Genomic DNA, 144,179 nt, shown 5'->3' with positions numbered 1-144,179 from the left:
GGAACACTCAAGTTAAGGTGCTACCAAAACACCTTGTTCTAGTTAACCATGTTGGTTGACTAAACCCTATTTTAGTGATGATATCATGTTTCGAGGATATTTAGGTTTCCTTGGTCCTTCAATTAAATCTTGGATTAAACTTGTTTAAGCTCGAATTAGGTTACGTCCATGTAATTCATGTTTTAACTACATCTCAAAATTTCACCCGTACATTCGGGCTCAAACCCTAATTTTTTATTAAGTCAACCTTACTTTGACCATTATATAAGGCACATTATTAAGTTCATAAAGTTTCATAAGTTCTATTAGGTTATCAAGTTATTTCATATTCATTTGGTGTGTCGGTTCAATCTCCCAGGTGAACCAATTTTGCATCGTCGACAAGTTCATCAACTACCTTAATACTTAACTCCCATTATTAAAATGAACTACTATACTAATTGAAATCATTAAATATTTATTATTAAGTTACCCATGACATTCATTTCAACCTTAGATCATGTTCCGAACCTCTATTAGGTTATCAACCTGTGATTCTTTCAATAACCCTTTGATTCGATAACCCTTGTAATTCGAGTTAAAAGAACTTTTAAGTAAATGTAAAAAAATATTATAACACAATATTTAGTTAACTTTTAAATAATATAATATAATCTCATATTTTATTTCATCATCTAATGTTGAATCAACTTTAAACCTAAACACCTAGCATTACTTTCGAATTATAGCACTATCTCGATTTAGCTCTAACATTAACCCTAAGGTCTAATGTTTGTAATTCCTTAATCAATCTAATTAAATATATAAAAATTAAGAATGAGAATTCATTTTTGCAAAATATTAAAAAAAAATTGAATAAAAAAAAAAAAACTAACTTTAACTTCTAATCCATCTTCTAAGACATTCCTAAGTACCTTTCCCTTTCCTAGAACTACCTTAATGACTAAATCTATCTTTTCTCTTAACATAAATGAAAAATTTATAATAAAATATTAAGTAAAAAAATAAAACATTTAAAATATTCTAAATCATAAACTAAGTCCCATTATTTTTTCCTAATCACATTCTAATCCTACCCTATCCCCACTCTCCCCTATCCTCTTTTACCTTTTTTAAGCTCTCATCACCACTTGGAAAATACTCACGTGGGACAAGGAGGGTGATTTCATCCCTTGCACACTCCCCCAACTTGAAAAATGCAGCAAGAGAAGTCCTTGGGAATTTTTATGTGACTTTTTATGGGATGGCAAAAAAGGCTTTTAAGAACGGAGCTCAAATTTCATAAAATTAATGATTTAAACCTTGCACAATTCTTATCCCTCATATGCCCTTTTCAAATGACATGTCAGATATAACATGAAATGAGTGGGTACATGGTACGCCAGCCTTAGGAAGCCCCAAGTCAGACATATGTGGATGTGGGGTGTGGGATAAAGGTAAGAGTTTAATGCAATAAAGTTTAGCAGGTGAGGAAAAAGGGTAGTAATGTTATAGGGATTTAATTTAAATGTTTAGTAACATAGATATATTCTTGTTTGGGATTTATAAATATAATAATAAATCTCAAAACATGGACTGTCATATATTTTTGAAAATTAAATATTTTCTTATACAAAGGACAGCTTCCTATAGGTGGATGTTTTGACAATTTTGAGAATTTTTGAGACAAAAATTGCATAATTTTTCTAATAAAGCTTTTGGCTATTTCTTCACTTGGGAAACCTTATAAGAGTGAATTTTATAGGTCTAAGGGGGGTGTTTAATATTTATAGTGTGTATTCTAGGGATTATTTTAATACTCTTATTGCATTACCTATTAAAATACATTAGGTGTTTTTGATATGCAAAATACATAGGATGTAGTTATGTTTCAACATTAAATATACTTAGGAGTTTCATGATATAATTATTTGTTACTGAATTGTAAAGTCCTTCTATTACATGATATTCATTTTAATTCAATTCCCTCTAACACATAACCAATAATTAACTCAAACAACTTCGTATATCATCATTATACATAATTACCATTGTTCATTTGCATATGGAATGAATTTTTAGGAATACAAGGAATGCCATAAGAAGGAACTGCTCTCTTTTTTCAACATAAGTGGGCTAGCCACTTCATATATATTTTATTAAAAACCTGATTCAAAGACTCAACCGAGAAAGAATCAAGGAAGAAAGCCCGATATCGTTGTCATTACAAATATAAAGTTTAGGAATAAATTATACATCAACATCATGTTTCTCAAGCAGGAGTCTCCATAACAATGGACTCAAGAACACTGAAACTCCAAATCTAGTTTTGCTCCATATCAAGTTATCACCTAAGCAATCTACAATTTTACATGAAGATAACCATGGAGAATCGAAACTGACCGAGGAACAATCAAATTCCAACACATAGACACATTCAACAAACTAATCCCATCCTGGGTTTTCACAATAGATTCCATATTGAACCAATATTAGGGATAAGGTGGATTTTTCTAGGGTAGGATATGTCAATCACAACACCAAAACATATGCCTCTTTTGAGGCTAATAATCACAAAGAACTTCCATTCTTTCACTCCTTATCTCCCTAAACACAAAATGCTTTGTATTGACAAGTAGGGGCTCATAACACCCTACTTTCTCCCTCTCCTCATCATGAGGAGAGACTCAGTACTGACCCAGAGTCCAACTAAGGCCCTCCTCTTGTACATGGCCACTTCTGTCCTATCCAAGGGTGAGTAATGCCAACACACTCTTAATAGTTTTTCCCACAAAATAAAATAGAAACACATGAAAGGAAAACAAATAAGAAATCCAAAATAACCCATCCCTCACATGTTTCATCACACACACAAAATACATACATATGCAATAGATTTATTTAAACAAATAAAAATAAAGCATGAAAAACAAGGTCATGAAGGATCATACCTTCACAAATGTTATGGCAATGGAGCTTTTGAGAAGAGCTAATCCTTCTTCCTCTTCCAATATTAGCTTGATTCTCTCTAAATGTAGAGAATGGGTGAACACCTTTCAACCCTTAAATTGGAAACTAAATAGGCTTCTCAACTCACCCACCTAAAATGACAATAACTCCAAACTTGACTCAAGACTTCTAGGGTCTTCTAGCTTGATTCTACCATTAAGACAACCTTTTTAGTGAAGTGTAAACTTGGTAAACTCGTGGAGATGTTCAATTTTTGCACTAAAGGGAAAATGAGATATTTAGGACGTCAAAAAAGTCAACAGAAGGATCTAAAAGGGCAAAAAATGTCCCCAACTATACACATACCCCCTAGGCACTTGGATTGCATTAATTTTGGCCTTTAGGATCATTTTAGGACCTATTAATTTGGCTTGAAATATTTGAACTTTTTAAAACCCTAGGAATGCAAACTTTTCACTAAACCCTAATTAGGGTAATTAATTTAGGTTACCAACTAATTAGTCTTAGATTACTAACTTAATCAATCTTCAGGTAATGGGTTACTGTGCTAACCCTAATTAACATGTTGATACACATATACAAATTACGAGTGTCAGGTGACACCATAAGATTCATTGTTACATAACATTCAAAACCTTACAAAATATAGAATGATACATTCAAATTACCATACAAATAAAATATGAAACAACCAGGTCTGCATCTTTTCATTAGACTCAACCTTAGTTTCACAGTTTGAACATAGGGGCAATTACCAATTCTCTAATAAATTCTTTGGTTAATAATCCTGTACACTCAATTCGCACATCAAAAGTTCAATAACATCATATTCATATATTTAAACCAAAATGCATAATCACATTGATAAAAACATCAAACTTTCATTTAAATAATGCTTTCTCATTTCTACACACATTTAATCATCAGTAATTGCATAATCAATATAACATAACCTATTCATTAATTCAAATTAAAATACTAGAATAATCATCATTAGGCATGCATATACCTAAACATCATAAATATCATCAATAGGGCACACTAAAGTATCTGAATGCATATAACCTAATCATCAAGGTACCATAATCAACATCATCATCATAAGGTGAAACACCTCGTATTATTGTTAGTGCAAATTAATATTTAAACAGTCAAGAAAATGTAGTAGTTCTCAAATCATAAAGTATTTAAAACATGAACGTATCAACTGATCTCAATTTCCATTAGGACATCTAAACCATAAAACATTACTTCATATCCATTCCAATCTCCTATAATGGATTTAATAGATAAATTCATATTTAATAAGTACATACAAGGAGGGACCTTACACCCTCAAGATATATTATCATCTTCTTTCATTTCCTATCCATTTTGGGCACTTTGGTTTGCATTAACATTTTAATCTTGGCTGACTCATATTTTATGAAGGGCTCAACATTCTTGTCTATTTCTTCAAATAATAGTGCAATCACTATTGTAGTGATCTCATCCACATTCACCTCATTTTGCATTGGCCTTAACCATGCAACCCTGGGTAACACTACCTGTGCATATGTCTAATATGTATCTATAATGAAACACATATCTTCATAGTAGTGATCCACAATCGATTATGGAATCCTTATTCGGTTCTTCATTTTACGTTTGAACTCATCAAAATAGTTATCCAAACTTGTCTCAAATTTTCCACCCAATTGTTCAATTAAAACATTAATCTACTCGGTGACTAGTCTATTCCTATCCCATACAACTGTGCCAATAGTAGGAAATGAATTCTATGCATATAAAAATATAAAAACTAGCAAAGATCCAAACTTACCTGAAGTTTTCTTGGCCTTCTGAATCACTCCAAGATTTTCTGTTGGTTTTTGTAGTTATAGCTCAGCCAAGTCATAACTATGATCTTTCTTTATAATTTTGTAACCTTGGTCAACTGCAATGCACAGAACATTGTTTAGTTGGCTTGACTGATATAGTTTGTGTGCAATTACAAACACATCAAACTCAATAACTGGATCTTCAATTATGTCTATGGACATTCCTCAGTCATTCCACTTGGCCTTTGTCTGTTATTCAAAAATGTTCTTTGTGACACATCTCATCATCTTTTCTCTATCTAGGGTGGGATAACTAGTAACTTAGTGAATGATTGCCTTGTTGGTCTTTACTAGCCACCTTCCAACCATAATTTCATGTTGTGTATTCGAATTAGTACAATATTTAACCATTCTACCTTGAATACCTTTGGAAATCCTAGGGCACAAGTAAGCCCTTTCTTGGAAACAATATTATTTTCATCTTTCAAATTTCCATTATCACATAGCTTATCATAAGCAATTCATATTTCATAGTCTTCAATTTTGATAATCTTACACATTTAACATGATTGAACATTGTGAACCATTAAGACTTTAGGTGGAATCAATGACAAGGCACCAAATGCATCTTCAATCATCACAATATTAGGGTATGTCTTGAATTTGGGTGGAGTACATTGGTCATTCCTCACAATCTATTCATTGCTTTCCTTCAACATCTCTTTCCTAGATACAAATACAATGGATGCCATTTCAAAACTAAGGTTTAATCAACTTCACTTCAACAATTTCAAAATCAACTTAACTCAACACTAAAATCTTACTTAATTATTCAAGTCTTACCAATGATATGATGTGATTCACTCAATCTTTCGCTAAAGTTGCTTGTGAATTGACTATGGACAATGAAATTGCTGGGTAAATAAAAATGGATTTCAAAATTTAATATATACCTTCAAACTATCAAATTAGGTATGCAATTAATGCATTGTATTGAAGTAGGTGCATTACAGTTGTCTTCGACCTTCACATAGAAAATGTGTTCTCATTCCTTTTCCTTTAAATGCATTTACTTCATTACTTAGCTTGGTCAATACCATTTACTTTGGCCAACACATCAACTCAATCATTGTAAACTTTTGATCCATATTGCAATGCTTAGTTAATACAGACAATTTTACTGATGCTCAACACTTGATAGTGTAATTGATTCCATTGCCCAATTCTTCTCTCAAATTTGTCATAGTGCATCTTGATTCATGTTGATATGGACTTTTAATCACATTTCTTGTTAGGAAATGGTATGTAATATATCATTCAAGTGTATAGTTCCTCACATACCTTTTTTTTTAGTTGGATGTAATATGATCACCTGATCCATTGGATTGGGCGATCTCAACTTTGCTAGATCCACTACCTCCAGCTTCTACTTTATTTTTCCAAGTTTGGTTCATCTCCTTCTTCTTTTTTTCCATGTCAATTTTTCCTTTTCATTTGACGTGTTCATTGTTTGGTGGTGCCTGGGTCCTACAGTTCTTACTAACATGTCCAATCTTGTGATAACCAAAGAAAACTAAGCTTCCATTCAACCACTTCTTATAATTACCTCTAAAATTTTTCCTAATCCAATTTTATAGAATGTAACCATACTCTCCACAATAATGGCAACTATATCATGTGTTATAATCCCAATTGTAAGGGTTACCTTGATTAGGTACATTTGTTTGCCTTTTATATGTCTAGTTGGATTTGGCTTTGGATCTGCATTCGTGAGCTCTATGTCCATATTTATGATAGATATATAAATGTCCCTCAAATCTAGGCATAGTAGGTGTATTACTTTCCTTTGATCTACACTCATGTGCTTGATGTCCTTGTTTCTTGCAATTAAAGTAGTTACCAATAAACTTGGGTTGAGGATATTGCTTACCATTCTTGCTTTTGCAAACATTTGTTGTGTGTCACACTTTTCCGTAATGATGACATATAGATTTACCACTAGGTTTTGCATTTCTTTGCTCTCCACTCTTGGATGACTCTCCTTCTTCAGTAGATGAAGAATGCTTGATAAGTCTTGGACCAGAAGTATCACAGGATGATCTTGGTGATCTCATCAGTTCTTCAAAGTATCTTATAGCTTCACTTGACTTATTCATTCTTTCCAAAAGTTATTTCTCGGATCTTAACTCATTCCTCAATTGGTCACTTTGTGATCTTAGATTTGTAATCTCCATGTCCTTTCTATTCATTCCTAATTTGAAAGTAACAATAGATTCATCATGTCTAGCTATTGTTTATAAGCTTTTGCACATCAGATGACCTTTCTTCAAGTCTAGTAGCCATTTGTCTTTTGTCTTCTTCAACCCTGATTTTTTCTTCTTCAACTTTTTTCTTTTATATAGTAACTTCGCTTAGTCTTACTGACTGGATTTCATGTTCTCTCTTCAATCCTCTAACTTCTTAACTCAGAATGTTTTTCTTCTCCAATAAGTCTTCTATTGTTGCATTACTTTCACTAGAGTTCCCATTGCTAAGCAATCCTTTGGTATCTACGTCTTTATATAGTGTATCCTTTTTTTGAATGGCCATGTCTTTCCTTTTCTTTAAGGATTTCCTTAACTCTTCTTTTGCTATTTCAAGTTGCTACAATATGATTTGGATGTAAATCATCTGATTGTCAATAATCTTTCCCAATTCGTAAGCCTCCATATTTAAGATTTGAACTCTCAAGTTGTTAGACTTCTTTCAAGAGAACTAGGCTCTCATACCAATTGTTGGAAGTCTTATTGGGAAACAAGGTATTGAGAAGGGGGGGTGAATTGGGATCTATAAAACTTGTCTCTTCTTGAACAAAATAACAATTTAACTGTATTCACTCTTAATCCATCTCATATCTAGATCTTATAACATATGATCATAAACTGTAAAACTGAAATAAATCTAACAATGCATGACATCATTGACATGAAAATGTAAATGTATAACACAAAGTTTTTGGTAACTCACAAACCCTCCAAGGTGAAGGTAAAACTGGGGTGGTGATGACACCCACAAATCTTCACTACTACAATAACAAAGCTTTCTTGTTGGGGCTACAATTATGGTCACTTCTAATGATTTACCCTATAAGGGGTCTCCTTAGTTAAAAGCATTACAAGACTATTAAGTCTACCTTGATTAAATTATTTAACTTACAATGGAGTAAGCACTATGTTAGGAGATTTAACTAGGTCAGTTAAAACCACTATATTAATAGATTTGCCTTGATACATTGGTTATAATGTCTCAATACCTTATCCTTCAGTTTTCTCTCACAGAGTTGATTACGAATCTTTTCTTTTCAATGTCTAAATCTGGTCTCCTTATCTGATTTGCTTTAATCTTCCCTTCACTACTAGGTCACTCTATCTGATGTCCTTATTAAACTTTTGCTTCCTTGCTTCATCCTAAGACTTTTCACGCATTCACAATTCTCCTTCACATACCATATGATTTAAGGTATGATCCCCTTAAAGAGATAATCATGGAAGATTCTAGATCATAATCACCAATCCAAAATTTGTTCTTTCTCCGCCTAGTCCTTCTATTTTTCTAATTGGTTACTATGCCTTCCTAGGGATTGATGTACTCTGATAAAATGCATAATTAGCTGCTTAACTATCTCTACAATCAAAAAATATCAAGTAGAAGTTGGCTAAAATGATTTACATAAGTGTTTGTTCTATTACAAATACATATGCAAAAACTATTATAATTGACAATTGAATATCCTAATGCTTGATCATAACTAACATTCATGTTGTCACTCGGCTTCTATAGGCTTGGCATGTACTAGCTCACTCGGCATAAGTTGAAATCTTCGGTCTCCATATGTTTCACTCGACATATATTTTATCTCAGTCTCTACTAGGGTGCTCAAAAACCTTTGACTTGTTCGACATGTAGTGAAATATAAACAAGTTCATGTAGCTCAACCTTCTTAGGATGGCTCGATCGCAATGATGACCAACAAAGACAACGTAGAAAATGACTAAGTATTGGACACTAATAGATGACATCTCTTAGAGATCAACAAAAAAATCCTAACATCTCAAATTGTTTTCAAAAAAATCTAGCATTCACTTGTTGTGATGCACAATTTTTTTATTAAATTGGTTAAAAAAATTCAAAGAGGCTTGATCAAAACTCAATGATAATTATTATCATGCACAATATTATCATTATCATTAATGAATTTCATTAAGGTCATTCAAGGTAACCCTAAAATAAAATCCCTTGGTATTGCTTCGGTATTCAACATATTATTCTCATGGTCATTAAAGTCACTAACTTTAATATAACCTTTTTCAAATGTCAACATAATATTATGCAAAATACAACACACAAAAAATAGCCTTTAGTGACATTTTTAGATTTATATAACAAATTTTTGAATTCAAAATTTGCCAAATATATTTTATCTTTCCAAATGCAAATTTAACGATAATACGAGTTGAAGATAGTTTAAAGTTGAATAATATGAGTTGAAGATAGTTTGAATTTGAATAACTTTTTATCATCTTCTATAGGTCCACTGAATGGTGTGATTAACCGTGGTAAAACTTGATGCCCATTATCTCGAACAATGTAGTCTCTTATATTTGATGAGCAAGTTAAAACTGAAGTTCCATTTAACCTCTCTCCACCTTCAAATAACCTATAGAAGGAAGAATTTATTAGGAGTCTAATATCATTGATAGATATAGGCCAACTTTTAAAAATATCCATGAAGTGCATATTATTGTCAACAATTTCTTGTAATGATACATTGTAGTTTTAATCACGATCATAACAATCAAATGAACAATCAATGGTTGGAAGTTCAAAATCAACATGAGCTACATGTATAGCCCCACAATATTTTGGAAAGCCATGTTAATGGTAAAATCCTTACTTTACACATTTAAATGTTGAGTGGTTATTTGTCTATTATATACAAATTTGAAATTTAATGTGCATAACATTAATGAGCTTTGTCACAACTCTTGTAATTGACTTTCCACACTCAAAAAGTTCACTGATGTTTATCATAGACATTCCATATTACAATCTTAAAATAGAAATATAAACATGGTCCTCAACTAGGAACACCTTAATCTTGATAGATGTTGCTAAGGATAGAAGTATATCACCCTCTTTTTGATCTTCATACAATAATTCACATAGAAATTGAAATAATGCATATCGAAACCTAAAAATACTATGAAATTGATTGTCATCACATTTAACTTCAAAAATATTATGGCTCCACTAGAAAAATGGTCATGGTTTGATGTACCACTCACCATTGATCTTCCCTTTCCATTGAGAATTAGGAAATTTTGAATTGAGGAATACACATTTTTGTTCAAAACATACCACATAAAGCTCCAAATCTATTTCATCTTCCACCTCATCATCTAAACAATGAGAAGCTCATGATGGTTCTTTCTTATATTTATTTAACATGTTTTTTGAATCTTCAACATCATACCAAACTTGTACTGCTATTTTTTGTATCACTAAAAGGCATTCTAACAATACCTTAACTCTTTTTTTGCTATTTGTATTCATCACCTATGCTACAAAGTTAAAACTAACTAAAAATATTTGCACTAAAAAAGAAAGCAGGGTCTATGCCCTAAAAGTGGGTTATAAACAATGTAATTGCAAAAATAATGATACCATTCTAGATAACAACATGTATCAATGCTATTGGTGTAAATAGGTATTTACTATTTACACTTTACTTAAGTTTACTTAGGTTAGTGCATTATTTTATTATTTTGCATTATTTTATTATTTCTCTTTATGAGACACTTAGGATTTTGTGCACCTTTTTGAGTTGTCATGTAGACAACACAATTTTTCGCACTCCTAATTTAGCACATGTTGTCTACAACATTGATGTGCATGTCATACCATTGTAGGCTTATCTTCTCATCATTGCACTTACTTCCGTGCATAATGGAGGATAACCCATATCTGGTGGACATGTGCTTGGTTGTAGGACTTATCATGATGCTGATTCCAAGGCATTCTAGATGCATCTCAGAGACTTTTATATTCAGGCACTCCTAGTGTACTTCTACATTGTATTGAATACTATACAGTTATTCTGATCATACTCTGGTCTAATTTGTGCTTGTGTTTTGAGTTCCTTTGTCTTGGGTAAATTCTACCCTAAGGTAGATTCTCACATGGTATCAGAGCTAAGGGAGATACTTGTCACATTGCCATTGGAGACCTCGTTGCTTCATCTCTCAAAGGGACCTGATTTAGATCCAGAGCATCAGCAGCAATTGGGAGCATCTAGAATCGAAGCGGACCTTGCCATTATGTTCAGAGCAATGATTCAGTGAAGATTGACTACAAATTTGCCTATTTTAGGCCATAGTCAACTGGGAGGCAAAAAAAATTTGCAAATCAGAACCTAAAGGCCCAATTTGCAAAGCCGAGTATGGTCTATTTTGGTCTGATTAATTAATTTTTAGATCAGTTTATTCTGCATTTTTCTGCAATTTCAAAAAAAATTCAAAATTATTTTTCTGCCTAGTTGGGTGTGCAAAGAAAGGCAGAGAAATTTTTTAGTGCACAGGTATTGGGCTATCAGCTCCCGGCCCTACACACTCAATATTTCGTAGGAATATTCTATTTGTTTTGGAGTTTATTATTTATTCGCAAGCATTTAACATTACCAAGTGGGCGCAATACACAACTGGCAACATAATTTTTGGGTGCCTTAAACCTAGCAGAGGGCAATTTTTCGGCACGGTACCCACTCCATGGTGGCTTACACTACCCACCATGATTATCAAATTCACCATAGAGCCCTTCAAACCAACTGATGATAAGGGTTGTTCGTATTCCTATTGCAACGCTTTGTTTTAAAACAAGTGCACAGTATGCCACACAGTCCATGTGGGACTAAGTTAAAGGTCCGCCATTTTTTTAAAACCCCAGCTAAGAAACAAGATTCTAGCATTGGCCAACTAAAACCCAATGTTCATCCACCCTGTGCACAAAGGACGCATGGAATTCTCTAAATTTTGCACGTGGAAATAGACCCTGACATGTCCCTGTCTACGCAGCAGACACGTGGAGCCTGAGTCAGGGCCATCGCAACAAATCTGTACAGCGACTAGTCATTGCACATTCAGCCATCAACTATACCTTCCATACGTTGAATCAGCCCCACATGTCTACAAATTATGTACCATTTGTATAGTATGGATGTACCTTGTCGTACAGTTGATGTCATCATCTATACAAGGTAACGTCATCACAGACTTGCACAGACGCTAATGTCAGCAAATCATGAGCCTAAATTTGACAGTTGTATGGCCGTAATTCCAAAGATTTTTTAAACTACTATGATGGTTGTTTGATCATCAAATTTAACATAGTATTTTCCTCTGCAAACCCCTCTATAGATGTAGTTTTGATTTGGCAGCCTGACTTCAAACGGTCATAACTTGGTCATCCAGACTCCAAATCAGGTGCATTTTTTTTTGAAATTGAGTAGAATTTCCTAAAATTTTCAATGGTATAACCTTTTTCTAGTTTTGGTGCATGGATTGTTTAAAACTTGTATTTTTTGGTGACTATACCCACATAATCCTGCATATTGCAACTTCAAATGCTTCGTACGAGCACACTTGTAGTCGAAAACTTTTTTTTTTTTTGAAAGTGCATTATTTTTCATCTACTTTCTAGATCCTTAGTCAAATTGTAGGGTTGTGTGGACAAAAGTGTCACTTTTAGCAATATGGCCTTTCTTTTCTTTGTAATGCTTCATAATTGTAGCACATTGTAAAGCTCTAGATTTGTAATCCATATAGAGGTTGTAACAAGCAAAATTAGAAGTCCATGAAGGCCAAAATTAGCAAGTGGCCCATTGTAAATGCACTATATATAAAGTGCCAAAATCATTTATTTGCGAGGGATTTTTTGATTGAGTGAAAAGGGGGGATGTGTATTGTGTACCATGTCTCCTTGATCTTGTGTTCTTGCATTATGGGTTCTTTTACAAAGTTAACTCCACATAATTATGCTACTTGGAAAGAAAACATTAAAGAGCCATTGGTAGAAAAAGGTTTATTGTGTTGTGTCATTAGCACAGCAAAGAAACCTCCTACTTATGCTGATGAAGCTCGAAAAGAAGACTGAGAATCCAAATAAGAGATGGCCCTAGGAACCTTGTTGAAAAATATCTTTGATCCTGTCAAATTTCACATTAGGAAGCTTACAGATCCAATAGAGGTTTGGGCTAAACTTGAAGCTTTGTATGGGACAGTAGATGAAGACATGGCTTACACCATAGAGGATAAACTTCTCAAGTTGGATCCTAGAAATTTTGACACCATTAAAGACTATCTTACCCAAGTAGAAATGTATAGGGCACAGTTGAAGGATTATGGTGAACCCATCAAAGATGGAAAGATGATCAAACACATCATGACTCATCTTCCACCTGAATATGCTCCTTTTGTTTCTAGCTTTAATACACACAAATTGACAATGGGTAGTGTGTATATTAAGCATTCATTCAAGAAATTCTTAGAAATGTTGATCTTAGAACATGACAATCTAGTGGATATGGGAATTCTCAAGTCTTCCAAAACTAAAGCCTTGGTATCAAATGAAGGTTATTCAAGTGGTAAAAACTCCAACAAGAAGCAGAAGCAATGAAAGGTTAAGCCACAAGATGACACACAATAGTCCTCCTCAAAACAAAAATCTTCCATAAATCAATCTTCTTCCACTCAACATTCTTCTTCTCAACAAGGAAAGTCTTCTTCCAAGAATAATCAAAAGGGGAACAATTCCAACAAAAAGGAGAAGAAAACATGTTCCTATTATAAGAGGAATGGTCATGATGAACATGAGTGCAAAGTTAAGTAGATTGATGAATTGGTCAACATTATGAGGAAACAAACAATTGAAGTTCCAAATGCATACAAGGATAAGGGATCTTCATCCACTTCAAAGGGAAAGGGACAAGCTTTAGTTGCAAGTACAAATAATGTGGAGGAATGGGTTCTAGATTCATGAGCAACTCATCATATGGGTGCTTCAAGGGAGCAATTTTCCTCTTTAAAACCTTCAAATGTACCATACATCTATGTGGGCAATGATACTCAAGTTGAAGTAGAAGGTAAAGGGAATGTTGAGTTAGAAAATGGCATCTTCAAGGATGTACTACATGTTCCTAATCTTAGCACCAACCTTCTCTCCATCTATCAAATCACTCACTATGGATGTGGCAACAAAGTAGAGTTCCTCCCCAACACAAGTATTGGTGAAAAATCTCAAAGATGATTCAATGGTGGCAGTTGGAAAGGAAAATCATGAGACAAGACTTTATTCTTTCTCACATTTTGTGCCTAAGTCCACATCTCTTGCCCTGTTGACTCATTCAAACACACAAAGTAAACTATGGCATGAAAGATGTGGACACCTTAATTATCGCTACCTTCAGCAACTAAGCAGCAAGGAAATAGTCATTGGTCTACCTCAAGTCAAGTTTTTAGAGGGAGTATGTCTAGGTTGTGAAGTAGGTAAATATCCTGAAGAGAAATATGACAAGGGGAAGTCCTGGAAGGCAATTGTTGTTCTAGAATTGGTTCACGGTGATGTAGCTGGCCCTTTTCCAGTACCATCATTTGGTAAGGCCCGCTATGTTCTCACATTTATTGATGAATTTTCAAGGTACACTTGGGTCTTTTTCCTTGGTCATAAGAGTGAAGTCTTTGACAACTTTATCACATTCAAAGCTCAAGTTGAGAAAAATCAAGGAAAGCCATCAAGATCCTAAGGATAGATAATGGCAGAGAATATGTCAACTCTAGACTTATAGACTTTTGCACACATGAAGGGGTAGATCTTCAACATTCAGTTGCATACATGCCACAACAGAATGATGTAGCTGAAAGAAAGAACAAAACCCTTAAGGAAATGACTACTTACATGCTTCAGCACAAATCTCTAGACAAGTGTTTTGGGTTGAAGCCATGTGTTGTGCCAACTACATCCAAAATAGAAGTCCACATAAGGTCTTAGATGGAATAACACCTTTTGAGGCTTGGTGTGGTCGAAAACCAAGTGTCAAGCACTTCAAATTTTTTGGTTGTCCAGCATGGGCAAGGATACCTCCATAAAAGTGTAAGGCATTAGAACCTCAAAGAAAACCATGCATATTTGTAAGCTAGTGATAATAGTGATGAAAGTGACTTGAAAGATGAGATTCCTCCAACTTTGACTTGTAGGACACCACCTTTGCAGGGTCAAAAAATAGTTGAGGACATTCCTCCTTCTTCCTCTTCCACTAAACCTCATTGGGCATAGCAAACTCTTGATGTAGCAAGTTCATTGGTAGAAAATCCTTCAGACACTCAGGGGACTAGGTCATAGCACAAGTCATTTCCACATGCATATATAGCCATTGCTTCAGATCCACAGTCTTTTAAGGAAGCATCAAAGATTCCAGAATGATATAAGGCTATAGAGGACGAATATAATTCATTGATGAAAAATAACGCATGGGACTTAGTTCCCCTTCCTAAGGGAAGAAAAGTGATTCGATGCAAGTGGATCTATCAAACCAAATTTGCAATGGATGGAAGTGTGGATAAACATAAGGCTAGACTAGTTGCCAAAGGTTTCTCACAGGTTCCAAGTATTGACTATACAGAGACTTTTGCACCAGTTGCCAAGATGAACTCCATTCGCCTGACACTAGCAATTGTTGCAGCTCAAGGTTGGGTTGTATACTAGACGGATGTTAAGAGCGCATTTTTGAATGGTGATATTCATGAGGAAATTTATATGGAGCAGCCACAAGGGTTTGTATAGGATGCTACTATGGTTTACAGATTAAAGAAGTCTATTTATGGTCTAAAGCAGGCTCCTTGGGCTTGGTATGCCAAAATGGATTCCTTCCTCTTCTCAGCAAGTTTCACCAGATATCATTCTGATTCGAATGTTTATATTCTTTAGAAGGATGACTCTCATTTGATCCTAGTACTTTATGTTGATGACTTAATCCTTACAGGGAGCACTTCATCCACCATAGCTAGTGTCAAGACCTCTCTATAGGACAGATTTGCCATGACAGACTTAGGTTTGCTACATTACTTCCTTGGCATTGAGATCACACAGTCTTTAGCAGGGATATCACTTTCACAACCCAAGTATGCTCTTGACTTGCTTTCTCGATTTCACATGAGTGACTGCAAGCCTACTCCTACTCCCTTCCTATCAAGTGTCAAGCTAGAAGCTAAGTGTACCACTCGACTTATTGATGCAACATTATACAGACAGTTAGTTGGGAGCCTTATCTACTTGATACACACACTCCCTGATATTGCTTTTGCAGTTGGTATAGTTTCATGCTTTATGCAAGAACCTCATGAGCTTCATTGCAAGGCTGCCAAGTGCATTTTGCACTATATCAAGGGTACACATACACATGGGATACATTATGTAGCAAGTACAGGGCTTCAGTTGATTGGATACATAGACTCAGAGTATGTGGGAGACTTATATTCTCTCAAGTCCACTTTAGGGTACATATTTCACCTTGGTTTCAACCCTATTTGTTGGAAAAGTAAGAAGCAAAACAATGTTTCTCTTTCTTCCACAGATGCTGAGTATCGAGGAGCTGTCAATGTAGCTACAGAGGCTCTTTGGTTACAACATATCCTGGAGGAATTTGGCTTTGATCTCCCTAAGCCTACAATTATTCATTGTGACAACTAGAGTGCCATTGAAATCTCTAAGCATCCAGTTCAACATCAGCGGACAAAGCACATTGAGGTTCATATGCACTATATTAGAGAGCTTATACATGAGCAGATCATTGCACTATAGTATTTTCCTACAGCAGAGTAGGTCGTTGATATCTTCACCAAACCCTTCACCGAGGTCAAGTACATTCATTTGCGAGATCTCTTGGGGGTGCGAGATGTTGTAGAAAGGGGAGTCCCTTGACTTCTCTCTTCTTCTTCTTCTAGGAGGGATTTTTTCCTCTTTTGAGGTCTTCTTCTCTCTCTTCTTCTCTATTGTACTCATCTCTCTTTTTGGAGGAGCATTTTTCCCATGAGGTTTTCCCTCTTTCTCTGCTTTATGAGAGATTGCATTGCATCATTCTATAGCATTGCTTTTGTACATGGGTACCTAACATGGCCTCGTAGCCGGGACCCATTATGCATTAGTGAGCTTAAGTGCATTCCCCTAAGTTGCACTTAAGGGGGGTGTTGGTGTAAATAGGTATTTACAATTTACACTTTACTTAAGTTTACTTAGGTTAGTGAAATATTTTATTATTTTGCATTATTTAATGATTTCTCTTTATGAGACACTTAAGAGTTTGCGTACCTTTTTGAGTTGTCATGTAGACAACATAGAAGTATGCAACTCTAATTGTGCACATGGTGTCTACAACACAGGAGTTTGCATCATTCACTAAGTTATCATGTAGACACCACAGTTTTTCGTACTCCTAATTTAGCACATGTTGTCTACAACACTAATGTGCGTGTCACACCATTGTAGGCTTATCCTCTCATCATCGCACTTACTTCTGTGCATAATGGAGGATAACCCATATATGGTGGACATGTGCCTAGTTGTAGGACTTATAATGATGTTGATTCCAAGGCATTCTAGATGCATCTTAGAGGCCTTTATATTCAAGCACTCCTAGTGTACTTGTACATTGTATTGAATACTATACAGTTATTCTGATCATACTCTGGTCTAATTTGTGCTTGTGTTTTGAGTTCCTTTGTCTTGTGTAAATTCTTCCCTAAGGTAGATTCTCACAAATGCAAACAAAAAAATTAAGATCCATCAAATATACCATACACAAGCCTAGTCAGTGAATCAATACAAAAGGATGCAAGTGTTATACAAATAAATGTTATTATAGTTAAAAGACGATACACATTATTCATAAGTAGTTCCATACAATTTATTTATTTTATTTTGTAGATTTATGCTACTAACTAATACAAATTTAATCTTGTTTGGCATATGATTCATTGAGTTTAACATTGCTCGACCAATATTATCTAGTATTGGAACCATATTCATTTAGACATTAGTTTTCTTTCTCTTCAAGTTTCAATAAACTTTTTTCAATCATTATTCATGTTGTTTCATATGACCCTCTTTAGCCATTTGTAGAGTAGAAATGAGCAACTTATTATTTCAACAATAGCGTCCTTTATGCTAGTTATATAAAAAAGGTCTCTTGCATTAGCACTTTTAGGCTACTCATAACTTTCCATGTTTGACATTTCAAGTTTATGTAATGGATCATCTTTATTCAAAAGATTGTTCCCATCAAATGTAAAACTTGTATTAGATGAGTCAATCATAATATATCCTGGATTGATGGCTTGATCTTTACCAAATGTGGTGTCTATGGTATCATAAAATTAAACAATGAACTTTGCAAGAAGTTTATTTTTAATCCTTTCCTAACTTTTTATATTCCAATAACTATCATGACTAGATGAAATATTGTGTCCATAGTCTCTAGTCTTTTTGTAGTTAGGTTGAATGTACTCCCAATTATCACAACATTAATTTTTGGTGCGAGGAACACCATGAGAAGAGCAATATTATTGAATAATTTCCACTTTTTAGTGGCATTGACTAAATTTTTTTATTGCAACACCAGCTAATTATGTTTGTCTCTCAATTCATTTAGCTTCAATAAGAACTATTATGTTTGGAATGCTCCGAAAAACTTTGTTTTTTTTTTTGAGAAGTTGTTTGAGAAAGTAAAAATTTTTGACTTTTTGTAACATCTACTTCACTAGTTATAAGTTACTTTTCAATTATCACTCTTCAGTGACCACTTATTCAATGTTCACTTCTATACCAGGAACAAACTTTGGATAATAATGAACATTAGAGAAAATTAAAATTCCATCCATATTGTCTTCTAAAAGCATTGCGATGAAATTCAAGAAACCATGTTGAGGAATTGGACAATATGTGGTTCTATCCATGAAAAATAATTATTGATACCTATAGTAGAAAAACTAATTTTGTGAAAAATATAACTATTAATCTCATTAAATTATCATCATTAAATATCTGATGTAAACCCCAACAAGAAAGTTTCTATTAGTGTTTCTTCAAGAATTTGTAAGAAAATGATGCACTTTGAGAAAGAAAACCTGGACTAAAAGTAATTTATCACCCCCTCCCCTTTTTTTTATGGGGGGCAGGATTTGTAATCACCTCAAATAATTGATCAACAAAAAAAGAGTAAAGGAAAACAATAACTAGAAAATTGGATTTTATAGTACATTTTGTTAAATTAATAAGTCTAGAACAATTTTTTAAATGCTAAACTTATTACTTTCATCTTCACAAGATAAACTTAATGGATTCTTCTTCAAAAACTTTATGCTTAGTGTTATAACATGGTTTTTATATTCTTCACAAACGTTATGCTTAGATGTTATAACAGTTTTTATATTCTTCACAAACTTAATGCACGATTATTAAAGTGACTTTTGTACCTGAAAGATCAAAGCATGTGGACTATTTACCAAAATACCCCATCAAAGAAATGAAATCACATGGAATGCCCAAGAATGTATAAAGTATAATTTTTTAAACAAAAACTACAATAGAAGGCTATAAAATAGTGGGAACTCTTAAATATTAAAGTTGTAAGAATTGAAGAGAAAGAAGTAAGAAGCTTTGATCAAAATATATAATCATATATGTATTTTATTTCCAAAATAAATAAGATGTCATATACCTGTAATTTACTTCACAAAGTTTTTTTTAATGTTGAGGAGTGAAGTTAAACTGAAAGGCTTATACATTCATTTTCCTATAACTTGGTCCTCATCACTACAAGGTTACTTTATTATATTTATATATATATCTTATAATTATCATAGGACTCTACATTTACAAGAAACTTAGAACAATAAGTATTCATTTTTATATGGTAAAAAACTCTAGGTATAGTGGCCATGAGACTTTGACACCATCCATCCTCTCAATGTATATAAATTTCGCTAGTATTTCACCAGCATTGCCTATAGAGCTCACTAGCTTAAAAGTACATGATGCAACCACTACATTATTGACACAAAACACTTAAAGTAGATGTGGAAAATTACAACCATGAGAGAAATTTCTAGACAATTCCATATATGTATGTATGTATGTATGTATGTATAGAGACTTTCACATTGCAAATACACAATATTCCATCTTATACACATCAATTTAGGCATAATATAATTCTTAAAACTTGTCTGGTACTCATCATTACATGTTTACTTTATTATACATATCTCAAACTACCACAAAATTTCACATTTAAAAAGAAACTTAGAATGGTGAGCACTCATTTCTTATATGCTTACAAACTCTAGGTGTAGTGGCCATAAGACTGACACTTTCCATGCTCTAGATGTAAAAAAATTAGACGTATACTTCATTGCCATAACTTAGACATGACACGCAACAAAATATCTCATTGTTGGAGGTGGATTGGTTTTTTTTTAAGGAAATGGGATCAATGTTCTTAAAACAACTCCAAAATTTACAATCAAATTTTATGCTTATGAAATTAGAGTAAAGTCTTTGTAATAAGTGGTAAGAAAGACAAAGGTTAGAGCCTTATCTTTTTTATTAGTCCTTCGATGACACTACTAAGGACTACATGTAGTACATATTTTAAAAATCAATGCAACAATTTTTTTTTTTAGCAAGCAAAACCTCATCTTATTCAAATAATCTCTACAATTCTACCAAAAAGGCATTAATAATTTCACATTCATTTAAAGTAATGCAAATTTGTACTCCAATTTTCTTGCAAATTAATGCAATTTAAATGGACAAGTTTTTGGAGAGAAAATGGGTTCTGAAAATGCATAAACTTCGTACCAAAATTTGCCACCAATCTTTATGCTTTAACTTTCAACTTGAAAATGTGTAGCCCTATGTGTTTATCTTGTTAGTAAACTTTAGAACACAACAACTTGCAAAATAACATAACCTATCTTTCTCTTGAAACTAGTATTCCCTTTCCCTTGGAATGAAAATAATTAAGCCATAAAAATTAAACAATTCTTCATACATTGGAGATAATTATTTTGAGGAAAAATATCATTTTAAAGTTGAAGCATCACAAAAAGAAATGATGCCGATATACTTTTTCAAAATTAACATTTTCTTGGGAAATTTTACCAATATCAACACTACTTGAATCATTCTTGGCCTTACCAACACAAAAAAAAAATGAAGAAGAAAAGATGGTCGAGAAAATTTGTAGCTACATTAGCACAACTACATGGGCATTCATGCCCCATCACCTAAATAATCTCATATTGCATCATCAAATGTCTAAGGGATCTCTTCCTCAACCAAGTTTAGGTAGCATTCTACTCCACATGTTACTAGACAAATTGAGATAGGAGATAAATGAAGATTCGAAAATCTATCAGTACCTTATCATAGGAGGTAAATTATGCAATATAAGTATGTAAGATTTGACCTTTAGCACTAACTCCTAATTACTTAACATTTAACACTCATGTGATCTAGTTCAATGCTAGGATCTACAAGTAAAATTGCCATAATTGATGTTGAGTAAGAACTACTAGTTTTGTTTCAAATAGTGACACACCTATGCTTAAACTTCTACTAAATTTTATTTTAACCTTTGGTGCTTAAGGGCCTAAAATGTAGCTAGAATATAGTTGAACAATCCCTTTAGATCCAATTTAAATATTCAAAAAAAGTTAAATGATTTATAACTCACAAAAATGCGTGACATTAAAACATGTATAAATATGATTGTATTGTTGGGCTAGAAGAAATCTAGAAAGCATAATTGTTTAACATAAAATACATTTATATTTTTACCTCACACTTCATAGAATATAGTTTAATAGGCAAAACCTTAAACCCTTGTGACAAAATGAATTGTTGACAAGTTTATTGTTTGTTCATTTTTGGCTTGAATGTCACAAGCTGTAGCTAACCAAACTACATTGACATTTCACAAAGAATAATATCACCCACCATTATAATTTGATTGTTTTTTTGTAAAAAATGTAAATTTGATTATGAGGATGGTAGATTGGTCTTCATAGGTGATGTATGATAGACAACTATTTTTATAATCTTGTCAACGATACATTCAATCTCTTATTTATAGTACTTATGTTTGTTGCTTAACAACATAGAAATTTATTTGTCATCTCCAAGGTAGCATAATAACAATTTTTCCTATACTTTAAAGAAAATTGTGAATGCACACCATGAAGGACTTTAATTCATTTAAGAAAAAAAAATCAAGTTTCTTTTTGCAATTATTCCTAAACCCTAAAATGAGTTACTCCTCCTCAAAAACCAAATTCGATTCATATTTTACCATTTATCATTGCATAAACAACTCGACACTAAAACCAATATTGGGCAATTCTAAAAACTACAAGCAAACCAAAATTTTTCCTATCTAACATTTTCAAGCAGCAACTTGGTCATTTTTATTTACTACACAAAGTTTCTATAAAAGAACACATAACCATGTATGTGTTTGATCCAGGAAATTATTGTCAGATCATATCCATACAAAGAGTATGTTGGGCTAGTAGTAGTGATAAGTAATTAAAACATGATATAGACAATACAAAAAAAAAGAAATTACAATTCAAACACAGTAGAAAAATATAGGCAAAAAATCAAAAAATCAAAATTAAAATTAAAATTTCAATACAAAGTAATTCAAAGTAAAATATAAGGAGAATATACAAACTTGGTTTTTAAAATAGTGAAAAGGTAAAGCCAAAGTGAGTACTACATACCTCTGAATTATAGTCTCTCTAAAATAATCTCCTCCACTGCACAAATGGTGAATTTTTTAGAGTAAACTATTTTTTAATTATGTTAGAGTAATAAGGTGTTCTCTTATTCACTCTATTTTACTTAACCTAAACTTTAGACATATAATAACTAATTATTTTATTAACTATTATCATACAACCTAGGTTAGTTACCTTTAGGATTTTGATCTCCTTTATAAGGATGGATCTCTCTTTGTAACTAACACTTTTTAATTGAATAACAATTTTTGTTTTGCACATCAAGAATGTATCCTCTCTTGTGGATCCATGAATTCCAACCTCTATAGCTTTGCTCCTCTCTTTTTATGATAGGTGTTTGCATGCAGTTTCTTGGAAGTTGTGGGTTGAGCTTTCATCAAATCCAACATATTATCATAGCCCCAAACTTCCATGCCCCTATTCTCTTCATGAGAGTTTTCACATTGATTTTCAGATCTGGTTCTATAGAGGATTCTTTTATTGGATCAAGGGGAAAATTTATTTTTGACACTTTGAGCCCGATTGGACATCACTATTGAGTTCAGAGCATCCAAAAAAACCCCTTTCCATATCAAATTTGTCGTATTTGAACGAAATTGTAGTCTAAGGCAAAAAAAATTATACCTAGGTTATACGACTTGAGCATACATCACGAGGCAATGATTTCTTTTTTATGCATACAACTTTTTTATGCCCTTCATGTTTTATCAAAAACAAAAAGAGGGGTGCATGCAATGTGTAAGGGGAGCACATATTTTTAAGAGGCACATTTTTTAGAGGTACCACACCGTTGTCTACAAGCAACCACTTCTTTTTCCATGGGCTCCATCAATGTAGGTCGTCAACCTCAATGCATGACATAAATGTTATTGGGTTCAAATAATAATATTATTTGGTTATCCACACGTTTTTACATGCAAGCACGTGCATCATTTTGTAAAGGTGAGGAGGAGCTTTTTTGGGTCTTCCTTTTATGAGCCCACTATCTTATTAGTTTGCATTGTCAACACACCTTGCGCTCTATCTTGGGCTTGTGTGGCTTCTTTTTTGGAGATCGAGCTTTTTCTACTTTTGTCGAGTGCTTTTTTAAGGTGAGTGTGCTTGGTTTGGGCTCATGCTCCAAGCCTTTCGCCTTCTCATCATCAACACCTACATGCAATTTTTTTAAAGGTTTGTAGTGGAGGTGTCTAATTTTGGGTTGAGTGGACTATATTGGCCTCAGTCTCTACTCCTGGCCCCACTTGCTAGGCCCACGTAGGCTCCTATATTCGCCACCTAAGTATCTAGTTTTTGGTAGACTATGTGTAGTTTATTTTGGGCCTAACTGGCATGTCATCTTATGTGTGGCTTTCATCCATAATTTGTCAACCTATTTTGGAGGAGTAATTTTTTTTGGTGAAAATGCATTTTTGTGTAGCCACATGGAGCGTTTTTCCCTCCATCCTCTCCAAGGTAGGCACACATAAACTTTCAATGGCCCATTCACCTTGCTCACGCCAATGGGTCCATGCCACATGACACTCCTCAGTCTACCCAATTTATGGTTTTTTGGGAGCAGTTACCTATCCTATGAGTGGGTTTGATTTTGTTTCTAACAAGTGGCTATTTGGAGTTTTCTTTGGTGGTATTTGGCCTTAAAGGCATTTTTTGGCACTAATGGTCATTTGGAATTTCTTTCTCCTCACATGCCTCTTTTTTTCCATTGAAACTTTTTTTTTTTATTGACTCAATATTTCTTATCACTGTGATTTTTTTTTGAAAACTAGGTTATTTTTCAACCATTTTTGCCATAACAGTCAAATGATCATCAAATTTGGTCTTGTCAATTGCTAACATTAGTGCCTACATCAATACACATATTTTACCTTCTAGCTTTATTTGGACTTATTGGTGGTTTTTTGCTCATATCCTAAGTATATAGACTTTGTTTTTCACAAACAAAATATTGTCAAAATTTTGCTTCTGGGACTGTTGTGATGATATAGGTATGTTAAGTTTTGATGCTTTTTGGAGGTCTTTTTTTTTGTCAAAGTTATGAGTCCTATTTTGCACTCAAAGAGACATATCTTGAGCATCCAGTCTCCAATTTGGGAATTATTTATATCATTGGAAATGTCGTTATGTGTTATTTCTAGTGATGTTGGTTGTTTTTCCAAATTCTTCTCCAAGTACATCCTATTCAATTTTTTTCTTTTTTGCATTATGGTGGATATCTTGGTTGTTTCAGGTCTAAGGATCATTTTTGTTGCTTCAGATGGCTCATCATGGGTTGTACTATCTATTGTATCATCCTTACATGTCTTCTGGTCTTTTTAGACATCTACTGTGTGCATTTTTGTAAATGCACTAAGATAAAGTGGCATATTCCTTCTGAATTTTTGATTCAATTAGTTTCCCTAATTTTTTCTTTTGATTCAAGCAGTGTCATCTGAGGAAACTCATACAAATTACTGTATTTTTGGGATTCACCATATCTTGTACTATATTGTACATGCACTACTCTGATTAAGTGTCACAGGGGTTGATGTTTTGCCTTTATTTTTCCATCTACTTTTGTCTAGTAAGTTTCCCTTCCAAGACATTAGCCTCATGACATGTTTGAAATTGATAAGCTTAGTACACTGTTATGTATTTGTCTATGCATCTTGATTGTGGTTCTTTGACATGTAGTTCTTATTGGTCCACTTTTCTAGTTTTTTTCACGTTACCCTTGTTTGCATTGGGGGGGGGGGGGGGGGGGGGGGGGGCAGGGGGGTGGGCGGGCAGGGAGGAGGGTCTTCTTTTGGTTCTTATGCTTCCTTAGTTTGGTGTGTAATGCCTCTCCCATTTGATTTGTTTAATTCATCCTAATGGATGTAATCATGATGCTCTTTTTTTGTGAGCGGTCAACACCCTTGGGGTGATTGGATTTATGTTACTTTATTAGTTGAATTGATTATGCTTATGCTTGATTTAGGATCTTATGATGTATTTGATGGTTTCATTGAGGGTTGTGCTAGTAGTTAGATGGATTTATATAGTGTTATGATATTGTTTCATGACTACCCTGAGATGTGCGCACTGATTGCACTATGTATTATTATCCTGCTACACTTGACTAGGTTCCTGTAGTAGTGTTTACTCATGTGTTTGACTATGATGACTTATATGTTATAGTGCCATTTATGTTTTTGAGTGATTATTATTAATTCCATTATTAAATGCTTAAATTAATTAGAAAATTATTTACACACATTGAATTTATGGAATTATGTGCTATGGATATTTATCTTGTTCATTTCAGTGATTTATATAGAATGGGATATTTAAATGAAATTAATTGATACTTTAATTACCTAATTTACATTCTTATTGCTTTGGTTATGATATATTGTGCATCTACACTTTATTGTGTTTGTTTAGTGTGCAAGAATTATATCCCTAGTAGTGGCACATGGAGTTATTGATCAAACCTTTCGTGATGAGTCAATGTCATCCTTGTATGGGTGATGTATCTTTATTATTATTTTAACCCTCCAGTTAATTGGTAAATCTAGATTCATAATGCATTATGTGATTTGACTAATGTGTCTATGCATTTAGCAATCCACAATGGTCATGGAAGTTATATAATTATTATGATTTAATAAATTAAGGGGAATTTTAATTATTTGATTTAATCTTTATTTTATTCCTGGCTAACTTTCCATAGTTGAATTCCAAGCACTTTGAATTACTCGAATTAATGGGGTTAAGGGGACAGTTGGTTATTAAGTTAATTTAATAACCTAATTTATAAGTCACTTTGGAAAGTGCTTATATTGGCTAAAAGGGACTTTATTGTTCACTTTTCACTGGGAGTTTCATGTTTTGAAGACCAAAATGCTCAAACCCTCTTTGGGCTAAAATGAAGATTTGTTTGTTGCAGGAGTTTGGCTTGGCGGATCTTGGGAGATCAGTCTCATTGGATTCATATCGAGATTGCTCCTCTTTGCCATAGGTTTCAACTAATTCAGTGTGGTATTCATTTATTTCTCTCTGATCTTGGTTTTTACCAAATGCGTGAGGTAGGACTTTCTAGTTTAATTATTTTTAGCCCATTTTTATCCATTCTTTCAATTGCTAAATGTTAGGGAGTGGAGAACAAGTGTTCCCCTCTATTTTCATGAAATTCTAGTACCCAATTGGATGGGTGTGAGTATTTTATGTTTTTAGCATGTGGGTTTGGGGGTTTTCCTATTGTTATGTTGTTGGATTTCTGTGAAGTGTTTGGATCCATGATTTTATTTGAAAAGTGTGATATTGGGTGGATTTTGACTAATGGGTTTTCATTTCATTGATTTTTGAACAATTTGTGTGTTGCTTTGTTTTCTGTGCCACACAATTTTCTTGGGTATTTCTTGGCATTTTTCTTGGTCATGGATTTGGAATGTTTATTAGGTTTCTATTCAGACCATAGTTTTCCTTCACATCATTGGGATTTGTGTAGAATCCATACTTCCAGATTTAGGTCGATCGAGTGAATTCATGATGTTAGGGTGTGTTGTTGCCTCATTGGGATTCATGTTGAATTTGTACTCCCACATATAGACTAATTGAGTGGTATTTTTATGCTTGTATCATTTGTTGTAATTCTCATATCCAACCCTTGTATTAGTATTATGTGATTACTTTCGTTAAGTTGGTTGTGCCCACACACGAGCACATGCACATGCATATGATGAGATCTTGTGAGACTGGAACTCTCAATTTTAGGCCAATTGATGGATTATTCATTTGGGTTTTGGATTGGGAATTGCATTGCCTATGGGCACTCATTGTGTGATGAGCATGGGTGTGTAGGTTAGATGTATGGAGTGGCTTCTCTTGTTACCCTAAGTAACATCTCTAACAAGATAAGAAGGAGTTTCTAATAAGTGATAACTAAATGAATTAATGGGTAATACAACTAAGATAAGATAAGAGAATACCTATACGGTTTGATCCAAGGGTATGTACCTGTATGGGTTTTCCAAGGGCGGGTGTTTGTATGGATTTACTAAGGACACAGTGTGATGGCCTCCTAAGGAAGAGTTTCTACACAATTTTTAGCTTAGCCTTTTCGATGCCAAGAGACTTACACTCCACTAGAGTACCTACATAGTTATCCTATAGAGGTTCTGACTAGTGACCTAATGTACTGCATTGTCTCGCGATCATATAGATGTTGGTATCATGTTATTGATTGACATGTGTGTTAGCCTTGGGTGATTGTCTTATGTAATTGTGGTTAGTTCATTATCTCTATGAGAACTATGGGTGTGGACCTATGGGTACCACTGTTAGAAATAGATAATACTACGAGGGGGGTGAATGACTATTGTACAAACTTTTGCCCACAACTGGGTAATGCATATGAAAGTAAACCAATAATGTTGAACAAAAAATAAAACCATACACAAAGAGAACTCATAACACCATTTTATGTTAACTAGGGAAACCCTAGCCAAGGGATAACCCTGGCGGGGATGACACTCATAGAATGACCCACTAAACAAAAGAATCATGTTAAGGATATTGACCTTGTTAGGAGTCTATGAATTACATATAGTGTCTCGGTCCTTGTTAGAGGACTAGGCCCTGTTAAAAGCCTCAACTGTGTTATGATTTGCTTCAACCCTATTAGGAGTTGGTATTACAATTACAACTATATGCAAGAAGAGCTCACTACCCTAACATGCAATTATACAATATAGTGCTTTTATACAAAATGAGATAGATACAAAAACCTCTTTACTGTTGACTGGTGCACTTCACATAGCTCTAATCTGACATCAAAATTTGCATCATAAATCTCTCATACAAGTTTGCATGTTTTATACATAGTTCACATATTCATCACATACTTCACATTCACATATATCACATGCATCACAAATCACATACTTCGCATGTAATAACTCTTTACTTATACTCTTTTCTTTCACAAAACTCTTATGCAATCGACTTGATGCAATCATATGTTATACTAACTTAGGGTAAACATATAGGATTTCATCCCTACATAAATAAGTAATTATTTCATGACCAAAATAATTCCTTAACATTTTTATTCATGTGTTTCTGTTGTGCTATGTTCTGTTATGCACGCTGCCTTTGTTGGTGTTTGACCTATAACTTTGTCTGTATTGTTTGTAGTGATCTGCGCACTTAGGTACATCATCATGACACTCTATTATACCTTCCCTTAACTTCACACATGCCAAATATCTATGTAGCTTTCACAATATCAAAAACTATCTCTACACTACTAGAGAAACTATCTAACACTTAGGCAGTTTTCTGGTTTGACTATAAAATCTTCAATAGTATAATCTGCTATCTCATCCTGAGATATATGTTTCCATAAATAAGAACCCTAACTCATCCTACCTAACCATATTTCCAAAAATCTCCCCCTTTAACATTGATGCCAACATATGGGAAAATTGGCTAAGTCCCAAAATGTTGTACAAAAAAGGAACTTTTCAAAATTGGCCTTCAAAACTTCACAAGAACTTCATAATTACAAAATTGTGTGGATCATTACACTTATAACCATATTTATTGTATCTCCTAATATAATATAATACTAAGTAACATTGCCCCCCCTTAGTATACAACTATTTACTCTCTATACATACTATTACTTTATACAAATTTTCCTTCTTCTCCCCCCTGGACATCAATGACAAAGGTGTCAAAACTTATTTACATGTCAAAATTACGTTTCATTATCTCTACTTCAGCTAAAAAGTGAGAAATAGAGTCACCAAAATTGACTGCAAGACTCTTCACATTCTTCTCCCATAAGTCCTTGGCTCCTTTTGAAATGCTGAGAAGAGCACACAATCCATAAAATGTTATCTCCACTGCATTCAAATCTAAGTACACAAAACTGTCAGAAGATGTCTTGACTGTCAGACATTCCTCCTGTAGACACCTAAAAATCCTTTAGAAAATAAAATATTTTTATTTTCTAAAAAAAGTCCCTGATGACATAATCATTTATTAATTAATTAATTATTTTATTTATTTATTTATTTTTATGCCATTAAATCTCTTTATCTTAATTAAAAATATTTAATTAAGGAATCCCTCCCAAAAATATTTAAATCTTATTTAAACATTATTTCCTTATTTATTAATTATTTAATTAATAAATTTACGAAAAATTCCAAAATAAATTATTTATTTATTTTTTGCCCAAAACTTGGCCAATTTCTTTAAGACCACTAACCTCTTCCAAAATCTTCTAATCCTTCTTTAATTTTGATTAAAGGCTAATCCCATCATTTCCTACCCCTAATCCCAACTCAAAATATTTAATTAAGATTAAATATTAATCCTCATGTTTATTAAAAATATTTTAATAAAATCTCCTCAACCCAAACCCTTGAAATAAATAAAACTTTATTTATTTCCTAAAAACCTTATTTATCCTCATCCTAGGAAGTTCTAGACTCTTCTAGAAAGTCTTCATCCTCATCCAAAGCTTAGACTCTTCTAGAAGATGTCAATCCTTATCTTTAATCCTAATCCTAATCCCCTCCTAACCTTGTCACATTCCCTAAACATGGGTTAAGACTTGCTAACCCAAGCCAAAGTTAACAAATATCTCCTCCTTCACCCACCCTCATTAAATGCCATCCACTTGCCCATCTCTAACATCTCTGATCTAATCCTAAGCCATCTCTAATCTTACCCTTAATCATTTGCACAATCCTAAACAAGTTTAAGACTTTCCTAAGCCAAGCCAAAGTTTATCCCCTCAAAATATCCCAACCATAAAACTTTATGAAGCCCACAAAGCCATAAATGACTCTTACAAGCCCATTCATTGCTCTTACAAGCCATTATGAGGGTCTTTATGAGCTTTGAGCCTCCTTTGTTGACCCCTCAACCCCTCTTGCTCTAACCAATGACCTTGTGACATGTGTCACCCCCTGATTGGCTGTAAAGAAGCACAATCCATGTGCTCTTCTCTCATTCAATCTAAACCTTCCATAAGCTTTCTCCCATCCTTGAATCCTAGCCCTTGGTCCCTCAAGCCCTTTGCCTATTTAAGGAATCCTCTCCCAAGCCATTTTAACACAATATAGAAAGTAAAGCCATAATGCCATTTTGAGAAGCTATTTTTACATCAAGTCCATTCACCAAAATCTATCAAAAATCTTCCATTGAAGCCCATTTGAGCATTTGAGCATACATACATAATCAAGTCATCTTAGCTATTAGACACACCTCTACATCAAGTGATTATCCTCATTGAGAGAGCCTATCCATGGCTCATATTCTCATTTGAGGACTTCACTTTGTCTCTCATTAAGTTATGTTAAATTAGTATTCAAATGCTTTTTGATTGTTTTAATTTAGTGTTTCTAACATACTAAAGTAGCATATACATTTTGGCACGCCTGGTGGGACCCCGCATGGGTCATCTTCATTAGCTTTTTTAGTCAAATTTTGTATGTCATTTGCTAATTTTGGCTAATTTTGCTTGTATTTGTGATTGGTAGGATTGTATAAATTGGTTTTGTAGGTCCACATGAGCATGAAGAAGACAAAGGAACTCATAGTCTATCTCATAGTGCTTGTAAATTTTTCAAGCTTATAAGTGGACAGAGCACTTAGAATTCTTCTTCCTCTTCTTGTCTATATTCTTCTTCTATTCCGTCTACTTCTTCTTCTTCTTCTTGAGGGATCTTGGCTTCTTCTTTTTTAAGGAAGAAAAATCATACACACTTTTTTTTTAAGTGCTTAAAATGAACCCCCAAATCATACTTAAATCCATTAAAAACTAAAAATTTGAAAAAAAAAAAAAAAAAATCTTTTAACAAGTGAAACTAAACCAATCCAATCATTTGCATCCTTGCAACATCAAAGTTTTAGATGCATTCATGCATAGTTAGGAACACTTCATTTTTGAGAATTTAAAAAGAACTTCAAGTTTCCATTTCAAAAGGTTCAAAATCAACACTAAGTGCACACTAAAATCTAAATCAAACTCAAAGCATCCATCAAGGATAAAATGAACCTCATTTGCAAATATTTTAAAGTTCTTTTAAAAATCTCATGAAAACTAAGAGTCCTAAATGGTTGCCAAAATTGTCCTAAAAGCTTTGTTATTTGTTCCAAACAAATGTCTTGTTGTAAAATCTTGAATGTTTCCTAGGTTTTTTATGCATCAAAACAATCTAGGAATATCATTTTTTTAGGCTTAAAACATGCAAACTAAAACACAAAATCTTGAATGAAAACTAAAGTCCAAAGAGTCATTTTCACTTTTGAGTCCAAAACAATCTTGAATGATCTAAGGTTAAAACAAAGCACTTCAAAGTTCTTAAAACAACACACAAAATCTCAATCTTGAATGCTCAAAGGAAAAAACTTGAATGTTTAATCACTTGTCTTTGAATGCATGTTGCTAAAATCACTCTTGAGTGCCATGGATTAAAATCAAGTTTGTTTTTATTTTTATTTTTATGAATGCATGATTAAAACAACAAATCCAATCTTGAATGCAAAAGGTCAATTAATCATTACAATATCTCACACTTCATCTTTTGGGGCATAAAAAGAATCTACATTTTAGAAACTTTCTAAGTTATAAAAACAAATAAAGACACTTTGAGTGAATTTGTTGTTGGACTCACCCTCTTTAATCACCCATCATTCTAACTATTGGTTGCAATATCAGCGCCATATATGGGGATGGGTCTACCTAAGAAAGTGTTAAGTGCTCCACAAAAATCAAATTCCAATCACTTGAGTTTTTATTGTTTTTTCTAAGATAGAAAATTTCTTGAATGCACATTAGTCTCGCTAACACTTCATTTGGGCAGAAAAATTGAACAAATCTTGATGTGGAGGGCCTCCGGGTGCGCGCTTGAAATTGAGCTTTACACACATCTTTGTTTTGGGCTTAAAACAAACTCACACTCAATCTTGAATGCCTTAAAGAAAATCAATCGATACTTGACGTGGAGGGCCTCCAGGCACGCGAGTTTACTTTTTGTTGACCCTAAATCTTCTTGGAGTATTCATTCTTCGATCACTTCTCTTTTGTTGGCACATTTCAAATTGGAATTGAACCTTTGCATCTTAAATCACGTGTGTTTTCAAAAGGTCTAGATCAGAAAACTTAAAGCATCAGTTGGAAAAGAACTCTGTCTTTTAGCCCAAGATCATCCAAGTCTTCTCTCCCCTTGTCGTCTTTTGAGGCCATCTTAGGTGCATAAGATTAGGATCCAAAATCTTGTCTTAGCTTTTAGGAGGCCTACTTGGGGATTTCGTCACCCCTTGGGATGACCTCAACTGCAACGTTTCAGCGAAGTATAAAGATCGGGAGGTGAATCCAAAGACACCTCTCTTGGGATCAAAATTCTGTCACTCAGGCTAAGCCTCAAGGAACTTTATACCCTTGAGATGTGAAAGAGGAGAAGTGGGTTACCGCTCCTCTTGGCTGTGTGACATTTTTTTGGTTTCATCTACAGATTTGGGCCTCACATACCTTGGGAATATCGAGGACTCCCTAGCTAAACCAACTATCAGCCTTGTAGACAACCATCTAGGATGTTAATGTGTTTGAAGTGACTGATCGAAACATTTGTAGAATATACACACTCCTTGGTGCACGTATCACATTCTAAGAATCAAAAACTTCTATTTGGTTGTTCCTATCTATTGCTTGATCTTTTACTTGTTGAATGAATGTTTGCCAAACTTGGTCAATCCTAGCTTAGGGCACACTTAGCGTAGTCACTGCCTGTTTCAGAAGTTGAACAAGTTGAAGCAAAACAACCATGATCTCTCAAAGCCAAACAGATTCAGGAATTTATGTCAGAACAACCCAAACCCAAACAGAAGTTTCACAAAATCAAATTCAAGCCCTCTCAGGCATACCAAGAAATTTCAGCCAAGAGAAAGGAAGTAACACCAAGCCCTCGAATTGCCAAACTCCACAAAGCAGAAGACAAAGCGGCTAACAAAACCTGTCAAGACGCCTGGTTAGATCGCACTATCAGATTTAGCAAGCATCCAGGAGTTAACCCTGCTTATGTCTTACCAACTAGGCATGATTTTTATGATTAGGCCCCCGTATTTTTCCACATCTTCTTGCATAAGTTTCACTTTATAGTCATCTTTATAGGAAAGCCAGCCATTCTAGGTTATCCCTTTAAATCATTTTAGCTCATCCATCTCATCTAGGTCTTTGCCTTAGAATCAAACCAATCCCCTCAAACCTAGCTAGCATCCCAAAAAGCCTAATATTCACATCCAAGCCTTCAAAATTGTTGTCACCTTGCCAAAGATTTTCCATTCCTACCATCTTGCAAATCCACCAGCCTCACCGAGGTTATCCCTCTGACAGAGCTTTGTCTAGGGTAATCTAGCTTTGTCACTTGTTATCCCTCATCACCTTGAGCCAAAGGTTGGGATCCACAAGTGGTCAATCTCGTGTTTTTCCTAAAAGATCATTAGTCTATCCTTAAAGTTGACACAATCACCACCAAGCTTGCACATAGGAAACCAGACCTTTCATGCTTTGGCAACGTATCTTTGAAGTTAGAATCCCCAACCCAATCCTCCTTAGGTTTGTCATATAGCTTTGCCTCAACCTATGAAATCATTTGCATAGAAAAGCCTTCCCCCTTTGCATCCATCATCATTGTTGCATCTCATCCCTAGGAACATTTTCATGCCACCCGTCACTCGCTTAGCCAAGAAGAAGAAAGAAACAATGAAACCCTATCATTTGGATCAAACAGCATCACTCCCCTTGAGCACTCAACCATCCTTTAGCCTAGAGAACACTATACCATCACCTACTGACATTGAAGCTTTCATGAACCAACCAGGAAATGCAGTATTGGTGAATGCCATTATAGACAAGAACAAAGAAACAATCATGGCTAACTTTCGAAGGGACAATATAGGAGCCTTCGACTTTGGAAGACCTCCTCCCTTATCAGATCCATCTCACCCATTTTTTGGACAACTACCACTCCCAATAGGCTCTTATGCTTCAGATTATCCTCAATATGTACCAAAAGAAGAGCCTCAAGCCAATCCCTATGATCCAACAGACCCAAACATACCAGCCTCCACTCAAGTTGAAATCTCCCTTCCGCAAGCTAATCCAGCCACCACCACTCCACCATTGGTCCATACCACTCCATCCCAAACCCCCTTCGCCCAAAACACCTCATCATTCACTCCCTTCACTATTGTTGTTGCTGCTCTCCAACCCAGCCTTCCAAATCCACCCATCTCCCAAATCAGTGCTAGCATCTTTGGCCAACCTCAGTAATATACAACCGGGATGCCACCCATGGGGCCAAGTAATCAACCTTTCATCACCCCTAGCTTGTTTACCTCAGCTCAAAGCACAATTCCATCATTTCCACTAGGTCCTTGGAGCTCAATGCCATCAGCCACAAATCCACAAGCTACTACCAATGTTCTGCCAAGCTCTCAAGTGACCCAAGCTCCTGCCACCACTCTACCAAGCTTTCAAATCTAGCCACCAAGCTATCAAACCCCATCAGTTCCATTTCCAAGCTTTTAATTCCCACCACCTCCACCACCAACTAATCCATTACCTCCTATTACTAACTATTTTTCTATGCCACTTCTAAGAGGAAATCCACCACCACCAACCACCAATTACTTGGCCTCTTTTGCCATGCAGATACCTTCCCAAATGGGGGCACAACCCACATATATTGGTCAAACTCCTCAAATCCAAAGTCAAGTTCCACAAGCTCCCTGATCCTTTCCCCAAGCTTCACAACCATCTTATACCTTACCTCCACAAAGCAATCCATTATCCCACAACCAGCTTATGTTCCTCAATCCCAACCTCAAATCCAATATCAACAGCAAGCCTCACAACACATGCAGCAATATGTGCCACCTCCACCTCAGCAACCCATCATCCACCATTCAGTTGCCCAAGCCATGTACAATCCCTACCAGCCCATACCTCAAAGCCATCCATATTCCATTGCCCCATCTAGCTCATACCTACCTCAAGGCACTCCTACATTGGGGGCACCCCAGCCATCACCCATTAATTTAGAATGGCAAGCCATGAAGACAGCTTTGAAGAACATCTAGGAGGGAAATGATCCAAAAACCTTCAAGTTTGAGAATGTGTGTCCTTACCCATTTGACAGAGCCATTACCATGACACCATTTCCCAAACACTTTGAGATACCCAAGTTTGACAAATTTAGAGGAAAAGGAGACCCTGTCACACATATCAAAGAATTTTACATGCACTACCAAGAAGTGGCATACGGTGATGTCTTCCTCTTGCGTCTCTTTCCCAAAAGCTTGGTCGAACTAGCTCTTGAATAGTTTTATAGAATCCCATATGGCACAATTAAAAACTTTGTTGAATTGTCTGAGACATTTGTAGCCCAATATGCCCATCTTGTCGAAACAGAACTATCAGTAGTTGATCTTGTCCACACTAAGCAAAAAGGTGGAGAAAGCCTTCCCGAATATCTGCAAAGATGGCAAACCCTTACCACCCGCATATCTTGCACCTTGCCAGAGCGCCATTTGGTGAAAATGTTTATTGATAATGCCCATCCTAGCTTGGGTCACCACATGACCATGAACTGTTTGCAGACCTACAAAGATATCAAAGAGAGATGAATGATCCTTGAGCAAGGACTCATTAAAGATGGTGTGGTCAAGATTTACAAGGAAGCCAACCAAAATCAAACACATTCAAATGACAAGTCTAGGTATTGGAACAAAAACAAGCACGTTGCAACAGATGGGGTTACTGATACGAGACATGTGAATATTGTTAGTCCTTCCCAAAATCAGTCCAACCCACCATATAAATCAGACAATCAACAAGCTATCAACTACCAACAACAGAATCACCAAAGCTATCAAAGCCATAATCCAAGACCCAATTTTCAAGGGTCTAGCAATCAAGCTAATGCCATCAATGTAGCTGGAGGACCAAAGCCTAAGTTCCAACCTACACCTAGAAACTATACACCACTTGGTGAGCCATTGGATGTCATTTTTGAGAAATTGACTAAGGAAAACCTCATCAAATTTCCTCCTACCCAGCAAATTGACCCAGGCCAATCCAAAGCTGCATGGTATAAAGACAATGAGTATTGCAAATTTCATAAGGTAAAAGGTCACACCACCCTCAGATGCATGAAACTGAAAGATTATGTGCAGGACCTCATTGATTGGAAAGAAATCACCTTTGGTGCCCAAACCTCTCCCAATGCAGGCTTACAGATCTATCAAAATGCTTTTCCTCCTCACAAAAACCAAAATCCTGGAAAAGCACCTATCCAAACCAACAACAACAATACCAATAACCGCCAGCCAAACCAACATCATGGGAAGAACAATGACCACACTTCATGCTACATAGACTATGGTAGCCTCATCGGTTATCTGAAAAAGAGCCTTCTGTCAATGTTATCAATATCCAAGGCCCAAACAATGAGTGTGCAGTCACCACTAGAAGAGCGCGATTGAACATCGTAGCCCCATCAATCCCATCAGCACTATCAACCTCAGCAGTATCATCAGCTCCGTCCAAAAGCCAATACAATATCTTGGAACACCTCGGGAACATGCTAGCCCAAATCTCCATTTTAGACCTTCTTCGCACTAGTTCTATGTACAAAAACATCCTTGACAGTGCTCTCATAAAATCTCGTGTCCCTTCAGATATCAACACTACTGATTTTCATAATCTCACTGGACACCTATCCTTCTCATGTGTCCTATCATTCAAACCCACTGACATACCCGTGGTCAAGCCAGATCACACCCGTCCGCTTCGCATAGCCATCATGGTATCCAATTTTGTCGTAAAAAGAGTAATGATAGATAATGGATCAGCCTTGAATATTTAAACCCTAAAATTCATAAAAAAAGCTGGGTATACTAAGGCAGATATCATCAGTGAGGTTATCACCATCAAAGCTTTTGACAACTTGGAAAGAACCACAGGAGGAACTATTTTGCTGCCAATAAAGGTTGGGCCAGTCATCCAAGAAACACTCTGCCATGTTATTGATCTAAACCTACCATTTAACATCCTCCTCGGTCGCCCATGGATTCATGCCATGAAAGCCCTTCCATCCACTTACCATCAATGCATCAAATTTTTGCATCAGGGCACTGAGGTAACCATCCATGCCGATCCAGAACCCTTTGCTTATTGCAATGTGGTTGAAGCTTCATATACAAACCATTGCTTTGGAATTGATATCGACACAGCCATCGCCAGCTCATCCCACACTTGTAATGACCCAGAAACCATCCTCGCCTCCACCTGTCTACCATGAAGATCAATAACAAAGGCTGTGGAGAGTATAGTCTGTCAGACGCATTTTCTATTAGGGAACTCCCACTTGATCCACACGCCCATGGATGACTGACATATCAGAAAGCTAAGGAGATTCCACCTCCTCGATACAAACAGTTTGGCCCAACAACCTTTGTATCCTCGAAAATCCCTCTTCATGAGGAACTTACTCTAGATATCAACAATTGGTTACATAAGGATGCACCTCCAAGAAATCAAGCATGCCTTGATCACTTCAACCATTAGTATCCCCAAGAACATAAGCTCATCACTGACAAATGGAACTATCAAGGTGGTGGTCTAGGACTAAAAGAAAGAGGCATGCAGTGCCCCATCGATGCACACAAGTGGGAATCGAAGTCAGGTCTTGGCTTTGGCATACCCACAACTGGGGGCACCAATGAGAATGGTCACGCTTTTTCAAACATTCACCGTGACCTTGTCGAAATTGAAGACATTCCTGAGGAAGTTGAAAAGAGAGCCTATGACGATATCCTAGACCAAATCTTCCTCGGAGACTCTATTCTCCAAGAACTATCTATCCATTTCATTGACCTACCACTCACCCATCCACAACTCATAGATTGGGATCAACCAAGCGTCATACACATTGATGAGTTCACATCAGAAGAAGTGCTTCTGAGATTCATGGGAGCTGAAACTCCTCACAAGCAAACAAAGCCAGATTCTACCTATATCTATAAGCTAGATCCCAAGGGGTATTTTGGAGAAAATCCCCAACCTAGTTCCGATACACACAAAAATGAAACTAAGGTGAATCCGAGACTAGCTAAGGTAGCGAAGAGAACCCCTCAGCAAGAAAATCCAGAGTCACAAGCAGAACATGAGGATTTAGCATTGCCTCCTCAAGATAATCGACCAAAGGTGTCTTCTATTCTAATTGAGAATACTAGAGAAGTCAACATCGGTTCTTCAGAGATCCCCAAACTTGTTCACATTGCTGCATCCCTATCACAAGACCAAGTTGATCTCCTCTTTGAGGTCTTAAGAGAGAACATTGGTCAATTTGCATGGTCATATCAGGACATGCCAAGACTTGATCCAAAGCTTGTAGTTCATCATCTTGTAGTCGATCCAAAGATCAAGCCCGTCAGACAAAAGCTTAGAAAAATGCACCCCAAGGTGGCATTACTGGTCAAAGCTAAATTAGAAAGAATGTTAGCTACTAAGGTTATCCAACCTATTGACTAGTCAGAGTGGATCTCCAACATGGTCCCCGTCACTTAGCCTTCCGGTGACATCAGAATCTGCACTGATTTCAGAGATCTTAACAAAGCTTGTCCAAAAGATGATTTTCCCTTACCCAACATAGATATGATTGTAGACCTTACAGCTGGACATGAAATTTTGTCCCTCATGGATGGATTTTCTGAGTATAATCAAATCAAGATTGCAGAAGAGGATCAGCATAAGACAACATTCACTACCCCTTGGGGAACCTTTTGCTACAATATGATGCCTTTTGGCCTAAAGAATGCTGGGGCTACCTATCAAAGAGCTATGATAGCCATTTTCCATGATCTTATCCATAGCATTTTGGAGGATTATGTGGATGATATCTTGGTTAAATCTTACACCTTCATGGATCATCTTGCTGACCTGGAGAAAGTCTTTGATAGGTTAGCCAAATATCATCTCATGCTAAATCCTAAGAAATGTGTCTTTGGGGTCACATTTGGCAAGCTTCTAGGCTTTATAGTTTCTAAACAAGGTATAGAGATCGACCCCAAGAAGGTCAAGGCTATCTTAGACATGCCTCCTCCCCAGACATTGCGACAGCTTCACACTCTTCAAGGAAAGCTTCAATCCATTTGATGCTTCATCTCCCAGCTTGAAGATAAGTGTACGCCATTTGTACATTTACTGAAGAAGGATGAAAACTTCAAGTGGGATCCTTTATGTCAATGCAGCTTCGATCATCTCAAGCAGTAGCTCATCAATCCCCCTATCTTGGTTCCACCAGTTCCTGGTCATCCCTTGATCCTGTACATATCAGCAACGCCTACTGCTCTAGGGGCACTTCTAGCACAGCTCGATGACTACGGCAGAGAAAGAGCCATCTACTACATCAGTAGAACCCTAGTTGGTTATGAACTCAATTATACTCCTATGGAAAAAGCTTGTTTTGCAGTTGTTTTCTCAACTCAAAAGCTTTGCCATTGCATGCTAAGGCATACCATCCAACTAGTCTCCAAGATTGACCCTCTCAAGTATATGCTCTCCAAAATAACACTTACAGGCCATTTGGCCAAATTGGTTATGCTCCTTAGCAAATTTGACATCCAGTATGTGGACAGAAAGGCAATCAAAGGGGAAGCTATAGCAGATCACCTAGCTGATGCGCCTCTAGTAGATACATATCCTTTGATCACAGAATTTCCAGATGAGCATATCTGTCTAATTGAAGAACAACCCCCATGGAAACTTTATTTTGATGGCTCATATACATCTCATGGATTAGGGTCAGGAATATTGTTGGTCACACCTCAAGGAGATTACATTCCAAAAGCCTTCAAGCTACAATTCCCTAGCACCAATAATATAGCTGAATATGAGGCTCTCATAGCAAGATTAAAGATAGTTGCAGAATGGAACATCACTGAGTTACAAATCTTTGGCGATTCTCAACTCATCATCAAGCAAGCCCTAAATGAATATCAAACCAAAGATGAAAAGCTATTACCCTACAAAGAGCTAGTTGATAAGCTAACCTAGCATTTTACAAAGCTTCAGTTTACACAAGTGCCTCGAATGCAGAACAAAGCAGCAGACGCTATGGCTACTATCGGCTCACTCTTGGAAATTCCTCAAGTGGTTACGCAGTATGAGTTTTTAGTCGAGCAGCTCCTCACACCTGCCTATGCGAATGATGACTCAAACTATGTTTGTATCTTGGTTGGTCCCCAATCCCCTTGGTACCATGAGATTCATGCTTACCTTAAAGATGGTATCATCTCCCCTCACCTCACACGTACCCAACGCCAAAACCTCATCTGAAAATCATCTCGCTATGTTATAATAGCCAATACCCTATATCGTCAGGGTTATCATGATACTCTCTCTTGATGTTTAGATGAAAATGAGGCCGTGATGGCGTTAAAAGAAGTACACTTCGAACTTTGTGGCGCCCACACGAGTGGTATTGTCCTTGTGCAACAAATCCTTAGAGAAGGCTACTATTGGCCTACCATTGAAGAAGACTCCTGTGACTTTGTTAGAAAGTGTCTCCCAAGTCAGCAGCACGCAAATCTTGTGCACGCTCCAGCACAGGATCTACAGCATATTGCACCACCTTGGCCTTTCGCTTGTTGGGGCCTTGATCTAGTTGGAACTATCACACCTCTCTCATCTGATGGACATAAATGGATAATAATAGCTATAGACTATTTCACTAAATGGGTGGAAGCAGTCCCCCTAGTCTCAGCTATAGGAGTTCAGGTCTCCAAGTTCATCTTGTACCACATTGTTTGCCACTTCGGCATCCCATCCACCATCTTCACCAACCACAGAGGTAACTTTGAAAATTTCAACATGGAAGAATTATGCACTTCCCTCCGCATCCATCACCGCTTTTCTAGCCCATATTTCCCACAAGGTAACGGCCAGGCAGAGGCAACTAACAAAACCCTCCTCAAAATTCTAAAGAAAGTTGTCAATGATTCCGGCCACAATTGGCACCTACAAATAAACCCAACCCTATATGCCTATCAAACTTCCTTCCGTACATCCATAGGCACAACTCCATACTCCTTAGTCTATGGTGTCGAAGCAGTACTACCCATAGAGGTTGAACTTCCCTCCTTGCGCATATCTTTGCTAGGGCAAATATTAGATGAAGAATATAGAGTAGCTCAGCTCACCTAGCTAGATCGCTTTGACGAGAAGCAACAACAAGCCTATGATCATCTCATAGTCTATCAAACTCGTCTCAAAAGGAATTTCAACAAGAAGGTGCTTCCACAATACTTTCAGCCAGGTGACATGGTCCTCAAAGAAAATATGAAAGTCCAAGCTGATCGAGAAAAAAAATGCAAGTTTGAACCTACATGGCTTGGTCCTTATGTTGTCACTGCCTCCTTTGGCTCCGGAGCCTATCAGCTATCTACACCGAAAGGAAAACTCTTGAATGATCCTACTAACATCATTCATCTCAAGAAGTTTTATGCTTGAAGATCCTTGGTATACCCAGCTTTTGAAAATACAAAAAAAAAAAAAAAAAAAATAGTAAAGAGAAATAAGCATCCAATGGTGAGAACTTGACAATTCAAGCACCTTGGATAGGTACCTTGGTGAAAACCTGGTAATTCAGGCGCCTTGTATACTAAGACTAATCCATTATCTATCACTATCCTATCTCTCATCCATTCACCCACCATCCCATAAAACACCTACTTGTTCCCTTGGTGTTCCAACCAAATATCCAAAATCTAATGAAGCTTGTAAATACCTCTTGTACAGCTTGTAAATCTTGTACCTCAGCTTGTAAATCTTGTACCCCAGCTTGTAAATCTTGTATCATCCCTTGTATCATAGCTTGTATATCCAAATCTTGTCGAAAGCTTGTACCATATTCCAGCTTGTATTATATGCCAAAGCTTGTATCCTAGTTTGTATCCTATCACATGCACACAAAGAACCCCATTTTCACTTAAGCTTTTTGCAAACCATCTACCTATCTGCCTATTAACTATTACGGACATCTCACCCTTCACAAACATTTCCATCTCACAAAAACCACAACATGAACAACCTTGTACATTTGTAACATATCTTGGTCTGTCATCTTGTACATCCTCTTTAGCTTAGTACCATTGTATCTATCCAGCTTTCATGTCAGTTCATCCTTGATCAGCATCTTGCACACATCGCACAAATCTTGGTTAGCTATTCTACTGCATCCTTTAGCTAGATCTCTTGTCATCAAAGTGTTATCCTTCTCCGTTCAACTTGCCAAGTGCATCACTCATCCAAATCCACCAGCTTAGGTACTCTCTGATAGATCCTTGCAGGATATAGCTTTCCTCATGTCTGATCTTGGTTTGTTAGTACCTCATCCTACCCATCTCATTGGCAAACGGTTCTCTTTTGGATTTTTGCTTTCTTTTGATTTAGAATCTTCCCTTCTGGGTCTTGACGTATCTTTTCCAAGCAATCTTTTTGTTCCCTCCTCAAGGTTGCCACAATCTTCCATATCATGGTATGCTGCGAATGGGGCACTCTGAGCATATGGTTTTGATCAAGTCTTTTGTTTGTTTCTTTTTTAGCTTGTCGGTTACCTAGTGTCGGTTCCACGTTGTTTCCTCTGGGTTTCATGTGTGATGCTGGGGCAATCCTTGTGTGCTTGTTTCGAGTCAGTCCGTCAGTCCTCTGGACGGTCGGTGACACTGCCTTGATGTTCTTGGTAACCTTGGCAATTAACCAACAGTCTTATAGCAAATCTAGTGCTCAACTACATGGTGGTACTTCTCTTTGAAGTATCCCCCTGCTCAAAAAGCTTCAATGGATTCCCTTCATCTCCATTATCCCCCATCCATATCCACCATCTGTCTCTCCTACCCTAGCTTGTGCAACCATATCTCTCAGAATCAATCATCACTCTTAGCTTTAGGGATCCACAATCCTAGTCTTAGGGATCCACCCATCAAATCAATCCACCAAGCCTCATCTTTCGAGATCCACAATCCTAGTCCTAGGGATCTCTGACACCCATCTTCCATCAATCTGACTCTTTGAAATCTTGTTGCCTCAGCTTTATCTCATCCCATCATCCCTTCCCTTATGCTAGATTCTTTTTTATGGTGCTCCGCTCCTTCATCCTCCATCTCCCCTGAAGTCTTAAGCTTATTTACTCTTGTGCCTCTAATTCTCCCTTTCTCATTCTCCCGTAGTGAGAGTTTGAGCTAATTTAGCCCCTTCTCTTTGCCAATTTGAGTCTCCTTGCTCATCCTGGATTCTTGTATTTTTCAAGAAACCGTCGAGCCTCGCTTTCTCTCCTTGCCACCTTCTTGAGGGGGCATCTCGCAGTCCATTCTCTCCTCTTCTGCTCTAGCCTTGGGCATCTTATTTTCTTATCTTTGATGCCATGCCACTTGCGGCATCACATCAAAGAGGGGCAAAATGTAGACACCTAAAAATCATTTAGAAAATAAAATATTTTTATTTTCTGAAAAAAGTCCTTGATGACATCATCATTTATTAATTAATTTATTTATTTATTTATTTTTATGCCATTAAATCCCTTTATCTTAATTAAAAATATTTAATTAAGGAATCCATCCCAAAAATGTTTAAATCTTATTTAAACACTATTTCCTTATTTATTAATTATTTAATTAATAAATTGACCAAAAATTCTAAAACAAATAATTTATTTATTTTTTGCCCAAAACTTGGCCAATTTTCTTAAGACCACTAACCTCTTCCAAAATCTTCTAATCCTTCTTTAATTTCGATTAAAGGCTAATCCCATCATTTCCTACCCCTAATCCCAACTCAAAATATTTAATTAAGATTAAATATTAATCCTCATGTTTATTAAAAATATTTTAATAAATATATCCTCAACCCAAACCCTTGAAATAAATAAAACTTTATTTATTTCCTAAAAACCTTATTTATCCTCATCCTAGGAAGTTCTAGACTCTTCTAGAAAGTCTTCATCCTCATCCAAAGCCTTGACTCTTCTAGAAGATGTCAATCCTTATCTTTAATCCTAATCTTAATCCCCTCCTAACCTTGTCACATTCCCTAAACATGGGTTAAGACTTGCTAACCCAAGCCAAAGTTAACAAATATCTCCTCCTTCACCCACCCACATTAAATGCCATCCACTTGCCCATCTCTAACATCTCTAATCTAATCCTAAGCCATCTCTAATCCTACCCTTAATCATTTGCACAATCCTAAACAAGTTTAAGACTTTCCTAAACCAAGCCAAAGTCTATCCCCTCAAAATATCCCAACCATAAAACTTTATGAAGCCCACAAAGCCATAAATGACTCTTACAAGCTCATTCATTGCTCTTACAAACCATTATGAGGGTCTTTATGAGCTTTGAGCCTCCTTTGTTGACCCCTCAACCCCTCTTGCTCTAACCAATGACTCTGTGACATGTGTCACTCCCTAATTGGCTGTAAGAAAGCACAATCCATGTGCTCTCCTCTCATTCAATCTAAACCTTCCATAAGCTTTCTCCCATCCTTGCATCCTAGCCCTTGGTCCCTCAAGCCCTTTGCCTATTTAAGGAATCCTCTCCCAAGCCATTTTAACACAATCTAGAAAGTAAAGCCATAATGCCATTTTGAGAAGCCATTTTTACATCAAGTCCATTCACCAAAATCTATCAAAAATCCTCCATTGAAGCCCATTTGAGCATTTGAGCATACATACATAATCAAGTCATCTTAGCTATTAGAAACACCTCTATATCAAGTGATCATCCTCATTGGGAGAACCTATCCAAGGCTCATATTCTCATTTGAGGACTTCACTTTGTCTCTCATTAAGTTATGTTAAATTAGTATGCAAATACTTTTTGATTGTTTTAATTTAGTGTTTCTAACATACTAAAGTAGCATATACACCTCCAACTGACGCTTAATTGTGCTTAATTTTGTGGATAGGTGTTCTCTCACAAGTGAGAACCTCTTATTTATCCTTGTCTTTCTATCTTCCAATGGACTTATCCCATCATAAGTCTTGCTAACTTGTGCTTCAACTACTTTAGTTAACACACCAGGTTGACTTAATTGACTGGCCAATGCTTCCACCTTTGTGCATTTTTCTTTAAGCTTATTGTCAATGTCCTTTGTGAAGCTAAAATACATCACACATTTTTCAAATAGAGCTTTGCCTTCAAGCTCACATTTCCTTAATGACTTGATACAAGTATCAAGAGTCAATAAGTTATTTATGATGTTTTGAGAGACAGTGTCAAACATCTGTGCATCACAATTGGCTTGAGCTTGTGCTACTACAATCTCTGAAAAACTTGTGAAATCATCATTAAATGCTTGAATCACAACTTTGGCTCTATCCTCAAGGTTAGGATCAAGTGACTTCACAATCATGACTCCTTGCAATTTGCTAGTTACCTCCATGAGATTTTTCTGCAAACTCTTGACTTGATTGTTCTTGTTGATTATCTTACTAAGGGATGATATCAATTCTAATTGATCGTCATCATCTAAACTAGTAAGTGCAGCTAGGGTGAGAGATTTGCTAGGTGGACTTGGCTTCTCATCCTCCTCTGCTTTCTTCTTCCTCTATTCTTCCACTTCTTTCCTCTTTTCCTCATCCTCTTTCTTCTTCTCATCTTTCTTTCTTCTAATTTCTTCATCCCTTTTCCTCTTTTCCTCTTCTTCTTCCTTCTTCTTGTTTTTTTTTGCTTCTTTCTTCTTCTTCTATTCTTCTTCTTTTGCCTTCTTCCTCTTCACCTCTACTTATTTCCTCTTCTTGTCTTCTTCTTCCTTCCTTCTCTTCTCTTCTTTTTCTTTCCTTTTCTTGTATTCCACTTCCTTCCTTCTCTTATCTTCCTCTTCTTTCCTCTTATTGTCCTCTTCTTTCTTCTTTCTCTTTCTTATTTTTCTCCACTTCTTCTTTTTGTTTCTTTTCATCTTCTACTCTTTGTTTCTTCTTCCTTTATTCTTCTCTCTTTTCATATGCTTTTATCTTCTTTTTTGCTTCGTTCTTTCTCTTCTTCTCCTCCTCGTCTGAGCTGGGGTAATCAATGATATTGCCAACAATGTTTGGCCCAAGACCCTTTAAGGATCTTTTGCAATGTTACCTGTCACACTTGCAGTGCCAACTTGCATAGTATTTGTTCCAATGGAGATATGGGAAGATAGATATGTCATCTTAGTGTCCATATCTTCCACCGTAGTTGTTACTGGAGTACTCTATTCAACAAATATAGGGATTTCTCCCCTTGACTTTGCGCTCACTTCTTTGGGTATAGAAGTCATGTAATAGGTTGATAAATAGGAGAAGAAGAGTAATTGGTGAAGATAAGAAAATAAGAGAAAATATGATCAAGAAGCTTTGTGAAGTTAGTAGTGATGAAGACTTGCAAGATATAATAAAGGGAATTGAGCCCTTGCTGAGAAATAAAAGAAGACATATTCTTTGGATGTGAGGCAATTATGAAGAGGTAAACAAGGAGATAAAAGAGGCCATTTTTAAGTAATGTAAATCCTTTGGTATATGTATTTGCACATCTTCAAATATTTTATTCTTCAAAATCATATTCCTCACTATTGCATTTTATCCATATTGCTATACATGCTATAAAATTTATTCAATTGAATGAAATTATTGTCATTAATTATTTCCATATTCAAGTTTTTGACCTTTGGCTTACAAGGCTTCTTTTAGTGGCTATCCTTGCTTTACCAAATGCCTATTCTATAGGTCTATCCTCTTCATCTTCAGATTCATCAAACTCATATGATTCAACCATCTGCAATGTCTTTCTTCTCTTTCCAGGGCCACTTGACAGTTGCTTGGTCCTTTTCTTGCTAGGTGACTCAACATCTTGTTTCACCTTAGCGAGTCTCTTTGATTTCCTTTTGGCTAGAGGAGTAGATGATTTTCCTTATACTATATGTACCTCCTCTTCATCAATCTTCTTCAACGGCTGTACAATAGTGGGTTGCACTTGGGCTACTGTGACATAGGGAATAATAGGTATCTGCAAAGTGGATCCTACTATTGTTACTCCCTCTGAAGGTCCTACTATGGCAATAGGAGTAGCTTCCAATACCTTAGTTTGAACACTAGCCTTCATCTCCAAGGCTATTCCCTTTATCTCATTGAATTTTTCTCTGGTCAACCCTGGTTCTTTAAGAATTGACTCAATTTTCTTCTCAACGTTCTTTTTATTTCCTTACTGTAGAGCTTGCTCTCTACTTCTCTGATTTTCTCTGCACAAGTTCCCCATCTAGGAGTGTCCTTATCCTCTTTAGACTCGAGTATGATCTTCACATACCCTTCAATTATTTCTTTACTTAACTCATAGCCCATGGGGTCTATGAACTTAACTCTCGGCACAACTACCTTCATGCATGTTACATCTATTTCAACCATGAAAAATATGTCCTCCTTGTACTTCTCCACCAGTGAGGGTGGTATCCTACATTTCTTCTTCATCACAATTTGAAAACCTTTCATCATTTAGTTGATATCTTCAACAATATTCTCCTCAAAGTGTCTTCTGTAATGATAAGTCACCAAGCTTATGGTGCACTAATTTCTATTGTCCCATTCCCTATCAGGCATACTAGGGAATTGCCTCATTACTTGGAAAAATAGGTGTATCAGTAATGAATCAAACCTGAACACTGCACTTCTTATCTTCTTGAGTTTCTCTATATTTTCTAGCAATTGATGCCTTAGAATATCACACATATTCACCTTTTCTTTCTCAACTATCATCATGTATGTTGCATGTAGGAAACTAGTAGGTACTGAGTTCAATCTTAAATTATGATTCATCTTGTAGCCAATGATCTTGTTGATCACTCTCACATATGTTTGCTTTCAAAGGTCAATCCTCGTGTTCGTGTCGTCTGATTTGGTCTTCAGATTGGTCTCCACCATATTTTTCACATTCTTTTCATTAACTAGGTTTTTGCTCTCATAACATAAACTAGTTATCCTATGCATCATATCATTGTCAGTCATGATAGGCACATCTCCAACTAGAAACATTCCTTCGTGAATGTGGATCAGAATAATTTTGCTCCATTCATGTTTGTCGAAGTTTTTATAGAACATATGGTTCACAATGATCAATTCCTTTAGGTGTGTGAACTCTTCTTTCAATGTCACATCTCCTTGGCACACTAGGTCTAGGTCCTTATGAATGCCATTGTCTCCAATGCTCTCAAATTTGCAGTGAATGTATGACTTGATATCCTCTATGTGAAGAACACTATCTAGAACTTGGGAAAATGTTCCTAAGGGATCATCAACTTGAGATATGAAGGGGTGCTTCTTAAACACATATCCTGACTTCTCACTAACATTACTGACAATAGGGTTCATCATCTTAGCTGATTCAAACACTTTAGAAACTCCAGAAAATACTTGAATTTCGTGAAACTGGGGCTTTTTCCACTTTGCACTTTGAACGCTTCAAATTCATCTTTACTTGTTATCAAATCGCTCTAAATTGCTCCTTAACTCTTCACATGATCGAATGATACTCAAAATCTTGTTCGCATCCTTTAAATCTTTCAAATCAAACTTCACATTAATTGCGCATCTACCAAAATTCATGAAATTGTTACTTTTTTAACCAGTAAACTTGTTTGACTTTTTTCTCCTTCATTCAATATCATCAAATGGATTATGCTCTTAACCAACAATTCCTTATAATCTTTACTACCTCATGTCAACTTCACAAATCTCAACTCAACTTCTAACTAATGTTCCATCTTTCTGATGCTTTGTCTTTGATAAAATGTGCTTAATTCAAATAAGATGAATCGCCCATAATCTTTGACTTCAATCTCTCATCAGGTGCATCAAAAATTTGTTCTTCTAAAACTATATGTGAACTTTCGAGATTATTTTCTCTCACAAATACTTCCTTAAATTCTTAAACATGCTCTTTAAGTGCTTCCTTCTGACTGTTAGTGCTACCATTATCATTTCTTTTGTCATTTATGTTATTATTCCTTTTGTAGTTAGGATGTCTATTGAAGTTTCTTCTATCCATTCTACAAAATCTTGCTATATGTCCAAAGTTATTGCATAACTGACATACATGTACATTCCTTCTCTAATTGGTTCCATTCTGATTATCTCATGCTCTACAATTCCTTGCAATGTGTCCAAGATTGTTACATTTGTAACATAAAATTTGATTCTTTACTCCATTAGGTTTTTCTACATCATTGGACGTTCTTTGTGATCTCCTTCTTCCATTACCTACATGGTTAGTATCCCTAAACATTCTATTATTTCCATTATTATTGTCAAACTTAGGTTTCTTACAATCTACTACTTTATGTCCAAAATCATGACAATTAGAACAATAGAAATTAGTGATAGGTTTAGAAGATTTACTTGTACAATCTCTCTTCATATGACCAACTTCATTGCATATAAAACATCTACCTCTGAATTCATATCTATCTTTCTTAGGTGGTTCAACTTGCTTTGTTTTTTTTGGTTCATCGTGATATTCAGATAGATTAACTTGCTCAACTTCTTTGGATACTTCTATAAATATGCTTGGTTCAATCCTATTCTGACCAATTTCTTTTGGCTTAGGGGTTGGATTTGGTTCCTTCCTAACTTTAGTTTTCTTAGTTTATTTCTCTCCAATAAGATATCCAAGACCTATCTTATCATAAGAAGATCTCCCAAACAATAGTTGTTCATCAATTTTCTCACTACTAGAATAAAGCTTTTTTAACCGTTATTTAGCCTAGGTTAACTCTCCTTTCAAAATGGTATTGTACTTTTCTAATTCTACATGCTTTATTTTGATTGAATCTAATTCAGATGTTACTTGAGTCAAATGGGATCTTAGGTTTGCATTCTCAGATTTCAGATCTGGTTCAATCTTACTATTATCTTTTTTCAGACTCAACTTAAGTTCAACAATTTTCAACTCATGTTTCAAGATCTCATTTTCTTTCTTAAGGGTTGCTAGTTCATCACTGTCACTAGTTTTCTCTTTTGATTATTTTCTAGTTTTTAAGTAATCAATCTTATCTTTCAGTTTACCAATGTAATATTTTGTATCTGCATACCTTTCTTTTGTAAGAAGATCAATTTTCTCTAGGGCTTCTTCTAGATTTGTCTTTAATTGTTCCATATCCATATGGATCTTACTCAAGTTGTTAAGCCTCTTCTGAGTAATTGTGCTTTGATACCAATTGTTAGAAATAGGTAACACCTGAGAGCGGGTGGGGGGAGTGGTGAATCAATATTCTACAAACTTTTTCCCACAATTGGGTATTATTAATTACTTTACAACATGCATATGAAAGTAAACCAATAATGTTGAACAAAAAATAAAACCATACACAAAGAGAACTCATAACACCATGTTTTGTTAACTACAGTAACCCTAGCCAAGGGAAAACCATGGTGGGGATGACACCCATAGAATGATCGACTAAACAAAAGAGCCCTATTAAGGATATTGACTCTATTAGGAGTCTATGAATTACATATAGTATCTCGGTCCTTGTTAGAGGACTAGGCCTTGTTAAAAGCCTTAGCCCTATTAGGAGTTGCTTCAACCCTATTAGGAGTTTATATTACAATTACAATTGTATGCAAGAAGAGCCTACTTCCCTAACATGCAATTATACAATATAGTGTCTTTATACAAAATGAGATAGATACAAAAACCTCTTTACTACTGACTATTGTACTTTTTATAGCTCTGATCTAACATTAAAATTCACATCACAAATATCTCATACAAGTTTGCATATTTTATACATATTTCACATACTCATCATATTCTTTGCATTTGCATATATCACATACATCGCACATCACATACTTCGCATGTAATAACTCTTTACTTATACTCTTTTCTTTCACAAAACTCTTATGTAGTCAACTTGATGTAATCACACGTTATACTAACTTAGGTTAAACATCTAGGATGTCATCCCTACATAAATAAGTAATTGTTTCATCACTAAAATAATTCTTTAACACTTTTATTCCCTGTTTCTATTGTACTATGTTATGTTGTGCACACTACCTTTGTTGGTGTTTGACATGTAACTTTGTCTGTACTGTATGTACTGATCTATGCACTTAGGTACATCATCATGGCACTCTATTATACCTTCCCTTAACTTTGCAATATCTCTGTAGCTTTCGCAATACCAAAAACTATCTCTGCACTGCTAGAGAAATTGTCTAACACTTAGACAATTTTTTGTATATGACTGTAGAATCTTCAATAGTATAATTTGCCATCTCATCCTTAGATATATGTTGCCATAAATGACAACTTTAACTCATTGTATCTAGCCATATTGCCAACACATGTGATTGGTAGGCATAGCTACCTCTACCACTGATAGAAATTGGTGTACATAGATGGTCTACTTCCAATTTGAGGTCGATGTTGGATATTTACTTGGTACTTCGATGTATGCAAAGTATGTTCTCTTGTGATTTATGTTTTATCTTGGATGCATTGATATCGTGTTTAGATGTTGATTAGTATGTTATTTGATGCATTCCTTTATCATGATGTTGTATCATATTGCTAGTCGATACTTCTTACCACTGCTTTGGGTTAATGATGTTATTGGTTGATTAACATGTTATATGTTTCTTATTTCATGTGATGTTATTGGATGGATTATTGGTAAGAAAGATCTCATGAGACACTCCAATGATCTTGTTAGAAAATTGAGATTCATGATCAGGGGTATGGTTAGGGCCCTTGAGGTCTCATGATGCCATTATGATAGGGAGGAAATGAGCACGATTGTTTTGAGTTGGTTATAGCATGTTTAGAGAGAATATCTTATGGTTCTTTATTCCTTCTTATTGTGATGTTTCTTACACTCATGTTTTGGTTATGATGCTATGGTTTAAATGGATAGATGTGTTTGCATCTTTAGCCTAGTATGTATGGGTTCTTTTATCTCTTTTATGTTTTAGAGTGATCATTCCTTGAGCTTGGTGGTTCCAGTACTCCCCGATGTGGAGGTTCTAGCCCTACTTTTCCTCTTAGATGATTAATTGGCCTTATGTTTTAAACCTGGGCAATATTTGTTTAGCATTGTGTGATATTGGTAAAGTATCATACTGTAGTAGTGAAGAGTATCATACGATACTGGTAATGTATCACACTATGGCACTAAAGAGTATTGTATGATACTAGATAAATAACACATGACTATAGTAGAAAGTATCGCATAGAAATAGTAGAACGTATCACATGGCCACAATAGAAAGTATCGCATGAGGTTTGTGGGAAAACTTACTCAGGCAAACAATGAGCACTTTCTGGATTGTTCAATGTGCTCTTGAAGGAGATTTGGGTACCCTTTTAGGGGTTGTTGTTTCCTATACATAAAATATAACATTCAAGTATAAGTGGCATTCTCTTTTTCCTTTAATCCTCTTCTTCTTCTTCCTTAGGATGTGTGTGTGTGTGTGTGTGTGTGTGTGTGTGTGTGTGTGTGTGTGTGTGTGACAATTCATTTGAGATAGGTTCCAAATCTCTTTGAGTTAAGATAAAGATTCTACAAAATCTTAGGGCTTTAGAAATTCAGACTTAGTCAGATTTCAAGGCTTCAAGATTCCAAACTTTGCCAATTTCAAAATTTAGCATTGTCTTTCAGCTTGGTGTCCAGTAGATGAGTGGTTGTAACCTTGATCCCTCATCTTGTGCATTACCGTGTGAGGGTCTCTACTTATAATTCTTTATTATGTTATGGTTAGTTGGAAATGGACTTGTATGTTTAACCATGCTAGGAACTTTTACCTTGGGCTTAAAAAGAACATCTCTTTTGGGTATTTTCATGATTCATGTGATCTTTGATTTTGAGTTTTGTTTGGTGCTTGGGGATCTTTGGACGTGTTTGTAAGAATTCCATTGGTGTAAGTGAACATGTGAGTTTAGCCATGTCCCCTATTCTTTAACCTTGTTTAGATGTTACATTCTTGCACTTGGTTACTTTATGTTGCTGTTATCTTACTTATCTTAAGAAAAAAATCATTCAATGCATGTTTTGTTCCAAGGATCTTTAGGCGGGGCATTACACAATGGAGTGAGATATGTATTCAATATTTGTTCATATATACTAAGCAAATGCAGTGGTTGGGTACCTATGCATTTTGGTGAGATGGATCATTTACCATATAGACACTTTTCTTTTTCTTCCTACTTTGGATGCAACCTTCCATGTTCATTTGATCAACTCTTCATCCTTTGGTGTTTTATGCCATCTATATCTTTAAGGTCAGTTGTTTTCCTTTGTGTACCTCATGATTTGAGTAGTGTCATTTGAGGACACTCATGTATATTATAGTCTTCTCTACCTGGTCAAGTTCTATTTCACTAGATGTTCTTTAGATCATTAGTTACTTTTCGACAGAGGTTTACAACTTCTTCATGCTTTAGTGGCATTCTTCATGATCATCCTTTTATTCCTATCTTCTAGGACATTCACTAGTTTGGAGGCTTATGTAGTCCTTCACTAGTTATTTCAGCATTCTTTCCATCTTTTCATGGAGTAGGGTTTTTCCCATGTGGTTTTCTATATTTCTCCTCTTTACAGAGATTTGGCTGTGATTGGGTACCTAATCAAGCATTGTTGTTAGAACCCCAATTTACTTTTAGTAGTAGTTTCTAGTTTTTTAGCTACTCCCTAAGTTCATCTTAAGGAGGGTATTAGAGTAATAAGTTATTTTCTTACTATCTCTATTTTACTTAAGCTAAACTTGAGGCATATAATAATCAATTCTTTTATTTATTATTATCATGCAACGTAGGTTTTTTTTTAATTTAGAAAAAAAGTTTTTAAGGCCCCCTAAAACCCTTTATAGTGAAACCTTAAAGATTAAGCATTAAGTCCAATTGTCAAAAAAGGACAGAGCCAATGAACAAAGAAAAACTAGTAAAAAAGGGACATGACCTCGACCAACTAACATAAAACACACAAAAAAAAAAACACCAGGACACTAGGAGGAACCGAACCCATATTATTTATGAGCTCCACAACCTACAACTTGAGGTGATCCATCTTCTCTACAACTTCTTTAACTTGACTAAAATCAATAGAGGCAACCACAACCATCCTTCAGGTACTTGCTTTGGTCCTTTTACTAGACCCATCTTTGCTGATAGTAGCACCTCCTTGATCCTCAAGAAAATTAACAATGGCCTTTTCCCCTACAACATTCTCCAACTTACTGATGATAGTTTTAATGTGCTCATTAGACACATTTAGGATTTTGTATTTATAATATGCAATGCTTCTCATAGAACTCTTAATGCCATTCACCTTGTTATCTAATTCCAGCATCTTGGGCTCTAGTTTGTAAAAATTGCCATATTAGTGAAGGAGCCCATCATAGGACTCTCCTTCTCAATAGAATAAGGGTTCTTTTTATTAACCATCCTACCCTTTAGGGTACCCATCTTGTCATTCAAATCCATGATCTGATGAAACATGCATTTGATGGATTTGCAATTATCCAACATGTTGTTTCTAGCATCGTTCAATGTGTCCATATTTTCCTCTTTACTATAGTCATTAAGTATCATCATAGAAAGATCAATAAGCTCTTGAAGTTCAACTTTACCTAGCTTTGCCTCACCAACCATAAGATTTATTTTTTCGCTAGCAATGTTGAGCGTCGCCGAGTTCATATTCATATTCTTTCAGATTGTCTTTCTTCCCTTAGAAAGAATAACATGGGATACCTTAGTAGGAGCCTTAGTATGAGTAGCCTAAGTGGCATTGGCGTCCTAGTTGATATCCTTAATAGGAGAAGCATCTATGTGTTGGTCTTTAATAAGATTCAATGGAGAGTTTGAGACCTATTGACTCCAATTCTCAATTTTTTCCTTAGAGGCTAAATTTTCTTGCTAGTTCCCTCCTCTTTGTTACCAGTTTCTAGATCATCATCATCCTCATGGTAATCATCAAATGAGATAACAACTTTGGCTTATTTCTTGGTGACTGGGCTTCTTAGAGTTTTTGTGGTCAGGCTACCCTTCTTTTTCTTTTTCTCTTACCCCTTCCCATTCGTCTTCCTGCTATAGTCCAACTCATTAACATTGGTCTCCATATCTTCATCCTCATCATAGTAATCATCATCATAGCCCACAACCTTCTTTTCCTTCTTCTTACTTGGAGAAGTTTTCATTTTTTCTTATTAGACATCGCATAAGCCTTAGGAGTAGACCTTTTTTGCTTACCCTTAATTTTAGGAGCATCATAATCTTTTGAATGCATGCCCTCACTATTTGCAGTTTTAGAGAAACCTTGTGATTCCTTCAATTCCTTCTCTTCATCATTCACCAAACCCTTCACCTTAATAAATTCCCCCATATAATGAACTTTAATATTTTGATAGATAAGAAACATTAAACCATTATGCAGGGAGGGTTGGAAAGTTTTTTTTTTCCCTCATACCATTTTGTAATGCCATGCCTAAAATAATTTAGAATAGCAAAGTGGTACGAACAAACTCTACTCAATCTACCATCCGAAGTAAAATAATAGATAATTGCACGCAAAACAAAATGCCAAAGCTTCTTGATACAGTCAGGCTGAATATAAGTTTTACCTTCAGTCTTGACTAGGGGCTCACTCTCACTTGGTTCCTTGGGAAACTCTTCAATGGTAGTGCCCAAGAGTTTACGATCCCTATAGAATTTTCTACCAGCAATTGGAATGCTAGTCACTTTAGAAATAAGTTCCTTAGTGATAGTAACATTCCAACCTCCCATGTTCAACATGCCTTCATTCTATTTTCTAAGAAACAACTAAGTAACTTGTGGATTACCACCATGGAGTCTTTCCATGAAAGTGGTCAAATCACCTCTCTCTAAGATCTCCTAGACCCTAGTGCAACATCTCTATTTTTCTTAATTTGAGGGTTATCGCCTCCTTTGTTGTTCATCCATTTTCTTGTTCTGATCCTTCCTCACCAAATGGCTATAGAAAATGATACTCACACAACTATCTAGACACTAATACATGTAATTAAACACTATGACTCTAAAAAATACCCAGAAAGCATACCAGATAAAGGAGAACTAATTACATATCCCATCCTTACTCCCCTTCTGGCATCTTGTAATCAACAACCCATCACTTCTATGTACCTCCATTTTCATTACTATTGTTCCTTCCTTCCCATTAATAATGTCATAATCAATGCTCGACATGACAACCTTGGGAAAATTTGTATTACCATGTCATTTCATCTTTTGATCACCCCTTGCTGCTACATTGACAATCAAATCAACTACCACATTCGATTCCCCATATACATGTGTTACATAATAATTGTCCATAGACTTAAGTATATCAATAGTCTCCCTTATAATATTTTCAATAGTCCATGAAGGACTAGAAGAACCATTAAGACACTTAGCTATATGCAACCTAGATTAGTTACCTTTAGGGTTTTGATCTCCTTTATAAAGATGAATCTCTCTTTGTAATTAATTAATTTTTATTGATTACCAATTTCTGTTTTTCACATCAAGAATGTATCCTCTCTTATGGATCTATGAATTCTAGCCTCCATAGCTTTGCTCCTCTCTTTATGTGACAAGTGTTTGCATGTAGTGATTCTTGGGAGTTGTGGGTTGAGCTTTCATCAACTTTAACAAGTTATAATAATATATGCACATTAATTTTGAAGGAAAAAATTGGAGAGAGATATATTTTAATGGGGGGAAGAAAATCTATGAAGACACTTGACCATTTGTTCAGTATGGAGTTGTTGCTTAACTTCAACCCCTCCTTTTTTTTAATAGCCTATTGTCAATTGTAAAGCAATAACTTCATCACGAGTTATCTTATTCTACAAATAAAAAAATTGAATGAGGACAATTTTATGCTTATTTTCAGGTACAAAAAGAGTTAAGCAACCATAGGGACATTGGGTTATAACAAGGCCTCATGCAAATTCTAGGCTATTTTCCCTAGCAACCACTGTATAGTTTTTAGGAGTATTTTGGGGAGGTCATGGTCCCAGGCAAGTGTTAAACAACTATTTTAATATTAATTTTTTATATAAATTTTAGATAGAATTTTTGACGACTAAAAAAACAAAAAACTTAGAAACAAAAAAAAAAAGAAAAAGAAATTAATGAAGACATCAAGTGTTTTCAATAAGTAGCACAACTTGTTTTTTAAAGATGTCCACACCTTTTCCTTTAGGGCCCATTTGTTTGAGGGAACTCAACTGGAAAGGAATTCATTTTTAATTCTTAGTTTGGTGTGCCAAATCGGAATTGGGATTTGGAAATGATTTTTAATTCTTAGTTTGGTGAACCAAATAGGAGCTGAGAATTGACTTCATATTCCCACTTTGGCCTCAAAATGAGAATTTGTGATTCCACCAAAGTAGTTGTTATTGGAATTATAATTTCAATTCTCATTTTGACTTTTTCTTATTGGATAAGTTTTCAGGACCACTAAAAATGAAAATGAAAATCATGAATTGTAAAGCATCAGGAGAAAAACCACAGATTCTCCGTGGGATTTAAGAACCAAAAAATTATGTGGTTTTCTATTGCAACTTAGCCCTCTATCAACACTCTTAAGAACCAAAAATTTATGTGGTTTTCTATTGCAACTTAGCCCTCTATCAACACTCTTAAGAACCAAAAATTTCAAATGTAGAATTAGCCCTCTACAACTTTGTAATCCATATAATTTCAATTTTAAGTGATTTTTAAAATAAGTCAATTTGTTATCTGAAACATCATAATTTGTTTTCATTTTTGGCAACGAGTACATAAGATTCTCATTGGTCTGAATTTGTCAACACCATTCCATTTATGAGATGAATCACAGGTTGGATCACATGAATGCCTTATGTTTTTATGAATAACACGTATATTTGAAGGAGAATCAATCCATTGGAGCAAATCAACTTCATCCCACTAAAGACTTGTTCCTTGTCATAATACAGGGTAGAAATCAAACCTAGATGAAAGTGGATAAACTGAGAAGAACCTCCAGAAAGTAATAATCTTCGAATATAAGAGCCTTGAGAAAGGATGTTTGTTATAATGGGATGTTCTATTAAGAAGGATTATGAGATTCATGTATTTGAGTTTCCTTTCTGCCCTATATTTCACAAGATCATCCAAAATCTTAACCTTTGCATCTTTGTAATTTTCCCCTAAATACTTCCCCAATTCCAACAATCCAGACATGACCAAAATTAAAAGCCAATTTCTTCTTTGTCTTGCCTAAAAAATGGATCCTATCACAACTTAAACTGGACCTCCATTTTTATCGAATCCTGACACTTCATGCTACTTTGGATTAAGCTTGATGTCACAAAAAATAATTAAGCCCCCACCACTTTGTTTTTTCCTACAATATTTCATTGGTTAGATTTAACTGGTCAAAGGCCCCTGCCTACCATACATGACAGTGAAATACTTCAAGATATAGTACACAATCAAGCAAATTTATACACTTTTCTTTATTACAAATGCTAAGGTTTTAGATAAAGCCTTTTCAATGAGGGTTGTTGACAACTGTTTGGAGTGGAAGGAGAATTTGGAAGGAGATTCTGATGAAAATGACGCAATTGAGGAGTTTGATGACAAAATTGACGAAATGGATGAGGATGCCAATGAACGGATTAGCATAAGTTTTGGAGAAAGTTAAGAGAAAGATCTAGAAGCCATTTCAACTCAAATTCCAATTTTAGTTTTGTAGAACCAAACAGGGTGTGGAATAAAAAATCTAGAATAGCAAATTTCGGATTAACAAATCTAGAATAAAAAAATGCTCATTCTCAATTCCTATTCATGCGAGTAAATGGACTAGTTTTTATTTTCACTCCCTAAATAATAACCACTCTATAAAAATAAGAAAATATTCAATTTTTCTTTTTTCACAATTATAAGCAGTTACCCCATGAAAATTCCATGAAAACATAAAACCCCCCTTCCCTTTCCTAAAAATTAGAAACCAACCTACATCATGAAACTTGCACAAATCTCCAACCTCTAATCTATTCCAATTGACACATAAAGCAACTTTCTGCTATGAAAATGATTACAATTTGCTCGACTTATCAAAGTCAGATGTTAGGGCTTGTTTGGCTGCTAGAATTGGACTGGAATAGGGATATGTAAATACTCAAAATTTCAAATCCTCCATTTGGATGCACCAAATCAGATTTGGACATAAGAATACATATTCCCATTTTGCCCCAAAAATTGAGCATTTACAATTCCACATAAATAGATGGAATATCAAATTCCAATTCCTATTCCCATTTGAGTTTTTCATAATTTAATAAATTTTTTTTGATTCGTTGTCCCAAATCCATGATTAACAACATAGTAATACAAATTTGCAGAAAATGGTGGATTTTGTAGTCCACACAAGCCTTTCTCTAGTGAGCCTAATCTAGATGCAATTCTACTTGACACATAGATTATACAAAAGTTGTGATAATTTTAAGTCCAGATGGATCTACCTTGAAGGAGAAAAGCTTAGGAGCTAGATAATTTCACAACCTCACGATAATTTTGGTTCTACCATGATAATATCAATTCCAACATAATCTTTCCACCTCTAGGGCTTCCATTAATGGCGACCATTGCAGACCCTCTACTATATCAAAGTCAACAATATGCATTTGCTTTGCATAACTTGAGGTGAAATGCTCCAAAATGCCCTAATCCAATCTTCCAGTTTGATTAAAAGAATCTTCCACATTTATGCAAGTAAGCAAACAAAGGCTAATGAGAATGATTCACCTAGTAAGAAAGCAAGATGACCATGTACAAAATGGGCTTTCCTTCTATCATAGATGCAAAACCCAAGTGGATGGCAATGAGAATGGATCATGTGGATGTAAGCAAGCAAGAACCATCAAAATATAACAATCAAAATATTTGCAAGTCCAATACCCTTGTATATCCATATCATGTAAGCGAGGAGAAGGTTTTATATTTAGGAATAATAAATACAGAATAACTGTAACACATCGAAAATAACAAGTTCCAATGCTCAATTGACGGCCAAACGGCCCTTAAAGCAGCTCCCCGCAGTGAAAAGGATCACATCTTTTCGACTATCAAAGCAAGCAAGCTGCATGGACAACCCTTCCGAAAAGAGGATATGGCAGAGCAGGAGCGGCAGGACGGCGATGCCAAGGAACGAGAGGTTTCTAAGCTAGAGGCCATTGTTTTGGAATCTTTCATTTCTTCCTCCCAAGAAGAACAACTACGCCGAATTCCCGAATGGGAGCATGAATCGCAGAAAGAAAGCCCTTCCAAGTTGCTCCCGTCTTCCCAGCAGACAACGCCAACGTCCTCTCGCCTTTCTGCCCAAGACAAATTCACAGTGGGCTGTCGTCCAACAATGATATATACACCAACGGATACACAAAACTCAGATGAGAAAGACGAGGAAGAGGAACAGCCTCCTGCAAGTGCTAATGACGATGATGATAGTTTTGAACCCAAGTTTGAGAGCGACCGAGATTGTTCCCTGAGTACTCAACCCCAAAATTTCGTACTCGCCAAATCCTTCGCCTTAGGTGGCCTTATTTTAAATGACCACTCTCCATCCCCAGTTAGATTGGAGCTTTCCGTACCTGAACCGTCTTCCGTTTCTTCGAAGAGAGTCCAGAGAATTTCAAAGTCTAAGAAGAAGATCAACCCTAAGTCTGCTGCTTGTCGCCGAATTATGGGCGAGGAGGAGGAGGAGGAGAAAACTCAAATGGAGACCACTCATAATGCCATAGTTTTTCCTGATATTGTTGAAGATATCTCCGTCGATATACGCAAGCCTGCTACGCAATTGGGTGCTGCAACACACATTGACCGATTTGACAGCCGTCCAACCCCGAATTCAAGTCAAATTGACACCCAGTTGGTCCCAAATCTCCATACCCAATTCGACAACTATCAAACCACCAATTTCAGTCCCATTGATACGCAGTTGGCCCCAAATTTCGAAACCCGTTGCTTTAAAGACTACAACCAAACTGATACGGAAATGCCCTTTTCTCGTAGCTTTGCACAAGGGCAGGAAAAAACTAGTGAGGGCGAGGAAATCAGGGCATGCAGAGTTTTACCAACTTATTTCACAACTGATTCCGTGCAGAAAAATACACTTACAGATCTGGGAAAGGATACCGAAACAGGACAGAAAAGGGATAGCCAATCTGTTCCAAAGAGGCGGCGCGAGGAGCACAAGCCTTTTCCAAAGACACTTATGGATGTCATCATGCATTTTTCGGGAGAGCCTCCTGTTGGGTTCGAGGATGCTGATATTGTGGAAGCAGCTATTAAGGCTGGATATACCTTCCCCCCACCACTTTCTAGGCACCGTTATCAAACATAGCCAATGTGGCACACAGATCAGATAAGGCGTCTTACTTTCTCACAAATTCCAGGGATACATGCAATGGTAATCTTCTTTACTGCCGAAAATTTTCCAAATGCAACGACCAAGTCAGTCTCTAGGAAAATTAAAGAAATAATAATTATCAATCTGTACATCATATGGGATGATGTATATCGATAGTTTTGGGAATGGTCATTAATGAATCAGCTGTAGCCATAATTCTGCTAGATGAACCTGTGGATAATGATTTTTTTCCTTTCCCCAGATGCCATCAGCAGAGTTTTGGTTATGTACACTGTAAAAGATGTTTATACTAATTCAGCAAGGCACCTCATTGTTGTCTAATGTTTCTCACTGAACACATGCCAATAATTTCATCAAACAGAATCTAGAGAATTAGAAGTCAAAACTTTTTTGGTTCATTTATATGCATTTTACTTTGGACCTTGATGGACGCTAGGTGATTATTTTGAGTTGGTTCGCCGGCAATTTAATGGCATGTTAGGATTTTTGTGGTTTCTGAAAGCGTTGTTGATTTTTAAAAAAATTTCTGCGGTTTGCACAATCCGAGATTGGAGTTGTTAGAAATGGGGTCGTTAGTCTGCTTTCAGTTTATTTAAGGAATGCCTTCGGTATTTTATTTAACTTGTAAAGATCATAACTTAGGAGTATTCGTACATATTTGTTATTCAAACTGGAGGGACAATGTCAACATAATAGAAAATGGGGCAGGTAGAGGTTCTGGAAATGGCCTGTCAAGAGCCTAACACTCTTTCAATTGTGCACGTTCCCGAGGGAGAAACTTCACAACAAAATAGGGCAAAATCTTGAAAAATAGTTCTGAATGAGCCCAAATATTCTGGTACAGCTGCCAAAATTGTTATCTTACTTTGTGCTGTTTTAGCGCTAAAACATGTCACGGAAGTCCTAGAAATGACTATTTGGTAAACATTGTACAAGACACGTTGTTAACTTTTTAACATGTAGGCCAACATCCCCAGCATTTCTTTCTTCAAAGAGGTTATGGAGTTGTACAGTTTGTCTGATTGATTTTGTACTCAAAATCTGCAGATAGATAGCAAATCAGAAAGGTATCAAGCTATTTGTAAATTACCTTACTATGCCTAAACCCAACTATAAATAAATAAATTATGAGTGCAATGGCTATTTTACAACAGCTATTTTTAAAACCTTTTTAAGTTTTTGGGATAAGGACTTCATAACCAATGATGCGGAGTCCATAATTCATCTTAGCCTTTTATAAACCAAAATCATTATAAAAGGAGACAAGCTCCCAAATCTAGTGGATTTTATACCCTATATTATTCATGCATTCCATCCTTCTAATCTTCAGACAGGTTAGCACATTTGTGATATCTTCTCCTCTCCCATCTTGCACAATCAGACAATTTATCCTGCATTGTATCCAGGTAGCTTGATTCATCATTTTGTCTTTCTTTTTTAACTGATAAATTCCTCTTATGCAGTACCGTTTGGCCTGGATGCCCTTACTGAGGCTTCCATCAAATCTACCAAAGACTGTGCCAGCCCCTGTCTGATGGGATATTTGACACCCAAAATTTGGAAATGGTAGTTCACCTGATTCAACATTCAACACTTTGTACATTGAAACATGCAACATGTCCCTCGGAGATTTGAACATGTGTCAGTTATGAAAGCCTTGTCGATTAACCACTTGAGCTCATCCCGTTTGATTTAACTGACCATTAAATGCTGTTTAATTCGTACTTTCTGTCAGTTTTAGGCTTTCACTTATTTTATGAAATTTCAAATTTTCTTATTTTTGGATAGTAGTTTTCTTTTAGTAGAGGGAGTGTGTGTGTGAGGGTTCCCGCAGCCAAATTCAGGAGAAGTGGTGGTTTAATTTGTAATGAATCTGTGTTGAAGATTTTAGCTGTGATAGAGATCTTTATCTCTGATTTTGCTATTGAGAAAATACCTCTATATTGTGTCAACAGCTGGAGAAGATATTTATGATAATTTTTGAGATAATATTATATGAAGAGATATGTGTCATGTGAAGAGTCATTTGTTTGGAAACTTGAGGAGTCTTATATTTGGAAATTGAAGAGACTTTCGAGTGTGATATGAAGAGTCTCATTCTAATTTCTGTATGTGATTGCTTAGTGCAATGATGTACTGTATCAAGTGGAAAGCATTGTACTTGAACTCATTTTTCTTATCAATAAAAGGGATTTTTTTTTTGGTGTGGCTGGGTTTTTCCCTTCAAGCTGAAGGGTTTTCCCAGGACAAATGCATTGCATCTTTTGTTCCTTTTTGTTCTTCTTTGTTTCTATTTTCATTATTTCTGGGCAAAACATTAACATGCTATCAGAGCCAAGTTTGATTACAGCATATAAAGAAGTGTTAATGATTTATTAGCTGCATGAGAGGTAATCTACCAGTGATGATCTACTGTGAATTTTCTCAGAAATATTTTTTTAAAGATGGGCTGTGATGATTCTTGTCCCTCTGTTTTATTCCGGAGCTGCAAAACTGGTACTATTTGTCATTGGTTCTGGATTTTATCGTATGTCTCTCTTTCATGTGCATGCGCTATTATTATTTTCTGACACTATACATCATATCATCAATTTGTCTGGAAGCCTAAGGGTTCTTAACAGAGATTTTAGAGGTAGTGGTTGTGGCGTTATTTGTGTCTATCCATGAGCTAACATGCATATAATTGCTGCAACCTCTTTTCTTAGAGCGACTCGAAGCCTGACCCTCTTTAGCACTAGTTTTGCCCATGTAATCTGTACTGCTTCCAATAATCATTTTCCTCCCTCATCTTTCCACTCTATTGTTGCTCTTTGAGGGTTGCAAACTCCAGTTGAGAGGGGTGTCGAGGGTTTTGAAATTTAAGGGGTCTGGAGAATTGAGAGATTAATGCTGCCTGAAGAGTCCAAAATCTGATGAAATACTCCTGTGGCAGCTGGCAATAACAGCATCATGCTCTCAAAAAATGGTTGACGACATCCTTTTACCTTCTTTACTTCCTTTCTTTTTATGTCTTACGCTTCCTAAGTGGTCACTCTCATTTTCTGACCTGGCATCATTATTTCTGTCTTACTTGGAAGTTCATGCACAAGATGGCTTGGTATTGTTGCTGCTAACGTGTCCGTGTGCCTTTTAAATTTTAGCGGAAGTCTCCTTAATATCGAGCAGTTTTGGTATTATTGGTTATAATGGAATCATGTGTTCTCTTTGCCGATTCATTCTTGGCATATATTTGTAACCAGCAAAGTCTGTTCATTTTGTAATGACAGATTGGTGTCAGTCCGTCTTTCTTCCTTTGTTTGTTCAAGTAGATCAAAGAAAACGATGTTGATATATTGTGAGTTCCATTTTTATTCAGTTAGATCTATTACAAGCCCATCGGCTAGTTAAAACTTTGAGTATTTGCTAAAATTCTGAGAACGAGCAGTTGAGTCCAAAGAGAGCTATCAAATATTTTGAATAAAATTGGGTATAAGGTTGTCAACACGGTTGCTCCGACTTCTTCAGCTGTCATCTAAGCAGCTACTAAGGAGTTGGAGAGAATAGATGCATTGTTTTAACAATGTGCTCATTATGATTGGAGGGTTGAGGAAACTAGACAACAAGGAGATAAGTATTTTGTGATATTTGATTTTTTATTATAGCACTAGGAATAGTGTTTTGTTTTAGAATTGATCTCTATATAATAAGTTGACTTAATGAGTTATTAATTAATCTCTCTTGGTTGCAAGGAGATAAGTATTTTATGATATTTGATTTTTTATTATAGCACTAGGAATAGTGTTTTGTTTTAGAATTGATCTCTATATAATAAGTTGACTTAATGAGTTATTAATTAATCTCTCTTGGTTGTAGGGTACAACAATAAGCAATGAGATGAGGAGTGATCATGAACACTATAATGTTGCTTTGATGATACCATGATATTCAAAGGGAAATTGCGTCAACTATTCTATTGTGGTGATCAAAGGTATCCTTGTTGAGAGGGAGTCTCTATGGAATCTCATCCATTCTTATACATGTTGTTAATGAGTTCTTCTATGAGAGGGAGAAGTTTGAGGTGAAATCCCTTGTTCCACCCTTTGTGAGTAGGTATGGTGGATCCACCATTTGCGATGAGGCATGGTGGAAATGCATTCTTCTCTGGGAGAAGTTTGAGGTGAAAGCCCTTGGATACACCCTCTATGACGAGGCATGGTGGAAATGCATTCTTCTTTAGGAGAACTTCGAGGTGAAAGCCCTTAGATACACCCTCTGCAATGAGACATGGTAGAAATGTATTCTTATTGGGGAAAAGTTTGATGTGAATACCCTTAGAACACCCTTTGTGATGAGGCATGGTGGAAATAATTTTTTCTCTGGGAGAAGTTTGAGGCAAAAGCCTTTGGATACACCCTTTGTTATGAGGAAAGCTGTAAATGCATTCTTCTTTAGTAGAAGATTGAGGTGGAAACCATTGGACCACCCTCTGTGAGTAGGCGCGGGGGAAGTCACTTGCACGACTCCATGACTTTAATTTTTACGTGCTTATGAAGTAACTATGGTGAATTATGTTATGCTAAGCTAACCTGTTTTAATGAGATGATAATTTATCATTAACATCTTTCGTTGCGGCTATGTGTGCCTGCCATACTAAAGATCTCTTTCTTGCTAAGAGGGAGTGTTGAAGATTGTAGCTGCGATAGAGATCTTCATCTCTAATTTTGCTATTGAGAAAATACCTCTATATTGTGTTAATAGTTGGAAAAGATATTTATTATAATATTTGAGATAATATAATATTTGAGATATAATGTCCCCTTTTTTGGGACATTAGAAAATTTAAAGACAGTGTCATATAATATTAAAATTGACTATGAGAGCGTAAATTAAATTTATAAAAAGGTCATTTTATTTTTATAAAGTAGGCAAAAGTGACAAGGAGGGATAAGACGAAAAGACAGGAAGGGAGTCAAAGAGTCAGAACTTTGAGGATTAAAAAGGAGAGAGACTCATTCTTTCGGACATGCTTGGTTTATGATTCAGATCTCAGTTTCTCTCTTGCGAGAGTTATTCAGAAAGCTTCAGCTTCCATCCAGCGTGAGGACATAGTCCCTCGTGCCGGTAGACAGTGGACGCATGCCCATTATTTGTGGAGACGTCACATCAGGTGTCTCGCGTGTGCTTACAGGTTCTTTCCTTAGTATTCCAATCTGGCTATAAAATTGTGTTTAAGATTGGATTTTGAATGCTAGTTATTGTATTGCTGAGGTATAATGCAATAACACATTTTAAGGTACTCTATGAGAATTTATTGGTTTATATTGTTGGTTTGTAATGCCTCTTCATATGTTTATGTTTTGAATATTATTTTGAGAAAGAAATCGGGTAAAAATATCTATTGAGGATATTTTAGTGGTATCAGAGCTTGGTCTTCTTGCAATCCTATGGAGTCATAACAAAGACAAATTTTTATAAGGATTTATCAAAAATATTTTAAGCTGATAGGAAGTATTCGGAGTTTACGAGATTGAATTCTGGGCATACATTTGTTGTGGTCCATCTACTTAGAATACTGGAAAACCATTACAAATGGTGCAGAGGGAGATTTTGTAAATGGTCTGCAAGGTGGGGGAATGTTTCAAATTATTCACCTGCCGTGAATGTTTGGAAAATAAATATTGGGAAAGAAAATATTGGTGCCATATATCTTATGACCTATTGCGGGATTTTTTAAGAGTACAAAGATAAAATCTCTAAGTTTTCGATACTCTTCTGGTTTATATCTACAACCTTGATTGGAGGCGATTCATAGGTGCCGAGCTGGGATATGTTAGTCTAACTAAGCGGCAACTAAAACTCTTGGAGAAAGAAAAAATCAGTCCCAGAATTTGCAAAGTAATAGGTGACTCTAATTGTTTGCTAGCATAGGATGACAACCATGCGGAGTGTTTGGACGTAGCCCCAAACCTTTTTTGTTTAACTCTTGGCAGAATCATTGACGGACGAGCTCCTTCTACTATTCACATAACTTTAAGGTGACTAGATGTGGTCTATTAGCTATAGAAGAATGGAGCATAGGTATTAAGCATTTCACAAAAGCGATTGCGTTGGCATTGGAGGAGCACAAATCAAATACAAATTGAGAAATATACAACCATGACATACCTTGCCAGGTGATGGTGTTATCAGTGTTGGGAGATGGGTTTGAACAAGGATTGATTGTTTGGAAACATGGTGAATGCTCAGGTCTCCGTTGGGCTCTCCAATTGTAGAATTGGGTGACGAGAAGTTGTAGGAGTCCATTCCTCATGCTTACATATGCTCAGGTGATCGAGATTGTCACCACAGAGATGTCTGTGGCCTGGAAATTCCATACAATACTCACCCTGCATTAGGTGATTGGACAAACCTTCCGTACTCTTTAAGACTGACCATGTTGTTGTATACAGTGGGTCAAGTGTGTCCCAACGTGGACATCAATCTGGATTTGACATTGAAGTGTTGCTATAGGTGCCATTGTTTTTTAGATGTTTACTCAACTCATATTCTGTAGCTTTTGCTTTGATATAAGTCCATTCATCTGTGTGAATTGCAATAGTTGTAAGAGAAGAATCGAGCAAACTAGAAACGTAACCCCTTCTCTCATTCGTGTTTGCCACGAAATTGTAACATGTCCTAGTTGGAATGTAACCATGGAGTTCTTCTTTGGCATGGAGGGGTTAAAAATAGTGATTTTAAATAACAATAGTAAATAGGGATTGTCAGTTGTCCAAGTTGGCATTTAAGATGAACAAGTTAGAATTGTAGGAGCTTAATAGCGGCAAGAACCCATGCTATGAGCAATCTTTCAGAAGAAGGCTACTAATTCTTCACCATGCAAAAGTTGAGTTGTATTACTGAATTAATAGAGTATACAAATTTAGTAACGAGTCTTTGACATTGTGGTTGTTTTGGGTGTTTGGTGCGAGTTATTAGTACCAAACATTGCCAACGCACCTTGAGAAATAGTTGTGGGTATTTGGCATTTTCCTTGATGGTTGTTTCAGTGGTTTGAAATTGTTCCAGAAATCAAGAGTGTTTAGTTGAACAACCAACTTAGATACTTGAGATGTTAAATATCCATTTGTGAAAGAGGAACACAAGCGTTGTTGTAATTGAGAATATTGAAGTGAAGATCTGAAGGGTGTAGAATAAATCCTTCGAAGGAGATTTGTGGTCAATTTTAATATCCAGATGTATATGCACATTTCAAAAACCAGGGTACAAACATTTGTGAGAATTGATATAGTCAGGCAAAACAGGCAGTGATATAGAGCTTAATATATGTATAAAAGAGAGCCTTCTTTGTGGAGTATTATCACACTCAGAATAAGGGATCTTTGCAGGAAAATCAGAACCAGCTTAGGAATATGGGTTAACAGTATTTGAAGGCAGCAAGAAAACTTAGTTTAGACAGGTTATTACAGTAACGATCTACTCAGAGGAATTTAACATTACATTCAATCGTCCTCAGCTAAGAGACTTGTAGAAAGAAAAACGATTGGGTTGGTTATACGCCCTTGGGTTGCAACTAGAATACATGGAATCCTCAAATGATGTTCTCTCCAAATTGGAAGAGAGAGAAACTTATTTGACCAGTATATAGCAGGCAGATTGTAGACTCTTAAATTGGGCTTTACAACCTTCAATAGTGACCTTGGTCCAACCCAGGTTTATTTAGCATCCAGATAAATAGGTTAACCTTGTGGTTGCTTCTTGTCTCAATGAGATTATGCGAATAACATCTCCTACAACAGCCTATAATGATGTGGTGTTGAAGAAAATTTTGTAGCTGATAGTGAAGAACTTGAAGGGTTTACAAGTTAAAAGAATTCCAACGAGGCAGGAATAGATCTGCTTGACATGTGAGGACACTAGTACACTCAATCCTATTTGTGGGAATCGTAATAATGAAGAGGAGGCAAAAGAAATTCAGACCAGCGCAGGGAAAAATGTAGATAAGATGATTTCAGATGTGGATAAGGAACATACAAGTTTCTACGTTGGTGATTTGGAGGTTAGCTTTGATAAACATGTTGATGAGGCCGGTTGTACTCGAAGTAACATGTTGGAGTCTTTGTATGATGAACCATATGTTCTTCATATGCATGATATAAATATAGAGGAACAATCCAAGATGACACTGCAAGATGATGAGTTGCTTCAACATGACAATAATGAGATGCATGCCTTAAAGAACCAATTGAAGGTTAGTGAACACATGGTTGTGGCATCCTTGGTACGTTATGACAACACTTACAGGATGGTTGAGGATCTTTATAGGAAGGCTCAAAAGGGAGTGGAAGGAGATTGGCTTGTTGCTGATTTGCAGGTAGTCAAAACAACCCTTGAATCTATGAAATTAGATTATTTGTGTTTGCTTTCCGACATGGATTATATTCTTAAGGTTGCTGGAATATATGTTGATTTGTTGAGTAAAGAAAGGAATGAGATCATGGAGCTCAATAGGGAGCTTAAATATGCTTATGAGGCATTGGGTGATACTCAAATTTCTCTTCAGGAAGCGGAAAATTAGGTTAGGATCATGAATCATTGATTGGGAACATGAGGGTAAAGAGAGGCAGGAGTTTTTCCAAGTAATTGATGAACTTGATAGCATTCAATAGACTTATAACTTGGATAGTTGTCCCAAAAGACCAAGTACTAAAATTTCATATCACATTTAGCTTGTAGACAAACCCATGTTTGAAGTAGATGCTGATTGGACTTTCGATAATCCCCTTTTTGAGATAAACGAGGGAACTCCTTTTGATGGTCATGAAGAGGATGATCTTGACTTAAGAATATTGGATCCAGATACAGTTCCTAGCGGTGAATATTGGTCACAGGATTGGTGTGGTGAATTGACTACAGTTGCTCATCCTTTGATCAACCCAAATATGGTTCCTGATTTCAATCGATATGGGAGTTGGATGGATTTCATACATCAACCATTGAATAGATCTTGGTGGAGTATTGATGAGAGTTATGTTTCAATCTTAGGGAATGGTTTTCCAGCTTCATTCTTACTTATAGCACCTATGTACTTAGGGATTCTCTGGATTGATGATGACAGTATGGTATTTGATGTGCCTGTGGTGTTGTTTTCAGCTTTTGAGCAACTTGTTTCTTACATCAACTATCTAGGTCGGGTCGTCACCATCTACTGAGTTATACATTGCTCCTTGATACATTTATGCCTCATCATATCAACTGGTCATGACAACAGGGTTTGGGATCCAGGTGTTGACTGTAGGTATCTATGGCATTTCGAGGATTTTGTTGTAGTTCTACACACTTTGAGACTAGATGCAATTATGATCAAAATTGTACAACCTATAGATGCAACAATACTTCATAGTTTAACTTGGGATAGAGGAATCTGGTTGATGGAAGGGTTGCATTTTGACACTTTGCTCCGCGATGTGGTAGGATTTGTTTTCAGATTGGGCTACAGAGCCACTTGCAGATTCATATGGGATCTTGGCATTGATTGTTTGAGAACAAGCAATCTCAAGGAGGGAAGACTTGTAATGTCCCATTGTTTGGGACATTAGAAAATTTAAAGACATATTCATATATAATTAAAATTGACTATGAGAGCGTGAATTAAATTTTTAAAAGGTCAATTTAATATTATAAAGTAGGCAAAAGTGAGGAGGGATAAGATGAAAAGACAATAAGGGAGTTGAAGAGTCACAACTTTGAGGATTAAAAAGGAGAGAGACTCATTCTTTTGGACATGCTTGGTTTATGATTCAGATCTCAATTTCTTTCTATGAGAGTTATTCGGAAAGCTTAAGCTTCCATCCAACGTGAGGACGTAGCCCCTCGTGGCAGTAGACAGTGGGCGCAAACCCATTGTCCGTGGAGATGTCACATCAGGTATCTTGCATGTGCTTATAGGTTCTTTCCTTAGTATTCCAATATGGTTGTAAAACTATGTTTAAGATTGGATTTTGAATGTTAGTTATTGTATTGCTGAGGTATAATGCAATAACATATTTTAAGGTACTTTATGAGAATTTATTGGTTTATATTGTTGGTTTCTAATGCATCTTCATATGTTTATGTTTTGAATATTATTTGGAGAAAGAAATCGGGTAAATACATAGTTACACCACCCTGGGAGACGGGGGGACAAGTTTCCGAGGCAGGGGGACAGAGGGGCCTTGATTTGGGGACAATAGGGGGACGGCGGGGGGATGGCGGCGGGGGATGGGGGGGTGGCGAAAGGAGCCGGGGTATATATACTATACATATGGCAATTAAAATGCTAGTTATGAAAAGATGTACTACAATTATACAATATAAGATACAAAGATGTAAAAAACTTAAATATTGAACATTGCATTGAAGTTTTCAATTGGAACATCATGATTCATGATCAAATGACAAACAAACAATGAACATTGAACATTAAACATCAATGAATAATAAATATTAGTCTAGACTCTATATTTCAGCCTTCGGATCAATAGTATGAGTATATAGCTTCTACTATCTAATAGTAATCAATGATCATATGAGTTGTGACATAAAGATGATTATAATAAGTATCATTTGCCATGAATCATGATATCAAAATAAGTATATAATGCAAACAAAACTTACAAGTCTCCAAGAGTCCAAATCAAAATGTCAAATCAATGAAGGAGACTTCTTGGCATCCCCCCGCAATGAAGGAGACTCCTTGGCGTCTCCCCTTAGTGAAGGAGACTCTTTGGCGTCCCCCCGCACCCACAGACTCGGAGACATCTCGCCATCTCGAAGACATCTCCCCCATCTCGAAGACGTCTCATTGTTTTCGGCGGCAGTGGCGCCGCCCGAAACGCCGAGACTTCGTCCCCTCGTCCCGGGGACGTCCCTGTCTCCGAGTCGGCCCAGTTTGGGGGGGGGACACATCCCTGTGTTATACTGGGTAAATATCTATTGGGGATATTTCAAGAGATGTGTCATGCGATTGGAAACTTGAAGAGTCTTGTATTTGGAAATTGAAGAGACCTTCGGGTGTAATATAAAGAGCCTCTCATTTTAATTTATATTTGTGATTGTTTAGTGTAATGATGTACTATATCAAGTGGAACACATTGTACTTGAACTCTTTTTTATTATCAATAAAAGTGATATTTTCTGGTGTGGCCGGGTTTTTCCCTTCAAGCTCAAGGGTTTTCCCAGGATAAATTCATTGCATCTTTTGTTCTTCTTTATTGCTGTTTTCATTATTTCTGGGCAAAACATTTACAATTTGCTCCTGCTGTTAGTTTTAATTTTATTTTAATTTCCTGTTCACTCTTACGAGCTCTTGCATATTATAGAAAACTCTGCATCAGTTTGGTATTAGAGTATCCTAAAATGTTGGGATTTGAGAACTTGTGAGGAGAGGTTTGAGTAGTTGAGATGAGAGTCATGGCTCTGGCTGTCCATGTAGATGTAAAGTTGTTTTATGACGAGGGATAGCCAAGTGGGAAGAAAGAACAAGACAAAGCAGAGACGAAGAAAATCAAAGATAAGCAAATGAAGCTGAAACACAAGGATTCAAGGGATGTCAAAGGTGAAGACAGTTGGTAGGCATGAATATTTAATTTGTGAGCAAGAGCTATTTTCAGATAGGGAAGCCACTGAGTGTAGGATCTGTCAAGGAATATAATTGTTTGATTAGGGAAAGACTAAATTCCTCGAGGAGTCAGCATGATTACCAGTGGGCAGTAATATGTTGCACTGTGTTACCTTGAAGACTATGAAAATATTGATGATTATAATGGGAGAGGATAAGTGTCTGAAGACTGCAATGAAGAGTAATGTTGCCTATCACTAGAAGTGGCCCAAGGTGTTGCAGTTGTGGATGCAATCAATATTAGAGTTGAAGCAGCAGCAGAGAGAGATCTTTGAAGGTATCATATGTGAGGATGGAGAAGTAGCCCACATGAAAAAGGCCGACATTGTGAAGAATGCATGTGAACGGCATCATATTGTGAGCATCCTAGAAGTTGATATGGTAGCAAAAATAGATTAAGAGAAAACAATGGGCTCTTGACAGTCTGTGGCAGGGCAAGAAACAACGGAAAAGATACAAACTACAAAGACAAAATTGAAGATGCCATAATATTTTATTCCCTTACCTTGAATTTTGTTTCTAATTTTTTATTGCAAGCACAATAAAAGGTCGGGGAAATGATGAGAAGAGCCATTATTGCTTCTAGTGGAGGATAACTGCTCAAAAGTGGGTCTAAGACTGTAAGATGCTATGAAAATAGAAAGAAAACCATTTGGTACAACAGGATGATTTCTGATCTAGCAAGGGGCTTGAAGTAGAGAGAAACTATGTGAAACATTGTAAAAGCACCTAATTTGGTAGAAGGGCAAGTCAAGGTAGTTAAATTCTTGGGTTATTTGATCCTTGAGGTTCAAATTCCTGAAAGATAGGGAGGATGTATGCAACCATTAAATCCCAATCAATACCCAGTTCCTATTATGTTAAATTATAATCATTCACTTAATCTATGGAATGTCGTTGTGACCACTGTATTGGGTTATTTAGGAATTTTTCTTTGTTTAGGATAGCATTTCTTGTTTATTACAGGGAGTGTGATGCTCAGATAAGATACAGTAGGGTGAGAAATTGGGCTGTGATACTCATTGAATAACATGTATGCTGTAATCAAACTCAAAAATAAGAGTGATTGTTAAATTTTTATGAATTCTACTTCTTTTGTTAGTTATTTTGCTTCATTTTTATTTCTCTAATCAATAAATTGAATTTTTAGAATTTCAAATGATAATTCTTCTGTAGCTATTAACCTTCAACTTTTTTGTCACAAACAACTTTCTAAAATTTCAGTTACAGATTTTAACTATTTCAATATTTGATTGCCCTTGATAATAACCTAGTTTTTGGTAAGATTTCTTCCTTTTGTTAATGATGCTTGGTATTGTCTGTTCGGAACTTTTACCTATTCAGTTTTCTAGAATCTTCTTCTGGCAAAGTTGGTTACATGAAATTGCTGGTACTTGCTGGATAAATTTGTTATCAGATGAACAACTGGGTTAAAATGGAGAAAAGGGCCTTTGATAGTAGATTTGGTGATTTGAAAGGTGAAGATTGTAATATCTCCTTTTTGGGATCACCTTATACTTTACCCTAAATTCACAATTCCAAATGTAACAAGAAACACAATATAGCTAGGGATCTTAACCTAGAAATAAGATGAGATAAGCCTGTCTTGGAACCTGCAATCAAATCAGATAATCATAATGCATGTAATAATTCTATTTTTAGGGTTATGTCACATATACATATTGATTTACACAACACATCTGAATGATTACATGGGAGTTCAATGTAATGTTCTCGTTATAAAATAAATAATAAATTAATCTTTGTAACGGGCCGATTGATTTATTTTATCTCGAACCCATTTTTATTTTTGTTTTCGAAGTTTGTGGCGCCATCGGCTATCTTTGTACACCCTCGGAAAGGTTTCCCCGACGGGTATGCAAGCACGGCTTGTAGGAAGTCTGTAGGTATACTTTGGATTGTATTTTCTTTGTACTGCGAATTCTTGTTGGGATTCACTGTGGTTCGCCATTTCGGAAGTGAAAGATCTTCCCTATTTGGCTCGTGCGGTTTTGGTGGGATTCAATCCTCACCCTATTCCGTTGATGTATGTGTTACTTCTCTCGGATCGGGCAAATCATAGCATTATCTTCCGGCAAATCATTACCAGCATTCGAATCTCTATTGTGGTGTAGATTTCATGAACATCTTTTGTATATGATCAGGTTTGTGTTTGATCCAACTGTGCATTTCCATTTCTGTACGTTGAGACATCTTCACCTTCGTATGACCCTTCTCTATAACTGTACTGCTACAGTAGCCACCATATGGCCTGCTTGCTGGGATCACCGTACGGCTTGTTGAGACACCGTACGGACTGCCAGACCCTCCGTACGACATCCTGAACATAGTGTACAGCTATCCTGTCGTACGGCTTTCAGCTCTAACCGTATGCCATCTTGTCATAGTGTACGACCCTGTATGCATTACTCCATTCACCGTATGGACATTCTTAATTTGCAGATATCGTACACCACACACCCTCCATACTCACCGTACAACCAATTACTACATCCTGTACGATTTCTCTCAGCTCACCCAATTGCTCCCCTCTCGTACACATTGCCAGTTCATTTGAAAATCTGAGTTTCGGTGTCCAAGCCTCTGCGAATGGGAACAGGAACATTATAGTGGTATCAGAGCCTAGTTCCTGCCAGCCTGTGGATAGTGAATGAGAGTTTATAGCTGGAAAAGGAGGACACATTCCGTTGATCGAATGGCGGACAAACGGGAACCAACCGTTGCCGAACTTGTGGCTCTTTTGAGGGAACTTGCCAGGAATCAAGCACAGATCACTGATACGTAGTGACTCATGGAAGAAACTCTCAAGAAGTTGGCAGAGAACAAAATATTTGGAGAACAAAATGGTCACAGCGCAGACTCGGTGACGGGAAAATCAAACCCTCAGCTAGCACGCTCTCGGCCTTCCATGTCGACTTTTCCACCACGGACGGAGGCACAACACGATACCTACTTCGAGCTGAATCCTATGCCAGAAGAAGAAGCAATCAAATTTGCTGCGTTGCACTTGGAGGGAGTTGCGCACGAATGGTGGCACCACGACACCATCACATTAGGGCATGATCAAATAAAGACATGTGGAATTCACAGAGAGATTGATAGAACGATTTGATGGGAAAGATCCTGAGCTCAATTTCAAAGATTTGGCACAACTGATGCAAACTGGATCGGTAGATCAGTTCATTGCAAAGTTTCAGAAACTTTCTGTTTTGGTCACAAACATTTCCGAAAGAAGGTGAGTCGTGCTCTTCATGGACGGACTGGCAGAACTGCTAAAAGGTTGGGTGAAGGGATTCAATCCGTCTACCCTGTCGGAAGCAATTAGTAAGGCACGAAGTATGGCATTGTCGTCGACATCATCCTCATCCTCCCGAAGTCACTCACGTCCGAAACTGCCAACGTTTTCGAGGGACAAACCTTTGCCCAAGACGCCGTCGTTGGATGAAGCTACCCGACAGGAACTCCAAAGAGGAAGAAATTATGTTTTAATTGCAAGGGACCTTGGGAGCCTGGTCATCGATGCCTCGAGAAAGGGAAGATCCACTACATTGAGGTCGTCTCTAATGATGAGGATGAACATGAACAAGAAGAAATGCCAGCTAAAGATAACCAACCCTACCAAGACACCAACATCAGTCTAAACCGTACAGAGAGAATCGCCGCTTTGGTCTAGCGCGGAGGAGCCATTGCATTGGCTGGTAGCCCGAGGTGCACAGTTTTTCGTGTACGGGGTACCCTTCAGGGACAAAGGGTTACGGTGATGTTGGATAGCGGCACAACTCTAAATTTCATCAACTCATCCTTGGTAAGACAAAGAAGTCTCCCTACGGAGGCGCACGCAGGCTTTCAGGTCAAGGTAGCCGGAGGGACTTTCCTGTCCTGCACGCATCTTGTTCCTCAATTGAGCATCACAATGGCAAATCACATGGTAACTAAGGACTTCTTCATAGTGGACTTGGCAGACATGGAAGTTATTCTTGGCGTACAGTGGATGGAGACCCTTGATGAATACACCCAGAGTTTCAAACGAATGGACTTCACTTTTGTGGTTGACAGAAAGAAGGTCGTCCTCCAAGGAATGGCAAATAAAGGTCCAAAGGAAGTTTCTGCGCATCGGATGGAGGCAATCTTTCGGCACGATGACGTTGTGTGGGCTGCGCATTGTTTCATCTCGGTGAAACCTATAAAAGGGCAAAGAACACCTCCACAGGATGATGAGCTCCAAGATATTTTAAGTAGACATGAAAAGGTTTTCATGGATATTCCTCCTGGCATACCACCACATCGAGGGTTTGAACACACTATCGAGTTGGAATCAGGGGCAAAGTCGACCATAACTACACCATATTGCCACCCCAAGAAATTCAAAGATGATATCGAGAGGACGATTCAGGAATTGCTAGAGAAAGGATGGGTCCGTCCCAGTTCTAGCCCATTTGCATCATTTGTAGTGTTGGTCTAAAAGGACGGGACAATGCGCATGTGTGTGGACTACCGCGCGTTGAACAAGAAAACAATAAAGAATAGGTATCCCATTCCAAGGATAGATGAGTTGTTGGATGAATTGCATGGAGTGGTCTATTTTTCAAAAATAGATCTCCGTTCTGGATACCATCAGATCCGAATGAGAGAAGATGTGGAGAAAACAGTTTTCCGCTGCCACGACAAACATTATGAGTTCCTGGTCATGCCATTCGGATTGACCAACGCACCTGCTACATTTCAATCATGCATGAACCGCATCTTCAACAAACAATTGCGTAAGTATCTATTGGTATTCTTTGATGATCTTATTTATAGGAGGACATGGGACGAACATCTGAAGCATCTGAATGAAGTTCTGAGTATCATGGAGGAATGGTCCTTGTTAGCCAAGTAGTCCAAATGTGAGTTTGGGATGACAGAGATATTGTACTTGGGGCATGTTGTTAGTAAATACGAGGTTCAAGTGCATCAGGAGAAGATTTGGGCTATCCTTGATTGGCCTCCCCCAAAATCACTCACGGACCTGCGAGGATTCTTCGGACTGTGCAGTTACTACAAGAGGTTTGTTAAAGAATTCTCTTAGCTTAGTGCACCTTTAACGGATTTGATGAAGAAGGGGTCATTCCTCAGTGGAACGAAGAGGCACAACTCACCTTTGATAAGCAAAAAAAGGCCATGAGCACTTGTCCCATACTTGCACTACCTGACTTCACTCGGCCATTCATTCTGGAGTGCGACGCGTTCAGGGAAGGCATTGGAGCAGTACTGACGCAAGACAGACACCCCATCGCTTATCAGAGCAAAAAGCTTACACCAGCAGAACGCCTGTATTCCATCTACGACAAAGAAATGTTGGCCATCGTGCATGCACTAACCAAGTTTTGGTAGTATTTGGTAGGTGCCAAGTTTGTTGTCCGTACAGATCACAACAGATTGAGATATTTCCTATAGCAGTGGGACTTGAACGAACGGCAACAAAAATGGGTAAGCAAAGTTCAGTCTTTTGATTTCGACATTGAATATGTAAAAGGGAAGAACAATGTTGTTGCAGATGCCTTGTCCAGAAAACCCACCATCTGCTCACTAGACTAGATTTCAACTGACTGGAAGGCACAACTGTTAGTGGAATATTCCAAGAATACAACTGCCTTTGAAATAATGGATGGCCACACCCACGATGATTGGTAATGAGTGGTGGATGATATCATATACTTTAAAGACTGGATATACCTGGTGCCAGAGTCCAAATTGAAGCAGAAGATCTTGAAGGAAGTACACGACTCACCTCTGGCTGGACACCTTGGTTTCCTTAAAACTTACAAAAGTCTTCGGGAGAGGTTTTCATGGAAGGGACTAAAAGGGGACGTGTTGCAGCATGTAAGAGAATGTATGGTTTGCCAACAGAACAAGTCCGAACACACTCTGCTTGTTGGGCTGCTATAGCCTTTGCCAATTCTCGAATATAAGTGGGAAAGTATATCAATGGACTTCATAACAGGTCTTCCCAAGGTGAATGGAAAGGACTATATCTTCGTGGTGGTTGACAGATTGACGAAGTATGCACATTTCTTCGCAATTCCCTTGGACCTTCAGGTTGCACAAGTTGCCGATCTGTTTTTCAGAGAAGTCTTTCGTCTGCACGGGTTACCCTAAAACATTGTCAGTGATCAGAATGGACAATTCGTCAGTATCTTCTAGACAAAATTGTTTCAGATGGCAAGAACAAAATTATCACCAAGCACGAGTTACCACCCGCAGATAGACGGTCAAACAGAGATTGTGAACAAGTGGCTTGAAGGGTACCTTCGGAACTATGTCTCGGCACAACAACGAGCGTGGGTAAAATGGATCCATCTAGGGGAGTATTGCTACAATACCACGTATCACATGTCTATCGGGATGGCGCCATTCAAAGCTCTGTACGGGTACGAACCCCTCTCCTTCATCGACACAATTCTAGGTGACAGTCGCGCTCCAAGGGCGAGGGATTGGCTTCAGGAGGGGTAGGACATATTGAGGAGTTTGAAAGAAAACCTACAGCAGGCACAAAATCAACAGAAGATGTATGCTGACAGACATCGGATAGAGAGGAGTTTTGAAGTGGGGGATCTGGTCCGGCTCCAACCATATTGATAGTCTTTATTAAAGGGAATAGGGAAGGAGAAATTGAAGCCACGATTTTATGGTCCCTATTGCGTGGTCCGTCGCATTGGTGAGGTAGCGTACGAACTGGAACTTCCGGAGGGGAGCTGCATTCATAATGTCTTCCATGTTTCCTGTATGAAGAAAGGCATAGGGCAAAACGTTACAGTTGCTACTAACCTTCCGCCACTCAACAAAGAAGGAAAACTCATTCTGGAACTTGCTGAGATCCTCAAAGTACGTGAAAAGACCCTACGGAACCGCACTGTGAAGGAATACTTGGTACGTAGGCGACACCTACCATTGGACCACGCAACGTGGGAAGGCGAGCACATCCTCCAGCACTTGACATTGCACTTGCTTGAGGACAAGCAAATTTTGGGACGGGAGGACTGTAATGTTCCCGTTATAAAATAAATAATAAATTAATCTTTGTAATGGGCCGATTGATTTATTTTATCTCGGACCCATTTTAATTTTTGTTTTCGAAGTTTGTGTCGCCATCCGCTATCTTTGTACACCCTCGGAAAGGTTTCTCCAACAGGTATTTAAGCACGGCTTGTAGGAAGTCTGTAGGTATGCTTTGGATTGTATTTTCTCTATACAGCGAATTCCTGTTGGGATTCACTATGGTTCGCCATTGCGGAAGTGAAAGATGTTCCCTATTTGGCTCGTGCGGTTCCGGTGGGATTCAACCCTCACCCTATTCCGTTGATGTATTTGTTACTTCGCTCGGATCGGGCAAATCATAGCATTATCTTCCGACAAATCATTACTAGCATTCGAATCTCTATTGTGGTGTAGATTTCATGAACATCTTTTGTATATGATCAGGTTTGTGTTTGATCCAACTGTGCATTTCCATTTCCGTACGTTGAGACATCTTCACCTTCGTACGACCCTTCTCTATAACCATATTGCTGCAGTAGCCATTGTATGGCCTGCTTGTTGGGATCACCATATGGCTTGTTGAGACACCATATGGACTACGAGACCCCTTGTACGACATCCTGAACATGGTGTATGACCATCTTGCCGTACGCCTTTCAGCTCTAACTGTACGCCATCTTGTCATAGTGTACGATCCTCTGTGCATTACTCCATTCGCCGTACGAACATTCTTAATTTGCAGATACTGTACACCACACACCCTCCATACTCACCGTACGACCAATTACTACATCTTGTACAATTTCTCTCAGCTCACCCAATTGCTCCCCTCTCGTACACATTGCCAGTTCATTTGAAAATCTGAGTTTTGGTGTCCAAGCCTCTGGGAACGGGAATAGGAACATTACATTCAACCATAATGAGGGTGGCTTTGGGAGATATGATGGGGTGCCCCAAGTATCCTCGGCCCTAGGCCTAACAGCAGGACCTAATCCTCTATGGCCTTGTGTGGTCCTTAACCATCATCATGAAGTGGAGTACATGGTGAGGGCTTTACACTGTTCTCCTACATATCAACCCCTCTTTTTATGATTGAAGATCCTTTTCTTATTCACTCCAATAATTGACCCATGTGGGGATAGTAGGAGAGCTGCAATAGGGTGGTCCCAATCCTAGGTCCCAAGGCAACCCTCATCTTCCTTGGTCGCATATGGTCCTTAACCATCAATATGAGGTGGGGTCTCATGTGGTTTTGAAATGATGGTCATAAACCATCAATATGAAGTGACATACCTAGTGGGAATCTCACCTTTCCCGCTCCTTCCACTCCTTCCCTCAACAAGACTGATCATTTTTTTATATTAGAATAGTTTAAGAAGCTAGTAAAATCAAAATATAGCATCAAGAGGTGAAAGTATCACCAGTTCTGACAAAAGACCGTACAAACTAAGAACCTATAGAAAAGTTAGTACATTGAGTCCCAGCCAGACTATGCTTATGTCCTGAAAGTAAGCATATAAAACAAAAATGCAAGGAAAGCTGTTTTACTAGTAAATATTGCTGATATGACACTCTTTAAACTGGTTACCAACAGCAGGCATAGATTCATCTTCAACATTGACTGGTTCTTGTTGAACTTGTCCACTGGTAGCCCAGTTATCTTGATTAGCTTGCGTCTCGTTTACACTGTTAGTACAGGTATACTGATTGTATTCTCTCAACCTTTCTTGTTCTTTATCATTCAGGAGATCAGAGTATGTGTCAAAATATTGGACACATTGTACATCCTTTCTGAACAAAATCATAGCACCCTCTTGGATCAAAGTCATAAACTTGTATTTGGAGCCTCCAATACAGCAGAAACCTGGGACATGATGTGGAAATGGGTGAGTTATTAATTAAACATAGTAAGTACCCTCTTTTAGTTTTGAAAAATATCTTCGTTCTCCTCCTCCAAAGAAACCATAAGTTTTCCTAAGTTACCATGGTTCATCCCTGCACTCCCCAGACCAGCAAAAGCTTGATCTTGTTTGAAGTTCGGGTCCGGTTCTATGTTTGGTTCGGGCAGGGTTTGGGTTTTTCATCGTGGGTTCGAACTTCTTGCCACCTAGTTCGAATTCAGGTGGACCACAATGAAAAAATGAACCAAGTGCGATTCCACCTGTTTGTTGGGCCCTACGGATGGCAAAAATGAGTTTTTTTTGTTGCAAAATTTAATAATATTTTGGCATCCACAACCCTAAAAGGTTGTTATGAATTGCTTTTGGTGGCCTCTCATTGTCATTTTTTGTTTCCAAATAGGTTATTTTGTCTTAAGGAAGAGCACACAAGTGGTTGAGCAAGAGTTCGGTTGTGCAAGGAGTTTGAAGATTGATTTGTGGGTGTTCTTTAAGTGTTTGTGCCTCATTCCTACACATTTGCAAGCTTACAATGTATGGAAAAGGTAAGTTCTTGTTCCATTTGCTTTTGTTTTTTTCCATTTCTCTTTCAATCTTCATAAGATCTTTTCCATTTTGTCAGAATTTTTTCATTTTCTTGCATATAAATTATAAAATGAACATTTATCTAATTTCTTGCCATAGGAAAAGGAACCGCAATGACATCTACCTCTTGATTAGTATGCAATACCGAACAAAGAATAGAACCCCACTCTAATTCTCCTCTATGGAAGTATGTAGATATTGTAAAACCCCTTCTAGGAGGTGTTGCATTCTGTTGGAGATGTCGGGGCTGTGGTGTAGAAAGAAATAGATCTTATTATCATGTGGTAGGTCATTTGTGTGGATACACTAGAAGAGGAGTCGAGAAATGCCCTAGCAAAAAGGTGCCCCTATACCAAATGAAACCGTGTTAAAATATATTGAAGAGCATGAGGTAGTAAAAGAGAGAGAAGGACATAGGTAAACCGAACTCAAAACCAATAAAGGTAAGAAAAGAGCAAAGGGAATGCATCCCCCTAGATGTTATGGTACAAGACCACCCCTTTTTAGTACTACAATAGACATTGAGATTGAATTTGTACCCCTTACATACAGAAGAAAGGGACCACTAGAAACTGCTTTTCAAAATAAGAGTTGGGAAATTGTTAACATTAAGGTGGGAAGATGCTTGTATGCAAATAGGCTGTCCTTTAATGTTGTTTGCCCTCCATTTTGGAAGGACATTTGAGGGTTGCCAATGGCCCCGGGTTTGAGAAAGTACACACCACCTTGTTGGATCAAGAAGTCTAGCTGATTGAAGATCAATTGAAGCCCATAAAGGACTCATGGATTGAAACAAGGGTTATAATTGTTTCAGATGGGTGAAAGGATTCCAAGAATTGTCCCTTGATCAATGTCCTTGCGGTGTCCCCTAATGAGACAATGTTTCTGAAAGCAGTGGATTGTGAGGGCCAAGTGAAAGATCGGCCATTTATTGCTAATATCCTAATTGATGCCATTGAACAAGTGGGTACTAGAAACATTGTACAAGTCATAATAGAGAATGCAAAGAATTGTAGAGCTGCTGGTTTGTTGGTTGAAGAGTGATATCAACATATCTTTTGGACACCTGGTGCAGTCCATTTACTCAATCTTCTGCTACGAAAGATTGGGAACCATATTGAGTGGATCAAAACAGTGTATGAAGAGGCCGAGGACATCCAAATGTTTGTCATAAACCACCACATGACTTGATCCCTTTTCAGAACATGCTCAAAATTGGAGCTACTGAAGGTAAATGAACTTGAACTCAAGTTAGTAATTTATTTTTTAATATTTGACAATTTTTTATTTTTCCTATTATGCTTGTGCAATGTGTAAGAAACCAAACCCGTACAACAATGGCAAATATTGAACGAACTCAATCTATGGTTAAAAGTGGTGACCAAAGGTTTTACCTCAGCATTTTTAACTACTCCGCAATAAAGTAGAATAACAATGTAATAACATGAACGATTAGAAACTCAGAATTTGTAATATGCTTTCAAACACAATCAACGGGATAATAAGTTACCCAAGTTACATTCCATGAGGGACGTTTAGCAACCATACTCAGAAACGTCTATACAAATATGGACTTATAGAGTGGACGTTTCACAAAAATGAATACAAGACTAAGTAACAATGGTACTTGGTTATTGTGAATGGTCTATCTCTTAACATAGATCATGACATTGGATAGAGTCCATTGCCAACCCGCTTAGTTTAGATCCCCGACGGCCTGTGTTAACATTCCCAGTGCCCTCGATTGTGCTGGTGTCACACGGACCTATTATTCTAGTTGTGCTACCCGCAATCTGCCGAGGTTTCCCTACGTGAAAGTCATGCCCTCTATCTCCTCGTTTAACATTGACACCTTCAAATACCCCGTTATGAGCCAGTCTGCCAACGATTCTTCAATACCACCTCACTGCTCCGCTGATAATAGTAATGGCCACTAACTAACACTCTGCCTGTTGACCTTGCTACCTTTAGTTAATCTCAAAAGTAAACTTTGCCTATATACGTGTGATAAATGACTTACTTGTGAATGTCGTCCATAACTATGATGAACACTATGTAAGCTCCATGTTTGGTTATGGTCGAAGCCTTCGATGAGTTGCTGGGGCTATGTCCAGCTTCTCCACTATCTCAAGGGGTTTCGCCCTCGAGAGTAATCAGTCATATTTAAGCAACCTTTTGTATTTCGAACAATATCATATTTTTCATAGTGTCAATCCCAAGGAAGCTCATTGCTTTTATAACCTCGATATGAGGGGAAGTACAAACAACTAGTCAATTTGGGATAAAATCCATTTTCGTCTTCTAGTCACTTAAGTTACTTTTGTTTTAAAATGACTTTAATTCATAAAGTAGCTTTATGAATCCACTTTATAAAATAAAGTGACTTAACTATAGAAAAGTTCCTCCACTTAAATATTTCCCCAATGAAACCAAATAAACTCCTATGGCTGGCTGGCATCCTTAAGATTAATGCCGTTAGCCTATCCAAATGGAAAGATAGACCAACAAGGTGCCAGTAAGGCCTAGTGCGGAGAAGGGGACATTACAGTCCTCCCTTCTCGGGATTGCTTGCCCTCAAGCAATCTTAGTGCCGAATGCTGCAGTATTTGATTTGTCCTCCCAAGTGGCATCTTCATATGGCAAATCTTTCTAGTGAACTAAATACTCCCTGATGGATCTGTTACGCCACTTCGTCTCCTTGATCTCAATCACCTTGGTTGGAACCAAAACCAATTTCCCATCCTCATCAAGTGGGGGCAATCCAATAGAAGGCACTACATGCTGACCAATCGCCTTCTTGAGGCGAGACACGTGAAAGACATAATGGATTTACTATCATCTGGCAAGTCCAAATCATAAGCAACCTCTCCTACTCTCCTGGTAATGTGACAGGGACCATAAAATTCTAGGCTAAAGCTTCTCGGATCCACTAGTCTTCAAGGAGCTCTGCATGTAAGGTTGGAGATGAAGGTAAACCATGTCACCTAACTCAAAACTCCGCTTTGTCCGGTGGCGATCAACGTACATCTTCTGCTAATTTTGAGCGTGTAGGATATTCTCTCGAAGAGATGTAAGAATGTCCTTCTGATCCTGTATCCAATCTTAAACTAGCGGTGCTCTGCTGTCCTGTAAGGCCAGATCTATGAATGATAGAGGTTTGCTGCCATAGAGAGCTCAAAATGGTGTCGTCCAGATGGACATGTGGTAGGAGTTGTAGCAGCACTCCCCTAAAAATAACCATTTAACCCAAGCTCTTTGTTTCCCTGCTACATAGTTCTAGAGATAACCCTCCACCCATTTATTTACTATCTCAGTTCGCTTGTCCATCTGTGGGTGGTAACTCGTGCTGGGTGTCAATTCCATACCTGCCAATCTGAATAATTCCTGCCAAAAAGTGTTGAGAAATTTGCTATCCTTGTCGCTCACAATGATCCAAGGTAGACCATGTAGACGAAAAACCTCTCGAAAAAAACAACTCGGCTACTTAAGAGGCCGACCAATTTGCCGCTATAGCATAGAAATGAGCAAACTTAGTCAATCTGTCCATAACCGCAAAAATGAAATCTTTGCCCTACACTCTCGACAATCCTGTAACGTAAGTCCATATAGATACTCTCCAATTTCTGTGCTGGAATAGGAAGAGGCTGTAATAATCTGGCTGGGAACTTGTGCTCTGACTTGTTCTGCTAACAAGTCTGGGATTCCTTGACATGCTAAAGGACATAATCCTTGAGGCCCTTCCATGAAAACCTTTCTCTGACGTGCCTATAGGTTTTGAAGAAACGTGGGTGTCCGGTTGATGGTGCATCATGAAGAGTGTCCATAATTTTACCTTGAGCTTAGGCTCTGGCACGAGTTAGATCCTATCCTTATAAAAAATCCAATCATTTATTACCTTGTACCTGCTGTCTTAGAGCTGCCCATCCATGATCTGACAAGCTTGAGTATTCTTAGAATACTCAACCAGTAACTGGGACTTCCAATCTGTCGATATATCTGAAATGACACAACACTCTACTACTGAAGGTCCTTTGGAAAGCGCATTAGCAACTATATTGTTCTTACCCTTGACATACTTGATGCCAAAATCATAAGCCTGAATCTTGCTGACCCACTTTTGTTGTCTTTCACATCACAAGCTCTTGTGGTCTATCTTAACCGCGAATTTTCCACCCACCAAATATTGTCTAAACTTGGTTAAGGTGTGCATAATGGCTAGCATCTCCTTGTCATAGGTGGAGTACAATCTCTCATTGTCCTTGAGCTTCCGACTCTCATATGCTATTGGGTGCTTGTCCTGCATCAAAACTACACCAATTCCGTTCCTTGAAGCATCATACTCTAAGACAAAAGGGCGAGAGTAGTCGGGAAATCCCAGAACAGGGCATGTGCTCATCACTATCTTGAGCCTATCAGAGACTACCTCTGCGTCATCTGTCCATTTGAATGCCCCTTTTCGTGTGAGATCGATGAGAGGAGCTGTTGTCTGAAAGAAGCCTCTAGCGAACCTCCTATAATAAGATCAAAGACAGAGGAAACCTTTCAAATCTGATAAATTCCTCGGAAGCGGCCAATATAGGATTTCTTGTATCTTTTCTTGGTGTACCTTAACCCCATTTGCACCAATTACGTGTCCAAGGTAAAGAGCCTCAGTCAATCCGAACTCACACTTTGATTCCTTTGCAAACAATGAATGCTCCTCCATAATGTTAAGTATCTCGTCTAGGTGATGTAAATGCTCCTCCCAAGTCCTACTAATAACCAATATATCATCAAAAAACACCAACACGCTCTTGCGCAACTGCTTTTTAAAAATATGGTTCAAACTTCGTACAAGAATGAAATGTGGCCGGCGCATTGGTGAACCCAAATGACATAACCAAAAACCAATATATCATCAAAAAACACCAACACGCTCTTGCGCAACTGCTTTTTAAAAATATGGTTCAAACTTCGTACAAGAATGAAATGTGGCCGGCGCATTGGTGAACCCAAATGACATAACCAAAAACTTGTAGTGTCTGTAGTGGCATCTGAAAGCTGTCTTATGCATGTCCTCGTCACGAACACGTATTTGATGGTATCCAGATCGAAGATCTATCTTCGAGAAATAGATTGCCCCTTGTAGTTCATCTAGTAACTCATCAATGCGAGGAATAGGGTATCTATTCTTAATGGTCCTCTTGTTGAGAGCACGCTAATCAATACACATGTGAAGAGTAGCATCCTTCTTCACCAAAACTACCGAAGAAGCAAAAGGATTGGAGCTAGGTTTGATATGTCCCATGTCTAAGAGTTCCTTGATTGTCCTTTCTATTTCCTCTTTATAGTGCCGAGGGTGACAATAAGGAGTGGTAATGACGGGTTTGGTGCCCTCCTCTAACTCAATGATATGCTCAAATCCTCTATCTGGGGGAATACCCGGGGGTATGTCTTCAAAAACCCTCTTGTGCTTATCAAGCATCGATTGAATGTCACAATGAAACTGCTGTCTTGAACCTAATCGCTGCCCACTCAATGCCATCATGCCTCATAGTAGCTTCCATTCTGTGAGCTGAAATCACTTTGGGTTCATCCTCTGGCATGGCCTTGAGAATCACCTATTGGCCATCCTGTAAGAATTCTAGCTGCATCTTACCATGATTAATTGTGTACCTGTCAACACTCTGTAACCACTGCCTACCCAACATGGCATCTAACCCATCCAAGTCAACAACATAAAAAACTGCCTCTAGAGGATAGTCATCAAAGTGAATTGAAAGCCTTGACACTTTTCCTATGCACCTTAATCTATCACCTCCTACTACCCTAACTTTGAACTCGGGTATATCATTAACCTGTAACCTTCTCTTTGATACCCATCGCGTGCTTATGAAATTATGTGATGCACTTGTATCTAAAAGGCACACAATATGCTGCTCTCTAACTATAACATTCAAACGAAAGAGATGACCTGTGGGATCACTAGAAAGGGAAGCTATGATAGGGGATTGTCTAGGAGTGGATTCCTTCTTCCTCTCTTTAGGAGGTTGCTCCTCACTTTCTTCCTCATCGCTGCCATTAACATTGCTGCCTCCATGTTGCTCATCCTCCTCTTCTGAAATAACCTCAACATAATGTATTTTACCCTTGCCAAGGCATCTATGATCCGGTGTCCATGACTCCCTACAAGCGAAGCATAGCTTCTTCCTCCTTAGTTCATTCCATGTCTCAAAGTCCAATTTGCGGGGGCGGGGGGGAGTCTTATGCTGATTCTTGTTCTTTTGGATCAAAGTAGACCCCTTATAAGGTTTCTTAGGAGACTGTAGTATCAAAGAAGGTGAGTCCAGATCATGTGCAATCTTAATAACATCATCCAAGGTGTTAGGTTTAAGGACCTTGACCAAACCTCTAAATTTGTCCTGTAAGCCCTTTGTGAACAACATTCCCTTACATTGTTCCGTCATATCCAGAACCATAACCGAGATCTGCTGAAACTCATCAATGAAGTCATCTAAGGATCCACCCTGTCGCAATTGCGCCAAATCCCTGTAGTAGACCTCAATGTCCTTCATGTCAAATGTAGTGCCTGCCCCTAGTTCGCATTTTTGCTATCATCATCAAATTCTTTAGGCTAATTTTGTGCATTGATTAGTTTTAGAGATACTGGATTTACAATATTATGATATTATTTCATGTCTTGAATTACAAATATATCGGTTATAATTACTTAGTTGATTTCATTTCACATGACGTTAATGATGTTTTGATGATTCCTAATTAGTAAATGTGGTTTCTTTTATAAAAATGTTAACATGATGTCTTTAAGGATGATTATGTTGTATTGATAGAGATGCATTATTATACGTACGCATTTGATATTAGACTTGTGATTTTTATGATACTTACCCCATACTTGCATGTCTATGGTGCGTGTGTTTAATTTATCTTTCTGTCTGACGTGTTTTATGTGGTTAAGGGAGGGAGTCGTAGTCACCTGCTAGTCGGGATCTACATGATGAACCGCTCCCTGCCATTGCCTGTTTAGTTTAGATATATTATATGCATGTACATGCTCGTCTTTTATGCAGGATGCAGGTACCGGGCATTAACTTCCCTGAATTGCCAGGATGAGCATGCCCTATTACCAATACTCAAATGGTGAGAATGGGAAGATAATGATCAGGTCCAATCCTAGCCATAGCCTATAATACTTGTCCTGCAAGGAGGACTCGTAACAGACTGTCTACCCTTTTTGAAAAACCCGCGAGTATTTTGTGCGTATGTTGTTTTGTGAGTCTTTGGTGAATTTTCTGTTAATTAAGTCTAATTAAAAGATTAAATTAATGACGTAATTTAATGGAAAATTATTATGACATTTTAATATTTAATTATATTTAATTAATTGAGAAATTAATTAAAAAAAAGAATTGAATTTGAAGATAAAAGTTTTAAGAATAAATTTAGAACGTGATAATATTTATTTAATTTAATAATAATATATTTAGAGTTCATTTTTAAATAAATGCTAAATATTATTGTTATTTAAGTTAATAAATATTTATCAAATTAAACGTTCAAAAATAAATTAAGAAGTGAAAATATATTAATCTATGAAAAAGATCTAAGTTCGCATGAATGAGTTTAAAATATAGGAAATTAATTAAAAGATAAAATATGTGAACTTAATAAAGATATTTTAAAGTGCGCATGAGATTTAAAAAGTTAATAAATTAATTTAAAAGTGAAGTCAAGTGGAAAAATTAAATAAAGTAATTTAATAATTCATTTGTCTTAATTAAAAGTAAATTAATTGTGCATAAAAGAATTAATTAAATAAAATAATTATAATTTTAGAAGTGGTGGTGATTGAAACCCTAAAAGGTAATTAGATTTTATATTAGAGGGTTTTGGGGTCATTATTACACACACAAGTTTCAGGGAACACACTTTTGGAAAGGGGAACAAAGAAATCTTTGGAAGCTTGGAAAGGGTTTGGATTAGCAAGGGTTTCACCGGATTGTTAGCATTAGATCAAGGTAGGGTTCGTGAACCATTGTAGAAACACTTTTGGATCTCTGTCTTCTTCGTGCTTTTTGAAAATTGATTTCTCAAATTTTGTTGTATGAATCTTGCCACCCTTCGTTCTAAATCTTTTGCTATTCGATTTCATTTGTGAATTCGGAAAGAAACAACCATTTAGAAAACCTCGTCCTACATCTAAGAGAAATTAGTATTAAATCAGGATCTGAGTTTTGGATTAAAATGGAATTAAGAAATTTAAATTTGGAAAGGGTTTAATTTTGGAAATGAAAATCCTAAATTGAAAATCCGATGGGTTCAACTTATTTTTCCTATTAGACTAAAATTCCAATTATTTGAAAAAAAAATTAATTAAAAATAATAATATATATATATATGTGTGTATGTGTGTGTGATCATAGAAGGAGAATTGTCTAAAAACGATTTCTTTTTATAAAATTAAATATATATATATATTTTTAGAATTTAATTGGAGGGGGGTAGTTTGAGTTTATTTGTTTAATGGAGAGCGAATTATATTAAAAATGAAATTTAAAAAAAATAAAATTAAATAAAGTATGATGGGGGAGGTATTAACCCAACCCCCACCTTACCTTTTTTCCTCTGCCCGTGTCGCAGCAAGGACTGCCGCGGCAGCAGTACTGCTGTGGCAGCAGGTACTGCTGACGCAGCAGTACCTTGCTGTGGCAGACTGCAGTCTGCAGGCCGACGGGCCTAAAATGCTTTACTTGATGCGTTTTGATTAAAAAAAAACAATTTTGTTTATAGTTTTTTTTATATAAAATTTAATTAATATTTTAACATCATTTTTAATTAATAATTTAATTAAAAATAGATTAATTGAATTTAATTAATGATTAATATTGTTTAAGAAAGATATAGAGTGATTTCGTTATTATTATTAATAAAATTGACTTTTAATAATAACGTAGTATTATTTAATATCAATGATTATTATTTTTAATGATTTTAATCAATGGTTACTCTTGATTGATTTGGAAAAAAAAATTACTTAAATCAAATAGGGGTAGTTGCGTATTTATTTAAATATAGAATTGGCTTGATTGTAAGAGTTAATTGCGAAACCTATTACTTGAAACATACATTGAACACAAAACTAAAACTTTTGTCTTTAAAATCAAACCCAAACTATGAAACTGTGTTGTTTTGCTTGTATGGTCTATGCTTTGGATTTTGGTGTTGATTAGATGTCGACCAGTCTAGAGAGTACACCAGAGGTTTTTGTGAGATTTATTTTATACTATTTATATGGCTGGATGTCATGATGAGTTTTGTGATTCATATTGAGATTATATTTATGAGGTTTATCTTGTGGAGCTTTTCTGTGTTGTTGGATGGGAGAATCATCTTATTATCAGGTTGCCTGTTAAGGAACCGAGTTTGATCTTTATGAGTGTTTTGTTATGGGACACAACTGTGGATTTATGTGCTTAGGAGAGGTTGTCTAGGTACATGATTTTGGGAGTGGCTTGCATAGGGGTCCGGGACCCAAAGTGGTTAGTGCCAGGGTAACCTAATGCAAGTTATGTAATAAGTGATAATCTAGTAATTAAAATTTATGGGGGGGAAACACACTAAAAGATAAGTTAGAGATATTTGATCCACCCATGTCTTGAGTGCTTGTATAGACTAAGGATGGGAATGGGATGAGTGCCTCGTCTTCTTGAGAGGGCTTTCTGGTTCCACATGTGTGATGTTGAGGGTCCGGGGTTCAGAGTAACCAGTCCAGGGTAACTCAACGCTTGAGGGTCCGGGGTCTATTAAGAGATCAGTCCAGGGTAACTCAAGCAGCCATGTGATGACACTCCCTAGTATGTAGCCTGAGTCTCCTCTGTAGGTTTTGTGTACCTCTGGTGGTGTACTTATTCTTGGATGTGTTTATTATGGTTATTTACTTTCATTGATGATGATTGGTGATTCATGGATGATGTACTTTTGACATGTGGCTTTTGATTTGAGGTGATTATCTTTCGTTGACTTTATCTTATGATCTTGGTATTTGGTTTATACTTGGTTTGTGAATGATGTTTGGTTATGAGGTGTTGGTATTGGATTGAGTGGTCTTACTTTTGGATTATTTTATCTTCTTGAGTAGCATGTTTTACCTTTGAGGTAGTTTTGGCTATTAGGGGTACCTTACCTAGGAATGTTTTATGTTTGATAGCCGTATGTTGATCGTTCATTATCTTCCTTGCATGGTGGGAGTGGAAGCTTGACTAGGTAACCACGCGGTCGGGAGGTAGTGTCTTCTTACCATTTGGGTCCCCCTAACATTGACAGCTATTGGATGTTCGTTGCAGAAGATGTACCTTTATCATTCTTATTTCTTATCTCAGAGACTTCTTTTCAGATGATGTATATATGTTATCATGTATTATGATGTATTGTATCTATTCTCACATACCTTGCGACATGTGCAGTGGATGTTATTAATTGGATGTACTTTCATTGTATTAGTTATACTTGTGCTTTGCTTATGCGATTATGTATATGTTATTTCTTTATGATCATGAGATATTGTACTTGGAACTTAAACTAATTAATTTAAATTATTAAATGTGACTCAACCTAAAGGAACCCTTGAGGAATTGAAACTATATCTGTAATTGATTATGTGTGTTTGATGTGTATGTTCATATTGCTTCCGCATTAATGTTATCTTGATGTTGTTTAAACTTAAAAAAAAAAAAAAATAGTTCAGTAAACATTGTAACATGTTAGGTTTATTTCTCTTGGGTTCCTAAGCGGGGCGTTACATCAAAACGAGTGATCAGCTTAGAGCTGAAAGTCTTGTAAGATGTAATGAGACCATGATCCTGGGTGACTAGTCCAAGATGCCACCAATCAGATGGTGCTCCCTCTAAATGCATCATGGCAAATCTAATAGCTTCTGTTTCCGACATGGGTTTGAGTGTCAAGAATGTGTTTGACTTGTGAATCCAAGCCCTAGCAGACGTCTTACTGCTACCATCAAAATTAGGGAGAGATAACTTGTTCATGGCATGCTTCAAGTCTCTATTCTGTGCCCTAGGCCTTCTATTCTACTGTGTCTTCTCTGACTCCCTTTTTTAGTTCATGTATTGAGTAAAGGTCAGATTTTGCTTAACCGGATCAGGGAATAGATCCCATTCATCATACATAGCCATAACATTATCCAAAAGTAGGCTTGCTGTTGGAGGTTGGGCTACCTCTTCCTCAACATTATTCTCAGCAAAAATGGGCATCAATGGCTTGTCAGTGTTCCGTGTGGGGGCCCTAGCAGCCCAAGGTGACCCTACACACTACCAGCTCCATAGTGATGACTCGGTGCTCTCCTGTGTGTCGGAGCTAGCTACTGCATGGCACCTGTAAGCTGTTGAAGTGTAGTGGCGATATTATTATGTCCATCTCTAATAGCACACAAGGTTTCCCTCACTTCCCATTCTTGTTCATTCGCATCGTGAGCCATTTGAGTGACTTGTGCCTGTTCAACCTGTATGCTTGTCTCAAAGGTTAGCTCCTTATCAACTGTGTAACTGTCCTCAATATCAATCTAGTCTGAAGATCCAGCTTGTTCAGGTTGGATGTGACTAAAATTATATGGCTTCTTATTTATGCCTATTTGACATTTTTCCTATTTTAACTAGCCTGCAACTCCAATAGTTTACCCACAAGTTGGCTAGTCTTGTGGCTTTGATACCACTTGAAGAAACCAAACCTGTACAACAATGACAAATATTGAACGAATTCAATCTATGGTTAGAAGTGGTGACCAAAGGTTTTATCTCAACATTTTTAACTACTCGGCAATATAGTAGAATAATAATGTAATAACATGAATGATCAAAAACTCAGAATTTGTAGTATGCTTTCAAACACAATCAACGGGATATTAAGTTACTTGAGTTACATTCCATGAGAGATGTTTAGCAACCATACTCAAAAACATCTGTATAGATTTGGACTTATAGATTGGACGTTTCACAAAAATGAATACAAGACTAAGTAACAATGGTAGCTGGTTACCGTGAATGGTCTATCTCTTCACGTAGATCATGACATTGGATAGCGTTCGTTGCCAACCCACTTAGTTTAGACTCTGGACGACCTGCATTAACATTCCCAATGCTCACGATTGTGCTGGTGTCACATTGACTTGTTATTCCAGTTTTGCTACCCACAGTCTGCCATGGTTTCCCTATGTGAATGTTGGGCCCTTTATCTCCTCTCTTTCTGCGATGAGATTGTTTAACGTTGACACCTTCAAATACCCTTGTTATTAGTCGATCTGCCTGCGATTCTTCAATACCAACTCACTTCTCCGTTGATAACAGTAATGACCCTTAACTAACACTCTGCCTGTTGACCCTACTACTTTTAGTTAATCTTAGAGGAAAACTCTACTTGTGTATGTGTGATAATGACTTACTTCTGAATGTTGTCCACAACTATGATGAACACTATGCAAGCTCCACGTTTGGTTATGGATGAAGCATTCGATGAGTTGCCGGGGCTACATCCAGCTTCTCCACTATCTCAAGGGGTTTCGTCCTCAAGAGTAATCAGTCACCTTTAAGCAACCTTTGGTATTTGGAACAATATCATATTTTTCATGGTGTCAATCCCAAGGAAGCTCATTGCTTTCATAACCTCGATATGAGGGGAAGTACAAACAACTAGGCAATGTGGCATAAAAGCCATTTTTGTCTTCTAGTCACTTAAGTTACTTTTGTTATAAAATGACTTTAAGTCATAAAGTAACTTTATAAATCCACTTTATAAAATAAAGTGACTTAACTATAGAAAAACTCCTCCACTTAAATATATCCCCAACAAAACCAAATAAACTCTTGTGACTGGTTGGCATCCTCAAGATTAATGCCGTTAGCCTATCCGGATGGAAAGATAGAGCAACAAGGCGCTAGTAAGGCCTAGTGCGGAGAAGGGGACATTACACAATGTATATTCTTTTCTAAAATATGTATCTAATAGTTGTTTTTTTTGCTTTAATTTATGTCACAAGTTGTTGAGACCTGTTTTGCATCAAATATAACCATCTTGAGACGACTTGTGCAAGTGAAAGAGGCATTGCAAGGTATGACAATCAACCACAATTGGGGTGTATGGAAGTAAAGGAACACTAATAGGGACAACAAAATAAAGCAAAGGGTATTGGATGACTCATGGTGGGAATGTGTGGAATATCTCCTTAAGTTCACCTAGCCCAATATGAGCATGCTTAGGTACACTAACATGGATAGGCCTTGCCTTGGGGAGATCTATGATGACATATACCCAATGCTTAAGAAGATCAAGCAAATTATAACTGACAAGGAGCAAGATCCGCAAGAGATCTTTTTCAAACATTTGCAAGCAATTATTGTTGAAAGATGGAACAAAATGACCACTCCACTGCATTTGCTTGCCTATGCCTTGATGCCCAAATACTATAGCTCTCAATATTGTGATCTATTCGGCAGGTTGCTAGCCTATAGAGATATAGAAGTGTTTGACGGGTACCAGGCAACATTTAGAAGACTCTTTCCTGATGATGATATGAGAGATGTAATCACGGATGAGTTCATAGAGTTTGTGAATGCTAGAGGTCTAAGTTACAATGCTCTTCATCATTGGTTCAGGAAGGATGCTCATAGTTACTGGTACCTCCATGGCCAAAGATTCCAAACATTGCAGCCCCTCGCAATCACAGTTATATCACAAGTAAGTTTTTAAATTTTTTTTTAGCGCACTTTATCTTCAAAAGACTTATGACTAGAAAGTAATTTTAATTTTTATTATAAGATTGAATTAATTATTTTTTAAATTATTTATCGTTTGTTGTCTTCATAGGTTGCTAGTTCTTCTGCATCAAAAAGAAATTGGAGTACCTATTCTTTCATCCACTCGGTGAAGCACAATAGGTTAGAATAAAAAAAGTAGAGCGCCTGGTATTTGTGCATTACAACTTGCGCCTTCTTTCACACAAGAGTAAAGAATACAAAGAAGGGCAGACAAAGAAGTGGGATGTAGTTGTAGAGGTTGTGGACTTGGATGCTTCCAGTGCGCGGCTTACACTAGATGATTTTGAAGAATTTGATGCCAATACCATTGTTGCTGATCCCATTGGCCTGAGCTCAACTTATGCTGGAGAAGAAGAAGATGAAGAGTGAAGAACTTAAAATATTAATAGATTTTTATTCCATTAGTTGAACAATGAACGTGAAACAATGATACTTGAACTTGATGCTATGATTTTTTTAAAAATGTTTTGAATCTTTGATGTTGAACTTGTTACTTGAACTATATGATGGTATGATTGTTATGATTACAAGTTTATGGTGTTTTTGTTGTTTAAATGTGTTTATGCTACTATGCTACATTCTAATTTTAACTCATGCTTCATAAATATGTGTGTGTGTGTGTGTGTGTATGATTTTTACATGTTTCTGTACTAACAGACCCAAACGCCTTTCCAAAATTTTGACGAACTTGCAAACCGGTTCTCGAACGTTGAACTTGGATCCAAACTCGAACCGCCAACTTAGAAAATTTCCATAATAAGAACAAACCAAAACCTATTCATGTTAATGCCAAGGGGTTTTGCACATCCTGTAAGAATTTCATGCTAGGATATACCAATTTCACCATTCAGAGTAAGAGGCTTGCCAAGAAAAATAGACCATCTCATAAGCAAACTTGCACTAAAAAAAAGGTGTTCAAAAGATTCAAGAGAGCCACATAATGAACAAAGACCAGACTCCAAACCAAGAGAGGACAATCATGAGCCAACAACAAGTTTTTTGAGCAACAAAATCCATCTAAAACATTCTTTCTTAGGTTCACTAGGGTAGTGCCAAAACAATTTAAGAACCGGGTAGTACCAAAACAAAAAAAGATCAACCAAAATTTCAACTATAATTAATCCAATTAAGAATAGAGTCATTATCTTTCAGCATATTATAAATCCTTTTAGTAGAACCATCAAAAAACAAATTGCCCATCTTTCCATTTTAACTGCTGTAAAATTGTTCTGAATTAATAATTCTGTCTGGAAAGAAAGGACCAGTGGCTTTAATGATTAGAGTATGGGTTTTCTTTTGAGTGGAACAAGGATCATATTTATCTTTTAATATCTCCCAATTCCCAAACTGGTTGTCAACTAATAGATCTCTAATATATTTGATGCCCTTTCTCATTCCAAGATTTAGCAGAACGACATTGAGTAAAGGCTATAGGTTTAGCATTGGGGTAGATGCCCCACCAAATGGACCTATCAAAGACAGAGAAAGAAGGGGGGCCTCCAATAGCATCCTTGGATCAAAGAAGGGAGCACACTTGAGACCTTACCTTCCAAAGGGAAACAAAGATATTAGACCCAAAAACTTTCAAACCAAACTACCCGAACATCATATCATACAGAGAGGTCTATCCAATACTGTCCTTTCTTAATTTTAGATCTGAGAATGTTATTTCTTATAAGAACTTTCCATGGCTCGTTGCCATTCATGCAATTAAGGATCCATTTAGAAGAAAGTGCCACCCCTTGATTCTTTAAATCTCTAACGTGTAGACCCCCCATGCTTCTTGGGGTACAATGCCACTCCCAGCAGACACTGTGTCTTTTGCTATTGCCCAAATTATCTGACCACAAGCAATCCCTCATAATCTTTTCAAGCTTATTAATCTGATAGTTAGCAAATAACCAAGATGAGGAAACATAAATAGCATGAGAGGCAATAACTTTTTGAACAACCTGCCACATGTCTCTGCTAGAAGTGTTAATGGCAAAAGGGATACCAAGATCTAACAATACTTCTTGGTGTGAGCTAGTTTTTTTCTGGATTCGATTGTGTGTTTTTTTATCATCACAAAAACACACACAATTGAATCCAGAAATAAACTAGCTTACATCAAAAGGATTGTGGAAATCTAATACTGTTAATACTTCTTTGTCCATTCCAGAGCCATCCTTTTGGAAATCCATTTTGGAGGAAGTTCTAACCAACCAATAACAGTGGATTTGTGGGGAGCAATTTTGGAACCAAAAGCTAGACACAAGAGCTGGAGTCTATGCATGACATTGTCAAAACTCAAGCTATCGAATTCCAGAAATAGGGATGTATCATGTGCAAATTTGGCATTAATCAATTCATCATTATTCTCAAAATGTAAAACATAGCTGTTACTTAATTTAAACACATGTTAAAATTCAGGCATAATTTTTTTTATTTTTTGCTAAAAGCACATTTCATTTTGATATTTGAAAGAATATAAATGTCCTTGTATCATTCATTTCTTGAATATTCAATTGATATTTTACAAAATAATGAAATGCTGAAGGTAAAGTATTTCACACAAGTCGTGAATACATTTGCTATCTTTCATACGTACTAAGAACAAGAAAAATGAAACATATGGGAGAAAGTTAGAGATAACCAGTCATTGCCTTTCAGACTTTGACTGGTTAGGTTTCCATTGTTGCATTGTCGCCCATGGTCCAGCTCTCAATCTGGTAAGCTCCTGGTTCCTCGTTCCCCTGCAAGAAGATGGTGTTAGATCTTTATGATCTAAGCAATGACCAGTTATCTACAGCTACATTTTTGCACATGTTATACTTCTCTTATTCTGAATACATACAGAAAATAAAATATAATGTCAAAGGGACGTATTATTTTGATACGAAACCTTTCATTATAATCAAGTACAGGCATTTTCAGCTCATAAGGAATAGCTGCAATTTACAGGAAGTGGTTTATGATTGTCACGAGCCCGTGCTCGAACATCATAAAATACTTTTATTTGTTATGATTGCATTTATTCCATCAAAAACAAAGTCTGTGCATATGTTGAATAAGTGAATAGAAACAACTCTCTAAGTAATACAATGCAAGGGAGTGCAGAGAGTTGCAGTATGAGAGAAAGTTTTGACTTGTCTATGTAACAGATACAGGCACTATATTGCAAATAATGATATTTTCCAGAAAATCCAACACAACGGTTACCAGCAGATACAGAGAAACAAACAGAAAAATCTGAATATGCTGAAACATTCTAATTTATAAAAGGGGTAACAAGCACAAAGATATGCACATATATATGGTTACTGTTACTAATTAATGTTCAAAAGCCTATATCAGACAAAAAAAGAACTGATGATTGCAGCATGTTGGATCAAAGTGAAACAAGAATGATTTTTATTTGAAAAGAGAAATCTCAATTATATCACAGAAATAAGGCATTTAATGTACAGGTCAACAATGTATTTTATGGTATTTCTCTCAAGTACTCACAGCAGAATTTGCAAAATCAACATGACGATATGATAAAAGACGAGCATTCAGTCATACATACAGAAATCAGATCAACAAATACTAATTTTCTTTCATGAGATGGTGGCATAGATGAGCAAAAAATGTCCAGATTTTTGTTACAGCAGTATTGGTGAACAAATGATTTCCAAATTAATGGCAAAACCCTTGTCAGACAGCAGTAAGAGTTGTTTCCGTTGTATGAAAAAGCAATAATCTAGAAAGGGAAATGATGGAATTAAAACATCAGATCGGTGCCAGCAGTTAACATAAAATTTGTTTATCAAACTATACAAAGATTTGTTGCTCAAATCTTCCATAATATGCATGAAAAATAATGATAACTACAGCTAGAAGTCGCACACATCAGTTTGAAACTGAGGATCCAAAGAAGTGCAGACCTGGGAACACTTATCAAGAACAATAGAATGTGGGATAATTTTATTATGCCTGAAGGGAAGGGAGTCGTTTTCTTTCCCACTGGGTTCAGATGTCACCTCCAGCAGATGAAATTTGGGCATCATACTTGGTAAATGAAGAAGGAAAGACAATATTGCGCCCAGAAAATCCAACAAATCCAACAAGATACCTACAATACGTGCTCAAATATGGCGGTATTTCAACAGAGAAAGGAAAATGTGCCCTTCAAATGAGAGTAAAATAAAACCATGTAGACAGTTTCATTGTGGTCTTTTTGACAATGAAAAATATAAACTCATTTATGGTGGCATGCCCAAAGAGATGCAGAAATCATGCTTCCAGCACTAGTTAGAAAATGGTGGCACAAATATATCAGTATGAAAAACGCATTTGACATAGCGTTTTTTATATATATATACTCAGCAAAAGAGGAAAAAAATCAGAACAACAAACCCTTTTGAAAATGCCCACATTTTATTTGTAAAACAATACTCATGCACTGAAAAAGACGTGTTTCCAGTTTAGCACAAAAAGGGCAAGCAGAACAAATGTTTCTCTTATAAAGCAAAACATGAAAGTTTACCTGAAAAATCGGCTTGACATGATCAAATAGCAGAAAAAAATCACCAAGAATGATTTCAAACAAGGTGGCCTCACACAGCAAAGCATTTTCCAAGTGCCACGACAGCGAGTCTGACCCAGCAATGGTGACAAAACAAACATTTTCATGGCGTTTTTTCTGGGGTTTCAAAATCCCCTTATCAGCTGCCGAGTTTCCCTCTAGAGCTTTCGAATGAAGAATGAGGAGATATTGCTTTGTTTTAGGTTAATACATTCACATTTAACCTTTTTTGTTTTCCTTTTCAAATCCTCACGAAGATGTATCGGTATCATTTTTTGATATTTTGATTTACATAAGCTCTTTTGTTTTATGTAAAATTTAAATAGTATAATAATGTATTACTTTAACTAAGTAATATATTATTATATTATTTAACTTTTATCAATGAGTGGATTTTTAAATTTGCAAAATGAAATGTAATTATTAGCAATAAGTTGATAATATTATAATCAATGAATTGTTATTAAAATTGAGCAAATTTAATTCAAATAAATCCATTTTTGGATTTAAGAGAGAAAGGGGGAATTTGAGTTAGTCTTATGATTAACAAGTCAATGTGACATGTGTTTTTTAGACCAAGTCTTAGAGGTTATATTTTCAAAGACTTAGTAGCATCATTTAAAGTCATATTTAAGGCTTTTTGAGTCATTCCGGAATTGTCGGTTGAATTTTGACTTTGTCCTAGCATTTTAAGGCCATGTGTTGACGTTTTGAGTCTTTTTAGGACAGTTAAAGATGAGTCATAGGTTCTGTTATGACTTAGTGCAGTTTTTTAAGCAGGAGTCATCTTTTTGATAAGTTTTGACCCCCTTATTGTAGCCTGGTTCCTGATTTCGACCAGGAGTTTTGGTATTTAGTTTTCTCAAACTGTGATATCATGGATAGAGTTCTGAAGAAAAGATAGACTATTGTGACATTTTTACTGTCCTTTGTATACTCATTTTTCTGAGTTGTATCTCTGAAGTTGATGTTTTGACCTCTGAAGGCATAATACATTTAGCTGGATCTACTTTGGGACTCATTTTTGTGTGCAATACTGGTGATTTGATGTTAATTTTCTGTGTTCTATCAAGAACCTCTAAAGTTTGTGTCTCATTTTCGCACCTATATGTGTCAAGAAAACCTCTATGCATAGGTCATAAGTCGTGCATTTTGATGAAAATATATTGATTATGGTCTATATCTTTTGATATTATTCATTAAAGCCCTCTTCTGAAACACTTTTATGCAGAGATTTTCATCAAAGTTCTATTTTCAATTGTATGTCACATCATTGTGTTGTTAAACATCAAATCCTTCGTTATTGTCTTTGGCGTATCACCTTTATGGTTTAAATAGTTTTCATTTTCATACTTTCTCCCCTTTTCCTTCATAATTTCATAGTATTGGTGAAATATCATAACATCATACAAGAACCGGCCTAGAATCCGGAGGTTCAGTCACCTGCATAGTTTACCCACAAACTCGTGATTGTTCCAATGTTTCACTAGAATTTCTAAGTATTTAGGTGCCTACTTTGAGGGTGCAAATTCTAGTGACAACAATAGCATCAGCTGCAATTACAAAGAAAGGAGCAACAGGGCATCCTTGTCTGATAGACCTCTGAAGGGGAAAGGATCTGAGATTCTTGACATCAATCAGAGTAGAGGAGTCCTTAAACAGAATAGAAATCCACTTGCAAAAGAAAGGAGGGACCCAAAGACTGTTCCAGTAGAATCATACCTACATTCTGCCTAGAAAGTTCTCCAAAATGTACCTTCCTTTGATAAACCAAGTTGAGTAACATAGATGATTCTACTATGGATGTTAGTAATTCTTTTGGCAAGTATTCTGGCAATGATTTTATAAGAAAGATTCAGTAGAGTGATTGGGTGCCAGTTCTTAACAAGGGTCTTGTCACCACTTTTTGGAAGGAGCTTTATCAGTCCTCTGTTAATCATTTCCCCCAAGGAACCACTGCTGAAAGCATACTCATATAGTGACATTAAATCCTCATATATCCAATTGATGTTTTCTTTGTAGATATCAGCAGGGAATCCATCAGGTCAAGGAGACTTACCATTCTCCATTATATTGATAGCATCCTCAATTTCGCCAATCTCAATTTTAGCATTAAGCATCTTGGATTCCTCAATAAAAATCTTCTTAGGGATTACTATCCAAAGCTTTCCAATTACTATCCTTATGTTCTGAGGTGAATAAATCCTTGTAAAAAAAAAAAAACTGTTTAGAATAATAGTGTTATCGGTTGAGATCCCATTATCTGTTTGAATTTCATCAATCAACTCTCTCTTATGCTTTGATCTAATGATATATATTTTTGTTCCCCTGCCCCCCTTCCTTAAACCAATTCAGTTTGGCCTCAAATTTTTTACCCTGGATCTCATAATTTCGATGTTTCCTTAATTCACTTTTTACAAGGGACAACTTTACTTCCAGCTCTAAATAATGTCTCATCTACGTCGTTAAGAGCTATGACATCTAGCGAGGTGAGACTTTTTGTGCATAGCTTTTTTCTTTCCAATAACTTGAAATAATTCCTTCCAATCGTTAATCTTCTGGTTCCAAAGATCCACAGGAGACAAGTACAAGAGATCATTTGAACATCATCATTAACATCATTATCTTTAAGAAGAGAGATATTAAGCTTGAATAAATTCTTGGTGCTAGGTGTAAGGATTTTCTCATGAGATTCATCAAGACTAACCTCAATGGAAATAGGGGAATCATCTGAGATGCTGATTGGAGTGACTACAACAGGGTAGCAGCTAGAAGCATGAATGATATTGAAGATAGAAGAATCAAAGTAGCATCTGTCCAGTCTATAGTAAACTCTTTGTTGACCCGTTTGATTGTTACACCAAGTATACCAAATGCCCCCTTCATCACATTTCTTATTAGGCATAGGATCAATCAGATTGAATTTTCTTTTGAAGTTAGACCAGAAAAAAAGTTCATTGCCCTTCCAACTATGAGATAATCCCCATATTTATCTTCTTTATTTTCAGCCATATTAAATTCACTTACAAAAATCCAGTTTGCTTTGGGAAGATTATTTGTGAGCCAATCCTGAAACAAGGCTCTATCCTTGTATTAGTTGGCAGCATATGTATTACAAACACCACTATACTTATCCATATACTTGAAGATCACCCATTGAGCTCTTTGGCAAGGAGAAGTGCCTTCATTGATAATCCTTTCAGCCCGCACATAACTAACTAAGAAATCAGTACCTCCTTTTCCTCTATTTTGATTAGAATAAAAACAAATGACCTTATCGCATATGAACTTAAGGGTATTATAAGCATGGTAACCAACAACTTCAATATCCTGAAGACAAATAACATCCTTCTGCTTGATATCCTTGGACCACTTTCTCACTATTTATTTTCTATTTGGCTTTTCAAGACCTTGAAAATTCCAGCTGTGAACTTTTAGCATCATAACAAAATTAATTGGGGGACTTTTTATTCTTATAAGCATACTGGAACACACTGACATTTCAGAGTGGGCATGCTTCCTATTGTCTTTCTGGTTAGAATCGAAAGTCTTTTTATTAACTTTCTTTTTTTAATGGTATTTTTGCTAAGAACTTCAGTAAATGGACCTTCAGCCTCAACAATCATATTATCAATAATATTAGTGGATACTATCTGTCTACCCATCTCCTCCTCAGAGAGACACAAGCTCAGATGGGACACTATTCTGATCCAAGGATACTATGGAGGATTTCTTAATCGTTTCAGCTTTATCTTTAAGACTTTGAAGGGCAAATTATTGGGCATTCTTTTTGGAGGGAAGAGAGTTATTATTAGGACCCATTGGGTGAGAACCAGTGGAAGACAAGATACTGTCAAGCTTTTTACCATTTGCTGGAACCACTTCAAATTCTTCATCAAAAAGGGGGTTTGAAAAAAAATTAAAATTATTCCCATTATTAAAATCCATGTTCCTGTCATTATTAACAACAACATTTTTACCTATATTCTTCTCTGCATTAGTTTTTCTACTATCCTCTTTGGGAGGGTTTGATATACCACCCGAAACAGGAGGAGGGGGTTTAGGCAAATCACAACTGACAATCTTGGATGGGACATCAAATTTGTTTTGAATATTCTTGAGGGCTAGGAACTCCTTGCAGGCATGGCCTTTAATTTGCAATGAATGCAGGCTCCAAGATTCTCGAGAAGGGAAATACTCCACGAGAAAAAAACACCTTCAATATCCAAGGAATTATTACGAGGTAATTGGTAAATACTTGCTTATCAATAACAGAGACCGAAAGGTCAATTTATACAAAAGAATGAGACGATGTTTCCTTAGGAAACGATCGTAAAGAATAGAAACATTCTATTCCAGAGAAAGCAAAAAACGAAAGCAAACTAAAGCTAAAGATATTTACAAGATAACCATTAACTAATAATAGACGTCTTATCTATTATTGTAATACCCTCCCTTAATGGTTAATCTATCTAACACACCAAGTTGTCCTCTGAATTTGACAAACTTATCGGGACCAAGAGGCTTGGTGAGAATGTCTGCAGTCTGATCTGTGGTAGGAACATACTGCAGATCTATAGTCCCGTCTTCAACCAGCTGTCGTATGTAATGACAATGAACATCCACATGCTTGGTTCGTTCATAGAAGACTGGATTCCGTGCTAACTTGATAACGCCTTCGTTATCAACAAACAGAGTAGTCGGTCTTGCTGGTGACATCTGCATATCCCCAAGCATCCGACGAAGCCAGATAGCTTCACATCCTGCCTTAATAGTCCCTCTGTATTCAGCCTCTGTAGAAGAGAGAGAAACTGCCTGCTGCTTCTTGCTGGTCCATGTGACTGCACCGGATCCCAAACTAAACGCATATCCAGATGTTGACTTTTTATCATCAACAGAGCCTGCCCAATTTGAATCTGTGAACCCACTGAATTTAGGATTAGAACTCCGAGAATACAGAAGTCCATAATCAGAAGTGCCCTTCACATAACGAAGCACACGCTTTGCTGCCATCCAATGATCAGCCTTAGGAGCTGTCATAAAGCGTGAAATATAGCTGACTGCGAAGCTGATATCAGGCCTAGTAGCAGATAAGTAGATGAGGCTGCCTACTAGTTGCCTATACGTAGTATGATCAACGGAAGGAGAATCAGACTTGGCTGATAACTTGAGACCTTTCTCCATAGGTGTAGATGCAGGTTTGCAATCCTGCATTCGGAATTTGTCTAACAAGGCCCTAGCATATTTGGACTGAGAGATGAATATACCAGAAGACTGTTGCCAAACTTCAACACCTAAGCAATAATGCATGAGCCCAAGGTCAGTCATATCAAAAGACTGGCATAAGTGTTGTTTGATTCCCTGAATCAAAGATGCCGAACTGCCAGTGATGATCAAATCATCCACATAGATAACCAGAAGGATGATGTCACTGTCAGTAGTCTTGATGTACAGATTTGAGTCTGAAGAACTCCTCCTGAAGCCTTGATCATTGAGGTACGTATCAATCTTGATGTACCATGCCTGAGGGGCCTGCTTCAAACCATAGAGAGCTTTTACCAATCTGAGAACCAGATGGTCTTTACCAGCAACCTTGAAACCAGGAGGCTGCGTCATGTAGACCTCTTCATGGAGATCACCATTCAGGAAAGCACTTTTTATGTCCATCTGATGGACCTTCCAGCCAAACTGTGCTGCCATGGCTAGGACTAATCTGATGGTGCTCATCTTTGCAGTAGGAGCAAAGGTCTCCTCATAATCAATGCCCTAACACTGAGAAAAACCCTTTGCCACTAAACGAGCTTTGTACTTATCCAAAGTACCATCTGATTTGTATTTGATTTTGTAGACCCATTTGCAGCTAATGGGTTTTTTCCCTAGGGGAAGATCAGAAAGGACCCAAGTGTTGTTCTTCAGCAGGCTCTGGTGTTCAGATTGCATGGCCTGTTCCGACTCTGGAATTCCTTTAGCCTCGGAATATGTTTGAGGTTCAAACACACTGTGAATGTTGGCCATAAGAGCAAAGTTAACAAAATCTATAGTTTTGCTCTTTTTCCGAGTAGTTCTCCCATCAATGAGCTCATCATCATGAAGATCAGCAAGTGTCTTAGCCCACCACTTAGGCCAGAGAGGAGAATGACCAACAGTAGTACTAGGATATGCTTGATCAGCAGGATCCTGATCAGAAGAATCTGGATCAAACTCAGGTGAAGCATCTTCAAAACGAGGTGATCTTGCAGGAGAAGCCGGAGGTGGCTGTACAGGTATCACTGGCAGGACTGGAGCTGTAGGAGCTACTGGAGCCCTCCCATCAGGTGGACCTAATGGAAGCCGAACTCCCAAATCATGAACCTGCATAGGCTGGTCTATTGGATCAGGAACAGGAGAAACAGGCATGAATGGTCCTCGCTGCTCATCAAAGACTACATCGCGGCTGTATATGAGACGAGATGTCTCAACATCAATAAGGCGGTAGGCTTTGTGAAGACTGCTATATCCAGCAAGCATCAGTTTCTGACTCTTGGCATCCAACTTGGTGCGTGAAGCATCAAGGATCCAAACAAAAGCAAGAGAGCCAAAAACCTTCAGGTGACTGATTTTGGGCTTGCGACCTGACCAGGCCTCTTCCGGAGTTTTACCTTTGACCGCCACTGTGGGTGACCGGTTCAACAGATAAACTGCAGTGTTAACTGCTTCTGCCCAAAAACGCTTCGGAAAATGTCTGTGTTCGAGCATGGAACGAGCCATCTCGGTGATTGTCCTGTTCCGACGTCCAACTACACTGTTTTGTTGTGGCGTGTGGGGTGTGGTGAACTGGCGTTGGATGCCATGTGTATCCAAGAAGCTGGAGAAAACATTAGAACAAAATTCCCCCCCATTGTCTGATCTAAGAGTAATAATAGATTTCCCAGACTCTTTTTCAACTAAGGGTTTAAACTTCTGAAATACAATAAATGCAACGGATTTCTTTTTAAGGAAATACACCCACATTTTTCTACTGAAATCATCTACAAACAACAGAAAATACCTGTACCCAAGAACAGAAGGAGTGGCCATAGGGCCGCAGATATCAGCATGAACAAGCTGAAGTACTTGAGAAGCTCGCCAAGAATTGCCACTGGGGAAAGGTGTGCGATGTTGCTTCCCAGCCTGACATGCGTCACAAACTCCAAGTTGTTGGGTTTGAATCTCTGGCAAACCAAGAACAAGCTCATCCCGAGCAAGTTGTGAGAGATAATGCACATTTAAGTGCCCATATCGCTGATGCCAAAGTGTGCTGATGGAAGATCGCCGAGCAGCCATAGCTAAGTCCTGAGAATCACCAGAATCAGTAAGTCTGAAAAGACCATGATCCTCAAGACCAACTGCAATAGTAGACTTAGTCGCCCGATCAGTGATGGTGCACTGATGTGAACTGAAGGTGACTGCCAAGTGTGGAGAATGTCGCAGCAACTGACTGACCGAGAGTAGATTTAGTTCCATCTCTGGAACGTAGTACACATCAAGGAATATGAGCTTCCTCCCAACAGACTGAATTTGAATGTTGCCTTTACCAACAACCGTGTACTCTTCTCCACCACCAAAGATAACGGAATCTGAATAAGGCTGGTAGTCAATAAACCAATCTCTGTGGTGAGTGAAATGTCGAGAGGCACCTGAATCAATGTACCAGGCAGATGACTGTACATGATCTGCGGGTCTTTTAGCCATGAAGGCGTAAAAGGCAGATTCTGCCTGCTCAGTGTGCTCTGCACTGTTCGCTTTGAGTTGCGAACCTGATTGCTTAGACTGGGCAGCTAAGCGTTTCCGACATGCAACCTTCATGTGACCATACTTTTGGCAATAGTTGCATTGAATGTTCTTCTTTTTGGTACCATCGGATGCTGGAGCAGAAGACTTCTGCTGAGATGGTTGCTGAAACTTGCCCTTATCCTTCTGAAAGGATTTCGCAACAAAGGCCTGCTTAGTGGAGGTGGAACTGGAGCTGCTACCGAACTGTTGTTTCCACCGATCTTGCTGAAGTAGCAGGGTGCAGAGATCAGTGAACTTTAGATCAACACCAGTAGATGTGATGTTGAGAGTCTTGATAAAATGCTCATAGGAATTTGGTAAACTCCGAAGAGTGATTACCACAATATCCTCTTCCTCCATCTTGCGACCGATGGCAAGTAACTGATCACGGATTTCCTGAATCCGATTCAGGTGTGCCTGGAGCGAGGTGCGCTCATCCATGACAATAGAAAACAGAGTGTTTTTCAGAAAGAAGGCTCTGCTCTTGTCGGAAGTCTCATGAAGACCTTTTAGATGTGTCCAGATTTCGGCCGCTGTCTTGCCGGATGGAATCTGAGAAAGCTGGTCATCAGCTACGGATAGTTTGAGAAGCATTATTGCCTCTCGATTGTTCAGATCCCATGTATCTTGATCAGGACCCGGAGAAGTCGGACGGTGCTTAGCACCCAGAACAAGTCGATCGGTGTTTCGATATTCGAAGATTGCGATGATGCACCTAGAAGAATCAAAGAATGACCCAAAAGAGAGCTCGAAAAACCCAGAAGGAATCTGCTGTCGTTTTTTGAATCCGCTGGCTCAAAAATCGAGGCACCCAAAAAAACGGACGACAACCCAGTTGAGCTCTCGAAAAACCCACCAAGAATCTGTAAACAAAAAATTTTTTGGACCCCAAAAATTAGGGTTTCGAAAAAAAACGGCCCTAGCTGAAAAAAGCTTGAAAAAATTTCAGATTTCTTGATGAAAAATGGTCGAATCTGCTTCCCAGAGCACAATGACAGACTGAGATGGCTAAGAGCATGAAGATTTGATACAGAAACATGCAGATTTTCACCCCAAAAACGCGAGTCTCCAAAAAATGGCCACGATTTCCACGCGATTTGCAGACCCGTAATTCGGGAATTTCTCCAAGCAGAAAAACCCTAGGTGGGTTTTGGAGAAATTAGCTGAAATAATTTTGGAAAAATTTAAACAAATAATTTCAAGAAGAAATTATAAAATTTTCCGAAATTTTTTAAGTATTTAGCTCTGATACCATATTACGAGTTAATTGGTAAATACTTGCTTATCAATAACAGAGACCGAAAGGTCAATTTATACAAAAGAATGAGACGATGTTTCCTTAGGAAACGATCGTAAAGAATAGAAACATTCTATTCCAGAGAAAGCAAAAAACGAAAGCAAACTAAAGCTAAAGATATTTACAAGATAACCATTAACTAATAATAGACGTCTTATCTATTATTGTAATAGGAATCACATCAGGAAAATCCATCTCTGGGTCTAGGGCTATAAGAATGCGGATATTGATGTGAGGAAGAGTAACTTTGGACTCCTCGACTTGCAAAACAGAACCTAGTAGTTTGAGAATCTTTGGAATGAAGGGCCAAAACTCAGGCTGTAGGTTACAAATTGCAAGCCAATGAGGGGAGGACCTTTCAAGAACCTGCTCGAAATTGCCTTTAGGAGACCATGGGAAAGCCCTAAAGAGAGCTTGACCCACATTCCAAAATGATTTTTTGAGGACCTGTTACTGCATCACATTGTTTTTAAGAAACACGACAAACAATCCCTTTTGAGTCATGTGATTGAAACTAACCAGTATGCTCTTCAAAAACCCTGAATGACCACCTATTGGAGATTCATGAAGTTCTGCAAGGACCTTGTATTTGAGAGTGGAATTCTTGCATAGATTTTATACCACAAAGCATCTTCCTTCCAACAAAACTTATTTGAACTATTTAGATCGCATTGTAACTTTTGAATGAGATTACCTGTAGCAGCATCATTTTTCCACTCCACTTTAGCTTCTGCTACCCAATCTGCCTGCAATATTGAAATGACACACAATAATGCTTCATAATTGTGATCCATTTTTGCTGCTCTTCATAAGATAATCTCTATTCCAAAAAAATGTTAGGCTATCATGAGCTGTCTTAACTCTGGATTCTCTTCTCATTAGATATTGCCTCCATTGTTTTACTACATTGATTTAGGGGCGGGAATTCTTGAATCTACTATACCAAGTAGATATTGGGTTTACACTATTGCAAGGTAATTGAATCATCTAGGTTGATGCCTTTTGGTCTTTCCTCACCTTAGTTACTTGAGGATAAATGCTTCGGCTGATAGAGATGAAGTTTGTTATAGAGTTTTTCAAGTTTCCATCCATAATACCTCAAGTGTTGTTGCATGCTCAAAGCTCTTATTCCTGGAATTAGGGAGTTCAAGACGTTAAAGTGCATTTGGGGTCCAGCCCATTGAAGACACTAGGATTGGCGTAGTTGCTTATTATAGTCACACTCAACCTATGCAAGAATTCCACATCGGTTTATACATTGATTTAGGCGCGGGAATTCTTGAATCTACTGTACCAAGTAGATATTGGGTTTACAATAATTTTAAGGTAATTGAATCATCTAGGTTGATGCCTTTTGGTCTTTCCGCACCTCAGTTACTCAAGGATAAATGCCTGATTCAGATGAAGTTTGTTAATAGAGTTTTTCAAGTTTCCATCCATAATACCTCATGCATTGTTGCATGCTCAAAGCTCTTATTCCTGGAATTAGGGAGTTCAAGATGTTAAAGTGCATTTGGGGTCTATCCCATTGAAGACACTAGGATTGGCCTAGTTTCTTATTACAGTCACACTCAACCATATTTGAAGGTACCTTTATGGTGAATATGAAATAGGAAAACAGAACAGCAGAAATGAAAAGAGCAGACAGCACACTGAAGTAATCCGTGCATTTTTATTGATGAAGTAATGCTAATTTATATAAAGTAGTGAGCAAATTGAAATTATCTATAAATCTGCTATTCAAAGTGACAACCGTCTGATGGTGTTTATAAACTGATGATGATGGATAGGTAACTATAGAGTTTGAAAACAAGTTGACTACTGCTGCCAATAACTACACAGTTTACAAGCTATTCAGTTGTGACTTTTGAACATCCCCCCTTAAGGAATAATAGAATTTTAATGAACAACTCTACATTTCTAGATTATTTTAACAGTTCCCCCTAATTGTGAAGTTTATTTTCTACAACACCCAATTTGTTGTTTTGGACTTTATCTAGGTCTTATCCTCATCTTTGTCTTCATATAACTTGGCTTTATTGTACTGCTTTCCTTATCATAATCAACTTGGGATTTTGTGGCTTAACCCTATCATATACAATTCTGAAGTTGGTTTGGCTCACCATGAACCCTCACACGAAGTGGTTTCTAGTTGACCAATAACTCTGCAGACAAGTGGTTTTGGCTGGACACAAACCTCACATACAAGTGGTTTGGATAACCACAAACCTCACCATCATGATGGGGTAACTAATTTATAACACACACTATCTAATCATCACTAATAATCTAATTTCTTTGGCACACAAAACATGTACCAAACACAAACATCGCCGAAACAACACAGCTAAAGTAGTGAACCTTGCTATAACTGATTCCTCTGACCACATATTTCTTGCTATGAGACAACTTGTGTGCCCCTCTCACAAGGAGACATGAGACACCAGAATGCACTGCCACTTGCATAGAGGTGCCCCACTGGCCACTGATCTATTTTAACTCTTCTCACAGTGATTTCAGTTTCAGCCTTAGCTTCAATCTCTCCTCTACTTTGCACCTCTTTGGCATGATCTCTAAGTGGGATCCTTCGTTCTCCGATGCCTATTTGATTTTTCCTGCTGATTGCTTCCTACTTATCACTCAAACAAGCTCTTCTTTTGATCTTTGGTACCAGTGGTCTTCTACACTCTTAAGGCACCAACTAAATTTCCCAGGCAGCAACTAAACTGGGCTCTCCAAGCTTTAAACTGTGTTAATCTCCTTGGCAGCAGGGGTTTCTACTTGCAACAGCTTCACAAGCACAGTGATCTACCATTCTTCTTCTTGTCTTTCTTCAGTATTTCACACAACAGCAATCTTCTGTTGACCAATCTGTTTGAACAGATACACTGGGCAGCAATTATAATCTCTTCTGGGCTCTTTCCCAGCAAAACAAATCTTGCAAGATTTCTCATGGAGTTTCTCCTCTCCTTTCTCTAGCTGTTGGACTTTGACTTAATCTGTAGTTATTGTTGACAGGTTTTTAATTGACCTTTTAACTTTTCAACAATCTTATATTTTTTTTTTCTGACCAATGGCTTCATACTGTTGTTCCTCAACTTTTACCAGATCCACAATCTTTGTGAACAGCCTTCAATCTGCCTTCACTGATCAATTTTCAAATGGCTTTTAATATTTGTTGGCAGCCAAAAACTCATTTCCTAGCGACTCCATTCTATGGCAGCCATCAAACACATCTTTATCTAACAAAATAATTAAACAAGGCTTTGTCTGAATTGATGGTGACATATCCAGCATACTGCTTGAAACTTTCAAGATAAAAAAATCAGATTTAGGAGCTCAGAGGACACCTGAACCAATCAGTAGAACAGTACTTAATTGAACAAATAAGAGACTTCTGCCATTTTTAAAGCCCGGGATCCATGACTGAAAAACCCACCCAATTAATAATCGCGGGCCCTCCTGTGTGGGAGTTTGGTCCAAACCAGATCTGATACCAAAATAGAAACATGGAACAGAAGAAACAAAAAGAGGAGACAGCACAGCTGAAGTACTCGGTGCATTTTTTTTTGATGAAGTGATGCTTATTTATACAAAATAATAGCGAACAAATTCCGTATAAATCTGCTATACAAACTGACAACCAACTGTTTGATGGTTGACTGAAATGATGGGGATGGGCAGGGAACTAAAGAGCTTGAACACAAATTGAGTATTGCTGCCAACTAACTGAAAGATGAAAGACACACGTAAGGGAATCGAGAGAATAGTAGGGGTGTGTGTGGGGTTGGATAGGGGGCTAAAGGCTCGTCATCCCGACCAATGAATGCTACTATAGCAGTTGGTGTGCAGGGTTGAGGCATAATTTGAGGGGGGTAAGGGGCTCAAAATATTGGACCAAGGAAAAACAGTTTACAAGTAATTTAGTTTTGACTTACCCTTAACATGCATTCCCAAATGTGATGATTAACATATTATTTTGTGTGTGGCCTCACAGCAACAGAGGATTTTTTAAAAGTTTTTTGCGCTTTGGAGTCATAGCGACGAAGGAAGACTGCCATTTAGTGTATTGTAGTAACAGCCTGAGCGATAATGAACAGGGAAAGGAGAGCCTTAGATTTGTGAACAGGGAAAGGAACCCACAGTGAATAGGGACAATTCAACAACCACAAATAGCCAATGTCTTAGGGATTTGTTTTCACACACTGTGACTACAATGATGACATCTGGAGAAAATCTAGTGCAGACTTTGATATTTAGGTATAGGACAGTAAACAGGCTACAAAATCTAAAAATCTTGCAGCAAGATTCAACAAGAATATTCTAAGCAATGTTATTAAATTTGTATTTAAATCCTAAGCAAGATTCAACGACAATATTCAAATTAATCTTAAATATGTCTTTAAATCTGAATATCAACCTTAGCTTATTGTGCCAATTACATTCTTGTGCTATCTCACTTCCTATGTTTTCCAAGACAACACAGGCAAGCTGATTTAGGAAAACTCCCATGATGTGGCCAACAAGTATTGTGAGTGCTAGGTGTTGTTGGCAAAGTCTAAACACAACCAACGGGATTGGTTAGTATCAGAAAGGTTGCGTGATGGTGAGTCACCCCTTTGGGATATATATGTATATAGTTCTTGAACTATGAAGGATCATCAATGTACTCATGATTGTATACTCTGCTTATATGAATAAAGTACTATCTTGTTCTATGTCATTCATATTCTAGTATCTTAATGCAATAACTATCCGTTTACCTTGTACGGTAAACATTTGGCGCCGTTGCCTATCGAGCCTCGTATCAAAGATGTGTTCCAAAGATTAATGCCAAAATTGCTCAATAAAGATCGAAATAAAATAAAAGAAAAGGATGATGTGCGCACAACACATGAAGCATTAATCTTCACGCAATAGGCAGAACGAAGGCAAAAACTTCAACAGTTCACCGACGGGCATTGAGGTGGTGTCACCGAAAGTAAACATGGTGCCACAGGAGCACTGACCGACGGAGTGCATTTGCCTAATTGACTGAGAAGTACCAAGGACTTGCTCAAGGAGATGTGACAAAGGTTAAATTTGGTTGAAGAGGCAAGGGAAGAGTTTCAAAGATTGAGGTTGATCGAAGAATCAAGGGAAGAATTTGCGGAGTTGTATATGCCAAGGGTGAGGAATCCGGACGCAAGAGAAGGAACCAACACAACTCAAGGTGTCGAAGGATCACGAGAATGGGGTGAACTTTTCGTCCCAAACTATTATGAAGTAATTGGTAAATACTTGCTTGTTATTAACAGAGACCGAAAGGTCAATATACACAAAAGAATAAAATGATGTTTCCTTAGGAAATGATCATAAAGAATAGAAACATTCTGTTCTAACCGAGAAAGCTAAAGCTAATTAAAGCTAACTAGATACTTACAATAGATTACCATTAACTAATAATAAACGATTATCTATTATCATAATACCCCTTGTAATGGTTAATCTATCTAGAACACCAACTTGTCTTTTGAATTTGACAAACTTATCAAGACCAAGAGGCTTGGTGAGAATGTTTGCAGTCTGATTTGTGGTACGAACATACGGCAAATCTATAGTCCCGTCTTCAACCAGCTGTTGTATGTAATGACAGTGAACATCCACATGCTTGGTTCATTCATGGAAGATTGGATTTCGTACTAACTTGATAATGCCAAAGCAGTCGGTCCTGTTGGTGACATTTGCATATCCCCAAGCATCCGATGAAGCCAAACAACTTCACATCCTACCTTAACAGTCCCTCTGTATTTGGCCTCTGTAGAGGAGAGAGAAGCTGCCTGCTGTTTCTTGTTGGTCCATGTGATTGCACCGGATCCCAAACTGAACACATCCAGAAGTTGACTTTTTATCATCAATAGAGCCTGACAATCTGAATTTGTGAACCCACTAAGTTTAGGATTAGAATTTCGAGAGTACAGAAGTCCATAATCTAAAGTGCCCTTCACATAACGAAGCACACGCTTTGCTGCCATCCAATGATCAGCCTTAGGAGTTGTCATAAAGTGTGAAATATAGCTAATTGCGAAGATGATATTAGGCCTAGTAGTAGAGAGGTAGATGAGGCTGCCTACTGGTTGCCTGTATGTAGTATCATCAACGGAAGGAGAATCAAACTTTGTAGATAACTTGAGACCTTTCTCCATAGGTGTAGATGTAGGCTTGCAATCTTTCATACGAAATTTTTCCAACAAGGCCCTGACATATTTGGACTGAGAGATGAATATACCAGAAGACTATTGCCAAACTTCAACACCTAGGCAATAATGCACGAGCCCAAGGTCAGTCATATTAAAAGACTAGCATAGATTCTGTTTGATTTCCTAAATCAAAGATGCTAAACTGCCGGTGATGATCAAATCACCCACATAAATAACCAGAAGGATGATGTCACTATCAGTAGTCTTGATGTATAGATTTGAGTCCGAAGAACTCCTCTTGGAGCCTTGATCATTGAGGTACTTATCAATTTTGATGTACCATGCACGAGGGGCTTACTTCAAGCCATAAAGAGCTTTTACCAATCTGAGAACCTAATGGTCTTTACCAACAACCTTGAAACTAGGAGGTTGCGTCATGTAGACCTCTTAAGGGAGATCACCATTCAGGAAAGCACCCTTGACATCCATCTGATGGACCTTCCAGCGAAATTGTGCTACCATGGCTAGGACTAATCTGATGGTGCTCATTTTTGTAGTAGGAGCAAAGGTCTCCTCATAATCAATGCCTTGACGCTGAGAGAAGCCCTTTGCAACTAAACGAGCTTTGTACCTATCCAAAGTACCATTCGATTTGTATTTGATTTTGCAAACCCATTTGTGGCCAATGGGTTTCTTCCTTGGTGGAAGATCAGAAATGACCCAAGTATTGTTCTTCAACAGGCTCTGGTGTTCAAATGTTATGACTTGTTCCCACTCTAGAATTCCTTTAGTGTTGGAATATGTTTGAGGTTCAAACACACTGTGAATGTTGGCCATGAGAGCAAAGTTAATAGACTCTATAGTTTTGCTCTTTTTTCGAGCAGTTCTCCCATCAATGAGCTCTCATCATCACGAAGATCAACAAGTGTCTTAGCCCACTACTTAGGTAGAAGAGGAGAACGACCAACATGAGTATCAGGAGAGGCTTGGTGATTAGGTTCCTCATTAGAAGAATCGGGATCAAACTCAGGTGAAGCATCTACAAGTCGAGGTGATCCTATAAGAGAAGCCAGAGGTGTCTGTATAGGGATCACTTGTATAACTGGAGTTGCAGGAGCTACTGGAGCCCTCCCATTAGGTGGACCTAATGGTAGCTGAACTCCCAAATCATGAGCCTTCATAGGCTTCTCTGCTGGATCAGGAACAAGAGAAACATGCATGAATGGTTCTTGTTGCTCATCAAAAACTACATCATGACTGTAAATGAGACGAGATGTCTCAACATCGATCATGCAATAGGCTTTGTGAAGATTGCTGTATCTAGCAAGCATGAGTTTTTGACTCTTGGCATCCAACTTGGTACGTGACGCATTAGAGATCCAAACAAAAGTGAGGGAGCCAAAAACCTTCAGGTGATTGATTGTGGGCTTGCGGCCTGACCAGGCCTCGTCCGAAGTTTTACCTTTGACTGCCACTATGGGTGATTGGTTCAACAGATAAATTGTAGTGTTAACTACTTCTGCCCAAAACTTATTCGGAACATGTCTATGTTTGAGCATGGATCGAGCCATCTTAGTGATTGTCCGGTTCTAATGTTCAACTACACTGTTCTGTTGTGGCGTGTGTGGTGTGGTTAACTGGCGTTTGATGCCACATGTATCCAAGAAGCTAGAGAAAACATTAGAACAAAATTCCCCCCATTGTCTGATCTAAGAATAATAATAGATTTCCCAAACTCTTTTTCAACTAAAGGTTTAAACTTCTGAAATATAGGAAATGCATCTGATTTCATTTTAAGGAATTACACCCACATTTTTCTACTGAAATCATCAACAAACAATAGAAAATACTTGGACCCAAAAATAGGAGTGGCCATCAGGCTGCAGATATCGGCATGAACAAGCTGAAGTACCTGAGAAGCTCGCCATGAATTGCCATTGGTGAAAGATGTGCGATGTTGCTTCCTAGCTTGACATGCATCACAAACTCCAAATTGTTGAGTTTGAATCTCTGGCAATCCAAGAACAAGCTCATCCCAAGCAAGCTGTGAGAGATTATGCACATTTGAGTGCCCATATCGCTAATGCCAAAGTGTGTTTACAGAAGACCACCGAGCAGCCATAGCTAAGTCCTGAGAATCATGAGAATCAGTAATTCTGAAAAGACCATGATCCTCAAGACACACTGCAACAGTAGACTGAATCGCTCGATCAGTGATGGTGCATTGATGTGAATTGAAGGTGACATCCAAGTGTGGAGAACGTCGCAGTAACTGATTGACTGAGAGTAGATCTAATTCCATCCCTGGAACATAGTACACATCGAGGAATATGAGATTCCTCTTAGTAGATTGAATCTAAATGTTTCCTTTTCCAACAACCGTGTACTCTTCTCCGCCACCAAAAATAACAGTCTGAATAAGGCTAGTAGTCAGTAAACCAGTCTCTGCAGTGAGTGAAATGATGAGAGGCACCTGAATCAATGTACCAGGCATACGACTTCACATGATCTGCATGTGTTTTAGCCATGAAGGTGTAAAAGGCTGACTCTGTCTGCTCAGTGTGCTCTGCACTATTTGCTTTGGGCTGCAAACTTGATTGTTTAGATTGTGCAGCTAAGCGTTTTCGACATTCAACCTTCATGTGTCCAAACTTGTGGCAGTAGTTGCATTGAATGTTCTTTCGGGAACCATCTGATGGTGGAGCAGAAGACTTCTGCTGAGATGGTTGCTGAAACTTGCCTTTATCCTTTTGAAAGGATTTTGCAGCAAAGGCTTGCTCTGTGGAGGTGGAGGTGGAGCTACTACCGAATTGTTGTTTCCACCGATCTTGCTGAAGTAGAAGTGTGCAGAGATCAATGGACTTCAAATCAACACCAGAAGACGTGATGTTGAGAGTCTCGATAAAATGCTCATAGGACTTTGGTAAACTTCAAAGAGTGATAACCACAATATCCTCTGCCTCCATCTTGCTACCGAGGGCAAGTAATTGATCACGGATTTCCTGAATCTATTTCAGGTGTGTGGAGTGAGGTGCGCTCATCCATGACAATAGAAAACAAAGTGTTCATCAGAAAGAAAGCTCTTCTTTTGTTAGAAGTCTCATGAAGACCTTTGAGATGTGTCCAGATCTCGGTAGCTGTCTTGCCAGATGGAATCTGAGAACATTGATCATCAGCCATGAATAATTTGAGAAGCATCACTGCCTCTCGATTATTTAGATCCCATGTATCCTGATCAGGACCTAAAGCAATTAGACGCTTCGTAACACCCAGTACAAGTTGATCGGTGTTCGATATTGAAAAATTGCGATGATTCGCTGCTTCCAAGTGCCATAATTTCAACCATTGAATTTGGAGTTGTGCTCGAGCAGAATGTTTGTCAAAGATGCCATGGCACATTTTTCAATGAAAAAATGTGAAAATCTATGAAGGCACGTTCTTTGAGGCAAAAAAATGGGAGACTAGAAAATTTGGAGAGTGACCTAGAAGAGAGCTCAAAAAACAAAGGAATATGTTGTCGTTTTCTGGATCCATTGGCTCAAAAATCGAGGCACCCTAAAAAATCTAACGAAAACCCAATTGAGCTCTTGAAAAAAACCCATCAAGAATCTGTGATAATTTTTTTTTCAAGGTCAAAAATTAGGGTTTTGAAAAAAAACACAATCGACAGCCATGAAAGCTCGAATATGCAGAAAAATGGAGTTTGCAGGCAGAAAATGATTGGTTTGGGTTTGTTTGTTAGAGAACTTCTTGTGAACATAGATGGGTGTTGAGTTGTGAAGAACTTATGAAAATGTAGACTCAGACGCAAGCAAAATGACAAACCCATTTTTTTTTTTTTAAAAACATCACAAAAAATCGTGATTTTTGGGATTGAGTGTGGGTAGACTCAACGTGTTCATGGAGATTGAGATTAGATTACGTGCAAACCAAGATCGCGTGTAGACTGGGCTTGATTTGTTGCCGCAATTTTATGCCTTTGATGCTGCGAATTTGCGTTCATTGAGCCAAAAAACCTAGCTGCAACCAACATTTTAACCGAAGAATTTTTCTCAACTACAGAAACCCTATACAACTTTTTTGAGCAAAAAATAGAGAAACGATTTCGAAAAATTTGAGCAAATAATTTTGAAAGAAATTATAGATTTTTAAAATTTTTTTTTGAAGTATTGGCTTTGATACCATATTACGAAGTAATTGGTAAATACTTGCTTGTCATTAACAGAGACCTAAAGGTCAATATATACAAAAGAATAAAATGATTTACGATTTCAAAAAAAATTAGCAAATAATTTTGATAGAAATTATAGATTTTTCAATATTTTTTTGAAGTATTGGCCCTGATACCATATTATGAAGTAATTGGTAAATACTTGCTTGTTATTAACAGAGATCTAAAGGTCAATCTATACAAAAGGAGAAAACGATGTTTCCTTAGGAAACGATCGTAAAGAATAGAAACAATCTATTCTAATAGAGAAAGCTAAAAAAGCTAAAGCTAACTAATGCTGATTAGATATTTACAATAATAGATGATTATCTATTATCGTAATACAAACACTCTAGATGAACGGATACAATTTGATAATCGAACAACTTGTTTGTTAGAAGAACTCATCACACTAGCAGAGTAACGCGGTTGTACAAACTAACACGGTTGTGCAGAACAATGTGGGTGCGTAGAACAATGCAGGTGCGCAACAAGCACAAAAGTCAAGTGGAACCAAGCAAAAGATAACAATGGCCGGACCGAAGGAGAAACTGCCTAGATTTACTGGCGACAGGACAATCGACCCAGTTCGACACTGTAAAACGCGTGAAACAATATGGACTACAAATGAAGTAGCGGATGAAGATGATTGAATCCAACAGTGTCCAGCCACCTTAAGAGGTGTAGCAATTGATTGGTTTTCAGACATTGACCAGAAGAAACTAGCCACATGGGCAGAACTTAGGAAAGAATTTATAGCACAATTCCGACTACCCAGGGATGACAATGAGATTGTGGTGGAAATCTACAGTACAAAGCAAGGGAAGAATGAGACAGTCCACGAGTATGCGAGGAGACTGAAGGAGCTAGTGGGGAAGATGGAAAGCCCACCCGCCGATGGGTTGAAGAAACGATGGTTTGTTGAAGGGCTACGTCCAACATTGTGGAAAAAGATGAAAATAGCACCTCCGACATCGTACATTGATGCGTATAACCACACAATGGACTTAGAGAATGAACACAAAATCAGGAAAAAGATGAAAGACAGATCTTCGGATTCGGAAGACTCATCCTCCAAAAGCAGTGATGAGGAATTGAATAAAAAGTTCCGAGCATTATAGAAAGATATGCTGCATATGATGAAATAATTTAAAAACATGAAAAAGAACCCTGGCCAAAATAGAGAAGGGAAACTTTGGTGTGCGGGTTGAAAGGAGGGCCACACAAAAGGCTCTTGCCCCAAGAACCAATTTTGTGATATCTGCCAGTTCGCCGGACATTCTACCAAGGAATGCCCATTCAATATGAAAAGAAAGGGTCACCGACAAGTGTTATCGACACAAGAAGTACTCACCTCAGGAGCTATGGGAACAAATACAAATAATGATGTGACAACTCCAGGAGGTATTGACACAACAACGAATGTGGAAGAGGATGCAACAATAACAATAACGGGGGTCCTAGTCTAATACAATACGATCCAATTGGGCGGCCGATGAAACAATGCCGCACGTGCAACCTATGGGGCCACTTTTCCAGAGATTGTACCACAAAGGGAACACCACAACTATAAATTTGGAATACACAGATTGCAAGATGTGCGTAATATAGGTTTAGTCAAAAGATCAAACAAATACCTATGCACGAACAAAGGAAATTTGTGTTGTTGTGAGACGTTAATGAACCTTTTAAGAATTCATTTGAACCATATACGAGTCTTTCTTTGATTAATGAAAACTCGACATATGAGTTATAGATTCATACAATTGGCACAATCATACTCAATCAAGATATTGGCATATCATGAACAAGTTTGAGAGAATGGAAGGACATGTTCGCTTCTATTGTTAAGCTTAATGAATGTTTGGACCTTAAATGGACGAAAAGAGCAAGTTGGAACTTAGAAAGGAGTTGTTCTATTTGATACAAAATTGTTCGACAATATAACAATGAGTGGAAATTTTACATTGTGGGGGGACTAATAGTCAATGTTCATTCCAACTTGAACCTTATTTAGAGGGGAGATGTTCCATTCTCAAATAATCTTAAAAGACAATTTTTGAATCTTCATGTGTAGATAAGTATTCTTATCATTTACATTTATATACTCTTTGTAGTCTCTCTTATTTGTAACTCTATACATACTATAAGTGTTATTTGCCTTGATCTTTTCCTTTACGTTTGAGGATATGATCAAGATGGATAAAATGATGCTCTTGAAGCAAACATTTTTGATGATTGAGATTATGAGATTCTTTTACATTAAGAGGGAGTATGACACTTCTTCTAAAGCAACGCAAGAGCTTAGAAGATTGATACTGAGACGGAGTCTAGAAATACATGCGTGTGACTGCATGATTTTGATGGGCCTACTCCTATGTGTATTACGAGGAAGTGATGACTTATCACCAAAAAATTAGATATCAGATTCAGAGTGAGTTTGACAAGAATCCTTGGGGAAGAGAGCCTCTAAGGGAGTAACTACTGAACTTGACTTCTTAGGATCATTGTTCAGAGAGAGATTTAGAGGTGCAATCCTTTGTGAATGATATCTTCTCTACGAGGAGAAGTTCTAAGTGAAACTCCTTGTAATGCATTATTCTTTGTAAGAGAAAATTAAGGTGAAAGCCTCTGTACCACCCCCTGATTGGGTTCATGGTGGTTACTATTTCACATATGATATGTAATGAAAGGTGACAATCTTTCATTGACATATATAAATAGAAGGTAACCATTTTAAGGCGACGATCTTATAAATGGTAGACCTGTTATCATGACAAACTTCATTAAGTTGTTGTCCCAAAGTGTTGGAAGTCATGATAACGAATGTATCAACTAGAAGGTAACCATTGTAAGGTGATGACCTTATCAATAGTTTGACCTATCTCCTAGATACACTACATTAACTTGTAGCACCTAAATGTGTTGGATGTCTAGGAGCAAGTGTTATCATGGTTCTTTGGGTCGGATTTTGCCAGACACCATGATAACCAACTTGTTATGGTTCTTTTGGCCGGATCTTGCTGGACACCATGACATAGTTACTATTATAGACCACACTTAAGGTGGTGTTTAAGCTAAATTAAAGTTATGGAAATTGATTTAATTGTGTGTTATGAAAGGTGTGAAATTTAGCCTCATAGTAAATTGAATATCATATTGAGATGATATCTCTTCATATACTTGAGAGCATAATGTGTTCTACAAATCCTCCCTAGCGAAGGGGGAGTGTTAAAGTTCTAGCTGTAGTTGGATTGATTTGATATACATTATTGTTATTGGTAATCATCATTTCCTATATGTACTTATCCATGTTAATAATAATATATATTATTGTATATAATACATATATATATTATTCTATATAATATATATATTATTGTTATATTATATAATAATATATTATATATATGGTTATTTATATTACTAATATATTAATATGTTATCTAGTGATGATTAACCAGAAAGACATGTCTCCTCCTCTCCTTTTTATAAGCCTTCATTTTCATTTGGAACACAATCAATACAATGACAATTGTTAGTACATTTGCAGCGATCCTAGTAATCAACACAACATCCCTATGCTTTGCCTCCCCTTTTTGTAGGTATTTTCTTTGTGTGTTAGGAGCCTCCAGATTGAATGCACATAAACCAAGTCTTCTGCCTTCTTGGACTATTGTCTATTGTGTTTTATTAATTGGATGAAGGAGTATGTGGTTTAATTCCTCTTAGATGATGTTGAATTAGCAACCTATCTAGATTTTCAATTTTGAAATTAGAGAATAAAGAGTTACGAGTAAAATTTATAAATATAAATTCAATATTCATCAACAATAATTTAGAAATAACAATCTGAAGAGCTAAGAACTCACTTATGATAAGACTTTGACTTTGATGGCGATAAGTTGTAGGTGCTCAAATATTTCTCCATGGAAGTAACCACCATTTATGAGCATCAACATGTTGTCTTCAAGAATGTCAAGACCATATTCACTAACACTTGTGAAGTTCATGAACTCAAACCTCACCATAGGCTATATGTAATCGGGATAGAGTCTACAAAGGGCTGCCTTGAACCAGTGGGTAATTATAGGATATCTATATGGGGCGATTCTAGTGCTACTCTTATTAAGGATTGCCTAACTACAATACCAGGGGTTCAATGCAAAGGCAAGCAAATGCAATAGAGTAGTTATTTTGTTTCATCTTTACACCGTGATTTTTTGTTGTTCCTTGAAGAATGTTTCTTCAGATCTTGCTCTTTCTCATTTACGCTTTTTTTCATATCCACAATCATGAAGTCAACACCATCGTATACCTTACTCAAGCAAAGCCTATCAATGTCAGCATATCAAATTGTGCTCAAAATAGGCTTCAGTAAATCTTCGGAGGTACTAATCACGATCCAAATATGAGTCATCTATTATAATTGCCTTAATGACAACTACCCATGTACTAGTAGATTGCCTCCCATATGCTCAATTAACAGTGATTAATGTTCTAGACAATGCCTCTTTGATCTTCACAAGGTGTCTAAAAACAACAAGATCAAAACAATAATAAATTAAAATCAAAATCAAAATTTAAAATTTACCTTTAAGAGCTATAATCTTGAGAATTCTCTAAATATGGCTCCCCTTGTAACAACTAGTTTTCTTAGGTCTTAATTAACAACTAACAGACTCAAAGAAATACAATTATATCTTTATTTTCATAGGAAGACAATTAAATCAGTTTCGTTCATATGAAAGAGATTGACGGTTAAAATTAGTTAAACAAAATTTCTTAACTTAGAACTTAAAATGCCATCAATGAATTTACTATAGAAATTAGAAACTAGATACCATGGAATTTGAACCAAGAAATCATTGTAGGGATGCTTCTGCAACTACCCAGGTTAGTCCACAAATACCACCATAACAATATCAAATAACAACTACCATCCAATACCGCTATATCAGAATCAATTGACGATTACCATTAAACACCACTATGTCAGTTAGGGCATCAGACACCACTGTATCAATTAGGGCTTCAGATACCACTGTATCAATTAGGGCTCCAGATACCACTGTATCATTCCTATCCTTCCGATTGCTTAACTGTGGCAATAACATAAGTTTAGAAGATATGCTCATAGTCAATATTCATATAAATGAAAGACTGAAATAACAATCCATCAGATAATCTATCTCTCGCAAACTAAGTGTAAAATAACTGCAATGATGATGTAACTCAATTAATCTTACCTTCTTGCATATACTCCATAAAAGTAAAAATACCTGTTTCCGACAAACAATTGATTGCATAGCTTATCTTTGTCTGTTGTACACCCGACAACTTGGGGAGAGGTGAAACATTGTCAGGGGCTTAACCACCCAACCTCGGACCAAAACTTATCCCCACAATCTCTAACGAGAAAGGGACTTCCTACTCGGAATAGATAGGGAACATCTTGTCATCCACTGAGCATCCTGGTATCTAATCATACCACTCAACTTGACAGCAGGGGAATACAATAAACATGACCACGCATGAGCTATTAAATGTTTCCTTCAAAATAATAAACATTGTTATATCACATCTGATTCTCTTTTCTTCTTATTGCAGATCTCTTTCTCTTACCTCTTCACCCTTTTCCTTGGCTATACAGCCGGGTGAGTTCCAAGTGTTTGAATTCTCAGAACAACCGGTTCTTTCTGTTGATTCTCAATTGTTTCATAATTAATATTCATTCCACTTTATCACAATCTGTGATTTGAGAGATTATATTCTTTAAAGATTTCAGAATTGATTGTTTAATTCTAATATCCAGTGGCATAATGATTTATGGATCTATACTTTGGTTACTTGGTTATCACCTGCCATGAACAAGGCTAAATTAAAGAAGTTCAATCTGTAAATTCAAACAAGATATCATCATGATAAATACTGAAACTTGCTGCAATCTGCTCTATGCATAAATTTGCTACTTAGTATGCTTATCACAACTGTGACCAGAAAGATTATGTTCTTGAGACTATTTGGAAAATATCATTGGATAGTATATTTCATTCCAGATTTTATTGCATTTGGAAAAACGCTTCCATAAGGGTTGTATCTAATTTATTATGAAAACCTAAAGAAGAGGATTGATAACAAAAGGGCATGAAGTATGCAGCAAAACTCATATTTGTATCTTGAAATAAATCTGGGAACGAGAAAGTCTTAGGAGCCTAACTAGCTGTTATGGAAAGCAGTAAAATAATACTGAAATGTCATTGCATGACCTGAGGTATATTCTGAGTATGTTTGATCCTTGAAATCTGAATTGCAAATCTGCTCTCATTTAGACGCTGCAGATGTATCAATGCAAAAATACTTATTCTTCAATGGCCGAGTACATATAGCAGAGCTGCTGCTTATAATGGACATTTTTGATTGAAAGAAGAGAGACTTTGGCACACGAGATATGTGGAAGTCGGGTGTATGAACTATATGTCCGTCTCTTCTCACGGTTTCCATATTTAAATAATAAATTGTGACTTATTGCTTTCCGCAGGTTAAAAGATTATATGCAAATTCATATAGCCAAGTGTTTAAATCGATTGTAAAAGAGAGGGAAAATAAAAGGTTGGAAGAAAGAGTTGGAAAGATTATAATTTGATTATTGTCAATTTATCATGCCAAGTGTTAATCGGTTAAAAGCAAAGAATATTAAAATGGAAAAATAAAGTTGGAAGATTATAGTTTGAATATTATTATTTATTTTATATTATATATGCACAAGTAAATATTTTAATGAGGTGATACCACTTTATTAAATTATTATAATATATAATGCCATTTCATTTTTATATCTATATGTACATATATACATATATATTATAATAATATGGCGAAAGATCATTTAAAATCCTTTGAGATACATTTTATATTTTAACTCAATTATTTGTGTTTTCCTAGCTTATTTTCTTAATAGCTCAAGCGGGTCCCACAAATATAGCCTGTGTTCAAGTCGCTAGGGCCTCAACCCATTTGCCCAGTGATGGTGATGCTCCTATGCCTAATTCTTTTCTAACAATGCTTCCACCCCTTCGACGTGCTTCTTACAAGAAAATTCTCCGTAGTTAAATCATATTATCATAACAAGTTATAAATAAACATAACGGCTAACTTGATAAATAAATATAACGATTAACCATCTTACCATTTCACAGGATTATAACAAATTTAACCGTCAACTGACTTCATGTGAACCTCAAAGGCTATATTTTAAATTAGGTCAAAAATTGGGATGTGACATACCATTCCCCTTGTGTTTCATCTTCCTCGATGAAATTGAAATTGTAACGAACATTATAAAGGAGCATTTAAAATTGGGATGTAACACCCCTGCCCTTGTAATACTAGATTGCCTCCCATATGCTCCTTAGCATTCATTAACATTCTAGACAGTGCCTCATTGGTCTTCACAAGGCTTCTAAAAACAAGAAGATCATACCAATAACTTGGCAGCCCTACAATTTTTAGTGTTCTCTATGTTCACTTGAACAACATTTTGAGGGCCAACTTGCTCAATAGCTTGGATAAGAATGCTTTCCATAAATGGATCGTACTTATTGACCAAAATTAATAAATAAATGGATCATCCTTCAGTGCGCCTCTCATGGACATTGCAATAACATTCACCAAAGGGGGATTTCTTGCTTCTTTCCATCCGTCAAATACAATGGACACACCTGTTATATTGATGAATCCCTGATGGGCTTCATTATATCATCTACATGTTCACCTCTTTGTCAATTAAAGTGTTGCACACCTCCTCATAACATGGCCCATTGAACCCCGATGTCACCATTTTTTGCCAATATGGTGAATTGATAACATTAAATGCCAATCCATTTGCATAAATGTAGCTAGCTATGTCTTATCCGATAATGTCTTTACACCCTCATTGTGAAATGCCATTACCAGGTGTCCTTGTTGCTCTCTTATTCGACATTGGTACTTGAGGAACACGTAAGAATGGATGGCCCTCTATGAGTTATTGGTTGGAAACAAAGCTCATAGAGCCCTTCGACTCTTTTTTACTTCTAGGACTTTCCAAAGGGTGAACAATTGCATTTCCAGCTGCTTGTCTTTGGTCTTCAATATATTTCAGCAGAATAGAATTTGCAAGAAGGGTTTTAGAAGGAGGCTCCCCTTGAACTCTTGGCTTACCTGTACAATACTTGATGCCTATTCGAGGGATAAAGCACAAATGTGCTTTCACTCAACTATAAAGGCTTTTATATTTGTCTTTGCAATGACTACATAGGTAACCTCCTCCACATGGTATTTACTGAACCATTTTCACATAATTCCATAGTGGAGAGCTAATGTCTGTTTTGAATCGAGAGTTCCTAGTTCTAGAAGCACTTCCCATTCTATGAATAATGAATCTACAAACAACAGATAAAGCTACAAATCAAACTGAAAAAAATAAAAATTAAATGAGAGGCTTCATCTAATTATGTGAAAAAAAATGCAAGGAATTTTTTTTAAAAACAAACAAAATCAACTAAAACCTACCTCTTTTGTTGAAATCTTCCTCTTCAATGTCTTTGAGGATTTCTCAACCTTTGCAACCATGTATGAATAGCTCACAAACCAAATTAGAGCATGCAACAATCACCCTTCAACACTCCTTAAGCAATGGCAAGCAAACAAGAAAGTCTAAGAATGGAGGCAAGAAGTTTTGTTTTTCATTCACAAACACACAAATGACATATGTTTAACCTTTAGTCTTTTTAGTGGTCTATTTTAGTGTCAGAGGGCCGAGTTGACCAAAATAGGCCAAAATTAACTTAAAAAAAATAAAAAAAGTGCCTAATATCTGTCAAGTTTGTTCCGGGTCCAACCATCTAGCATCAAATTTGCTCCATGCTCACTAGAGCAAACCCACAAGGTTTTTGCAGGACCGAGTCCAGACTCAGAACAGACCACATCCAGACCCATATTTGGGCCAGACCGCTCCAGGACCCCGAGGGTTCCTAGAAGAATGTGGTAATGTACCTTTGTTGTAACCTTGATTGAGTTGGAAAATATGGAACAATATACAGATCGCCATTTTGTTGTAATGGGTGCTTATTAATAGGTTGTATGGTTTACTGTTAAATTTTCGTAGTCAGTCAGCATATGACATATGTTTCCGAAATAAGATAAGCAAGAAGAAACATATTCTTCTTTGATATTTTGATCTAGAGGGTGCAGTACCCTTGGCTGCTATTAATTGATTAAAAAAGAGTTTGATATTTCCAGGTTTGATATTTTCCAAAATTCTGTTTTAAACTTTTATAGTGATTCTAAAGACAATTAACATATCAATATCAATATATTTTTCTATTACTTTATTTGAAAATTATTGTATATATTAATATGGAATTGGATGTACCCTTGTACCTATTGCTTTATGTGATTTTGATTTGGTAAATTATGAGGAGCAGAACTACATCTGTATAACTATAGATTCATAAATTGGTTTCAAGGGTGGTTATATTTAGACATGGCAAAAATAGCTGGAGAACCCAAGATATGTTCAACTTCCTGTGAAAAATATGACAGCCCATGCTGGTGGTTGTCGGGATCACTTACCATAGGTGAAAAAGCATAATCTCTTTCTCTTTTCCTTTTTCCCCAATAATCCAGGTTTTCTTTGAAAATTTTAATAGTTTTCCTGTTGCGTTTCTTAATTAGATTCCTTTTCGTCTTTTTGCGTTGTGGTTGAAGTCTCTTTCATCTATATAGTTTGGATTTGGTGGAAGTTTCATTTACAAAACTTACAATCTAGTTCCTCTTGTATGTGGGGTTGCAACTCTGAAATCTTTCTAACAATGTCCATTTCATCTTCAAAAGTCTCTAATTAAGTTGCATATCTTCAAAACTCAGCCATATATATGTTCACATTCTGTTGCCACTTGAGTTGGAGTTCATGTTCATATCATGGCATATAAAATATTTAATGTGAGATGTTTCAAGTTCTTCCCAATTTGCCACTAGCCAATGTCCTTTTTGTAGAAGCGATCAAATTAAATGTATGAATCAAACAAATGACACTAAACATCAGACTTGTTTGGGATAGTATTACAACATTTTTCTTTAGCTCTAGGGAAGTCTTTTTTTATGAGCCCCCCAAACTACATTATTTCCATTCAACTATCTTACTGAACTAACAGAACATTGTTTATGAACTTTGGATGAGTTTTGTCCTCAGTGGTTGCAATTTTTTATTTGCAAGTCACTTTCTATTTTCCACATTGGTTGTTTGATTGCTGGATTACTTGATTCATCAATGTTTGGTGAATGATTGATTCAGACTCCACAAAAGTGAAATAAATAATTCTCTGCTGAATTTCGCTCCCTTCCCCTTATTTATTCTCCTATACACCCTGTCTCTTCAGTGGTATAAAATATCAAGCTCTCCTTGACCTTTGAGTTGATTATTACTATTTATTTTGTTATTAAAGGGAATCACTGATTATTGTTTTGTGTGCTCCTTTTCTAGAAGTCCTTAATCAACATACTAAGAATATTAGATAACCTGACAGTATATAATAAATGTAATACATGAATCCTGTGACAGACCTGGGGTTTTCTAACAATCAGAAAGCATCTCCACCATTCTAAGTTATCCACTCAAATTTTAATATTCAAGCTAGTTTACAAAGCATCAAAAAGGTTTTGGCAAGAAAGGCATACTCCTGGCTCCTGACTATTTAATCAGTCATCCAACTTCTCAGCATCCATAGATCCAGCAGTATGTATTCAAAATTTGCTTGAAACATATGATTATACTTATTATTGACTTCAATCCCATTCTCTGCTGAAATCTTTTACTCTGAAGCTTTGACATTCCGCGTGCGTTATTCCTCCTTATTTTCTGCATCATAGACAGTAATAAATTGAGACATGATTTTCTGGAGAGACCTGAAGTTCACCTCCAACATGGCTGGCCTTTTTCCTTTCCAGATCATTCAACTAGAAAGAACCTTGATACCAACCTGTTACATATTAATTGATCTTTGTAAACAGCAGTTATACCCAGAATTGAATTGACAGGTTTTTATTTCTACACCTAGGAGTTACTTCATAATGATGACAGGCATTTTCTAGACGTTATATGGTCACCAAAACACATCAATTAAATAGGACAAGTAATAACATTTTCTTTAAGAGAGCTACTGTAATGTCCCCAATATTTAATCTCTTAAGATTTGGGACTATCTCCAATTACAAGAGACTTGTTAAAAAGCCCTTGAAAGTACAAGTTTGTTATGCCAAAATTTTATTTTCTATAATGATGATTTGTTCACATTTTGCAATCTAATGATTAAGATGCATTCTCATTAGGTCTCATCTTTTCTATAAGAACCTCAGCTTATGCAACGTTAAGTTCATAACAAGAATATTGGTTCTATCCTCAACATAATATGGTATACTAGATGTCTTTCTCTGCATGCTTGTTTGCTGTTTGTGAGGATTATAGCAATTCAAAGTTCCATTAATACTGATCCCATCCTTTCACTAAATGCTTCCTTCATAGTTAGTGTCTAATAATTATTATCCAAATATTGTGCTACAAGAATATATATGTTTTGTTTTTAATTCATATCTTCCAATTATATTAGCAGTATGAATAATAATAATATTGATTGTCTGTATTGTGTCCTTCTCAACCTGACATATGTAAGTCGTTGCTAGCAAGCAATATTAGCGCCAACCCCAAGTCCATGAATATATTCAACTTCAGATGTAGCGATTTTCATTGTTGTTAGATTACTAATGAAGTCAACTGGTATTGACTTCATGTTTTGTCCTCCATTAGCCATTTTAGATGTTCTTAACGCTTACTATATGCCGTGCTCTTATCGGGATTCATTGTTGAACAAATTTGAATATATTTGTTGTTTTCAAATGCTGACATAAGTCTTTGACCCCGACTCTAACCAAGGCTAATTATATGGTAATTATATTTGCTCCTTTGTTGCCGACTGGATATGGTTCAAATTCAATGTTTAGCATGTGCCTTTTCTGTACTATCACTGACTGAGAGTCCGTGCCTAACCTCAAACAATATTGAATGCTTTAATAATTACAATCACTTCATAATTGGTACGTCCAATTCTATTTCCTGTACTATGTATTTGATTACCGGTAACTAGAATCAAAACTGGTCTATAGAACAAGTCTTCAAATGATAGCAGACCCGATTCTTTTCAATGGTGTGGATGCTCAACAATAGATGTCGATGTAAGTCTTGTTTGCTGAGTCGATCATTATATTCCATTGACTGAAATATATTTGGCAAATGGTTATGTACCATACTTTGTCTTCCTTCATTCCTGTAGCCACAATGAAGCTTGTTTTCCTCCAGATCCCTTTCGTTGTCTTTGTTATTCCATAATCCCCTTCAATCCTGGTTTTAATCTTCACATGTATAGGAATAATAAGGCACTTCATCAGAAGACGCATCTTATGATTATCACTTTGCACCATTTCATTACTATCATAATTATCAACTAGAATTCCATTTTTGTATTATCATCATTATTATTATGTAAATATAATAGCATTATTATGATTTATATAATTGTATCTATTTTTAATTACCTAGTTTATAGTATATTTATATTTGCATTACTACATTAACATGTTTATATTTTGTAAATAATATATTATTATTATATTAATAAGATATCAATAATATCTTATATCTTTGTCCTTATAGACTACGTTATTTTATTATCTTCATTTGTGATTTATTACTCAAATTCATTCTAGGTAGTGGACATCACAGCTACATATAGACTAATATAATGATCTGGATCGATATGCCTCCTGGCAATGGGTCTGGGCTACTTGACTATTTCATTTGTGATTAGCATCCTTGAGAAGAGCCCTCTTCTCCTCTCCATCCTTTGCACTGCATGTTGTCAAATTTATATTCTTCTCTCCTCTCCATCCTTTCCACTACATGTTGACAAATTTATAATGTTGTACAGTTATCACTTCCTCTCAAGCTGCTCTAATGTTTTTGCTATCATGCAGATATAGATGTGGGAGATTATGATGTTTTGGGTAATGACCTCTACCGCCACTGCACAGATCAATGTTACCCTCTTCCCTTGCAGTCCTGAAACTTTTTCCATAAAATGCATTTGAAGCAGGAGAAGGTTAGTTGTGGCATCATAGCCACTCTCATATCTTCAGGAAGCTCTCTTTCTCAGAGAGAGAGAGAGAGAGAGAGAGACAATGGAGAGAGAGGAGAACTATGAAGGGAGAGAGAGGAGAACTATGAATGTAAAGAGACAGCATTCTTTTTGTTTTGTGGAGAGAGAGAGAGAGAGCTATGAATGTAAAGAGAGCATTCTTTTTGTCTAAAACATCGTTTACCAAACACCAATGCTATGCATAATTCCTTCATGATTCATAAAATGGACTTAAGGAAGCTGACTCGGTCATTTGTCACCATCGTTACTGAGGAGGTGTTGCAGGACTGACATATTGTCAAGGACAGATGTTATGACAGAGAAGGCAGTAATTTTGTTCTCATTTGGGAGGCATCACAGGGAGCTCAGAAGATGTAATCAGATGACAGAAACAAGAAAATTTGATTGGCATTGAAGTTGCATATTTCCAACAGCAGGCAGTTTTGGTTGTGGACTAGTCAGACATCAGCAGGTGCCAGTTTTGCTTCCAAATGGGCAGTTATCACACCAGTTTTGCATCTGTATCTTGATGACTCTGGCTCTTGCTTTGTGATTTGACAAGGAGGGGTGTCTTAAAGGCTTTCTGTGCCTCGTTTGACTTTCCGAGTGTTTAAAACAAACTATGCTGCAATAAGAAGACCTGAGAGAGCTATTAAAAATTACCCAAAACATCTTTGTGCAAGAGCAGTGGCTCTCTATAATAACCTAATATAATGTTCACAATGTTCAAACATTGTTGTGGCCCATGGGCATTGAAGCTCATTTGCTCAGGGAAAAAACTTCTTGTTGATTAGATGTCATTCATCTACATGCATTTTTACTGAATAAAATGATAGGAGCTGCTCTCTTGTTCATTCTTGCTGGACTATTTCCTATTTTCTTGGATTTTTCCACAATAATTTGCATGCTTGGTAATTGTTTGGCTAATGCTTTGTGGATGCATATTTCCATGTTAGTATATGAATTTTGATTGAATGTTGCAATAATTGCAAGTAGAATTTACTCTAATGTGAGGGTTTACAACTTATTTGGAGCTAGTGATAAGAACTTTTCAGATTGGATTGGTGAATATACACAATAGCGCCTATAAAGCTGATATCGATGGGATAGATGAATGGCATACACTATGAAGGAAAATAGACAGTCATTATCTTTCTCTGTACGTCAAATAATATTAACTGATATTAACTGAGTTTATACTAAGTACTTGATGAAAATCCTAAAGCTGAAGCTATATATATATATATATATATATATATATATATATATATCATCAGCTGTCCTGGTAAGCAGGTCAACACTGATTCATGAGTCAGGTGTATCTCCTGCAAGATAGGGGTTCTCTCCTATCTGAATGTTAAAAGGAACTAGTCATTTTGATGTCCCTGAACAGAGTCTATCAAAGAAAAGTTGACCACAGTGGCACTTACTACAATTGACATGTACCTGCCTCATTGCATTAATTGAGTGCAAGCAATTTTTTTATAGGTGACTTATTGATGTGCTTAATCTTGTAGCTTTCAAGCAATCTTTGCTTGGTATTAAAGAATACATTTAACCTTGAACTTATTTTGTTATTATGATGGGTGTGACGATACTTTGAATGCATCTTTTGTCATTTGGAATAGTGAACTTGTCTCAGTGGGAAGCTTTAGAAACCATGTATAGAGAATATTATTAGGGAGTCAATGTGCAGGCTGCTTGTGGATTTGATCAAGTTTAGATCCCAGGTTTTCTTTGGATGCACAAATCTCAATTGTTTATTTGCTTTAACTAATCAACTTGGCATACTTTCTTATTAGCAAACTTTTCATCATCTGTTATCATTGGATTCACTGGATGTGCATTTGAAGACATGGCCGTGTTTATTTACCGAACTTGAATTGATTACTGTATTTTTTCCTCTTCGTGGTTTTGCTGCGTTATAAATTATGATTGTATTTGCCTCATTTTCTGTTTTAAACACAATAGCTGTAAATCATCTGTCAGTGACAGAAATACAAGGTAAATTAGTGCAATGGCTTATACAGATTATATATGAAGACTACCAGGTTATGCAGCTTACAACAAGATATAAGATCCCTGCAGGATCAGTCTACTCGAACAAAGCTGGTAAACAAGTGCATCAAAGGGAGGACAGCTAAAAAAAATTAGAAAAATTGTGGTTTTCTTCTTTTAAATTCCATGTAAGGCATACAAAGACCAGTATGATATCAGCAACATAAATTCAATCATGGGGATGAACCATAACTGGCTCCCTGGTAGACAGGATAGTAGTTTTGTGTGAAGTTACCACATGTTCCTCGAAACAGTTCGATAATAACCATATGCACATTCAAAAATAGTTTGATAATAGCCATATTCACATTGAAAAAACAGTTGATATTAATGATAACGAATTTCCTTCACGAATACATATAAACAATATAAAGGACACTATTTGTTCTTTTGCGAGGAAAATTCTAACATGTGTTGACTTGGAATGTTTTTTTTTCGAGTTAATAAGCAACCTAAACTAGGGGGCATACCCTTACAAAATCAAGGCTTGAAGGCAAAAATTCATACCATAAAAAATATAACACTAAAACAACAATACTAAGAAAACAAAGTACGAAGCATGAAGGCTTAGCCCATAAAGAATGGGCCAAACTGACACTACAACAAACGATGCGTGATAGTTCTTCCTATGCCATTAGCCAACCTTCCAAGCGATACAATCCTTGGGCTCCCCAACGAAAAAACAAAGTACGAAGCATGAAGGCTTAGCCTATAAAGAATGGGCCAAACTGACACTACAACAAATGATGCATGATAGTTCTTCCTATGCCATTAGCCAACCTTCCAAGCGATACAATCCTTGGGCGCCCCAACGGAAAAACAATGTACGAAGCATGAAGGCTTAGCCCATAAAGAATGGGCCAATTGACACTACAACAAACGATGTGTGATAGTTCTTCCTATGCTATCAACCAACCTTCCAAGCGATACAATCCTTGGGCTCCCCAACGAAGGAGACTTCGATAAGGCAACTATCAACACAATGGCCAAAGTGTTGTAGACGCTGAGCAACATCATTAGAAGCTTAACATAGTGTAGAAGCCAAAGTTGAGGGAGCAAAGAGAACTTGTCGCCAAAGGGCATTGTACCAACAATTTTTGGGACAGTAATAAAAGTTGACGCAAAAGCAAGATTGGGCTTAGCAGTAGAGGTTTGAGCCTGATCAACAACAAAAGCTCGAGCTTGAGCTATAGCAGAATCCCAACCTCGATCTGCAACATGAAAATCATCAAGATTTTTCACAGAGGTTTCATCCTCATCAACAACTTATGAATGTTTTGAAGAGGGATCAGAAAGAGAGTGAGAACCATGAACTGTCAAATGATTGTTACTTGCAACTTTCCACCAAGTAGCAACACCTTTTTAGGGTAGAAAAATGCAATAAGTAGCAATATGTCTATAGAGAAGCAATGCCGACAATGGAAGGGAAGACCTTCATAATCCTACACTCGAGTCCATGGCTTTTCGCCAATCATGAGCACCACATCTCCCAAAAGTGGTTTAGAAACATCTATTTCAACCAAGATTCTTGCAAAGGGAGAATGACTCACAATAGTCGTAGCTTGCTCTACCTTCAGGAAATGTCCATGTATAACAAAAAATAGGGTACACTTCTATAGACCATTATTCTCAAGAATACACATGATGAAGAACATCTCAAGAGGTACCCTATCGCTTCCTATCAATGACTTGCAAGAGCTATGAGATTGTGACTCTCAAATGAACCTAGCTAAAGAAACCCTTGCAAGGAGCACCATAGAACGGAAGATTCAAAGAACAGATGCAAGAATGTCAATATTGAAGAATCAAGAACAAAATGCAAGTAAACTAGAATGAAATGCAAGCTAACAAAGAGTTACAAGAATGATACAGTGAAGCTACGTGAGCTACGCTATGCATAAAAATAAAGACTAAGCTAATGCAATTATGAGAATGCAAGTGCAAGATGAATGCTCAAGTGCTCCAAAGCTTTGAGAAAACCTACAACTTAAAAATAGCATGAGCCTGTAAGAGATCTAAGAGAGTGATGAGAGAGAGCCTCCTTTTAAAGAGAAATGGACAATAGAGATTAAGAGACAAAATCAACGGTGAAGAATGAGCCTTGAGTAATCCATGTGCACAAGAATCTTGCCTAAGAAAGATCAATGATGGTGTTTAAGAGGCAAAACATGTTTGGAGGAGAATTAAAACTATTTTGAAAGTAAAGATTCCTCTAACATAGAAAAATGTGCTCCTCATGTGAGACAAAAATGCCTATTATTTTATTGTTAAAATAGGAATAATGCTTTTTATGCACACACTTAGATAAGTGGGACTTTGATGATTTTATTTAATTAAAAGGGGACAAGTTCTTTCAATTAAATGAAGACTTAGGATAAAGGTGGTCAAACCATAGGTTATAATCGATTAAATAGCAAAGTGATGATTTGATCAAAGATAAACAATGAACAAATTAAGTAAAAATGTTAGAAAGGCGACTCATAGTCTAGATGACCATTTTTAGGTGATTACTGCCCATCTTTGACTTATTTGGGATCAATCTGGTAACACATTAAGTCAAAGAATGAAGAAGCCAAGCTGATAGAGAAATTTGACTCCGAAGAGTGAAGCACAAAGAGATAGTTGATCTTGAATGTACAATTGATAAGCAACGAGACTAAACATTAGGAGAGAGATCTAGATAAGATAATATAAGATAAGATAAATTTATTAATGTCCAACAAGAGACCAACAAGGGTCTAAGGGACTGGAAACAGTACAAAGGGCAAACATCAGCAGGGGGAGCACCAAACGGTGTCTGTAGAAAGAACGTGAAAGCAAAACAACAAAAGAATCAAGAAAAATAATAACAACTAAGAACTCCTCATAGGTGAGAAGTAGTCCATAATGGAAAGGTGGGAATTAGAGCAATCGGGTACTTTAGAATGTCGTTGTCGAGTGTGATCTCTGCGAGGTCTCACAGATCTGGGGTGAATTGAGATAGTACAGGGAGGCCGCTTCAATCCTCGGGCAAGGATTGTAGGATTGAAGAAAGAGGTGATGAGTTGTGTAGGGGTTGATGTCGAGCAAAGCTGGAGCTGTATAATGTCTCCTAAAGGTAGAGTGCAAGACAGTGCTGGTCAATATATTTGAAGAATGAGGGAAGAGACTGACACTCTCTAACCAAACAGTAGAATCTCCCTCTGATCTCATAGTAAATGAGACAATGAAAAATAAAGTGAGACTCGGTCTCAACCTCCCCGAGGTGACAAAGCAGACAGATCCTGTCCTCCCTGCCAATCTGGGGATCAGTCTGAACACGTAGCCGGTGAGATCCCACTCTAAAAGATCCCAAGGAGATGCGAAGAGTGTGAGTCCAATGACGAGTGAGATACTAGGGGCGTAAGATGATTCCGTCCTGGATATTAAGGAAGTGCTCAACATAGAAGGCCATATGCGGGCAGAGCCCACTTGGGGGATTCCTTTAGGTAGTGATAACATACTGTCTGTAGATGTCAAGTCTAACATGCTCATTCAACTCCCGTTGAGGTGGAAGAAGATGCGCTGGAGCATCTAGAGAAAACTAAAAGGGGGGAGATGATCCAAACTAATACCAATCGAGCCCAAGGGGGGCAGAGACCTGGGTGTACCAGCAATGAGACTTGTGAGTCCGAACCCGCAACCTCCATAGAGGAACAATAAGCCAAGTAGGAATATCTATGACAACCATCAGAGGAATCAACGAAGCTCTGAAGCCGGTGAAGAAGCCAAACTAAATCAAAGATGGTCCCCAATCTGAAAGGGTGAGCACCAAACTCTGCCAAAACGATGCTGTGCGGTGTGGACTGGTGACATTTGATAATGCGCCTAAGGAAAAGAGTTTGGACTCTCTCAACAGAGGCCCAGTCAAAGTCCAAGAGGGAGGGACCCCAAACAATAGTCATAGAGGACAGTCGGCTTGACCAGGGAGTCAAGAAGAGACATCTTAGTTGTGGTGTCCTGGAAGTGGTGTCAAAAGCATTATTGCTCAAGAATAGCGAGGGAGCCGAGCCCCTTGTTGACTCTGGGCTGCATGGCTGGTCTCAGGCTAAACTGATGTCCAGAAAATTTAACCCCCAAGTAAGTATATGAAGATGCAATCTTGATCATATACCCTAAAGAGAGAGATAGATCAAGAGCAAATGGAAAGATCAAGCATGTGCTCCTAAGAAATAACTAGATAAATCAAGAACAAATGGAAAGGTCAAATATATGTTCTTGAGAAATTTGATAGAAATAACATAATCAATATGTGACAAAGCAAAACAATGATACACTATTTTTTCCCCCTCGGGATTGAAATCGAAGTAGGGTAGTGGAGATGCATAAATGAGATAGATTTGATCAAATCGAGATAAAACAAGTCCATGATGGCAAATAAGAGATTAAGACCAAAGAATGACCACCAAGCAGTGAAGATATGCCCCAATTTGACTAAGTGTGACCAAGAAAGATACAACATGAGCATTAGGTCAAAAGTTGAAATGGAATGAATAAAAAGAGTGGAAGAGAGTAACAATGATGAAGAAATGGAGGAATGAAGAATGCCTCAAAAGGATGCGAAGATTAAGCCTCAAAAAGGTCAGCCAACTGCATAGAAGAAGAAATTTTAAAATGTGATTTTGACCAGCAAGATTAACCTAGATTTGATTTCGATTTCGAAAATGGATCTAGGACGTCAAAATTGGGTAATGGTGCAAAATGGTAGATAGATATGATGATAAGATTAACCCTTTCTGATGATAGGAAAATAAAAGATGATGAGATGAAAAGATCAAAAGAAGACAAATACATGATCGAGAAGAATCAAGAGGATAAACATAGTTGATCGAGATGTCTATGAAAGATAAAGAAGACCTTGACACAAAATGCAAAGCTAAGCTAAAAAAATGAACACTAGGTGCAATCAAAAGGGTTATATAAGTAGGTCCTAGTTTTTATTAGCGAGTCTTATTAGGGATATTGGAAGATCATACAATCATCACTAGTATAACCTATGAGGATATGAATATGATCTATATCGATAGGAATGTAGGAATCCAATCTATGCATCAAAGATATAATGGTCAAGATGACAATACAATTAGATTCCCTAGATTTGGTGTAGCAAGATTATGCTTGCATTGAGACACAAAATGTCAAGATGGCCATAAGCACACACCTGCAAAAAACAAACAAGTATGATACATTGAAGATCCTAAGTGTCAAGTGGAGCAAGCAAGATGCTTAAGACGCTTAAGATTTACAAAGCACACCTGTAGACAAAAAACAAATGAAATGTTAGAATTAGTAATCTTTCCTTGGTTGTATTTATTTATTAAATGGGATAAACTAAGGTATCCCTCATGTTGTTTGTCCTCTAGTACACATATGAGGACATGCCATTTACTTGTCCTCTTGACAATGTGTGAGGACAACTCATTTTTGTAATTCTTTTTATAAGGAAATTAGTTTATCCTCCTTAAGAGGATCTTGACACTTTGCACACACTTATTATGAATGGTGGCATTCATAGAAATGAAGTTACACATGCGACCATATGCAACTTCTTTCTCATCTCTATAAAAGTGACACCTCTCTTGTTCTTCTACACTCTTCTACACATCACTTTGATCCCTCCCTCCCTCCCTCCCTCCCTAGGCTTTGCTTTCACTCATATATTACACAAAAAGTTTTCTTTGCTTTCCCCTTTCAAAATCTTTTTGTTTCTATTTGTGTTAATCTTTGGGAGGATCATTTAAGCTTCTTGAGTTTATGGTAACTTTGTTTTCATTTCAAACTCTTTTAGATTAGTTCATTATTTCTTATTCATCAATTCCTTTCATGGTATCATAGCTTTCTAATCCTTGTTTTGAGTTAGTGTGAAGGTTACCATATTGGAGACTATTTGTTGAGAGGAGAAGAGAAGCGCTAGCTTCATTACTAATTATTTTGTTGTAGATTTTTATTCAATCTAAAAGTTTTAGTTTTTAACCCTCTTTGGAAGGCTTGCCACCAAGGAGGCCTTTTATTCTCTCTTATATTGGGAGTCTTTCTTTTCTTTTATTTCTCTAAGTACATTGCACTTACAGGTTTATAATAATAATTTTTTTTTACTATCTCTTTCAATCTCCATATCTCCAAACTTTCAATTTCTAGTAATTCAAGTTAATCTACTCTATTATTTCTTCTCTATCTTTGACTTTTTTTTGGCTAATTTAAAAAAAATATATAATACTACCGTATTGAAAAAATAGTCATAGTTTAAGAAAACTAATCTAAATATTGTTGTATATATTTTTAAGATTCTCATAAGAATTAAATAATAAATTCTCAGCCTTGTATTTTTTCTTAAAGTATTAAATAATTCAATAAGTCTCTAACTCCACATTTATATCATTATTTTCAAAGAAGCATTTTTAGTCCCTGCCTTTTAAAAGGCATGGAACTATTGTTTTCTGTTACCCTCCTCAATTTATTTTTTCCTACCAAACATGAATCATATTCTAAAGTTTGAGAGACAATATTAAAAAAATCTACATATTATATGCTAATTCTACATTTTTCATTGGTTGATACAAATTTCTTGGGGATTTTGGGTATTTTGAATTTAAATTAAGAATGGAAAAAATCATCAAAGGTACAATTGTAATGCAGATGAATTAAATGTGTTTGGCAACTACACATGGAAGAGATAAGAGTGAAATAAATGCTCATAAAAATGAATGACATTTGCAATTAATCTACTTGTCTGAGGACGAAGGTGTCAAAACAAGTGAGAGACAACTAAGATTTCATATCCCACAGTACAACAGATCAAAGAACTTTGCTCAGACAAAGGGGTCAAAAATTTACTATTATACAAATTGGTGATCGACTTAATTGAGTTCTTCTTTACAACTAAGCAGTAATCAATGTTTCTCTTTTTCAACAACTTGCAATAGTTTGAAGGATAATAAAAACTATCCAGTACAAAGGAGACAAGATTGTACCAGTTTTTGTAAGATTCATGTACCTTCCCATCTGCTGAGATCCCTGGGTCGAGTTTAAGATCTGAGATTTTGGATGCTCAATTGAAAGAGGGGCTTTCAGTACTTTTTATCAAATTTGATGTTGACATGACTTAGGTATTTGAATATTTTTGGATGCATAGAATCCTTGTTATTATTATACTTTATAATGTTAATTTTACAGAAGGGTTAAAGAATACAAACCCTTCTTAATTCTATACAAGTTAAGTTTATTGGTTTAGAAAAATACATAATATCAATTGTGAAATATCTAGGCTAAGAAAAATAATATATATTTGACAGAATTCAAAGGACAAATTCTTTTAGTTTTTATTGTATTTTTAAAGATTTTCGTTTTGAGATTTTTAAATTGGAAATTTCAAAGAAATTATAATGTTTTAAGTCATTGTTGCATTACTATTATGTCAATTAAAGAAAGTAGAAATTTTAGTTATGATTTTTTCTTAAGAATGAACATTAATTCAATTTTTGTTTTCTTGTTAAACTAATTTTTCAATTTCATTTTATATGATTATTTAATTTTTTTATAATAATGAATCAGTTGAGTAGTATTCGATACACAATTCATTTTAATTTGTTATTATGTAAGTTTCTTATTATTTAAGTCATAAAAATAATAAAAATAATATTAAATTATAATAAAAAATGATAAACATATTTAACCATAATGTCATTATGAATCAATTTGATACAAAATTTTCAATTTTTTTTTAGAATTTCATTAATTAAC

The 144,179-nt window shown here is 36.8% G+C and overlaps 1 protein-coding gene across 1 annotated transcript; it reads left to right on the top strand.

Moving 5' to 3' along the window:
• The first annotated feature begins 60,761 nt into the window (after positions 1-60,761).
• Positions 60,762-135,217, top strand: LOC149536280 (uncharacterized). Its single transcript, XM_089803182.1, has 2 exons — positions 60,762-62,168; positions 134,203-135,217. Exon 1 carries the CDS (start codon positions 60,873-60,875, stop codon positions 62,100-62,102), a length of 1,230 nt encoding a protein of 409 aa, XP_089659308.1. The 5' UTR covers positions 60,762-60,872; the 3' UTR covers positions 62,103-62,168; positions 134,203-135,217.
• The last annotated feature ends 8,962 nt before the right edge of the window (positions 135,218-144,179 follow it).

The sequence above is a fragment of the Cupressus sempervirens genome, chromosome 10 (assembly GCF_028749045.1).
Source record: "Cupressus sempervirens isolate cs-2001-9-10 chromosome 10, ASM2874904v1, whole genome shotgun sequence".
Taxonomy (NCBI): domain Eukaryota; kingdom Viridiplantae; phylum Streptophyta; class Pinopsida; order Cupressales; family Cupressaceae; genus Cupressus; species Cupressus sempervirens.
The sequence above is the reverse complement of the archived record's forward strand: the minus strand, read 5'-3'. Positions and strand labels throughout refer to the sequence as shown.

What these genes read in the sequence shown, in the direction of transcription:
- LOC149536280 (XM_089803182.1), top strand. Translation starts at nt 60,873, where the DNA reads ATGGCAGAGCAGGAGCGGCAGGACGGCGATGCCAAGGAACGAGAGGTT.